The sequence below is a fragment of the Nomascus leucogenys genome, chromosome 5 (genome assembly GCF_006542625.1).
Source record: "Nomascus leucogenys isolate Asia chromosome 5, Asia_NLE_v1, whole genome shotgun sequence".
NCBI lineage: Eukaryota > Metazoa > Chordata > Mammalia > Primates > Hylobatidae > Nomascus > Nomascus leucogenys.
The window spans coordinates 32,817,006-32,961,184 of NC_044385.1; the positions used below are offsets into that span (position 1 = coordinate 32,817,006).

Consider the following 144,179-nt stretch of genomic DNA (forward strand, 5'->3'; position numbering starts at 1 on the left):
TGGAGTCTTTCCAAAAAAGGAGAGTACTGCACAGAACAATCAACAGAATGAGAGATGGCAAGTCTGCTTTCAGACAGATGGGGACAGAAAAGCCAAGAAAGCAAAGCACGCACTAAGCCCCTTTATACACTGAAGGAATACCAGGCACCAGAGAACAGATTCAAAACCTCGCCTGCTGAAGGGCACTCGGGTCACTGGACTGTTCCTCCACCACATACACTTTTCTTTCCTTCTTGTACCTTTTTCTCTTTCTTCCCATTTTCTTCCTCCACAGGCACAGCACCACGAAAGCAACTGCAGAATAAAGAGGCTGCCCGACCCCAGTCCCAGGGAGAAGACTTGAGCTTGCTGAATTATGGACAGCAGGTGTCACTTCCACTCCAAGACTGGGCTCCCACCACCACTGAGAAATCCTCCCCAGAGACAGAAGAAAACACAAACCTCAAATACTGATATCTCTTTTATTTTCTTTCATCATTCAAGTTTGTTCAGAACATTACAAGAGGCATGAAAGAAAAAATAATTCCATTTTTAAAACTCTGTCTGTCCAAAGTATAACATATGAAACCATGCCATTATCTCTTAGGAAACAAAAGCATTCAAAATTAATTTGGTATTAAAGTTCAAGATTCAGACTAACCTCAAAGTACGGCATGTGCAATGTTTAAGTGCAAAAAGGATTTTCATTCCAATTATTTTACAGAGATGCTGGAGTGACGTGTGCAATTTGGAATATTCAAATCCTTTAAGGTTTCTGAACTAAGTGTTTAAATGAAAACTGAAATGCTGCATAGTTTCAATGGCTTTCAATTTCCTGTTTGATCTCAGAAATATATGGATGATCTTTGCCGTGAGCTACTTCCATGATTGCAATGGCCTAGGAAAGAGCAAGACAAACAATGAGAGCCTAGAAGCCAATCTCCTCACACCTCCACCTGGGGTAACTTTAAGTTGGATCTCTCTGCTTTAAGGCACAGGATGCAAACTGGCCATTAGAGCCTATGTTTTCCGCCAGGACCTGGTTTTTTTTTTTTTTTTTTTTTTTTTTAATTTATTTATTTATTTTGAGACAGAGTCTCGCTCTGTCGCCCAGGCTGGAGTGCAGTGGTGCGATCTCGGCTCACTGCAAGCTCCGCCCCCCGGGTTCACGCCATTCTCCTGCCTCAGCCTCCCGAGTAGCTGGGACCACAGGCGCCCACCACCATGCCTGGCTAGTTTTTTGTATTTTTAGTAGAGACGGGGTTTCACCGTGTTAGCCAGGATGGTCTCGATCTCCTGACCTCGTGATACGCCTGCCTTGGCCTCTCAAAGTGCTGGGATTACAGGCGTGAGCCACCGTGCCCGACCTTGGTTTTTTTTTAAAAAAGGAGACAAGACTATCTGGTAGCCAACTCATCCAGTGTCTACTGCTGGGTAAAACATTCTGCAAAAATATCCAGCTGGAGAAACGATGTCATGAAACCGATTTCATGACATTCTCTTGCCCCAAGATTCTAGATCTTTTCAGTAAAACATGCTTTAAGGACTAATGTTTTTGATTATGTTCAACCCAGAAAATAGGTGATGCTGGCAAAGTCCATAGTGAATTTTATATCAAAGCTATTTTGATTTTTAGTTGACATTACTAACCTGCAAGATGTGGTTAAACTATTTTTCCCTTTTGAAAAGCATACTCTTTCCTTTTAATACATATTCTAAAAACTTAAAGAAAGGTAGCAGGTTTCATTGAGGGATGCTAGAGAATGTACTTAAGGTTTCTTTATAGTGAGGCAATGTAAAATGGTCAAGTTTCCAGTGGTTTAATCATTTCCTAGCTGTGCGGCCTTGGGTAATTTACTTAATCACTCTGTGCCTCATTTTCCTGAACTGTAAAACTGGAATAATACCTACCTCTCGGGGTTGTTAATTCAGATACAGTTTTTCGAACAGCACCTGGCATACAGGAAGTTTATATCAAATGTCATCTCTAAGAATGTATTTGCTCTTTTGTATTCAGCCAAATTACTCAGAGAAAAAAGTATTCCCCCGGAGAATTTTTAATGGCCTGTGACTATGACAGGCATTCCTATCTATTATATATTCTCCTCCTAGATCTCAAGCCAAGAGGAGGCAGGCCAAGTAACAGTGCAAGCCTTCGGAAATCACCTGTTTCAGGTGCCGACCCTGCCCAGGCAATCATTTCAAGACTCATGTTCCTTGCTCAGATCTGCTCCAGCCTTCATTGATCTATTACTTAATCACCTGACACACTTTGCAGTTGTGACCTAAATGGCTAATTCTCAGAAGACAAATTCCATGGTTTAAAACAGAAAATTTTGTTTTGTGCTCCCTTCCAGCCTGGTTGTGCCCTGACTCTTCTATTTGGGATGTGGGCCTTATCCCATCTTCCCAAATAGTCTATTGGGAAACTTTGGAGAAGGTGAAAGATTAGGCCTGCAGGCCCTGTCCATGGCCCCAGCATTTTATAAAGTCTCTTACAGGAGTAAATGGACTGTCCCCTAAATTACACTATATTGACTGCGAATTCCACATCACAAACAATGAGAATCAATACTTAGGATGATGACTCTGACCACCCGTGATGTGAGGGTGGGGGCCTGGCTCCTGGGCAGCACAGGGCAGTCATCAAACTGAAAGCAAATGCTGCCCAGGGGCCTGGCTCACCACCAGTTTCATCACAGCTTGAGTGGGAGGAGCTGAAGCTTTCAACTTAGACCCTCATTTGAATGAAGGCCCCACCATGTACCCTAGGCTATTACTCACTTAACCTGCTTGAACCTCACTTTCTTCATCAGGAAAGCCTCTCATTTTTGTAAGAATTCAAAGGAAAAGCACACGAGGGTCTTGATATGTAACTGGTCCTCAATGAACCGAGAGGATGATTAAGGGCATTTTAGAAACAGCAAATGCGCAATTCTAACATCCTAACCCTAACTCTCCATATCCTACCTCCTTGATTTCACCACAATTGGGGGTCAACATTCTGAAAATCCTAAAGGGCAAACAAATGGAGAATTCCTCCAGGTACAGGCTGGACCTGTGATCACGGTCAGCCCTCTGGATGTGTGCACCCATTCCCTTCGAGGAAGGCCTGGACACAAGCACAGCAGAGGTGCACTCTCTCACTCCACCCTCACCTGCAGGACCCACCCCCGCTGCTCCCACGGCAAGAGGGTGGGTGAGAACTGCTCACCCTCCACTGCTTCAGCCATTCAGCCTGGTGAGGCATGAAGGAGGTGCGCTAAGGAGGGCCGTCTGGCCACGGGGAATCCTAAGGCCGAGTTACAGACATACCTTCTTCAGAGCTTTCTCCCCTGCGGCTTTGTGTTCCAGGCCCATGTAGAGTCTCCCTAGCTTCAACCACATGGAGGCCACGTTGAGGGAGTACAAAGGATAGTGCTTACTAGAACAAGAGAAGAGACAACAGGCCACCATGTCAGCGGCTACTGAGCCACCCCACAGGCTGGGCGCAGTAAGCCGGAGGCTGCCATGCTTAGGGCCAACCTCTGCCCACCAGTGGCCTCTCCAAATCCCACCAGGGTTTGGGTGGACAGGGTGGATGCTGCCACCCTGCCGAATCATTGCAGACGTTGTTCATTATTTGTAGTTTGTGTGTTTCTGAAAAGCTACATAACAACTGCAGGAGAAATCCTATTCAAAAGCATTTGTAAATACAACCTTCAATGACAGTCCAGATTTTTATATTTCAGATATACCCAGAGGAAGACCCTGGGAAAACAGCTTGTGAAGTAAATGTCCCATTTTTGAAGGCAGCAATTAGGCCTATCACCTTAGGTACTCAGACACACACCCACCCACCAAACCCCCACACACCCCAATGTGTCTTAAGACCCCAGCTTTCTGTCACACTATGATATGGGTTGGTTTAGCAAAACTGTAAGTGCTCTGAAGTCAGAACACTTCCTGTGTCTTCTGGATGTTCTTTCCCCATTGTCCAGCAGGGGCTTTAGATACAGCAGGTGTTCTCTCTGGCTGTACCTGAAGGCTGACTGATGGGGTCTGCCTGGGAAACAGCCATTTCCCTAGGAACAGGGCCCACAGGCAGCTGGTACAAGCCAGTGTGTGTGTTTACGTGTGTGTAAGAGGTATTTATTTAAAGGCTAGGCTGTTCCACTCTGTGTCTCCTGAAAGTCAGTCCAAAAAGACATGTTCTAGCCGTATTCCTGGGCAGGAGGTAGCCCTGGGACCCATGGCCCCACAGAAGACCGGAGCTGGGCTTCCGGGAGGGGCTCACGCAGATAAAGATGGGTCTAGCACAGCAAGGCCCTGCTGGGAGAACCATAGGGCTGGGATGCTGTCTGTCTGCTCCTCTCTCCCTACAGATCTCACACAGAGAACTGTGCATGAGGCCAGTGGACTTCCTCACACACTCCAGAGAAAGGGAAGGTTTGAGTTTATCCCCAATTTAACAAATTGTTTCCAAGAGCAGATTTTAAGAGCTGGCTTCCTTTGGGCTCCCCCTGCTGGCTAATCAGGGCACAGTGGGGTAAGTAGAGGGTGGAGTGGGCAGTGGACATTCAGACCAGACACAACCTTCACAAACCCTAATCTCGGAAGTGGAAGGAGACTGAGGGCTTCTGAAACTCCTGAGAAACACCTGGGATGCTTCTGGAACACAGATTTCTGGGTCTAATGCCCAGCGACCCTGATTCACTTGGCCCACTTGGTGTTGGACGTACCCTGTAAATGTATAACATCAATGCCTTTAAAAAGAGCTCCAGTGATCCCATCTAGGCCACCTCAGCCCTGAAGGGTCTAGTCCGAGTCAGATGACAAAGCCACAACTTCCGTCTGTCACCCACTTGTAGGTTTAGTAACCCTCTCAGGCAGGAAATCTCTCCATGGCTAATATTCATTATTACTACAAATTAAAAAGCGATTTTTTTTTTCTTTTTTTCAAACCTGGGGTGGGGAGGTTAGATAGCCATGGTCAACCCACTGGTCCCAGAGCTTCCCCATTTGCAAACTGGGGCTGTAATTTGAAAAAGCAAAAGAAGGGGATGGTGTAACGATGAAAAGCAGGGTTTCTGAGACCACCACTTAGTAATTAAATTTGGAAGTGGTGGATGGGAAAAGAAGCAAACTAGTGGCTTCTCAAAATTAGCTTGAGTTAACTGCTATGGATATGGCCCTGGATGGACCTGGGAGGGATCTTGCCCCAGTATCCGCTGCATAACCTCAACCTGTCTCCTCGGGATGGTGGTGACAACAGGCCTGACTCGGGAGCAGTGCCCTGCACCAGCACCTCCAGATGTGGATGCAGCGAACAGGCAGCTGCGCTAAGCAAGTCTCAGCAATGGGCAGGAAGACGACACTATCGTATACATCCTGAACAACCAAATTCCACTCTGTGAATGATCAGAACAGCCTCTGCAATCACCTGTAGGGCTTAATGATTTTCTGTCCGTATTGCAGAGCTCCTTCCCAGTCCTGCATGTACAAGCAGACACCCATGGCCTGGTACATCATGTGCAACATGTACACGTTACTGTCCTCAAACACAGAGCTCATCTTCTCCTGGCTGAGCTCGCAGATCTCCAGCAGCTCACTAGGGGGTGCTGTGGAGTCAAGGAAACAGCCACCGGGCCCAAGCTGCCTGGAGGCTTCCCCCCAGGCTGGGTTCAAGGAGTTCTTTAGTCCACTCCACTCTCACCCTTACCCCATGAAAAAGTAACTTACAGAAAGCCAAGCAAAAGTGAAAGGAATTACATTTCTCCAGAAAAAACAAATGAAAACCTGAAGATTGGAACCGCTCAACTCAAGAATTTTAGCCACAGGGTCCAGACCCCTAGTTCTGATGTAAACAGTGTTGATTAAAATCACGATTCTAATCAAATTCAAATCCTCACCCAAGTTGGAACCCTGAGCACGACTCTCACTGTGGCAAAGTTCTTTCTTATGCTGAGAAACAATGTGACTTTCTCTCATTTCCTCTCACTGGTTTTAAATTCTACCCTCTGAAGGGTAGTACAAATCGAATCCCTTTTCAACTCCCAAGAAAATGCTACAATACAATGGTTAAGAACATGGATTCTGATAGTTAGAGCTGGGACAACATCCTAGATCCTACCACCATCAGCTGTGTCCTTTGGGCAAACTACTTAATATCTATCAGGCTGTTTCCTCATCTGCTGCATGGCAGTGAGCAAAGTCCCTGCTCAGAGTGTGCCAGTGAGGATTGCTGAAATAAGCAAGGCCCTTGGCACTGTGGCCTGCCCAAAGTAAAATACCCAATGCACAAGGCCATGAAGGCTCTGTCCTTCACGGTCCTCCACCACATGGGGCTCCCAGCCAAACTAGCCAAATAAGGGGAAATAAGATCATACAACTCCAATGCGCTGGACACCACATCGTGGGTGGTCAGTACGCCTTTACACATTTACTAGGAGACATTCCTCCTTTGGTTTTCAGAATCTTAAATCCATCCTTCTCCTGCTCCCTCTTTCCAACTTCCCACCTTGTCTTGTTGGCGAGGGATAATAAGCTATCAGGGCAGTTGTAAAGGATATATTTATAGTGCTTGGCCCTCCGGAACTCTTCAATGACGTTGCGTGCATATCTGACCATGTCTCGGATGGCTTCTGCCTTTGGGGGATCACTGAGCTTCCGGATTTCCACCTTGGCCTTATCCTGAAGGAAATGTCCACAAGGGCAAGGTGTTACCGCCCATGGAAACCACACTGATAGGGAAACCTCTCATCGAATACACATTCCCACACAGCGGTCGACACTGACCCCTTCCAAGGTTACAAAAGAATGAAAGGAAATCAGGCAATGCATCTAAAGAAATTCAGTACTCCATTACCTTTTCACAGAAACAAAACGAAAAAATTAATTTTCTAGATACTCCTTATCTAAAATGTGTTGGCTATGGGCAGATATACGTGTTTACACATCTACGAATCAAGACACTAGAATAAGGAAGGATGGCATTGACAGAACAATTTGGAAAATGCCAGGGAAATTTCCACATATTCTGGTGAACAGGTTGGAAAACCTAAAGATTATACTCATGTGCTTTCCCCCCTCCTCCTTTGAGCAGTTTGGCTCTTTCTTGTTTCTTTTCAAGAAAGAGCAGTTTGGCAGACCTTTCTCCTGTTTGTACGGTGTAATGGAAATGTTTTCTTTAGCTACTAGGAGCAGGTCTGAACAGAGACCTGGTCTAACTGGATTCCCTCTGGCTGTCTTTGTAAGGAGGGTTTAAAGGGTCAAAAAGATCCTAGAGGAGATCCGCCAAGTCAGACAAGCTCTTCGGCAGAGAGGTCCTGAGATCAGAGTGCAGTCACCGCTCTTGCCCAATGAACAACCTTACCTTGTCCTTGGTGGTGCACTCCTGGCACTCACAGGTAAAGAAATAAGAATCTCTTAACCGGTCATTTCTATCTTCCGTTGGGTACAGGAGATCAATATAGCTGGTAAAAACCTACAGGGTCCAAAAAGATAAAGCTTCAGTCTGCTACAGGTAAACTCAATCCTCATCATTCCCGTGCCTTTGCAGTCACCTGCGGTGGTATCCATGCAGGGGCGGAGGATAAGGTGGGCTGCAGTGGAGGAATGTGCTGTTTGCTTTAAGGCACCGAATTCCTGAACTGAGCAGCCACCTGACATTGGCTTTCTCTGGAAAGCGTTCACTAGTCCACAGCTGAACTGGGAGCTGAAGCCAAGGTGCAGGTTAGTGGAAAAAGTCTGAAGAATCAAAGAGTCCTTAAAACAGTGTCCTGGAGGCTTCAGCAGATCCCTGCCTCCCTCAGCTGCCTCTGCCTGGCCTTCATGTAGTTTCATATTTCACTACCTGAGACGGCACAAATGCTTCATTGCCATCATCACTGGATGCTGCGTGCAGGGGAGGGCATGAGCACGCATACGCCACACACATGCAGCTAAGTTCTCCTTCTCCTCACATCAACTGGCAATGGAGCAAGAGGCTCCACTCGGTGGGCTGGGACCCACAGCTCTGGGGGGCCAGCAGAGGGTGAACACAACTTCTAGGACATCAGAATGCTGTGGCCTGGCCCAGCGGGCAGCTCCTGATCCTGCAGGGCAGGGAGCTTGGAAAGTCCTTACCTTTGGTTCATGGGGCTCCACCGTCCTTGCCTTTTCCTAATGGGGTCTGTAACTAAGACTTGGAGCATATGGAGAAGACCAGCATTTAGATGTCCATTATCTACTCACTGGGACAGCACTGGCTGCTCATCCCACACAATCAGGCAAATGTCTGACTGAACAGATGGATTTCACGAAGCCGCTAGCGTGCCAGTGACCACGGGCACCACCAGGCAGGCAGGGGAGGACACGCGCAGGGCTGGGTGCTAAGCTCTCCCCAGCCCGTGGGGAGGTACTGGACATGTTGCAGCTTACCCCGAAACCCTGGGGAATGGGTTTCTCCTTCTCTGAAGGGTAAGTAATCCCCAAAGCACTGACTTCCCAAAAATGGGTTACTGCGTTTCAGATCCGGGAGAACATGAGGGCAAAAGGAAACCGCAGCCACCCCTGCCCTGCCTCACACCGCAAGAGCCTGCCGACGATCTCTGTAATGACTGACACACAGTGCAACATACGGAAGCTTCCAGAAGATGGCGACAAAGGCCACTCCAGTACCACTGCTCACAGCCAGACTGAGCCAGCCTAGGTGACAACCCGCTCACCTCTGCAGTCAGCCCACAGGCGCACTGGAGCCTGGGTGACTGCATTCTGACTGGCTGCAATTATCTGTTGCAAGAAAGGCTTCAGGGCAGTCTCCACAAGACCTCTGGAAACTCGGATACCCCAGCCGAAAGGGGACACACCCTCATCATAATGGATTTAGCTGAAGGTAGAAGGGCCAACCTGCCTGCACCTTGGGCTTCAGCTCCCAGTGCAGCTGTGGATTAGTGAGCGCCTTCCAGAGAAAGCAAAGCACTTCTCATTCAGCACACTGACAGTTACACTTTACACTTCAAATATCCAGGCATGCAACGTAAAATAGCATTACAAATTGCTAAACTGAAATTTAACCTAAGTGTGTGATTACAAGTTCCTAAAAACTCATGTGTCTTGCTGGGAATTTACTTAAGAACACAGAGCATACTACAGCAATCCACCAGGCCAGCCCTTCCCAGGTGAGACGTCTCATGAAGTTGTCAGGAATCACACACAGGAAGGGAACAGGGAATCGCGGGGCAGGTGATGGGAAAGCGGGTTCTCTCCACATCCTGAAGCTGAGGAGGGAAACTAAGGTGCCCCTTGGCCACAGACTGCCTTGACTTCTCCTGTTACTGCATATACCTGGACCTTTGATTTAGATTCCTAAAAAGTGAACTGCGACCTGAAGTTCAGATGTGGAACTGCTAGAACACGAAATTCTGATGTGTCTCTTGGAGTGCCAGCTCTTTAGCTATTGCTGCGTCGCTTGCTTTCTTTTGCTTTGGACCTTCGCGGGATGGTGGGGAACAAGCAAGAATTCACCAAAACAATAAAATAAAATAAAATAAAATAAAATAAAATAAAATAAAGCTCAGTTGTTTGGCAATAGGGATACAGAGACTCTAAAGATAATCAAAAGTTTGACTGTGGTCATTTTGGTAGTAAATGTCTTCTTCCTCTCTAAATCTCTATAAAGCTTTATGAGAAATTTGACTCAAATTTATTACTTCCTGTTTTTCTTGACCAGAGATGGAAATGGTAAGCACAAAACAGAAGCCCCAAAGTGTGGGAATCTAAGCTACAGGTCACAAATCTGATCACCGACTCCTCGAGAGCCTGGGGGCAGACTCAACTAAACTGCTGGAGGCATTCACAGCTCATACTGTCAAGTGACACTGCAGGGATCTGTCCACATTGCCTTTTAAAAGAGCAGTCTCAAGCCCCCTGCTGCAGCCACCCATAGCCATGAACTCACCTCCTCTCCTGTCTTGATTTCCTGTACAGCTCTGACTTCTGCCAGGGTCCCTTTGTAGGTCACAATGACATTGGGGCAACAGCTATGATTCATCAATGCAACGCTGTCAGTCAGAAGAGAAAACCCAGTTTTTAAAATGAGATAGGCAGACTGTTTAGTCTCCTTCACTACTTATTTGCTAAGTCAGAGGAGCTGAATCTTTGCAAGACATTTTTAAAAAATCTAATAGTTGGCTATCATATTCTAAGAGGTTGTTCTGCATGCATTGATAATCCTATCTACCATCTACGACTTTCACCATATTAAAAACTGAAATCCACAATTCAAGTACTATCTAAGCCAAAACCAAAAAACACACAACAGCAAAAACAACAAATGCCACAAATACTCCTTCCTGATAGAATGCAGCTCTCAGAACCCAATACCCACAGCTAATTGCTACTCCACTATACACTGTCAAAGACAGGTGCGTTGTCGTTTTCAAGCAGCTTTTTGTATTAGTGGATTATTTCTCACATGTTTTTTTCAGATGTTGAGAAATGCCAGCTTCCTAAGGGAGGAAGGGTGTGTGATCCCCTGAGAGACCCGGAGACACCCGTCTGAGTTTCTCTGCACCTCAATTTCCTCATCTGGAAAATTGGGACATTACTGCTCCTGCTGCTCACTGTCTGCTTTTCAGGGACAGCGAGAAGGAGAGAGAGAGATTCGCCTATGCGAGGTGCTTTGAGCTTTCTGATTATATCAAGGTCAAAGTTCTGAGAACAGAAATTTCTAAACTACAGGGAAAAAGTGCTTGATCTCTGAAAATGCTGCCTTTGAAATCACAATGCCGATATGATTTCAGCCCAAAGGGATTTTTTCCCCCAATTAAAACTGCCCAGAAACTGGGGCTCATGCTTCTACGGGCACTCACAGCCATGTGTGTCATTGCTCTGGTGGCCAATGTCACCTCCCTGACCCTCCAGAGACCACAGCCCCTCTCCTGCTTGCTCCGAGAATACAAAAAGGGAAAGGGGTTTCGAAGCCTGATGAGGATGAACTGCCCCAGGCTGGCTATGGCCAAGTGCACTCCCCCACCTCCTGGTTGCTAAAGGCCTAAGCAAAGTATGTGGTTGGCCTGGTGCCTGAGATAAACAGGTAGCAACTTCCTGGTCTTGACCTTGGGGAGGGCCACCTCTGCACTGCACCAAGGCCCACTTGGCTTCCTGGAAAGTGATGCCCAAGGAATCAGGCCCTAGGAAATCAAATAAACAAATGCATCGAAAGGCAGTTGTATTAAAATAAAAGCACATTTCTAAACCATCTTGTGGAAGTATTAAATAGTTCAAGGCAGACTCGAGTATCTCTTTAATGAAGGTGGGGGAAATGCAGTAAGGCAAAGACCCTAAAACAACGCATGTTCTTGGTATCATAATTCTGGTATCATAATTCTGTTGGCAACCACTGACAGGTGTGAATCCTCAAAGAACCTCACTCTTTTTTTTTTTTTTTTTTTTGAGATGGAGTCTTGCTCTGTTGTCCAGGCTGGAGTGCAGTGGCGTGATCTCAGCTCACTGCAACCTCCACCTCCTGGGTTCAAGTGATTCTGCTGCCTCAGCCTCCTGAGTAGCTGGGATTACAGGTGTGCGCCACCATGCCCAGCTAATTTTTGTATTTTTAGTAGAGACAGGGTTTCACCATGTTGGTCAGGCTGGTCTCCAACTCCTGACCTTGTGATCTGCCCGCTTCGGCCTCCCAAAGTGCTGGGATTATAGGTGTGAGCCACCACGCCCAGCAGCACCTCTTAATCTTTTAGTCTTTTAAGATACTGAGAACAGAGACATTCCATAGTTCATTTCAGTTATAAAGGTGTCAATACACAGCTTCTTCAGTGGGTCCAATGCCTTCTTTTTCTCCTGCCTTTTCCCAGGGGCCAAAGTTTAAAAAAAAAAAAAAAAAAAGCTTCTTTCCTCTCCTCTGGACTACCAGAATTCCAACTGCAGATGATGCCATTTTGGCCCCAAGGACAAATATTACATGAACAAACTTTTTAGTCTCTCCGGTTCAAGTAAGCCCATGACAGCTGCTCACAAGACACAGACCATACAGATTCTTCTCTTTCTGAACTACACAATGCACAGCGTCTAGCAGAGACGCACATAGCTAAGGGCAGGCACATCACTCAGGGCAAATGCATGAGTGTTAAGGGTTTCCTACCTATGTGGCAACCTACAGGCAAAGGCCCCTGCAGTATATGTTAAGCAGCCTCCCTCTAGATAGAACTTACCTACAATGTGGATTAATTTGGAGGGTGGGGGGATGCATGATGAATTCCTTGGCTCTATCTCTGAAGCAAGGGTTTGATTTCAGGGACTGAAGCATTTTGGAAATACGCATTCCATGAGACAGACAAAGGCAAAATCATTCTTGGCAATCCATTAAAGTCAGATCTATAAAGATCTCCATTTGTCAACTGGCTAGCCTTTGCTGAATTACTCAAGTATTCTTCAAGTCCAGAGAAAATCCTATAGTTCTTTGAAATTTTTATCTGGCCCACTACTTCAGCATATTCTCCCTCCAAATTGTGCTGTTTCTGTACTGGTATTTATCAAAAAGGACAGATGGAGAAGAAGCTCATATATTCTGTACTCAAGCTTGTGGCCAATTCTTGGTTGGCAATTAATGTTTCAGTTTGAGCATAAGAAATGGAAAGATTTCCAGAACCACAGATAGGCAGAAAGCAAATTTCTCAGCAGGGCATGAGCTGTTCCTTCTAAGCACACTATAAAATATTCTTTAATAACAGCTCTCTGCCTAGCAGGACTTAACAAGCAACTGTTCTCTTAACTACTACCTTTGGATCCTTAAGTGTAGGGGAAATATTTTGAAACCTGGCAGATTAAAAAGCTGTTTTAATTCACTTGGAGTTTCATGTCTGCCACATGCAGTTAGGTGGGTTATTTAAAAATGAAAAAAAAAATCAAATTAGTGTTAAGTAAGTAAAAAGGAAAGAAATGAAGTCAAACTCAGCCTACTCAGGAAATATCGCTGATCCCAAATGAGAAAGTTCTTCATCTTCAATTGTGAAGCCATTACAGTTAACCTGCAGCAAGAAAAAGGGAGAAAGGAAAAAAATGAGCTGGAGCTTCTCTCTGGGTAGAGATCATTATTAACAATTTTGACCTTTAACAAATAAGGAAGATGTTTTGGTGTGGTGGTTTTAAAACCTTTCTTTTGCCCATGTTATCGTTCAAACAAAATTTACTTATCAGTTCCATGCATAAACAAACAAGCAGAATTGTGATGAATCCCTTAGTGTAGCCTACCTACCATCTAAATACAGTGGCCCAGGCATGCCGAAGACCCCCAAGACTCTGAGGCCTGACATTTGCACATCTGCATGGGAGTTAAGATACCTGGAGTCTAATCTCAATTCTGCTACAGCTTTGTTATATGATCGTGAGCCTATCACTGAATCACTGTGTCTTTAAAGAAAAGAATCAGCCGGGCGCGGTGGCTCACGCTTGTAATCCCAGCACTTTGGGAGGCCGAGGCGGGCGGATCACAAGGTCAGGAGATCGAGACCACGGTGAAACCCCGTCTCTACTAAAAATACAAAAAAATTAGCTGGGTGTGGTGGGGGGCGCCTGTAGTCCCAGCTACTCGGAGAGGCTGAGGCAGGAGAATGGCGTGAACCCGGGAGGCGGAGCTTGCAGTGAGCCGAGATTGCGCCACTGCACTCCAGCCTGGGCGACAGAGTGAGACTCCATCTCAAAAAAAAAGAAAAGAAAAGAAAAGAAAAGAATCAATCCAGCTGGGCATGGTAGCTCACGGCTGTAATCTCAGCACTTTGGGAAGCTGAGGTGGGCGGATCACCTGAGGTTGGGAGTTCAAAACCAGGCTGACCAACATGGAGAAACCCCATCTCTACTAAAAAAAATACAAAATTATCCAGGTGTGGTGGCACATGCCTGTAATCCCAGCTACTCAGGAGGCTGAGGCAGGAGAATCATCTGAACCCAGGAGGCAGAGGCTGCAGTAAGCCGAGATTGCACCATTGCACTCCAGCCTGGGCAACAACAGTGAAACTCTGTCTCAAAAAAAAAGGAATCAATCCAATGCTCATCTCATAAGGTGAGGTGGTAAATATGAAGCCCTTATTCATCTAATCTAATTGCTATCCCTCTCTCTGTTAGGGAGGCAGAGGGATTGAGGGCTTAAAGCTGAGGCACTGAGACCTTGCCTTTCAAGTCTCAGCCAAATCACCTACAGGCCACCTTCTCACCCTTTAAAAGAAACGTTGTACGGGCCCGCTGGCTCACGCCTGTAATCCCAGCACTTTGGGAGGCCAAGGTGGGCAGATCACCTGAGGTCAGGAGTTCAAGATCAGCCTGGCCAACATGGTGAAACCCTGTCTCTACTAAAAATACAAAAATTAGCCGGGCCTGGTAGCATGCACCTGTAATCCCAGCTGCTCCAACTACTCGGGAGGCTGAGGCAGGAAGATCACTTGAACCTGGGAGGTGGAGGTTGCAGTGAGCCGAGATTGCACCACTGCACTCCAGCCTGGACGACAGTGTGAGACTCCATCTCAAAAAAAAAAAAAAAGAAAAAAGAAATGTTGCATAGAAAAATACCAAGGGCAACTTTCACCATTCTGGAAGCCTAACTTAGAACAAGCAGGCTGAAAATGAGGACTATACATGCCTAACTTATGTACTGTTTTATAAACTCATTCTTTCCACAGATATGTACTGGGAGCCCTTACATGCTGGGCACTGTGCACAGAAAGACAAACAGGCTGAAAATTTGTGGCCTCAAAGAAAATCAGACTATTAGGAGACAATTCGTTAGGTGATCTTCATATGTCTCTAAAATTTCAGCACTGGAAGAAAACTCAGACTCTACTTTTTAGAGGACGAAACTGAAGTCAGAGAGGAACAATGATTTGTCCACAGTCACAAAGCTACTTGGTGACAAAGGCTGAGACCCCTGCTTGTCCCACGCTGCTATGAAGTCTCTGTCCGTGAGGCACTCACATTGAACGATTCCACCCCACTCTCTTCTGCACTTGGAGACACTGCACTGTTACAATTCAGGCCAACAGATGGGCTTTGTAAAACTAGCATCCTCTGAGCACTCACTCTGGGCCAGGCACTGTGCTAGGTACTCCAGATTTACCATCCCATAAATCTGCAGTATCACTATTGCATTACTACAGCAACTCATTTTACAGATGTGAAAATTGAGGCTCAGGAAGATTCAATGATTAAGTGACTTGCTCAAGGACACGTAAATAATAAGTGGCAGAAAAGGAGTCAGAATTCAGACTAGGCATTCTGAACAGCAACGCTGGTTTCTTCACACTATACCATGTTCCTTCTAAAATTGGTCAGATCTACTAAATGCTAATGTGGTTATTTTGCTTAACATTAAAGGGCCAAACGCAGGGGCTTGAAAATCTTGGTATACAAAGCAATAAGAGCTCTTGGTATACAAAGCAATAAGAGCTATATGATGGGTTTGACTTAAAGTATTTACAATTCAACACAAAAAGCAGAAAATGGGAGGGTACAGTGGATTAGTAAAATAATACACAGCCTTTGAAATCCTGGGAGTTGGGCATTTGTAAGTAGAAGACTTGGCATACTATTTCTTGTGCCAACTCCAAGTACCCTGACCAATTCTGTCATACAGACATTGACTAACAACCATTAACCAATGACCATCAACCAACATTAGGTAAGAGTAAATTAAAGTTTTCATTCATTCAACAAAATTACCGGAGCATGACCTGTATCTGGTATTATACTGGGTTCTAAATGATCTATGTATCATCTCAGACTGAATACTACCACGCCTCAGCAGTTTCTGGTCCAAATGTTTTCAGAATGAAACAATGAATCAGAAAAGTTTGCAACAATTTTCAAAACTGATCTAGGGACAGACAGCTTCTGACTACTTTGGGGATGAGAGTCTTGTTTCTTTGATTTTTCAGTCCCTCCTCTGTAGCCAGCCCACTTAGACCAGTCGATGACTCCAGATTCCTTCAGAATCGATCACTTTATGACCATCAGTCCCTTTATTTCCTCCCCAACTCCTCTTACTGTGGAAGACTGCGTGTGTTTCTTCATGAGCTAAGGCTCCCATGAGCCTAAGAGTCATTACTGTTCCTTTCGTGATGGTGTTTAAGCCTACTTATGTAGCAGTTTTCCTGCCAGCTTTCCCTCCCTTCTGAAATATCCCTAGAGAAGGAAAGTGAACTTGCATGTTAAGAAACATGCATGGTCCACAGTCCTTTTTCTGAAGTCAAATCAGGCGTAAGAACCTTGCAAAAGCTAGTCTCATAATTAGCATTTAGACTAGATGTAGGCTGCACACCAAAAATACACCTCCCAATCATGCATATGTTCCCAGTGATTAGAACACACCTCGATGCTGTCAAAGATGTGCGGTCACCTTCTGCTGCCAGCTGCTGCCAGGTCTCGAGGTAACCCACAACAGCCTCCCACGGACCAGACGGTGGAAAGGGCTCAGGGGCTAGAACAGCAGACACGTAGCTGCTGGCTGAGAGGTGGGACCGGTGGCATGTGGCTGCAGCAGCACCTTGCATTTCTGCTTTGGAGTTTTCTTTGGGGATAGTAAATGTCCCCTTTCAAATTTACATATGAAAAAATTATACGTGTGTGTATTTGTGTGAACACAAATAATCTCAAAATGTATACTTATTTGTATTCACATAAAATCTCAAAATGTATACTTATTTGATAAAGTCAATAAAGGAATTCTCTATAGTTACGTGTATGTGTGTATGCATATGTGTGTATATATATACATTTTTAAGGTATATAAATGTTCTGAATTTTCTGAGTCAGTCCATATTTCAAAGAGTCAGTCACTTTCACCACAAATATACTTCTACTTGTGAGATGGAGTGACTTGATTTTTGGTTATGAAAATATGGTCCTTTAACTACGGCATCAACATTGAGAAATCCTATCAGCATGCATCACTGCGTTAGAGGAAAAGCTATCTTTTTCCATAGCCAGAAAAGTAGACACTTTATGTTTATTTCATCTCTGTTTTCTCATATATAAACTAACCAGAAAAAGTATTTATTCACTTTTTCAGAAAATGTAAGAGAAGTCGATTCCTCACTTCCCATTGTCAGCCAAATCTGCTGTCTCAGGATACTTAGGAAAATACAATTTAAACCCAGGATAATATGAAAATTAGAAAAGTCTTTTATTCCTTCTACCTTAACACTCAAAACTTGAAGCCACCTTTTCACCTACAAGGAATCGCATATTTTTCTGGTTATGACAGTCACATAACTGAAATATATCTAAATACAGTTTATAAAAGAATTCAATAAATTGTTGATAGTTGTTCACAGCTGGGGGGAAGCTGAAGTGGGCAGAAGTGATGAATGACTCACTTTTTTTTTTTCTTTATAGAGAGGGTCTCTCTCTGTTGCTCAGGCTGAAGTACAGTGGTGTGATCACAGCTCAATGCAGCCTCGAACTCTTGGGCTCAAGTGATCCTCCTACCTCAGCCTCCTGAGTAGCTGGGACTACAGACACATGCCATGGTGCTTGGCCACTTTCTTTATGTGTGTAATTTTTAAAGTATGTGCTTTTTGCCTTTTTCTCCTTCTTAGCATGCTTTTTGTAAGTTATACATGCTCACTGTAGAAAATCCAGAAAGTCACCCAGTAAAAAGCCTAAATTTTTCCACAACTCGGAAGACAACTGTGAACTTTCACTTAATCTTTATGTTATGTATGTGTGTTTTCATCTTATACCCTTTTTTCGTACTTTTCATACTGCTTTGATACTTAATGTTATGTCATCAGCATTTCCCATGTTTAGACAGTCTGTGAAACGTAACTTGTAAAGGTTATGTAACCTTCCATCACATGGAGATGCCATAATTTATGTAACCAAACTCCCACTACTGGCCATTTATAGTATTTCCTTTTCCTCTTTTCTTTTCTTTTTCCCTTCCTCCCCTTCTTTCCTCCTTCCTTCTTTCTTTTCTGCCTTTGGCTTTTAAAATAATCCTACAATAAACAATTTGTATGTAAATCTCTGTCCATGATTTCTGATTATATCCTTAGGACAGATTCCTGCAAACAGAGTTACTGGGCAAAGGGTACATTAGATAATGCTTATTCTATTCTAAGACAAAACCAGAGAGGTGTCCACTTCATCTCTTTTACACATCCGGAGACTAATGTAGCTTCTTGCTCCCGTGGAGCAGAATTCTAGTATTTCTCTCTCTGGGAAGGTCACTTTCAACTAGATGCCCAGTTTGTAGAGGGAATCGCAAAGGCACACGAGAGAGAAATCCAATCTAGTAAGTCAGGCCAGGAAGAGCCACCCTCACCATAACAGGAAGGCTGTGCGTTCCCGGAGGCATGGCCGCTGCACCCTTTGTTCTCTCGTCCTAACAATGCCCAACCCTTGCCTTGCCAGTGGCCTAGTTTCCAAAGCTGTAAGCACTTTCAAATTGCTCTTGCTTAGAAGCCTAAGTTTTCCTCACATCTGATTTCCGTAAACCTAGGCTTCTCTAAACAAGATTTCTTAGCCACTGTCAGGAAAGACTTCCCGCATCTAGACCCACTTGGGCTCCTCTCAGCAGTGACTGCCCTTCCTCGGGCCATCACAGAGGGCCCTCCTATCAGTGCAGCCTTGGTTACAGTGAAAAAACACTACAGATAGAACAGAAGGTTTAAGAGAGTAAAAGTAAAATTTAATGTAGGAACTTCAAATGGTCTTTTCTTTGCAAAGAGCTTAAAGTATGCCAGAGTACCAGGGCACTGACAACTCCTTTGTTTTCATGAACTCTTTGTGAGGCAGAGGCAGAGGCGAATTTCCTACACTCCACCCATCAATGAGGGCCAGCAGAGGGGACCTTGATCTGCTCAAGGTCACCGAGCAAGGCTATGGCAACACAGGGTCCAATTGGCTCAGAGCTTCGTTGTCAGGAAGATGCCATCGTTCTATTTGCATTCATCTTCACTGAGTGCGTGCTGGGGAGAGGGCCTTGGAGAGGGAAAGGCCAGACTGAGTGTTACCTGCTGCCGGCATCCTTACCTGTGCAAAGAGTACTACGAGGCTATCATTGTCAGGGAATTCGAGATGCTTGGAGTAAAAGTGATGGAGAGCAGCTATGTCACTCTGTATCAAATCCTTCTTCTCATTGTCTAACTTATCCAGATCTGTGGATAAATAATCCATTATTCACCCGGTAGAAAGCATGGGATTTCTAGCTACATCCTATTTTTGCTGTAAATGATATAGAGGAAAGGAAGGGGTGAAAATAAAACCCCAAAACTAACATGTTGAACCCCCAGAGAACATTCTTCCCCATCACTTGGTTTAACTGACAAACCCTAGGGAAAGAAAGCAAGCCATTTCTTCCTTCTCTCCCTCTGATGACTAGAAGTCACTCGGGACACGAGATTTCGACTGACTGTTAGCAACGAGGTCAGGGATGGGTAGCAATGACTCATAACCAGCCTCAGCCTAGTCAAGGGCCCCCCAATTGGCCCGGGAATCTGGGCCATGGTCAAACAACTGGACAACCCCTGATTTCATGGCTTTCAGTAAGAACATCAGCTATTTAGAGGACTGCAATTCAGCAAAGATCCAAAAATATTCAGCATGCCAAGAGGGCCAGCAGGAGGTAGCTCAGGGTGCAATAATTCATCTTGGGAGCTCCTACGTCCTTTAATTATTTCCTAACAATCCTGTCAACTCAGAAGAAAAAAGCTAAAAGTGCTTTTCGAAACAGTACAAAAGTCAAAATAAAAACTAGTAATTAAAGAAATCACTACTCCTCTGAGCACAAGCTAGCCCGTCCTCGCTTCAATCCTGCCTAACCCATGTGAAATCTGTGGCTGAGAGAGCTGTGCGGCTGGTCACAGAAAGACTTACGTGATTCAAACTCCTTCACAGCTAACAATTTTTCTGAAGGTGTTCTCTCTGGGTAGATTTTCTAGCAATTGGGGAAGAAATCACACAGATACAAATTTTTTAACAACAAGTGTAATAAAGTGGCACTTTCACTTTTACATCAACATACAGAAAAAGTAACAATTCTTAAGGAAGTAAAACAAGCTACTCAAGGACTCCACCACTAGGGCTCTCCACCAGCCAAATCCAAAGACTCTTCTAAAGCGCTTTTTTAAATGTCTACCGTGTACCTAACACCCTGATAATACTATGCACACAGTAGGCTCAGAAATGCCTGTTATGGGAAAGAACAGGGCCGGAAAACAACTTTTTAGGGTCCTTACTTAAAAGGACTGGGTCTACAGACAAACCATCCTATTTATTATTTCTCCTTCTAAAAAGGAACAAAATCAAACCCCCCATCCATTTTACACTTTCTTTAAGCATAGGCTAAAATGATCTCAGATTCTGTGTTTCAAAAAGAACACTTTTGGTTGTATCTGTGAGCCCAGATTCACTTTAAACGTGTTGCTGGCTTTGTTCTAGACACCCCAAGAGGAGCTAACAATAGTAAACCCGCTAGGCTTTGAGAACATGAATAAACTTGGTGTTGACAAGAGTTCAAAGGCAGAGCTCAGGAGCTGGCCCAAGGCCGTGTCTTTGTAATCTGGCTATTCAATTTGGGGATACAGGTGGTCTAGCAGGGCACGCTCACCTCCCTAGTTAACATGTTAAGCCTCCCCTTGGTAGTTTGGTAGCCTGTCTCCCCTAATCCTTTGCAAGCCACTAGAATACAAATGGTCTGTTTTTTTAATCATCAAGTCCTATAGAGATGAAAAGATGGGCAGGTAACTTTCATTTAATACACTATTAGTAGTAGTAGTAATTATAATAAAACTTGAATGAAGCTTGTATAAATTCATCTTTGCATTCAGACTACCCTCCTGGTGCCGAAATATTTCAATAGTTCTTTTTTAGAGCAGAAATCTTCCATTCACGTGATGCATTTTTATAAGATTTATAAGTCATCTTGCTTGGGAAAGCTTTTTATTCAGGAAAGTCTACCAGCCCCTTCTGAATTCTTAACAGATCACTATAAATATCATCAATAATTCAGGGGAACAAAATAATAAAACACCAGCTTGGCCACCCAATCTTCCCAAGATGCGCAGAGATCCCATCTGATGACTTACTGACTCTGATACCTCACCCAGTCATCCTATTTCCTCTGACTCATTCAGCCCAAATACTCTGCATAAATTTAAAAATAACTGTTATTAAGGATCCGAAAGTTAACCTCCTGCAGGGAAACAATTCTGATGTTTTGGTCTCACTCTACAGGAAACCCATGAATGGCTTTTGTTACTCTCGGCTGGCTGGCGAGGTAGCATTTCAGCAAGCACCTGACCCAAGCTGAACATAGCTGAAGGATGACCTCAGAGTTTTGAAATGTTCTACTTCTGTTTACACAGCCCAGGATCCTAACTTGGTCTGGGGACAGATACATGCTAATCATTTCCATCACATTTGGCTTAGATTAAAAAATAGAAAAATTTTAAGGGTGGAGGAGGACTGGGAGGTATATAAGAGAAGTGGATGAAATTTCAGCTTTTTTTTTTTTTTTTTTTTTCATTTTTAGAGACAGAGTCTCATTTACTTTGTTGCTCAGGCTGGAGTACGGTGGCACAATCACAGCTCACTGCAGCCTTGAAGTTCCGGGTTCAAGCAATTCTCCTGCCTCAGCCTCCAGAATAGCTAGGACCACAGGTGTATACCACCACACCTGGGAAATTTTTTTAATTTTTAAAATTTATTATAGAAAATGGGTCTCACGGCCGGGCGCGGTGGCTCACGCTTGTAATCCTAGCACTTTGGGAGGCCGAGGCGGGCGGATCATGAGGTCAGGAGATCGAGACCACGGTGAAACCCCGTCTCTACTAAAAATACAAAAAAAAAATTAGCCGGGCGTGGTGGCGGGCGCCTGTAGTCCCAGCTACTCGGAGAGGCTGAGGCAGGAGAATGGCGTGAACCCGGGAGGCAGAGCTTGCAGTGAGCTGAGATTGCGCCACTGCACTCCAGCCTGGGCGACAGTGCGAGACTCCGTCTCAAAAAAAAAAAAAAAAGAAAATGGGTCTCACTTTGTTGCCAAGGCTGGTCTCCAACTCCTGGATTCAAACAATCCTTCTGCCTTGGCCTCCCAAAGTGCTAAGATTACAGGTATGAGCCACTATGCCCGGCCAAAATTTCAGCTTTAAAAGATTTATAGTCCAGAGGCCCTGCCACCAACTTCTCTGACAGCACTGAGGGGCAACACCTCCACAGCCTGGACATATGCCTTCTAAGCCCCACACTGCCTATTTCACTGGATCACAAGGACAAGTTCTATGGCATTTTCCTGTCCTCTTTTTAGTTTGGGTGTCTAATTATCACGCAATCAGCAAGAACGAACCAGACCAGGGGGAGAACAGTCAGTGTGGCGGCTAAAGAAATTTCATCTTGGATGCTGATGTACCATGTTGATTTCTGGTTAACTCCTGCTCTGGGAATGCTTCTAAGATTTCTACTTTATCTAGGGCTACCTTAAATTCTTCCTTAGGTCAATACAATCTTGAGCACAAATCTTGCTCTCAGGCAGATCTGCATAGCATCCTTGCCTTTCCTTGTAACTGTTGTACACATTTCTTCCCCATGGTATATAAGCCCTGGGTCTGGTGGATAATGGTGCAGGGATCCACCATCTTGTCTTGCTGCCACCCAAGACATAGACATGGCTTCAGTTCGTAAGTCCTAGTAAATGTTTCCAATAAACTGGATTTGTCAGCTTCTTTCTTCTGTTTCTCAGCTTCCTTAGTCTTTGAGGGTAAGTTTGCATAGGCCTGCCCACCACGGAATAGTCAGAGTTGGCATCACTTCTGGAGAAAGCCATTGATGACTATCATCTGTTTCCATCAAGGGCACCTCTTTCTTTCCTTCTTCTTCACTTTTTTTTTTAACTCTCTTCCCCTCTCCCTTGCCTCTATTTCTACTTTTCCACTCTTTCTCTTCTTTGCACATGTCATAGGCAAGGCTGTTCCATCCTATTCTTTGCCTGCCTATGCACAGGCAAGAAAGGAGACAAGAAGGAGCAGAATATTACACAGGAAAGGGGAACAGAGTACACTCTTTATGTCAGAATGAAAAGAGGGGAAAATCTCAAAGCTGCTCAGACCAATCTGGTTCCCTAGGAAGCTCTAATTATTTGAGGTCAGGCTTTTCATGTCATGTATTTCCATGTAAACCTGTCATGAAAACAGCTCAGAATTTCAGAGCTGTGGCTATGCTCCTGGTCTAGGGTAAGCAACATCCTAATTGCACAGGGCACACAACTAACCAGATTATGCCTGGAGTATTTTCCCCACCCTTGTCCATATGGATATGATAGGAAATGTAGTCTAAGGATGTTTAACGAGAGATGGTTACCAAAGGTCAGTTACTCATCTTTCTGACCTTTAAAAGAAAAATAAAATAAAATGCACTTGAACATTGTCCCATTTCCTCACCTGTTTGGCCAGAATCCTTGCTGTTAGTCTTACAGTCTCCGAGGGATTCCAGTTTTCCCCAAAAACAACCATGGGAGAACATTCCAGCTTGTGCATGGGCCAATCTTCTTTCTGGGAAGATTGAAAAAAACATTATTAAAAAACAGCACATACACTGGAATAAAGTGTGAGAGGAGAGGATGCAGTGAGTCCCCCTAGTTAAGGTCAAGTAAAATATGTTTCCTTTTGGAAAACACAAGGATGCTCACAAAAGCTAGAGATAAAAACATCCTTTAAGATAGGCAGGATTGTATGACCTTCACTCAGGCCTGGTCAAGGTTGTTGGGATGAGAAGACCTACTTTGTGTTTTTTCTTCAAGCACCTCATGGCTTTCTGCAGCGCCTCATTATTCCAAACAACACATACATCTTTCCATCATCTGTGCAAGCTGTCAAATTGCAGAGGGAGCAATTTGAGTATCAGCCATTGATTTGGCTGTGTTGCCTCACAGTTCCGCTCTGGCTTTGTTCTCATGTCCGGGCAAATAATGGAGAGTTGACTTACACAGCAATGAGTCCCTTTTACAGGCGACTTTTTAAAAAGCACAAATGAGGGTTTCATGAAGGGCAACCACTGGAAAGACTTAGGAATAGTTAGGACTTCCCAAAGATGCACGGGATGAAACAGTAGTATTCCTTCTTTCCTTTTTTTTTTTTTTTTTTTTTTTTTTTGTTGAGACGGAGTCTCGCTCTGTCGCCAGGCTGCAGTGCAGTGGCATGATCTTGGCTCGCTGCAACCTCTGCCTCCCAGGTTCAAGCGATTCTCCTGCCTCAGCCTCCTGAGTAACTGGGATTACAGGCGCCCACCACCACGCCTGGCTAATTTTTGTATTTTTAGTAGAGATGGGGTTTCACCATGTTGGCCAGGATAGTCTTGATCTCTTGACCTCATGATCCGCCCGCTTCGGCCTCCCAAAGTGCAGGGATTACAGGCGTGAGCCACTGCACCTGGCCTAACAGTAGTATTCTTTCTATCATACGCCCTGAAGTTTCCCTGCCCTGGGTAGAGGGATGAAGGATATTTGCTGCTGGAAGGGTGGAGGCGCCATCACTTGAGATGGGGAAGGCACTGAGAGAAGGACACCATGGTGTTTTGGAGGCCCAGGGAAGAAAGTACTTTGAGGACTAGGGAGTAAATGATGATGCCAGCGCTGGAGATAGGCTTAGTGTGAGAGGACGGACAATGTGATTTGGAATCATGCAAGCTTGATGATTTTCATAAAAACCAGTTTTGGTGGGGTGACGGGGTAAGAAATGACTGGCAGCAGATTCAAGAAAGAATGAAAGGAGACACAGCTTAGAGTAGTGAAAAGTTGGAGGAGATTTTTTTTTTTTTAGATGGGAAATATCAGAGCACGTTGTATACTGATGGAAGAAGCCCTTACACACTGTCTCTTTCACGATGGAATTGGGTACTGTCCTGCTCTGTCCTTGGCCTTCCCTAGCTCAGAAAATGGCCATAAATGCTCAGGGCAGGGAGGCTGATGTGGGCGGATCACCTGAGGTCAGGAGTTTATGATTGGCCTGGCCAACGTGATAAAACCCCATCTCTACTAAAAATAAAAAAATGAGCCAAGTGTGGTGGCGTGTGCCTGTAGTCCCAGCTACTCGGAAGGCTGAGGCAGGAGAATCGCTTGAACCTAGGAGGCAGAGGTTGCAGTGAGCCGAGATTGCACCGCTATGCTCCAGCCTGGGCAACAGTGTGAGATTCTGTCTCAAAAATAAAAATAAATGCTCAGGCCAGAAAGCTAGAGTCATCCTTGACGCTGCTCTCTCATTCACACTCCACATTCAGTCAGTTCTGGCAAATCCTCTGTCTCTGCCTGGAATCTGATCACTTCTTAACTCCCCAACCTTTCTATCCGGCTGCAGCCCCAACATCTCTTATGACTAATGTCCTGCCACTGCCTTCTAACTAGATGCCTGCTTCTGTCCTTGCTCCCATGGACTAGGTTCCAGAAAGCAGCCTGAGGGATTCTGTTGACAAAACTCAGATCAGGCCAGTCCTCAGCTCAAAACCTAATGGCTTTTCTCATCCAGGCAAAAGGCCAAGCGCTAAAGGTGACCTAGGAGGCCACACGTGATGGGAGCGCCCCTGCACCACCCCCAGCCCACCATCTCCCACCACACTCTCGCCTGCCTCACTGCACTTAGCCACAGCAGTGTCCTGGCTGCGCCTGGAGCCATGTACCTGCCTCAAGGCCCTTTGCACTTGCTCTGTTTTGTGGCTAGCACTCTCCTCCCCTGGATATCCATGTGACTCCCTCCCTCCTCTCCAGCCACTGCTGGAATGTCACCTTCTCAAGATACCTGCCACAATCACCCTGTCAGAAACAGCACTTCCCCATCATTCACCCTTTCCTTGCTTTCTGCTGCTTCTTAGTACTTCTCACCACCTGAGCATATTACATATTTATTAGTTGCTTGGTTTAGTATCTGTCTCTCCCCAGGAAAATAAAGAAACTTTGTTTTGTTCATAGCTGTAACCCCAGAACTGACAACAGTGCCTGGCATTTACTAGGCACTCAGTATAGTTGTTGAAGGAATGAAGATGTCTCCCTACCCTCTTCCCTCCACCCTGATCCCCCAAGAAGGAAGCACATAATGTCACTTAATGATTTAATGCAGTCTATGGTACAGCCCTTTAGCTCAAGTTCTGGGCCAAGATGTTCTGCAGAGTTAAATAACGCCACGCCAAATATAACTAAGAGCAGGGAGGAAAAGAAATTACAAGATATGCACAAGGGAGAAGAGAATCTGCTTTTAGCCAAAGCCTAAAATGAGAGCGTGGTGATGAGGCGAAGAGGTGGGAACAGGTGGGTCTGGTTCCCTGCAGACTAATCAGCTCCCTCCTCAGCTGCAGAGCAAAGACGAAAAGACAGAGATGACCCTTGGGATACCTGAGGAGATATGGGGACAGATGGATCATTAACAACTATAGACAAATGCCCACTGACTCCAGTAACTCCAAGAAAACTCCAAGACATAATCTCTGTCCCTAATGGGCCTGCAAGCTGTTGTTTTCTGAACTTCAGGTGGTGCTTTGGTGTTTGGCAACTACAATGAATACCTGGGAAGTTAAATATGAACATTTATTAATATAATTATTATTTATAAAATATAATCAATTTATTAATGTAGTTGATTTAAAATTAATGTTACTGTAAATATTACGTAATGGTGACATTTATTGATATAAATGTCCTCAAAAGGAAGGGAATCAAACACAAGGAAAGCTCTGGGAGGAAAGCAGAGTGCTGTCAAGCAGGAGGGCTGCTGACCTGGGACTCAAGAAACCTGCATTTTATCCCCACTCGCAGCGAAGCAGCTGTGTGACAATGCAGGTCTCTTAATCCCTTTGCGCCTGTCTCCTTGGCTGTAAATAACATGATCCCTAAGTTACTTAGCAAGTCCAGAATTCTGAGTCTGTGAGTTTACACCTTCCAACAGTGATAATCAGATATCAAGCTTGAAGACTACCAACAAATGTGGGCCAAATAGGGATCATCAGGCATTCATCAGGCACAAAGGATCCCATCAGCGGATCCACAAGAAGCACTCAGAACAGTGCCTGGCACAGGCTGCGTTCTGAAACGTTGGTAATTGTTCATTCATTCATTCATTCATTCATTCAACAAGTGCTGCAACTGACCCTAGAGGCAGGGATGGGAGATGAAGTCTTTGACTTCAAGCAGTTTATGGCAATGTCAGAACCAAGATAAAAGTAAGAGCACTTAGAATTAGATACAGTCCCACTCATAGCAGTTAAAATCAGGTAGCTGGATAAATTCAAGAAAATGCAGAATCAGGTTAAATTTTATCAAAGGAAATTTACCATAGTAATAATGTTTCACTTTCTTTTTTGAAGGTGGATTAATGGAGGAAGGGCAGAGATATAACACGATGGCACTGCACAGCTTTAATTCTTAAAAAAGGAAGACATGATAGTATCTAGTAAAAATGTCAGGTTTTTAAGCATATTTTGATACATTCTCTTCTATCATAGAGATGGTCCACATATTTTAAAGAACCTGACAGTGGCAACGACCCTAGTTTTGCCCATAAGAAATTATAAGCAACCAGACTGGACAAAATTGAAAAAAAAATTAGGCTAACCTGATAAGTAGGAATGAATGTGATAAATTACTTTTTTTTTTGAATACTGGCAGTACTGCCGTATACAGAGTGATTTTGCAACTCTTTATGCTTTTTTAAATGTTATCAATTTTTCTAAAACTTTTCCCACTATTCTTCAAAATTCGAGTTAGTGCTCCTGCCCTGACTGCAATACTTATAAAATTTTCTGTAAACCAGGATCTCATTTTCCAAAAAAAAAATTAATAAAATACACATATAAGCACACAAGGGATTCAGGAAGATATATACCAAAGTATTCTCTCAAGGAATAAGATTATGAATACTTGTTCTGTCTTAGTCTGCACTTTCTGATTTTCCCATAATGAGGACAGACTGTGTAACTTAATCAAATCCATAAAAAAGGTGAGATATGGAATTTTTCATACTGATGGTCCTCTTTTAAAACTTCTAATTCATTTTCAACTAAGATAATAACTACTGTGCATGACTTTCACTTTCATGCATAGTCAAAACTGCTTAAAGATGCATAAAGAGTTGCAAAATTATCTCATGGTGCACCAGCATTTCCAGCACTGGAAGAAAAGAGTGATTATTATGGCATCCAGTTTTCTGCTGAGCAAATATGTTGCCTTCCTCGGTAAGGAGACTGGATTTTCATCATGAAGTCCCTTTTCTGCCTCTAGCATTTGGTGTTTCTATTCTTCTAACAACAAACACAGGCTACCTGTACACATCCACATGTTATTTCTTAAAATGTGGAACAGGGAAATAATGTCACAGGATTTCTGCTTTCCACTAGCATGATCCTTGAGAAGAAGAGTGCAAAAGCAATCAGGTGGACACCTGACCACCTTTTACAAAGATGGCCCGTGCTGCTGAGCTACCATTACTAGGACATACGCTTTGCGTTTTCCCAATATAAGTGATGAGACATACTCAGTCATTCACACACATTTCTTCCTACTGGTGATGTTAAAGAGTTAGAAAAAAAGAGTGGCCCAAATTTAAGATGCTTCCTATGGCTAACAGGAGTGAACTGAACCAGGATTGAACCTATGACTCTGGCCCCATTACACTAATCACCCATAACAACGGCATTTATTAGACATGTTCTATACTTCAGTTATTTTCTAGTCAATGATAAGGGCCTACTGTTTTCTCACATGCTCCTCATACACACTTTAAAAAATCCCTTCCTACTTTCAAAGCTTACTCATAACCCCCTCAGCTGCAAAACACAAAGGTTTTTTTCTTCATATTCATTACAGTTAAGAAATATACCCTAGAAAGTCCTACTGCACAATGATTATTCTATATAACAACTTTCTAAAACTCTTCTCTTGAAAATATCCTGGTACAATTTATGGGTGAGTGGGTGAATGAGTAATATACTTTGCTTCCCAGGCGTATTTAGAAAAATAAATACAGTTCATTAAAACACACAGGTTACAAAATAATGCACCCAACTAAAAAGGAATTTCTGTTTCTTTTGTATTTCCTCCCATTACCCTTTCATGCATTAGCAATTAAAATCTTTCCTCTGGCACCATCACACTGAGTCAAGTGAACTAAGAGGAAAGTAACAGGACAAGACAGAGCCAAACTGTATCAAATAAAGCAAAATCCGAAAGCACTGTAGACAGAAGAGGGCTTGGGGAGAACATACACCATGGCTAGGATCCCCTAAGAAGCCTTACTCCATGTAAAGAGGAAACCCCCAGAAAGCAATGTGAGCCTTCAGCACTCTTGGAGAGGTGTCTGGCCAAGGCAACAATGGACACAGCTCTCCCCTTTCACATTCACTGAAGGCCACTTCTCTTTCTCTGACATTCCCACAGCACCTCCTTTCCTAGAGGGCCCTCACTTCTCCCAAGCACACTACTGTAAAGGGGTGAAAGCCCTCCCCAAGTAGTGTGTAAAGTCTCATCTCTGTTCTGCCACTGTTTGACCTTGGGTGATCTTGGGTCACCCAACCACTTGGGACTACGCTTTCTTATCGACTGACACGTTGAACTCGATAACCTCCAACCCAACTCCACCATCTGCTGTGTGGCACTGACCACCTGATGACTCCAGGGGGGTAGGGCCTACCTTTGAGGAAGGACCAGTTAATTACTAGCAGCCGAGGGCCATGCTTTCTTAGGTGGAGAATCACTCAATTACCTTCCTCATCGCTGCTCTTGTTTTGTGCCACGTTTTATCCTTTAAGCAGAGCCTCTACTTTGATCCCATGCAAGCACTCCCTTAAGCCGAACCCTGAACACATTTTTATCTGGAGCAAATGCCCCAGATTCCTCCCTAATGATTTCCTTTACGAAGCCCTTGCACTACCCTTTATTTCTAGGCACTTACTTTTATTAAACCTTTATGCCTGCTCTATCTCTTTATAATATACTGCCCACACTTATTTAGTTCTTCAGTACTAAAGGATGAAAAACCTTAATGGTCATTAGCCTCTTCCTTCAGCAGTGGGAGACAGATGAAACACGAATGAAACTTACAGGTCAGATCCAGCCTGCCACCTCTAGAAACAAGAGGCTTCAGGAGGTGCGGTACCACTCACCTCCTAGGAGGGTACTTTGGTCACCAGACACTTAACAGAAGCACAGGAAAGCAGAATTGCAGAAGTAATCCCCAGTGCTCAGGGTGCCCCTGCCTGGGAACTCAGTGAACAGCAGGGGAAACTCCATCATGAGGCTGGACACAGAAGGCTCTCTTGGCCTGCGGCCTTGCAACAGTAGAATCCTGTAACTGTTTCCTCCATCCCGGGGTTCCTTGCTCCCCAAGCAATTGTCTCATTATGAAGCGACCACCTGCACAGTTTTGTCTTCAAGGGCAGGAAATCTAGACTGTTCAACTTCTTGTTGTAGAGTAATAAACTGGCATTGTGGCGCATACAGGTTGGGATATTGGTTAATGTGAGCCTCCCCCAGGGGAGGACACCCCTCATTGCATGCTTACAAATAAGGTCTCTGGGTCTGCAAATCTGGGATTCTAGGTCCTGGGGGCAGGGAAACCATAAAGGGCATCTCAAATCCCAACGTGGGCCATGACGATTCGTCGAAATACTGCCACCTCATGAGGCCTAACAGAAGATAGTTTAGCAGCGTGCTCAGGAGACTCAGACTCGGAGCTAACTCCACATGCCACACACTCTGATGGTACTCATTAATACACTGTTCACAGCTACTTAAAGGAGTTAAGACTCATTTTGTAATAAGCCTTATTCACACAATGTACACCATCAGCACCCTCAAGTTCTTAGAATCCAGTCATTCTCTCAGGCTGAAAAACCAAGCCCCTTAAATCAAAACTATGCTGTTTACTTCTTTGCATAAAGCTAAGCTTTAGTCTAGCCTGAATTACACAAATTCGATCTTCCTGTGGACTGTAATATGTTTACACTAACTCCTCACACCTGTATATAGGGTTACAGCTTATATAAAACTTTAATATCTATTACATCACGTGGTCCCTAGCTCATCAAGGTGGGCACCATTGTGCTCAGTTCAGATTTAAAGAAACTGAGCCTCAGGGATGTTTTGTAACTTGCCGATTTCTTTCTTTCTTTTGAGACAGAATTTCGCTCTTGTTGCCCAGGCTGGAGTGCAAAGGTGCAATCTCGGCTCACTGCAACCTCCGCCTCCCGGGTTCAAGCGATTCTCTGGCTTCAGCCTCTAGAGTAGCTGGGATTACAGGCACCTGCCACCACGCCTGGCCAATTTTTTTCTATTTTTAGTAGAGACGGGGTTTTACCATGTTAGTCAGGCTGGTCTCAAACTCCTGACCTCAGGTGATCCGTCCGCCTTGGCCTCCCAAAGTACTGGGATTACAGGCGTGAGCCACCGTGCCCGGCCATAACTTGCCAATTTCATAGAGATAGTAAGTAGCAGAGCCAGGACCTGCTCCTGGGACCATGGCCTCCTGCTACTCCATGCTGTATGATCTGAACTACATGTGACTCCCTATGCTTGCTTTGCTACAGAATGGAATGAGTTAATTTTTCTAGAAGTGTTTAACTTACATATAGAAACAGCTAACTCATCTGGCAGGCCTAGAATCAAACCGTCTATGTCGCAGGGCCTGCTGATCTCTACAATGCCATTGCACTACTCTATCTACAATTGGTAAGAGCAAAGTATGATCTTTCCTCTTCAAAAGAAGGCACCCTCCCCGAAAACTCAACTACGAGCTCCATTTATATTCTCACTGCCACACAGGCTGACAGCCTCCGGGAGCCTGCTGTGGGAAACACAGGGAAGGGGACGGTGCATATGGTCTTCAGAGCCAAGGCAGAGTCTGAGCTTCCCAAGCCAAGGTCTCAGACTGTGCTTCATTCTGGGGAGGGACTGCTGTCCCTGGGGCGCTACAGTCAGATGAGACACCAGGGCTTAGCAATCTCTCCCACTGCTAAATAATGCTCTTTGAGGCCTTTCAGAGGCCGACAGTGTAGGGAGGTGAGAAAGAAAAAAAAATGAAATAGTGGGTAATCCAAAGTAGACCGGGGATGGGGCTGGAGGGTGGGGAGGGGGGAAGGACAACACCAGGTATGGAACAACGAAAAGAGATGCAGATACGGAGAAAATCTTCCCTGTCCTGTAGAGCCACCCTTTAACAGCATCACCATGTCCCAAGGTGTATTAATAGGTTCCCTTTAAAAATAAATGCCAGGGGGAGTACAGAGAGATCGAACAAGAAGGCTTAGAAATTCACAATGCCACACTAGTATATTAAACACTATAACAGGTTCTGAAGTAAAGAGACTACGTTCCCCTAAATTGTTTGAACATGAAATGCATTTTCTGTGGGATGCCTACAAACATTCTGTGGAACAAGTGTTTACTGTAACAGTTTGGGAAATACCACTCTTAGGCCCTCAAGAGTCTACCAAGAATTCCTCCAACATCCTCCTTATTAACCTTCCCATCCCTACATTTCAGGATTCATTTGAGACTCATCCATGCTGAACCCCTCAGCCCTGGCTGCTCCTGAGGCACTGCCCCAATTATGAGTTCAGAATAGCCCCTCTCTGGCTATACAGAGGCTGGACTAGGGGCTCATCTGAGTCTCACTGCAAGCAGGTTGGGTTCAAACAGCCCAAGGGTAAGATGTAGCCTGCTATGGAGGGATTTATAAAAATGCAACAATAAAAACTTTAAAAACTTAAAGATGGCATTTTAACATTGTTTATTTGTCATCTCTGCATTTTCCGTCTGTGGCTGCAGTCCTTGGGGCAGACTTGCTAGCACAGCTGCCTGTATCTAACATGGTCTTCTCCTGCACCTCAATTTTGGTGCTGCATGTGACCTCGAACTGTTACTGCCTATCACTGGCTGCCTGTGAGGTCGGGGTCAGCACACATCCAAGGATATCCAGCCACATCCTATGCTTTCCAGCTCTGGCTACAGGAGGGCGCTGAGGAATGCCATGACAAGGAAGAGGAGGACTTCAGAGGAAATTAGGCCCTCCCTGCCGATGGCCCAGCACCTACCTGACACTCCACATTGCAGTAAAATGCCTGCTTGCATCTTCCACATTTGGACAATCCTTCTTTCCTTAAAAACAGAAAGGGCACTGTAGTGGTGAGAGGCACAGAAACGTGAAGCTGTACATTTTATCATGCAATAACAAAAGCCACCTGGTTGGAAAGCAGAGCCAAGGTTCACCTTACCTTACTCTCCCACCGAGAAGGCGCACGTTCCTTAACGAGAGTTTGACCAGATTCAGCCCTTGAGGAGTGAGTGAGTCAAACAGCGCACGCACTCACATTTACCAAACCCACCAGTATGAAGAGCGCTGTCCAAAGAGATGAGGGACAACGGCTCTGACTGACTGGTGACCTGGCCAAAGACACCAACGCTATGAACATCATCTGCACAGAACTACTGTACAGGTCAGTAGTTCACGGCAAGTCAAGGTTCTTATGCCCCGATTTTCTCATCTGCTAAAGAGGCACAGAAATAAACAAAACCATGTTGAAGGTTTGACCCCATGAAGATGGAGTGTTGGGGTACACCTACTGTGGTGAAAATCCCATGTGAGCAACAACTCTCATTATTTAGAAATTGCAAGCAATGCAAAGATGGAATTTAGTATGCTAGGACTATTCGAATGTTGTCCAGAAAGCTAAGTTTAAAAGTGCAACCTAGCAACTGGAGATAGATTCTTTTTATTTATTTTTTTTGGGACAGGGTCTCACTCTGTCACCCAGGCTGGAGTGCAGTGGCATGATTCTGGCTCACTATAGCCTTGACTTCTCAGGCATAGGCCGTTCTCCCACATCAGCTCCCAAGTAACTGGGACTACAGGGCATGTGCCACCATGCCTAGCTAATTTTTGTATTTTTTGTAGAGATGGGGTTTCACCATGTTGCCCAGGCGGATCCCCAACTCCTGGGCTCAAGCCATCCACCTGCCTCAGCCTCCCAAAGTGCTGGTATTATAGGCATGAGCCGCCGTGCCCCCACCAAGAGATAAGATTCTTGAATACGGTATTATGGGATCTGATTGCTATACATACCCATTTTGTCAGTGTACTATTTAGCTATTCTTCTGCCTCTTCATAATGGGGTCAATTCAACTTATTCATTGTTATATTATTTTCCTGCTTCCCAGAAAGGACAGGGACATTGTTGCTTCCCAACTGTTAGGTGCTCGCGTGTGTATTGTGTGAGATGAACCAAAGCTTTTTCAAAAGCTGAAAAGCCACTGAATTAAGCCACATACTACAAAACTCTTCACTTTTTTTCCGAAGTAGGGAACAATTACATTGTCTAAGTCAGAGCGCAATCGGTAAAACCTGCTGTCAAACTCTTGCCCACCCCGGTGAAGCCAGCTTCTGGACTTGCGGAGATACCGACACCACGAAGCGGCTACGCCGCCGCAGAGCCACCCTGTGCCACCTCGTCCCCCCTCCTCTGCAGCCCGGCAGAGCTGATGGGGGCGGGGGCGTGCGCGGTGGGGGCTGACATCTTATAATACGGATATACATATTGTCACGCTGCAGAATCCTCCGCTGCTTCTCGTCAGCAAGTGGTAGTCACCACACTCCTCCTACAGAATCAAGGAAGTCTTCCAAAAATTCTACTGTTGGAACTAAACAGACTGCCTTGCAGCTTTCATGACAGCACTTGGATTCCAAGAAGCAGACTGAAGAATGTGGGAGAAAAACGCGTCTCGGGGTTGAGGCATAAATAAATATTCCAAGTTTGCACACCTCAATAGTTCAAAAAGGAACCCGCTAATTTAGATGATGTATTCTCTGGCCTAAAATACTCCCCCTACCCCCCAGGGTATATCTGAAGGGACTGAACTCTGACTTTGCATTTTGGAATATAGAAGAAACAAGATGCACAGACCCTTGCTCTCTCGGGAAATGCACTAAAAAATCACAGTGAAGTGACTCGTCAGCAAGCGCTGGGTGACGTGCACTGTGCAGAAATGCCCAGGGGAGGAAAAGCAAAGACAGCAGAGCCAGGGAGGAAGCTTGCAAACTTCTTTCCACAGAGAGGTGTGTCAGGAAATAGATAACGGTGGGAGATGCTACCCTTTAAAAATGTCTATCCTAAAAGTCATCTTTAATGTTTGTTTTTATAGGGGGCAGGTTAGAGACCTCTGAGAGTTTGGTTGAAGCTTTTAACTTACTCTAATAACCCACCTTCTCCCCCAACCCTAATGAAACAAAAGAAGTCTGTAAAATTTGAAGGGCTTTGCTGAGCTGTTAAATGCTGAACAACAACAAAAAAATTAAAGGCTCAGGGGCCACCTAAAAGCCCATATGTAGGACTAGCAAAGAGCCTCTGACACCAGCGTTAAGACCCCCTGATATAAGAGATTAGAAAATTATCATGGTTAAAAAGATATTTATTAGCCCCACAACATACAAAAAAAGCAAGGATTAATACAGGTTTTATTGCACAGAAACCAGTAGTAAAGTTAATCTGAAACCAATACTTGTTTGCAGCCTCCACGTAACATCCCAAAGAGAAAGTAGGCAACCAGGCTCTAGGGAACTAAGAAAGAACTCTAGTGAGATTTCATCAAAATAATACCTCTCCCAAAGGCTGGCCTTCATTCGAACCAGCTCGTCACCAAGTCCGCAGCCACAAATAATAAAGAGCAGGAAGTAAAGGCTAACTTTTCAGTATTGGCAATATGATATGTCATTTCTACTATCTATCTCAGTGATTCTCAAGAAGGTCTGCAGACTGCTGGGGTCCTGGAGACCCTTTCAGGGAGTTGGTGAGAGACAGAATTCAGATTATTTGCTTTTTTTCTCACTGTTTTAACATTTGCAATGCAGAAGGTGTAAGGCGTAAGGCGTAAAGGTTCCCGAAGGGTAGTAAACCTTCAGATGCCTGAGCGTAAATCAAAGCCCAGGAAACACTGTATTCTTTTTTTTTTTTTTTGAGACGGAGTCTTGCTCTGTTGCCCAGGCTTGAGTGCAATGGCACGATCTTGGCTCACTGCAGCCTCCACCTCCTGGGTTTAGGCAATTCTCCTCCCTCAGCCTCCTGAGTAGCTGGGATGACAGGCATGCGTGATGATGCCCAGCTAATTTTTGTATTAGTAGAGACAGGGTTTCACCATGTTGGCCAGCATGGTCTCGAACTCCTGACCTCAGGTGATCCGCCCACCTCAGCCTTCCAAATCTCTGGGATTACAGGCGTGAGACACCGCGCCTTGCTGGAAACACTGTATTCTTTACTGCCACACTGGCAGTAAGATGGGGAAAGCCAGTCTCACGAATGTCCCTGATGACGCAGTAATGAATATTAACTTTACTAAATCTCGATTCTTTAGTATCTATGTCTTTGGCATTGTACAGTGAAGTGGGAAGAATGCAAAAAGTATTTCTGCTTCATATTGAAGTCCAGTGGGTATCTCATGGAAGAGCACTGGTGTGATCACTGGCGTTGTAAACTGAACTAGCCACTTTCTTCTTGGAAAAATTCCTGGCTTTTTTCTTTTTAACTTGAAAGAAAAGTTTTAGATAAACTGTGGTTATTCAGACTTGAGCATCTGGCATATATATTACTGAAATGAAAGAAGTGAGCCTGTCACTTCCAGGAAAACAACACTTGTTGCCAATGATAAAATTTGAGTTTTCAAGTAAAAATTAACATTTTGGAAAACACAGATCTGCCATCCTGAGCTTGACAGCTTCTCAATACTGAAGACTTATCTGATGAGACTAGTGGTAATATTAAGAATTATGATTTTTTGATATGGTTTGATAAAATGAGTCAATTTTCAGGAGATCTGTACAATCTAGGTAACTAATATTTTCCAAATGGCCAATGACACTGTTTTAAAAGTTATGCATGGCAAAAAAGTCATTCCAAGTGTAAGGTAAACCAATGGATTTTATGTCACTGAGTATGTAAAGTTCACAATATGGCTTCTGATTGCACATCACAACTTTTAAGACGACATCAATTATCAAAGTTTAGTGATTAATCAAATAAGAACATCCACATTTAACTGAGAAGGGTATCGAAATACCCTTCTCTTACCAATTACATAGCTATGTGAAGCTTTATTTTTGCTACATAATCCAACTAAAACATAACATGACAGACTGAATTCAGAAGCATATTTGAGAATCCAGTTGTCTTCTATAAATCCAGACATTAAAGAGACTTACAAAAATTTAAAACAAAATCACTATTCTCAGTAATTCTTTTATTTTGGAAGATATTTCTCACGGAAAAATGTTAGCATAATAGTTGTCATTTTAAAATGAATAAACCTTCATAATTTTGTTTAACTTGACATATGATACATGATTGCTATAACTCATATAAACAAAAGCTCTCTGTGGTTCTTAATAATTTTTAAGAGTACAGAGGGACCCTGAAACCAGAAAGTTTGAAAACTGCTGATCTATTTTAGTAATCTCATCAGGTCTAAGAAGAAGCTATTATTATTCCTATTTTTCAAATGAAGATAATGAAGATCTTAGACATGAAACAACTAAACTAACATGGTCATTCTGCAAGTAGGTGGCAGAATTGGAATTCACACATTTTGTTTCCATCATGCCGGAGCATCCTTCCTTGAGTGCTGTGACAATGGTTCAGGAGGGTAGACTCCACGTGGCAAAAATAGTCTTTCCACATGAGTGGATAAGCTAATAGTAACAACAAAGCATAGGAGAGGCATGCTTTACTCTGGTCTGCATAATGCCACAGCTCCAGTGGTTTCTCATTAATGTCACTTTGCTTTAAAGATGCAATGGGGAGGGGATCCAGGATCATTTTTCAAAATGAGATATGGGGAGGGAACATCCGCACAAAAGAGCATCTCTCAACCCATTGTGCTCCAGGAACCCATTCCACTTGAAACAGTTTGTAAGAAAACAAGGATTCATGTATTTATTGTGTACATAGAAGGTCCCTCCTCTCATTCAGTATCATGAGCCTACGTGTTTCTCCAACAGATCCTGGGAGAGTCCAAGCTGGATCATGTCTTCTAGGAACCTGGTGAGAGAACACTGCACTCCTCACTAAAAACTGAAAAGCTTTGCCTGGCTCTAGGGAAGATTTTACTACATGTATGCTCAGTGAACCAAATACCTGGTTATATGTAAATTTTCCTTTTCTAAAATAATAATTTCAACTTTTATTTTAGATTCAGGTTTGCTGCACAGGGATTTTGCATGATGCTGAGGTTTGGAATATAAATGATCCCATCACCCAGGTAGTGAGCATAGTGCCCAATACACAGTTTTTCAGCCCTTGCTCCTCGCCCTCTCTCCTTCCTAGTAATCCCAGGGTCTAATGTTGCCATCTTTACATCCATGAACACCCAATGTTTAGCTCCCACTTCAAAGTGAGAACATGGCTGGGTGTGGTGGCTCACGCCTGTAATCCCAGCACTTTGGGAGGCCGAGGCGGGCAGATCACGAAGTCAGGAGATCAAGACCATCCTGGCTAACACGGTGAAACCCTGTCTCTACTAAAACCACAAAAAATTAGCTGGGCGTGGTGGCGGGCGCCTGTAGTCCCAGCTCCTTGGGAGGCTGAGGCAGGAGAATTACTTGAACTCAGGAGGCGGAGGTTGCAGTGAGCCGGGACAGCACCACTGCACTCCAGCCTGGGCAACAGAAACTCTGTCTCAACAACAACAACAAAGAAGTGAGAACATGGGTATTTGGTTTTCTGTTTCTGCATTTGCTTAGGATAAGGGCCTCCAGCTGCAACTATGTTGCTGCAAAAGACATAATTTCATTCTTTTTTATGACTGCATAGTATTCTATGATATATATATATCGTGTTTTCTTTATCCAGTTCACTGTTGATGGGCACGTGGGTTGATTCTGTGTCTTTGCTAGTGTGAACAGTGTTGCAATGAACATTTGAGTGCATGTGTCTTTCCAGTAGAACGATTTATTTTCCTTTGGGTATATACCCAGTAAAGGGATTGCTGGGTCGAATGGTAGTTCTGTTTTAAGTCCTTTGAGAAATCTCCAAACTGCTTTCTACAGTGGCTGAACTAATTTACATTCTCACCAACAGTGTATAAGCATTCCTTTTTCTCCACAGCCTCACCAGCATCTGTTATTTTTTAATTTTTCTGGAGACAGGGTCTCAAGCTGTTGCCCAGGCTGGAGTGCAGTGGCATGATCATGGCTTGTAATTATGGCTGCAGCCTCAAACTCTTGTGCTCAAGCAATCCTCTCACCTCAGCCTCCCAAGCAGCTGGGACTACAGGGACACACTACCATGTCCGGCTAATTTGTTGTCTATTTTGTAGAGATGGGGGTCTCGCTATGTTGCCCAGGCTGGTCTCAAACTCCTAGTCTCAAGTGATCCTCCTGCCTCAGCCTCCCAAAGTGCTGCGATTACAGGTGTGAGCCAGTATGCACAGCCACATCTGTTATTTTTTGACTGTTTAATAACAGCCATTTTAACTGATGTGAGATGGTTTCTCATTGTGGTTTTGATGTGGATTTTTCTGATGATTAGTGATTCTGAAGAACATTTTTTCATGTTTATTGGCCACTTGTATGCCTTCTTTGCCACTTTTTAACGGGGTTACTTGTTTTTTGCTTGTTGAATTAACTTCTTCACAGGTTCTGGATATTAGACCTTTGTCAGATGCACAGTTTGTGAATATTTTCTTCTACTCTGTAGGGTGTCTGTTTACTCTGTTGATAATTTATTTTGCTGTGCAGAAGCTCTTTAGCTGAATTAGGTCCCACTTTCAATTATTGTTTCAACTGCTTTTGAGGACTTAGTCATAGTCCTTTGCCAAAGCCAATGTCCAGAATGGTATTTCCTAGGTGTTCTAGGATTTTTATAGTTTGAGGTCTTACATTTAAATATTTAATCCATCTTGAGTTAATTTTTGTATATGGTAAAATGTAGGGGTCCAGTTTCATTCTTCTGCATATGGCTAGCCAGTCATCCCAGCACCATTTATTGAATAGGGAGTCCTTTCCCCATTGCTTATTTCTGTTGACTTTGTCAAAGATCAGATGACTGTAGGTGTGCAGCTTTGTTTCTGGGTTCTCTATTCTGTTCTGCTGATCTATGTCTCTGTTTTGTACCCATACCATGCTGCTTTGGTTACCATAGCCTTACAGTATTATTTGAAGTTGGGTAATGTGATGCCTCTGGCTTTGTTCTTTTTGCTTAGGATAGCTTTGGCTGTTTGGGCTCTCTCTGGGTTCCACATGAATTTTAGAAAAGTTTTTTCTTATTCTGTGAAAAATGACTTTGGTAGTTTGGTAGTTATAGTGTTGAAATCTGTAGATTGCTTTGGGCAGTATGGACATTTTAACAATATTGGTTCTTCCACTCCATGAGAATGGAGTGTTCTTCCATTTGTTTGTGTCATCTCTAATTTCTTTCAGCAGTGTGAATTTTCTTAACATAAGTCTTCTTGGGCCAGCTTGCCTTCAGAGCAGAGAAGAAAAGCTAACAGTTTTTGATAGCTACTGTTACTGATAGTGAATAACATAAAAATCGCCTTTGATCTATTTTGGTTTAAGCAATTCTAGATGAGGTGGTGGGGTGGGGGCGGGGATGAAGCCCTGTTTAAATTATTCAGATATGGGCTGCAGTTCTTTCCATAGCTAGCGAGAGATTTAAACTCTTCATAAGTCTCATGGCTGAAATTCAAACTAAAACTTGCTGAGCTGGTACCTGCACTGTGTGTGTGTAGTATATGTGCTTGAGAGAGGAGAGAGATCCTGAGTGTCTGACTATTGCTGACTGAGGAGTTACAGCCAGAGAGAAACTTCATATGGGCTATCCATTTTCGCTGCAGGAATATACAAAACATTTGGAACAAACTCCGTTCCTACAAAAGACACAGTCATAAATTTTTCATTTGCAATGTAATCTGATCTGAATTGTTCAGGAAGTTTGGAAAAAGAGACTGAGCAAAATAAAGAAAACAAAACTCCCCCCCTCCCAAAAAAAAAACAAAAAAAAAAAAAAAAAACGAACTGAAATAACCCCAAAGGAATGGAACGAAAAGGAAAGTGTAGAGTGAATCACTAATAATCTCTCACAGTGGTTCTCAACCTTGGTTGTCTGGGGCAGGACTCATCAGTTCTCATTCAATTGGTATGTGTTGGGCCCAGGCACTAAGACTTTTAGAAAGCTCCCAGGAGATTCCAGTGTGCTTCTAGAATGCGGAGCCACAGGCCTATGGTAACACACTTGGGTGGAGTGGCTTTTTCGTGCGGAAATTGCTGTATACAGTTGAAGCACTCGGCAAGGCAGATTGTTTAGGTTTTTCTGAGATTCTTAAGAATGAATCACAGGATGGATCAGGTTGTTTAACTACCTTGATGATGAACATTTACATAAGAATAAAGTAGCTGACCCTGTCTTTTTCTAACCTATGATGAAGTATCCTAGAAGCAGGTGCAAGTTTTAAGAAAGAAAACCTCAGCTTTCGTTCTGCTGCTTCTTGATTCCTGTCTCACAATTTAGGATGAATATGGTGAGTTACTCTTCCCACTTCCCTCTCTCAAATCCTTTTTCCTTTCTGGTACTTGATGTGCTATGTGATCTTGGGCAAGTTATTAGTCCTTTCTGAACCTCAGTTTCCTTCACTGTCAAATAAAGATATCATTTCCACCTCACAGGTTTGCTATGAAAGTTAAATGAGAAAATGCACGCAAAACATTTAATACATTGCTTAGAACACTGTAAATGTTCAATAAATGCTGGATACTACTACACTTTTAATTAGTCTTTGTGCTTTTTTTTAAAGTGATGTCAACTATTGAAATACCATCAGCACAGTCTCACTCAGACTCATAGCTAGAGGATCTATGTTTCTAAAGCCTTTGTTTTATGGGCAAATATCTACCCTACTGTGAACAGAAGGGCTCTTTGAACTTAAGAAATAGCTCTATCCACAAAGGAAGAAAAGAAATGTTACAGGAAAATGCAAGTATTTGATTATTACTGACTGGAACAGAACTTAGAAGACACGCTCCTGTCATTTCCTACTGGAGGAGACACACACAGTGATTAATTTCCTTGCTTTTAAAAATCGGAAACCATGAAGATCAACAAGTTAGAAATGTAATTAACAACTCCTGCTAGTTAATGCGTTGCCGCAGGTGCTGTTGGTCTAGATAAAAAGGATTTGATTCTGTAAGCTCCCTACTTTCTGCTACTGAAATGAATGCTTAGTGGGTTTCACCATGAAAGAAAATGATACTGGCATAGAGGGGGTTTGCAATAACAATTACTTTTAACTAATGGTGACAGAAGAAGTGACAAGTATGCTCTGTTGAACAGAGGCAGCCCCAGCCAAATGAAAAAGAGAACGGGAAAAAAGCCCCAGCAGCGCAATATAACTTCACCATAGGTTGAAATAAGACAATCAGAAACAAAGTTAGCCTCCCACCCAGCGAGGGTGGTTATACTAGCAAGGCTTCCAATCTTGTTTAAGAGAAATAAAAATTGGAGGAATTGTGGCAGAACCCTATTATAACCCTGGTCAGGGGACAAGGATAATACTCAGGCTACAGGTTTTTGTGTAATAGTGAAAGGTGCTCCATACATCACTTTAATCCACAATGTAACAGTGAACGGGACCCACGTGCAGCGGGGGGCTTCTTCCCAGGGCTGTGCTGAACCTTCGCTCAGCACCAGGCTTTGTTCTGAGGCTTGTTAAAAGTTAGAGCCTGCATCCTCTTGGGGAGGCAGGAAATATTTAGGGCAGTAAGGCAGCAACTAATAGGTTTTCCCAACTATTGGAACTGGAGCTGTAATTTACAAGGAGGAAGCTGGGCTTGGTGGTCAGGGTAATGGCTGACCTAGTTATAAAATAACACAGATTTGTTTTCACGCACGCTCTGGCCCAGACAAAATTTACCTTTGTCTTAGAAAAAAAAAATTCACGAAGCTTACGAATATAGGAGAGAAATATTAGCCTGTGAAACAGTGAACATTACATTTTCTTTTCAGCCCCTGGACAACACCTATATCCGAAGCTCCTCTTGTAGGCCCTGCACAATCTCTAACAGTTAAAGCTCGTCCAAAGAATGAATGTACACACTTTTAAAATTTCACGTTTTCCTCTGGAAATGCTCTGTCTTAACTTTTGTGCAAGGTTAGAGTAACACTTCCTTGCTACTTTTATCTTTACTTCTCTAATGCCTTCTGATTGAAAAGTCAAAAGCAAAGAAACAACGAATGCCTTTCTAATTCAGTTCTCTCATAAAGGAACTGACAATAAAATAATATCCACTGCTTCTTCCAGTTAAATGACAGATGTTACTATTAGTACTTTGTAATGAATACCAATATTATTAGATTCCCCTATGCTTGCTGTTGCATAAAACTCACGTGATTAAATATCAAGGAAAACGACAAAACCAAAGTAATATAAATTTAACTACTTGAAAACTTAAAATACTCCTAACAGTATTCTTCACTTCAACATTCTGTCCATAAAACAGAAATAAACCATGGTAAAAATTCCTTTATAGTCTAATGCTAATTGTGAGTTCCCAGAACATGGTCAGGTCTGCTGCAGCAAAACATGTGTTAACTACCTGTCCAGACAGAACTGTTCTGAATCTTACTTACAGGCAAATGTGTGTTTTTTGTTTGTTTGTTTGAGAGAGGGTCTTGCTCTGTCGCCTGGGCTGGAGTGCAGTGGCACAATCTTGGATCACTACAACCTCTGCCTCCCGGGTTCAAGAGATTCTCCTGCCTCAGCCTCCAAGTAGCTGGGATTAATTACAGACATGAACCACCACGCCCAGCTAATTTTTGTATTTTTAGTAGAGACAGGGTTTCACTATGTTGGCCAGGATGGGCTTGAACTCCTGTCCTCAAGCCATCAGCCCATCTTGGTCTCCCAAAGTGCTGGGATTACAGGTGTAAGCCACCGTGCCTGGCCTGGAAAATGTTATCTTTTTAATTGCCTACAGAAGAATTTTAAGAGTTGAGATTCTCTCATTCCCTCAGTTTTATTTTCCTGCAAACAAAATATAAAAAATTGAATTACCAATTTGTTTAGGCGAATTACCCCAAACTGTGGACTTTACCTTGAAAACTTAAACTGATCAGATACCATTTGAACAGATTTAGCAGACATTTTTCTTTCAATCCTTATTGATTCCATTTGTATTTTTCTGAATAACATTTTTTATACTATAAAACACTGCACATGAGGCAGTAAGAAGACATGTTAATCTATCATAGCTAAGTAATTTCTATTCAAAAGTGTTATTTTCTAGGTACAAAAGTACTGTGCTATGGCCATACTGGGAAATAATATTTTTGTTAAAAAAAAAAATGAGTGGCTGGGTGCAGTGGCTCATGCCTGTAATCCCAGCACTTTGGGAGACCGGGGCAGGCGGATCACCTGAGGTCAGGAGTTCAAGACCAGCCTGACCAACATGGAGAAACCCCGTCACTAGTAAAAATACAAAATTAGCCAGGCGTGGTGGTGGGTGCCTGTAATCCTAGCTACTTGGGAGGCTGAGGCAGGAGAATTGCTTGAACCTGGGAGGCAGAGGTTGCAGTGAACTGAGATCGTGCCATTGCACTCCAGCCTGGGCAACAAGAGCAAAACTCCATCTCAAAAAAAGAGCTATTGGGGGAAATCTGCCCTGCCTACATGAGAGTGGTAAATATAAATATCAGGCAAAATGATTCAGCATCCAAATGGCCCACATGACCCGGAATTGAGAGCAGAAAGCTACCCCTAGGACTGAGCTCTTTGAAGATACAGAAGTTAGGGAAATAACTTACTGAGCATGTTGTCTTATTCATCGCTGAAACTCCACAGTGAGAGCACAATGCTTGGAATAGTAGGATGTTCAAAAAATGTAAATAGTAAATTATTGTAAAATAAATACAAACAAGTCGATAAATAAAATGAGAGACGTGTGGGCTGAAGCAGTTAAGAAAAAGCTTTGGACCGGGTGCGGTGGCTCATGCCTATAATCCCAGCACTTTGGGAGGCCAAGGTGGGTGGATCACCTGAGGTCGGGAGTTCAAGACCAGCCTGGCCAACACGGTGAAACCCCATCTCTATGAAAAAATACAAAAATTAGCCAGGCGTGGTGGCACGCGCCTGTAATCCCAGCTACTCAGGAGGCTGAGGCGGGAGAATCGCTTGGACCTGGGAGGCGGAGGTTGCAATGAGCAGAGATCGTGCTATGGGTGACAAAGAGAGACTGTCTCAAAAACACATACACACACACACACAAAGATGCAATTTGAACTGGATCTTTCTTGAGTATAAACAAACTGAGGCTCTAAGGCCTTACCTAGGAAGGAGGCAGAGGATTAGGAAGGAAATATTACAGAGAAAAGTACTCTAGATGACAAATGGACAACAGGAAGAATGAAGAATGACATTCTTCAGCTTTGCAAAGACCACCCAAATTGAACTTAGAGTCTAAGTCAAAATGCAGTGAGGGATAATGCTGGATACAATGGGAGGGGCACTTAGAAGGGAATTTGTCCTGAAGAAAGCAGGGAGTCAATGAAGAGTTCTGAGAGTATTTACAAGGATTCATTTCCAAGAATGAATAGTTGCATATTAAGAGAGCTGATGAGGCCTACGCAAAGGGCCACTGGTAGATAAGATGAAGAAATGAGACTAATATATTTCACAAATATTTACTGCAGTAACAGAGGCTAGTCTTCTTGCTAAATGCTGGGGTTACAAAGAGAGTAAGACCTAGTTCATGCATTCAAGGAGCAAGTGTGATAAAGGAAGTTTGTATGAGGTGCTGTGGGAGCAAAGACGAAGGGAACTAATCCAGCCTGCAGAAATCAGGACAGATTTCTCAGAACCAAAGGAGTGAGCCAGGCAAAGAGGGACATAGAGTGGAGAATCAGCAAGGTGCATATATGTGTGTGCATATGTGTCTATGTGTGCATTCATTACTATAAGCAATTTAGGATGACCAGAGTGAAAATAACACAGCAGAGCAAGCTAGACTCAGATATGGCTCCTGAGGCTTGGCCTGAGGGTGTCCATCAGGAAGCCCCGACTCTACCATGGAGTTCTATCAGGGGCATCCTCAGATTCACAGACAGAGAAGATCAAGAGAGGTGGGCTTCTCTCTCTCTCTCTCTCTCTCTCTCTGCACCTAGAAAATATTTAGTAGCTGAGTGCCTTGTAAAGCTGGAACATGTGCAGAAATCAATTAAATATTGGATGAAATAAATAGATTGTTCCTAAATCCCTACTTCCTTGTTAACCTGAATGTTTTAAAGTTAAAAAACAAACAAACAAACAAACAAAAACCCTAAAGGTTTTTTTAGAGTGCTGTTTAAAATATTTACTCAGGTGTATGGGTAGCTCATGTTTCATTAACTTCTAAAATATATCTACCCAGAGCTGCTGCTATTTTAACCAACATAGGGATGTTGCCAATTCATTGGACCTAAGTATTATCTGATCAAAGCTCTCTCTCTGTTTGTGTCAGTCATGAGACAGGGTGTTGCAGTTGTAGGAGTGGAAAGATGTGATGTCTTTCCTCATCCATCATAAGGGTCATGGCCAACACCCCTGGAAGAAAAGACAGATTAGCAAGATAAAAACATAACAAATTTATTTAGTCAAAGTTTTTATGTAAAACAAGAGCCTTCAAAATGAGAGCCCAATAACTCAAGAACTCACGGAAAACTGCCTATTTTTATGCTTAGGTTCAATGAAGAATGGACAAAAGGGTATGAGCTAATAATAGTAATAGACTGAGGGGCAGAGAAGGTCACAGAGTCTTCGCTTCTGAGGCCCTTCCAACCCCCTTCAGTGGAAAGTGCTCTGTATGCCAAAGGGCCAGACTTTGAGGTATCATTTTCTGAGTCCCAACATGGTTAAACATTCTGGTTAACAGAATGTTCTTCATGACATACCATGGATGACCAGAAGAAAGAAAAAGAACAAACCTTCCTGCCTTTTATACAGCATCTGCTGAAGCCTTACAAAGTTCAAGGAACTGGGGGTAAAATAAAGATAAATAAAAGCTGGAAAATAAGCTCCGTGGTGGTAGGGATTTTTGTTCCTTTTCTTTGGAGTTGTTTTCCAGAACCATAGAACACTTAAGTGTCCACAAATACAAATGTTTTTGATTGAGTTAAAAAGTAGAATTCCTACCCTTAGGGAGTATACTATTGGCTCATAATTAAATGTGTCTTATTGGTGAGGTTCTAAGAGCATATGAGGCTATCACTGTGAACAGCAACTGTCACTGTACCACAGATTCATGGAATTGACAGAGAAGAGATTTCTCAGGTGGCAAATGAGCAAGTGTTTCCTATCCAAACATCACCAGAGTAAGAAAAATCCCCATCTCATCAAAAATATGAGCCAGTACCTACATCCCTGAAGAGTCTTTCTTGGTACTCATAGATTAAAGAGAACACAGATTTCAACATAACTCCTTCCAGGTGCCAAGACATAAAATCCTTGAGATTTTTATTTGGCTCTAATAAAAACCTGTATCTTTTTGGACAGCCAGATTATCTTACCACGTCCCTCCACCAAGATATATTCAGGTCTTCAAGCCCTGTGTGAATTTCACTTCTCTAGGGAGTTGTCCTTGTTTCTCGTCTCCTCCATGGTGACTCTGCGTCCCCTGGGCACCAACACACCCTGAGCACTCGCTAAGACACAACTGTGTCTCTGTTATTATAGCACACATTCATTTTTATTTCTAGGGACTATAAACTTGCCAAAGATAAGCACTTATGAATTCTCAGATCCACTTTTTCTATAAAAGCTAACCCAATCCATTTTAATAATATACATACAATATTTCTACTTAGTCATCCGAAACCTTCCACTTCATGTACAAGAGTCGCTAGATTTTATGTTAATAAATTGACACAAGGAGTCCCATGCTATTTTTAAATTTTTGATTGAAAAAGAATCGGAGAGACACAGCTGGATTCTCAGTGAATGTATGCAGTAGAAAGATAAGTTGTTTCCTGAACCTTCAAGACTTTTTTGTATTATTTTCCTGCTAAATTGCATATTTCTATCCTTCAGAGAAGTCTTGAAGAGATCTGATTTCCTTCTGTTCTATTGTGTTGGTGTGAACGCCTTTGCAATTGAATAGGAAGCCGCGGAGGGTGGCAGGAACAAGTCAGCAGAAGTTACACAAAGTGAGGTGTGTGCTTTGTGACTGGTTAGAGCTCTAATGAGGCCAAGGTCATGCGTTCAACCCCTGAAAAGGCAGGTACTTCAGTTAATTCCCTGCCAAAGGACTGCACCCCTAAACTACTGCAGATTTCCTAGAAATCCAAAGAAGTGAAGGTTGGGGATGTGGGTGGGCTAACAATGCAAGTTCCTGAGAGGCAAAGGAGACCTCAAAATGCCCTGCCTCCCTCAAGTGTCAGAATAGGCCACTCATCAGGAGGAAGGGGCCAATGCAGGGGCCCCTGCCCTGACACAGCTACAGAAAAATGCTGAGTGAACAGGAGGATCAGAAGAGAGCTCAAGGTCTGAATCTGCAAAGTAAAATCAGGGTGCCTTGTTCTAGGTGTGTCTAGTTCCCTAGTGATCATCAGGACACACATACACATGTATTCAAAGATATGTAACCAACCCCATAGAGGAGCTGTCTGTGAGAAGAGCAGGAAATGAGAGGGAACATTCTGAAAAATCAAATTTGCCTCGCATATACTAGATAAAAGCATGCCTCGAACTCAGAAGTATGATTACCTCAACTATACATCTGAGGTCCAAAAAAAGATCTGTGTGGATGGGGGGAGTGAATTTAATTATTCATGACTCCAGGAAGATAAAGCATGCTTGTAATTATTGATTGCTTCCTTCGAGGACAGAAATAAAGTGGCATAAAACAGTAATTATTTCGTATTTTTATACTGACAGGGAAAAGAGGAGGGAATATTAACCTAAGTTCAAAGCAGTAAGCCTAAAACACCGCAATATAGTAGAAATTCCTTTGCAATTCTCTCACTATATCAAATCCTAAAAGAGACAATTTTGCTGTCCTGAATTCTCAACAATTCTGAGTTCTCCCAAAGACCAGGTTCCTTCCAAACTATAGCAGTGAGCCCTGGATCTTCTCAAAGAAATTTAACATATTTTTACAAGAACCTTCTGACAGGTGGTGTGTGACTTGCCTGTTCTACAGGAATACCAACCAGGGGCCTCTTCCTAGAGCTGCACCATAAATTCCACTTCCACAACTCAGAGATTTAACTTCTGCAGAGAGAGATCCTGAAGAACGGATTTGCTTAAGGAAAAAAAAAAAAAAAAAGACTATGGGCTGATGCTGCCCTATCACACGGCACAGAAACAAACTCTTTATATGTAGGTATAAAGGCTGAGATGACTAACTCTGGTTTAGTCCTAGCATAATATTAAAAATATTCCGAGCCCACAAAAGGACCAAAGCCTCATGTTCTTTTTATGTTTTATTACATAATAATTCATACATATAAAAGAATATGTGTAGCTCTTATGTAAATGTCAAAGCATTATAATAAAAACAACATGTCTAAGTCCATATCAGCATAAGATATAGATCTAAGACGGCTGAATCAAATTAAAACTTTAAACAATTCTTTAAACAATGCATTCGTTTGTTAAATTTTTGGCCAATTATAAATTCTATTCAAACAAGGAGATATCAGAGACGGATTAAGGCCCCAGTCTCCAGGAACCACACAGTAGTAAAGTAGGGTTAAGTGCCTGGGTGAACCACACAGTAGGTTCAGGCCAAAGGGGGCACAGGAAGATCACACGAGGAACACGGAGATTTGGCTCCATCCTTGAAGGTCATGGAGTCCGGCCTTTAAGAGGCACTCAATAAATAATTTGACAAAAAAGGTGTGAAATTCAGAGAAACCGCTTAACTTCTCTAACACTCAGTTTCTTTCTATGTAAAATGGAATAAGGCCCTGTGTATACCAGCCATCCTTGGAAGGATCAAAATAAGAATGTATCTGGAAATGCTTTATGGGCTGCAAAGAGTCTTTATTTCTTTAAATATGATTTAAAGAAATGCCATTTTATACAGGTTCTTCGAATTTTTTTTGATTGAGAGGATTCTGTGCAATTGCTTTGGGAGGGAAAGGTGTTAGATGGTGGTTTTAACTCACCAGGGTTTGAATTTCACTTCAGGATATCCTGCTGTTATTCTGTCTCTTTCATCTGAAATCGGTTCCAAACGTGCAGCTTGGTCACTGAGCCCCTATAAGCTATAACAGAAATTATGTTCCCCGCATATGAAAAATAACGTGAGTTACAGCACCTGGCACATTTGAAGTCTTAAAGGACAGCTCCTTGCTGCAGCTGAAACAACTGTGCTGAAAGTAAAAGGCAGAAAGGAGCCCTGATATCCTTGCAATGTGGAAAATCCTGTTTTCTTCCATTTCTCTCTAAAAATATTTGTTTAATCTTATTAAAAGAATATTAAAGTGCCTAAGCACTTTGGAGTGAGAAAAGGCTCTTTTTTTGAAGAAGGTTTACCTGTGTAGGTATATTATTTCCATTAGGTTTTGAAAAATACCAAAAACTGATCCCAGACACCCATCATTAATTCTGGGGAACCCAAGGTTGAGAACTGCTGGTTGTGGCTATGGGTCAACAGGCCATCTTTTCTTTCTTTCTTTTTTTTTTTTTTTTTTGAAGACATGGTCTAACTCTGTCTCCCAGGCTGGAGTACAGTGGCGCAGTCTCAGCTCGCCACAACCTCCACCTACCGGGTTCAAGCGATTCTCCTGCCTCAGCCTCCCAAGTAGCTGGGATTACAGGCACCCGCCACTATACCCAGCTAATTCTTGAATTTTTAATAGAGATGAGGTTTCACCATGTTGGTCAGGCTGGTCTCAAACTCCTGACCTCAGGTAATCCGCCCCCCTCAGCTTCCCAAAGTGCTCGGATTACAGGCGTGAGCCACCACACCCAGCCAAGAGGCCAGCTTAATGGTGACTCCACTGGTCAACAATTTCCAGTATTTCCTTCCCAGTATTCACCCCTCCCCACAACTCCATAAAAACGCCCCTAAAATTATAATATTTTATCACACAATTTAATTAAGTTAGAAACATTTAGCCAGCAGAGTTCATCAAACAAGTATGAGATCAAGCCAGGCGTGGTGGCTCATGCCTGTAATCCCAGCACTTTGGGAGGCCAAGGCAGGTGGATCACCTGAGATCAGGAGTTCAAGACCAGCCTGGTCAACATGGTGAAATACTGTTTCTACTAAAAATACAAAAATTAGCCAGGCATGGTGGTGCCTGCCTGTAATCCCAGCTACTCGCGAGGCTGAGGCAGGAGAATCACTTGAACCTGGGTGGCGGAGATTGTGCCACTGCACTCTAGCCTGGGTGACAGAGTGAGACTCCATCTCAAAAAAAAAAAAGAAGAGAGATCAGAGTGATTTTGATGGCTCACTATGTGCTAGGGTTGTACGGACTTAGCTTGGTTGATAGGGTGGGTATTCGTATGCTTTTTTTTTTTTTTTTGAGATGGAGGCTAGAGTGCAGTGGCGTGATCTCAGCTCACTGCAACCTCTGCCTCCTGGGTTCCTAGGTTCAAGCCATTCTCCTGCCTCAGCCTCCCAGGTAGTTGGGACTATATCACACTTGGCTAATTTTTGTATCTTCAGTGGAGACAGGGTTTCACTGTGTTGGCCAGGCTGGTCTCAAACTCCTGACCTCGAGTGATCCATCTGCCTCAGCCTCCCAGAGTGTTGGGATTACAGGCGTGAGCCACCATGCCCAGGCCGCACTTTTTTATTTTTATTTTTTTAAGAGACAGGGTCTCACTTTGTCTCCCAGGCTGGAGTAAGTGATATGGCTCCCTGCAGCATCAACCTCCTGACTCAAGGGATCTTCCCACCTCAGCCTACCCAAGTGTAGCTAGGACTACAGGCCCGGGCTACCACAGCTGGCTAAACTAAATAAAATTTTTTTTGTAGAGAATGGGGTCTTGCTATGTTGCCCAGGCAGGTCTCAAAATCCTGGCTTCAAGCAATCCTCCCACCTCAGCCTACCAACTCCTGGGATTAACGGCACTGGCATTAGTACGCACATTTTACAAATAAGGGAACCTGGGAGTTCAGAGAGGTTAAGTGATAACTGGCCTAAAGACAAACCATCAGGAAAGAATGAAACCAGAATTCAAACCCAGTCCACCTGCCACAAAGTCCCTGCTTTGCGGTCTCTACTGAAATAAGGTCATGCACTAACGACATTTTAGTCAATGACAGACCACATGAACAAAGGTGGTCCCATAAGACTGTGATACCATATTCTCACTGTGCCTTTTCTATGTTTAGATATGTTTGGATACACAAATACTTACCATTGTGGTACAACTGCCTACAGTATTCAGTACAGTAACATGCTGCACAGGTTTGTAACCTAGGAGCAACAGTATACCATACAGTCTAGGTGAGTAGTAGACTCTCTCACGTAGCTTTGTGTAAGTACACTCCAGCATGCTGGCACAAGGACCAAACTGCTTTACTAAGGCAGTTCTTGGAACATATCCCTGTCATTAAGTTATGCATTAATGTACATGGAAACCTTGAAATACTGAAAGGCAGAAAGTGAAAACAGCCATTGCCTTACCTAACATACAGATAGCTGAATTTTGTATTCTTTAATGGCACTTTTTACAGGAAATCTGTTGTATGTATGTTTTAGTCTTACCACCTATTTTACAAAAATACATCTAAAAAAGAAGGGGAACCCCTTTATTAGAGCATGTATTCAATTGTTTTATTCAGAAAACATAATGATTTAAATGCATCTGAAGCCATTTCTCCCCCAAAACAACTCTCAAAGCATTCTCAGGAAAGCCAGAGTCACAGCAGCCCTGGGGACAAGGTCCCCTTCTCATGCACAGCTTCAGGCAGCCAGAACCAGGGCTAGTTCAGAGAACTTCAGGAAAACAGCATCAGGATTTCATGGCCCTTAATACAGATTAAGATCAAGTAAAAATTATTCTGCCGGTTTGATAAAACAAGAGGAAAGCTAAGATGAATACGCTAGAGAATAAATCTGGGGGACATGAGGAAAAAAGTCCTTATAACTGCTGAAATAGGACACCTTAATCACAGGGTTTGGCTCAGGCAAACAATTTAATTTTTAAAACTGCTAATCTAAGCCAGACATGACCGAAATTCACTGAAACTGGGTTCTAATAGCTCTATTCCAAGGAGGGTAAATGGGCTTTCCTGGTTCCCCCCTACACTCAGAACAAACAAAGAAATGACAATAATCTCATCCTTAAATAACCTATGAGCCAAGAGAACAAAAGATCAAAAGGGAGACATCTGCCTACCTGAAGAATGGCACATAGAATGAATATTTAGATGGAACACTGGGTTAAAGCAGATTTCTCTCCTTCTGAGACAAATCACATTGGGGGTTAAAATATGTCTAGGCCGGGCACAGTGGCTCCCGCCTGTAATCCTAGCACTTTGGGAGGCTGAGGCGGGTGGATCACTTGAGGTCAGGAGTTCGAGACCAGCCTGGCCAACATGATGAAACCCTGTCTCTACTAAAAATACAAAAATTAGCCGGAAATCGCTTGAACCCAGGAGGCGGAGGTTGCAGTGAGCCAAGATCGTGCCACTGCACCCCAGCCTGGGCAACAGAGCGAGACGAGACTGTCTCAAAAAAAAAAGTCTAAAACTTAGTTTAAAATACATACTTGGCCGGGTGCGGTGGCTCATGCCTGTAATTCCAGCACTTTGGGAGGCCGGGAGTTTGAGACCGGCCTGGCCAACATGGAGAAACCCTGTCTCTACTAAAAACACAAAACTAGTCAGGCGTGGTGACGCATGCCTGTAATCCCAGCTACTTAGGAAGCTGAGGCAGAGGAATTGCTTGAACCGGGGAGGTGGAGGTTGTGGTGGGCTGAGATCACGCCATTGCACTCCAGCCTGGGCAACAAGAGCGAAACTCTGTCTCAAAAGAAAAAAAAAAAAAAACCACCAAAAAACGGTGATAAATGGCCAAAATGTGTATGTGTGCATTTATGTGTGTATGTGTGTATAAAGTGTATCTGAGAAGTCTGATAGGGACAGCTTCTAAGTGGAAAAACTTTATATAATATTATTAGGAGCTGCCTTCTAGCAGCTCAGGCAAGATACGCATCTTCTCCAGTGGCACCCACCAGACTGAGAAATGTGATACAAATTAAAAACTCCCCAAAGCAATCCTTTGTCTGAATTGCCCTGACCATAAGAATCCCATTCTGTTGAGACTTAAGACATTTTCCATTATTTCTCAATTTATAGAATATACTTATTCCTACCTAAAGAAATCACTTTTCTTTCCTTCAAAAAAAGTTACATTCTGATACAATTAATATGACATGGAAATTCTTGGGTCGTTCATTTATCTTAAGCAATATTGTTTACGTTAAACTTCTGGCAAAAGAAAGGATAAGGGGTAGCTTGCTTTTGGGTGTGTGGGGCTGGGGCAGACAGCAGATTTTGACCTGTAAGTATGAACATTTCCAGAATTCTACTCCTATACTTTGAGGCCCTATGGAGGAAAATACACGTTCCCCTCATACATCTGGACAGACTGATTTGTCCTAGGTCATACACAAATTGCTGACAGAGGAACTGATGCTGAATCTGTCAGATGACCTAACCACTGATAATAAACAATTCAGATTTAATAGAAATCATGAAGTAGGGTACAAAGATATTTCTAATTGCATAAGTATCATGGATATTATTTCTTTTGTATTATTTTAATTGACTTCAAATAATTCTTTGGGGAGAGAGAGGAAATAAACTACGGGTATTGACATAAGTTCAGGGAAATCAAACAGAGAAGGAGTTTGCAAGTCGTAATAACACCCCATTGCAAGTTGCAGCCCTGGTGAGGAACCCAAGGCAACAGTGAGTAACACTAATAAATGTCAATCAGAAAAATGCAACAACAAAAAAGGCAGCAAACTGTCACATATGGCAGAATAATCCAGGCTGAATGCTTTGTGAACTTGCATCTGACCATCCATTAATGTTCTAAGGTTGTGGGTATGCGTAGTAGATACAATTAGGAGACTTACAGCTAAAGAGAAGCATTTCTCAGTTCTTCTCATCCCTTCTAAACCCAGAGGGATTTGATCTTTCACTCACTGGGGGCCAGGGCTGGCAACTACCCATATAAAGTAAGCACCTACTATGTGCCTGGCATCCATGGTCTTAGGCGATGTCTTCCAGGAATTGCCAGGATCCCTGATGGAGGCTCCTTCTGTGCTGCCTGACCTGCTTTGCTCCTGCCACTGCAGACACCCACGCTGCTGCAGACTCCGAGCCACAGCAAGGCTCAGAAGATCAAGGGACCAGTCACAGCAGCCTTTTTAACTTTGGGAAAACCCAATGCTCACTTCACTCAAACGTTGCAAAGTGGTGCCATGACCCTTTAGCTCTTGGCTCACCAATTCAAAGAGCCACATCACATACAGCCCTTAAGCTGCCCACGGCATGATTCCGTGTCTAGTTCCTTTCCAGGTCCCCCCAAGCGGAAGACAGTTCTGGCAGGGAGTCTGGGCAAGATTACTATAATATTTAGCCTTTGTCCCTTCTTTTGCTACGTCTTATTGTAGAATAAGGCACACAGGTCTTGAGAGATTGAGTATGCTGGACTTGAGACCTGTACTCAAAAGGTCCCTGCAGGACCGCAGGTCAGCTTAATCCAGCCCAGGAATCTCCATTTCAAAGATGAAGAAACTGAGGTTCAAAGAAAGCAAAGCATGGTCTCTACTCAGAGTACTGGAAGGCCTGATATAAACTTAACCCCAATGCCATGCCTCCTGCCTTAGTAAATTTACTGAGCACCTAACCAGTGAGAAATAGGCAGAAGTGAATAAGGCCAGATTTCACTCCCTTCACTACTGGTGTGAATGGATAAAGGTAACTCCACTTTCTCTCTGGGCTTTAGTTTTCTCATCCATTAAGTGAAAGACAGGATTGAACTGGTGATTTCTAATGTGCCTTTAAGCTCTGAAGCTCTCATAAGAGTTAAGGATATAATTATGTGTTGGTGTGTGCAAATGTATATGCATCATATATACAAACACAGACACATATATACATATGGTATCTTACAATTAAATACCATTAGCAACCACACATCTTGCCCAATCCCTTCCTGCGACCATGTTTTCCTAATCCCAAACCAAAACTGGACACTGTAACTCATCGTTGCAGCACCTCAGAATCCAGGGGGTGTGGTCAGTGCCCACTGGCGTTCCTCCAAACACCCATGTAAGCGTACTTTAACATGTAAGTGTACTTTACAAGACATATACTAAGTCATTAAATTCCTTGGAAGAAACGGCCAATCTGAGGCAGGGCTGGACTGTGGGGAACAGAACACACCGCAGGAAGCATAAGTTAAAGGTGACAGCCCGTGGCTGCCCAAATTTGGGGCTCCGCTGCCAATGCACCGGGAGGGCAGTGAGTGCCCAGGCTTGGAACAAGCCTGGCTCGGAGCCCACATTTGAGGGCAGGAACCTGCACTCCCGGGTTTGCGCATCCTGCGTGAGCAACTCTGAAAACGTGCAGTCAGGGCGTGCAGCGGGCACCGGTCCTGTTTCCTCTCGCACGTGGCGCCCGGCGTGGGGCTGCAGCGCGGGGCCTCCTCCCCTCCCCGCCCCCCACCCCGCCCCCGAGGCAGGCGCTAGGACCCCGCGAGCCACACGCACTTCCTGGCGCCGCGGTCCAAGCCTCCCGCTCGGCGCCCCCGGCTCTCGCCTGCCGCCGCCGCCCTACCTGGCGAAGCAGTACTCGCAATGGTTGCCCCGCTCGTTGACCGTGAGCACGTAGGCATAGGCCGGGCAGGAGAACAGCAAGTCCCCCACCTGGAAGGGCTGCAGAGCCCGCAGCCCCCGGCCCTTGCCCGGGCTGCAGAAGCGCTCCAGGCCGCCGAGGCCCTCGGCCCTCATGGTGGCGGCGGGGCGCGGCCGCCGGCTGTGCCCGAGCTGCGGCTCCTGGCGAGCTGTTATTGGAGACGCGTCACCCAGAGCTGCGGGGGGCGGGGTGGGAGCCGCCCGGCGGACGCGGCGGCGGCTCCCCGCTCCCCGGAAGGGACGGCGGCCCCGCCCGGGCCTCGCGCGCCCCCGCGGGGAGGGGGACGGGCCCGGCGGCCCCGCCCCGCGCCAGGACCCTCGGCGGCCGCCCCGCGCGCGCTCCGGACCGTTTCCGGTGTGGCCGCGACAAAGAGCCGCAGCCCCTGTGGCTTCTGCGAGGAGGCGTGAGGCGTGTGCGCCTCCGCGGCGTCTCCACGGAGCGAGCGGGACGCGCCCTCCTCCTCCGTGGGAGGGAGGGGGGGGTCACCTGCGGGGAGTAGGTATCCGAGGGCCACCCCTAGACAGCCTGGCCCGAAGGATGACCAGCCCCCGGTAAATAGAAGGGGGCGAAGCCGGCTCCCAAACCCTACGTTCGCTTTCGCTTGTAAAGACCCTAGAGGCAGTGATCGGGGAACGCCAAGGAGAAAGCGGCAGAGGGGAAACCACAGTAGAGAAGTTTGGTGTGCAGAGGGTTGAAGTGTGCTTTTCCAAGGTTAGAGGTTTTTAAACCTTGTGGCTTTAATGGGAACGTAGTTTGCCCTCTGCTCCTGTAGTGGAATTACATGGACGGAAGAGGAAATGCATTGGCCAGCCCAGCTCACCGAGTCTCTGCATGCTGCGAACGATGCAGAGGAAGCCAGAGAGAACCTTGCCTTCAAGGAATTTAGGCTGTTGGGGGATAATGCGATGCTGTGGCCAGTGTCCAGGACACTGCGCTAGAGTTTGCAGTAGTTTTAATATGCTTGACCAGCCACCAACTGTGATCTTAGAAAAGTCACTTGGGTTAGGAGTCAAAGGATTTAAAGCCCACAAAGCCTGAAACATAAATCCTATACACATGCACGCTATTACTTTTCATATGAGATAGGAAAATATAATCCGTGTTCCACATGATTATGTAAAGACTGGAATTGATGTACATGCAGTAAAGACTAAAATTGTGACGAGATCATTTAGCAGAAAACACTACTTCAAACTAGGACCTCAAACAGTTACCTCTGTAAGTTCAGGACTGGTTGAGCAAAGGGAAACGATTAATATGATTGGAGATGTAAAATCAGCGGAATTTTTGGCATTTCAGTAAAATGCCTTTATCAGCTGGATGTGGTGGCTCAGCCCTGTAATCCCAACACTGTAGGAGGCCAAGGTGGGAGGATCACTTGAGCCCAGGAATTGGAGAGTTGGAGACCAGCTTGGGCAACATAAAGACCACGTCTCTATGGGAAATTAACCACCTCTCAAGTGGTGCTGAGGTAGGAGGATAGCTTGAGCCTGGGAAGTCAAGGTTGCAGTGAGCTGTGATGACTCCATTGTACTCCAGCCTGGGTGACAGAGCAAGACCTTGTCTCAAAAGAAAACAAAAAAGTCCTTATTCGTGGCAAACTAAGCCTCTAAGCCCTCTTCAAGTAAAGGACGTTATGATAGTATTTTCATTTGTGCATTTTATTAAGAAACATCGATGGACTATGGCCAGCCACTGGGATAGAAAGATGGACGAAATCAGCCGGCCGTGGTGGCTCACGCCTGTAATCCCAGCACTTTGGGAGTCAGAGGTAGGCAGATCACCTGAGGTCGAGAGTTCAAGACCAGCCTGACCAACATGGAGAAACCTCGTCTCTACTAAAAATACAGAATTAGCCAGGTGTGGTGGTGCATGCCTGTAATCCCAGCTACTCGGGAGGCTGAGGCAGGAGAATCGCTTGAACCTGGGAGGTGGAGGTTGCTGTGAGCCAAAATCGCACCATTGCTCTCCAGCCTGGGCAACAAGAGGGAAACTCTGTCTCAAAAAAAAAAAAAGAAAGAAAGGAAAGATGGACAAAATAATATAGTCCTAGGTCCTTGCATTTGGTACATTCAAGTTTGATAACTCATCATTAGTTATTGAGTACTGTTGACCAGGCATCGTGCTCATCATTAAACACATTATCTCGTTTATCTTTACAACAGCCTAATGAGTTAGGTATTATGCCCCTCATTGCCAAAATTAGGAAGGAAACTAAGACCCAGAAGGAATGATTTTCAAGGCCACACGATAAACTGCAGAATTTGTTTCCAAGTCAGTCTGAATTCAAGGTCCATGCTCCTAACCACAGTGTTTTGCTGCAAACAAACACAGTTCACTGGGATAAGTGCAGTTATGGTGGCTTGTACAAAATGTTCTGTGGTAGTTCAGGCAGGGAATGACAGATTTAGCCTGCTAAACAGTCAAGACAGGCATCACACTCAAGTAACATTAGAGCTGAGCCTGAAGGATGGACAGGATTTTGCAAGTGGAAGTGGGGAGAAGAGTTTTCTGGGCAGAGAGAACTGCATACAAAGACAGAAGACCCTGAAAGGACAGAGCTTGTAGTTGGGGGCTCCTGAGCATCTGCAAGAGAGGACAGGAAATGAGGCAGGAACAGCTGAAGAGCATCTTCTCCAGTGGTGAGTTTTGCCCCAGAGGCCATAGGAGAGCCAGTGAAAGCGTTTGAGTGAGGGGTGGCACATTGAGTCTAGTGTTTTAGACTGATCTGCCAGCAGCATTGTGGGTTGGCTGGGGTGCCAACATTAAGCACTTCGTAACTGTTTACAAGTATGTAAACAGCCTTGGCACGTGAGACCACTGACAGTTTGCATTTGTCTGTGTGATGACCTGATTAGTGTTTACATCCTCCACCAGACTGTACAAGCTCCGTGAGGGCAGGGAATGAGTCCGTTTTTGTTACCCTTACATCACCAGCTCTTATTACTACTCCTGGAACACAGAGAGAATGGAAAAAATACTTAAAGGTTGAATAAATGTCAGGGACTCTCATTCTGATTTCTGGGGGCTCTAACCAGCAAAAAGATGAAAAGACTGGCATAGAAGTAAACAATTACAATACAGTAGACAGTTTACTGTTTCAAGGATTAATTGTGCAAAGTAATCTACCTGTTTACTTTTTTTATTGCAAGTAACTTTTTCCACTTTAATTGGGAAAGATTTCCACAGCTGAGAAAAAAGCAATTACACAGCTACCGAATTGTCTTTCCAGATGAGTGCTGGCTTATTCTTGAGGGTAGAGGTGACTGTGATTTGAGAACACTGGAAAAGAAACCGCCTCATTTCAGAAAAATCCCTGTGATGAACTTAAATGACTCGGGATGGGGAAATGGTCACTGAAGCAGTAGCCATGAATTTAGGAGCTTAAATTACGAAGAAAACTGTTTAAAATAAACAGCCAAAGAATGGCAATAAACCAGCCCCGGGGAGACTGATGACAGCGCTCTTCTTGAAGCCCATACTTGTCACTCTGCCACTCTGTAGTCTCACATTCCGTGAAAGAAGTCTTTGAGCAGCCAGGACCCATCCACTTTTCCTACGCCCTCTGCTCCATAATGTAGGAGGTATGGAATTTGAAAGGAGTTTTTTTGGTTACTTTGCCTCACTGAAACTGAGGAGAAGTGGTACAAGGACGAAAACTCCTTTGCTTAATTTCTCTAACCTAGAAGTTGATCTAATTTATGAGTAAAAGATCCTTCCAACCACAGATTAGCACGTGAAAGAAATAGCTCTGGCCTAGGGAAATGAAACCTTAGCAAAGAAGGTATCCCAGTGAACGTGAGCAAAGGGCCTAGACGCTGTATAGCTCTGCGCCTACATCTACATGTCACTTATTGAGGACATATTATGTATTTACATTGTGATAGACCCTAGTCATACCAAGGTGTAAAGACCAACATATGTGTAAACAGTTATGAAGTGCTGAATGTTGGCACTCATAGATATTAGGTTCCAATCCCTGGAACCTATAGATGGCTTCAAAGGGTCTTGCAAATGTGTTTTAAGGATCTTGAGAGAGTGAGAGCATCCTGGAATATCCAGGTGGGTCCTCTGTGCAGTCGCAAGTTTTCTGATGAAAGAGACAGAAGGAAATTTGACGCAGACAGGAGAGGAGGCAGCAATGTGACTATGGAGGCAGCGATGAGAGCGATACAGTGATGGGCCAAGGAATGCTGGCAGCCACCAGAGCTGGAAGAGGCAAGGAACACCTTTCCCCTAGAGCCTCGGGAGGGAGTGTGGCCTTGCCAATACCCTCATTTCAGCCTGTTAATCTAATTTCAGACTTCTGGTCTCTAGAACTATGAGAGAATAAATTTCTGTTGTTTTAAGCCATCTGTTTTGTGGTAATTTGTCATAGCAGCCACAGGGAGCTAATAAAATTATAATCCAATAAAATTTTAATAGGGGGCTGAACAAAGTGCAGTAGGAAGGCTTCACAGAGAACCTGACATTTTAGCTTCTAGAAGGAAGAGGAAAGATTGACCAAGGGAAAGCAAGGCTCCCAAAATGGGCTTAAGACTAACAGTGCAGGGCTGGGCATGGTGGCTCATGCCTGTAATCCCAGCAGTTTAGGAGGCTGAGGTAGGTGGATCACTCGAGCCCAAGAGTTTGAGACCAGCCTGGGCAATGTGATGAAACCCCATCTCTACAACAACAGCAACACATTAGCTGGGCGTGGTGGCATGCGCCCATAGTCCCAGCTAATCAGGAGGCTGAGGAAGGAGGATCGCATGAGCCCGGAAGGCAGAGGTTTCAGTGAGCTTTGATCATGCCATTGCACTCCAGCCTGGGCAATGGAGCTAAGCCTTGTCTCAAAAATAAAAAAAAATAGTCTGGGAACGGTGGCTCATGCCTGTAATTTCAGCCCTTTGGGAGGCTGAGGCAGGTGGATCACAAGGTCAGGAGACTGAGACCATCCTGGCCAACACGGTGAAACCCCGTTGCTACTAAAAATGCAAAAAATTAGCCAGATGTGGTGGCATGTGCCTGTAATCCCACCCACTCGGGAGGCTGAGGCAGGAGAATACCTTGAAACCAGGAGGTGGAGGTTGCAGTGAGCCCAGATTGTGCTATTGCACTCCAGCCTAGCCACAGAGTGAGACTGTCTCAATACATAAATAAATAATAAAGACCATAGTTGAAATTCACTGGGGTAGGAGAGACTTTGACAATCCAGTAGACAATTTTCCTTGGACTTAACAAATGTTTCCATAGCTCTCACTACGTACCAGGTGCACCTTTAAAACATATTCTCATATAATCCTCCTAATGACATTCCACAGAGGAGAATACCGAAATGAGAGGTGAAGCCAGCTAGACTTCCTGGGTCAAGTGGGGACTTGGAGAACTTTTCTGTCTAGCTAGAGGATTGTAAATGCACCAATCAGCACTCTGGAAACGCACCAATCAGTGCTCTGTGTTTAGCTAGAGGATTGTAAATGCACCAATCAGCGCTCTGTGTCTAGCTAAAGGATTGTAAATGCACCAATCAGCACTCTGTGTCTAGCTAAAGGATTGTAAATATACCAGTCAGCACTCTGTAAAATGGACCAATCAGCGCTCTATAAAATGGACCAATCAGCAGGATGTGCATGGCGCCAAATAAGGGAATAAAAGCTGGCCACCCCAGCCAGCAGTGGCAACCCACTCGGGTCCACTTCCATGCTGTGGAAGCTTTGTTCTTTTGCTCTTCACAATAAATCTTGCTGCTCCTCACTCTGGGTGTGCACTACCTTTATGAGCTATACCACTCACCGTGAGGGTCTGCAGCTTCATTCCTGAAGTCAACGAGACCACGAACCCACCAGGAGGAACAAACAACTCCGGACATGCCACCTTTAAGAGCTGTAACACTGACTGCGAAGGTCTGCGGCTTCACCCCTGAAGTCAGCGAGACCATGAACCTACCAGAAGGAAGAAACTCCAGACACATCTGAACATCTGAAGGAACAAACTCCGGACACAACATCTTTAAGAACTGAAACACTCACGGTGAGGGTCTGCGGCTTCGTTCTTGAAGTCAGCGAGGCCAAGAACCCACCGGAAGGAATAAATTCCAGACACAGAGTCACAGAAGTGACATGCATGAACAAGCTGTCTAGCAATGAGTCCAGGCTCAGAACCACTCCACCATGCTGCCTCTCTGTTCAGCCAGAGCTACAGCTTTCCTTAGAGTAGTTGGGATGAAGGTGGATGGGCAGGAGTGGGCCCCATCATGAAACCCATGAGCCTAGGAGCTAGACGGCACTGTGTAGGCACTGTGAGTCAGAAGAATTTTGGCTGACATGATCAGAGTTTTGCTGTAGAAAGTTCATTTTTTGGCTAAATAGAGAATACACTAGAAGGGGCTGAGGAGACAGAGGGAACTGAGGTGCTTGATGCAATAAGGGGTCCAGAGGAGAGATGTTACTGGCATGAACAAGGGCAGTGATGGTGGCAGTGGGAAGGAGGGACATGGATTTGAAGAACTTTTAATTAACAGGACACGGTAATAGGGGTGAGTGAAGAGAAAGGAGAAGAGGGAATATGAACCATAAAAAATATGTCCAAAGACAACTGACATCATCACCTCCATCCAGTCCTTCCAGTTCATTTCCCCCCCCCACTTCAGCCTTGTGTTTATTCCCCAAACAAGATTTTGTTATTTCTTTCTTTGCCGTATCTCTTGTCTAATCTTTTATTTCCATTCTTAATGCCACTCAGCCCTTAAGGCTTTATGTCTGGTTTTGTGCAGTAGACTCTCAACAGCAGAGAGAGTTCAAATTTTGAGAGATTAGCCCAGGATCATGCATTCCAACTCTGTGTTTCCTTTCACCCCTTACCATTGACTTCCCACTTAGTCAGTGGCATTGACTTAGAGAAGAAATGATATTGCAGAATAGGAGCAAAAGGTCCCCTGAATTTAGATTCAAAAGCCTAGAGTTTTGTATTGCAAAAGCCTAAGGACTTGGGGGACTCAAGGCTCCAGTCCTAGCAAATTCAGGATGATGCAGGAGCCACAACTCCCTCTGCCAGAAAAGATTCTCCAGGCCTGTGATAAGGGAGAATTGGAAGGAAAGCCAGAGAGAAGCTGGGGGTACTTCTCTGAGAAAGAGGCATGCACCATAGTCTCCTTCCAGACTGAACCTTGGATGAGTGAGACAACAGAACTAAACCCCACCCCGCCCATGGGTTTGAGGGGATTCAGAACAAAGCTGACCTATGTCCTAGTCTTAAATTGCCCCCAGACTCCCTGTGTAATAGAAATTCAGTGTGTGGGAGAAATGACGGAAATACTTCATGGGAAATAGGAGAGTGATTTCCAATGCACCCAAGAGGAGCACCAGAGTAGACAAGTTAGCCATCTGCTGCGATCTGAAATGTTTGTGCCACTCCCCCTCAACCCCTCTTCCCCACCAAATTCATATGTTGAAATCCTAACCTCCAACATGGTGATACTAAGAATTGGGGCCTTTGGGAGATGATTAGACCGTGAGGGCATGGGCCTCATGAATGGGATTAGTGCCCTTATGAAAATGGCCAAGGTGGCCGGGTGCGGTGGCTCACGCCTGTAATCCCAGCACTTTGGGAGGCCAAGGCAGGTGGATCACGAGGTCAGGAGTTCAAGACCAGACTGGCCAACATGGTGAAACCCTGTCTCTACTAAAAATACAAAAACTAGCTGGGCGTGGTGGCAGGCACCTGCAATTCCAGCTATTCAGGAGGCTGAGGCAGGAGAATTACTTGAAGCTGGGAGGCGGAGGTTGCAGTGAGCTGAGATCCCGCCACTGCACTCCAGCCTGGGTGACAGAGCAAGACTCCGTCTCAAAAAAAATAAATAAAATAAAAATTAAAATAGCCAAGGGAGCTTGGTTGGCCCTCTCACATTGTGAGGCAAAAAGGCACTATGTATTAGGAATAGGCCCTCACCAGACACTGAATCTGCTGGTGCCTTGATCTCTCTTCCCCAAACTGTGAGAAATAGCTGTGGCATTTTGTTACAGCAACCAGAACGGACCAAGACACCATCCAAGAGCACCATTGTGATGACCCAGAGATCTGTGTGGACTGATGATCAAGGACCAAGTGTTCCAACCCCAGCCAAGCACGCACTGCCTTAGCATCACTGTGCCAGCCAAATGCAAGAAGCAACTCCAGGAAACTGACCAAGATGACATCTCTACCACCCAGGGAAAATGAACACTCATAATGAAAATTATCACAGTTTCTTAAATACACGAGTTTACAGGTGAGCTTCATCATTCAGGTCTCCCTATTCTATATGCCTTTGTTACTGCTGTCAAACACGTTGTCAAAATAACTGCATTAATAATGACATTTCGTTGAAAAACTCCCAGTTGCCCTTTATTATATGCCTCATCAAGGCCAAGCTCTTTTTGGGTTTGAAAACCCAAACCTTAACTGTCGTACACATCTCGAGTTCTATCTATGCTGCGAAGCCTTCTCCAAACATTTCTTCCGTAACAGTCCCTACTTCCTAAAGTCTTATCTGTACCTTGTTGGCTTATGATCATCAACCATAAACACACACACACACACACACACACGCTTATGTGTATTCCCATGTAAATTAAAAGGTCTTCGAAGGGAAATACTGTATATTGTATTTATTTCATAGTCTTCTTAGTGGAGAACTTGATACAGTATCATGTGTTAAATTTGGAAATATTTTCTGAGTGATTGAGGTACTGAAATTGCTGATCAGGTTTTGATGGGAGGTGACACTTGGATTTTAACAAGTATATTACACGGGGCATGTTTTTGAACTGGTACCTAGACTTTATGACACCATATCCAAAGAATGAATACATAATTCTAGGTAGTGAATCTATGAAGTGTTTAAAGAGATCAGTAGCTTTATTCATCAGAATCTATTCTGAAGTAGTTAAAAAACAATTATATTAGTAGAAGTGATGAGAGTTTCCTAATCATGGAATTAGTGTTGTCTTGGGGTGCCTATGGATCCAGATGGCCAAAAGGCACCCACGTAATGCTCTGCCATGTCACTGGCAAGCAAAGGTTGTGGACTCGAACAGAAAAAACCTTTGCTTCCAGGCTGAAGTGCAGCAAGAGCAAAATTCCCCTAACGCATAATTTACAGTCCTCACACCAGCATCTCAACTGCATTGCAGCATTTTTACTAGAGGCAGTTACCCCAGAAGAAGAAACTCTATCAGTGGGAGGAGTAAGAAAGCCAGAGAAATCATGCTTAAATTAACTATTTGAAGGTCAGATTTGATGAATTCTTAAACTACCAGCCATGCCTTCTTGTATTTGAGGGGGTTGGTGGGGAGAAAAGCTTAAGCTGACTTTGTATTCATGATTCTGGTAATGTAATAGCTCTGCCAGATACTAAAAATTTAATAAAAAGGCAAAAAAGAGCCCAGAAAATACTACATTATAACATGTTTGGTCCTGAACTAGACATGTAAGCTTTTAAAATGTTTATCTCTGGAAAGTCTAATTACACTTTTTTCCCCATCTCCCCCCTCCACCCCCGCCCACCTCAAAAAGTACCAAAGGTGACAAATTTCAGAAGTCTTGCATATTTCTGTCTTATTGAGAACTGCTAACAACTTCCTTACTGCAGTGGCGGGGGGGGCGGGGGCAGTGTCACGTAGTGGCTGAAGGAGGGGGCTGGGCACAGAACTTGACTTCACTGCCACAGGCTCCTTCAGCATCTCACATGAAGCCAGATTTTTCAGTGCTTCTGTGAAATTCCAACTGATTTTATGTGAGGGGCAGGGAAATTCCACAAAAAGAAGAGAGAGGTGATATTTAAAACCTTATTCTACTTGTTTTATTGGTTTAATCTTGACATAGAGTTTGAATATATCAGTCTAGTTTTTCTTCTATATGAGGGAAGAAAAATACAGGAGGAAAAAAGATGACAGCATGTCACATGCTGTCATCTTAATTGGAATGTATTGCAACACTGCAAAAAAAATTGGGGGGCTTAGTTTTTTTCCTAATAAGGGTTAAAATCAGTAACATTAAATGTTTGTTATTTGGGAAATGATTAAGATTAAAGGTAGATATAACATTTTCTTAAACCAAAACAAAAAAAAAAACCAGGATTTTTTCTTTTCTTGATAACAAACTAATTTATGCAACTTTATCTTTAAATACAGCGAATTTAATGCTCAGGTATTAATAATTATTTTAAATGTTTTGGAAAGTACATAGAAGTCAAGCAAATATCTGAATATATTTCAAATGCTACTTTTTATGAAGTTTTAAAAATTCAGGCTTTTGTTTCACTGGCTTGTATTTCGAAATATAGCACTTTGAATACAGCAGATGACATTTTTATTTTTTTCTTGCATCAGTTGTTAGTTTCCCTTTACTAGAGGCTACGTCTCTGTCTTTTCTTATCTTCAACATTTCGTAAATTGAAATTAGAAACATTGAATACTGATGAGAAAAATAGATTATGTGGAAAAACAAGAAAACAATTAGCAGAAAACCAAATACTATATGTTCTCACTTGTAAGTGGGAGCTAAATGATAAGAACTTATGAACACAAAGAAGGAAATAATAGACACTGAGGTCTACTTGAGAATGGAGGGCAGGAGGAGGGAGAGGAGCAGAAAAGCTCACTATTGGGCACTGGGCTTAATACATGGCTGATGAAATAATCTGTATGACAAACCCCCATGACACGAGTTTGCCTATGTAACAAACCTTCACATGTACCCCTGAACGTAAAATAAAAGTTAAAAAAATGATTAATAAGTATAGCTTTCAGGGTCAAAGGATACACCAATTGCAGAACTTTTGCATCCTTTCCTTATTTAGTCATTTATTGATTTAACTGCAAAATGCTCTCTTGGGTGCTGTGGAGGAGCCAAAATTAAATTGGAATCAGATCTTGTCCTCCAAGAATTTAGACTCTACAAGAAGAAACATGACATATACTTAGAAAGCTCTAAAAATCTACTAGAATGAAAACCCCATGAGGTCAAGGATGTTTGTCTATTTTGCACACTGCTATAGCCCCAGGCAAAGCCTGACACAAAGTAGGTGCTCAGTAAATATTGGTTAGATGAATGGATAATACAAGGCAGAGCATTGAGCCATGTTAAGAATTGAAAACAAATAAAACAAAAAAATCAGTGATAGGAGGGACAGGTAAGTTCCAGCATCTTTGAAGTTATAAGTGTAATTTATAGATAATTAATCTGACAGTCGGGCCATAAACAAAATCTCCTGTGTTTTGCTATTGTTTTTGAAATCAATCAACTGCTCTGCCATCCTCTTCATGTAAGATCAGAAGCACAATGCTTAATATACTTAACACATTTCTTCATTGAAATGAGGAAGTTAGAGTAGATTTGTGTTTGTGGGGTCCTTTTAGGTGGCAGAATGATTAAATGTGGACAGCTAGTCCACTAAACCCCTGATTTCATAGATGTTATTGCCTTGGAGGGAGACTAAAGGAACTAAATAAATAATAATGGAGGTGTTATGCAAATATGCCAAAAATTGTGAAGACAAGACATGAATGACTGAAGTTTGGGAAGCCTGGGAAGGAAGATCATTAAGGTTATGTGAGTTTTAATGTTTTATTATTTAAATTAACTTCAACCAAAAAATTGCCTTTGTCTTGCCTAAATAATGTTAAATAAACCCAGCTTACTTTCTTATATTCTCTGAATTGTTTTTCAACAACTTTCTGGATGTTTGACTAAATATACACAGTGTCTGTTTGTCTTGGGGCATTTTCTTACAGAGACCTCTTTACTAGATAATTGTGCCTCCTAAGAGGCAGTGCCAGCGTCTGCTACGGTTTTGCCTGTCTGCAGCAGAATGAGAAAAGCACAGTGTGCTACTTTTAAGGCTAAACTGACTCATTTTTAAGGACTTTAAAAAATATCTGAGATCAGGACATTTTCAAGGTTAGAATATCTTTTGCTTTTGAACAATGGAGGCTGTAGATGGTATTCTTTTTATTTTTATTTTTTGAGACAGACTTTTGCTCTTGTTGCCCAGCCTGGAGTGCAGTGGTGCAATCTCGGCTCATTGCAACCTCTGCCTCCAGGGTTCAAGTGATTCTCCTGCCTCAGCCTCCTGAGTAGCTAGGATTGCAGGCATGTGCCACCATGCATGGCTAAGTTTTCTATTTTTAGTAGAGATGGGGTTTCACCATGTTGGCCAGGCTGGTCTCGAACTCCTGATCTCAGGTGATCCACCCGCCTCTGCTCCCAAACTGCTGGGATTACAGGCATGAGCCACTGCGCCCAGCTGTATTCTTTTTAATGTTCTAGGCAAAATAAAAATGTCAACACTCTGCAGATCCCATCTTCTTTTAAAAAATATTATACTCATCTCTAAAGTGTAGAAGCACAAATGTTATGAATAGTATTACAGTGTCATTGCAGAGACTACTCTGGAATTATTTCTTAACCCAGATTGTTGAGTCTTCAAATAAATTTATGCTAAATGCTTAGAATCATGACACTTTGATTTATTTTAGGTCTTGGTCATGGACACTGGTACATGTCTACACCATTTAATATACAAGACTGCTGTGGACCAAGAAGTATAAGACCACAAGTAATTGAATAGAGAACTATCATTTATTTAAAGCCATTTTAAAAATTCATTTCTGTCCTTATCACAATTTCATTATTTTTGGAAGACAGATTAAGCATCTTTGAGGCCAGTGTTATTAACACTACCATATTAAGCATTTACTGATGTAGTTTTATTGAATCCTATTTTTTCTTTGACTATAAATGATTTATTTATGTTACCCAGAGTACTGAGGAAACAAACTATGGAAAAATTACAAGGCCACTGATTTTATTGCTTTATGAGCATTCTATATTAATTATATAAAGTTTTGAAAACACAGATCAACCCAGTGATTACTAGTGTGAGGTTTTTGTTACAGATCTTTTTATACATTTCTTTATGCACATGTAAATATTTTATAACAAAAAGGGGATTATATTGTACATACTGTTTTATAACCTGGTTGTAAATCTCTTTCCAGAACAGTAAATAGTTTTCAGTATCATTTTAGTGGCTTTATATTGTCATGTTCTATAATAATTCTGTCATCTACTTAACTAGTTCCTTGTTAAATACCTTTGATGTCCATTTTTTTCTATTATAATGTTGAAATCAGCATCTTTGTCAAGTAAAATCTTTATTTACATTCCTGAATAATTTGTTAGGCTAAATCCTAAAAGTAGAATTGCTGGGTAAAGTGTATACAAATTTATAAGACCTAGTATGTTATATGGAACTGATATAAAATGTATATATTTATTTATTTGCATACTTATTATAATGTTTACAGCCCATAGAGAGGATAGAAAAAGTAATTTAACTCATTGAGTATCACTCCCTGCATTTCATTTTAATTTCCAATAAATTCATCACAGCTTATATGAGACATTTTAGAGGAAATCATCAAACTGTGGAATAAGAGATTCTATATATCATTTAGTCCAAAAGCTTTACTAGAGTCAAGGAAACTGAGGCTGAAGTCATTATGTATCCTATTCACAGATACAGCTAAGAAGGATAAGTGCCAATCCAATCGTGGACTCTGGTGCTGTCTTTTTGCTCCAAGATGCTCAGGGAAGTTCAAGTTGTTCTTCTTTAGATATCCAAGTAACACTTGAGAATTAAATGCAAAGAAGTGAAATAGACTCTGATATATAAGTTTCACCATTAATTTTGTGGTTGGTGTTATTAACAAGATAGAATATTTAAAAATCATTTTGTGATTAAAATGCTTAGCTCAGAAAAGCTTTCTAAAACGTTGATTTATTATCTGTAGTTTTATAGGAATGGCCACCAAATGTATAAGTCTAGTCAAGACTGCTCTTACCTATTTATTATCTATTTATTTTTTGAGACAGAGTCTCGCTGTATTGCCCAGGCTTGAGGACAGTGGCATGATCTCAGCTCACTGCAGCCTCTACCTTCTGGGTTCAAGCAATTCTCCTGCCTCTGCCTCACAGGTAGCTGGAATTACAGGAGTCTGCCACCGTGCTGGGCTAATTTTTGTATTTTTAGTAGAGACAGGGTTTCACGATGTTGGCCAGGCTGGTCTCGAACTCCTGACCTCAGGTGATCCACCTGCCTTGGCCTCCCAAAGTGCTGGGATTACAGGTGTGAGCCACTGCACCTAGCCTATTTATTTATTAAAAACAGAAATAGCTTTATTGCTTTTTCTAACTAAATAAGACATATTCATTGTGAAATCAATAATAAAAATATAAAATACAGAGTAAAAATGATATATAATCCCACCAACCAAAGATTATTACTATTAACTTTTTGGTTATATCCATGCCATCTTTTACATATATATTCTTTATGTGACCTATCTCTCTATATAGAGAGATAGCATACAGAATTTCATACTGTTCTATAATCTACTTTTTCTCAAATGTCATTGTCATCTCTAATTGTTAATAAATACTGACCTGGTGGGGCGGGGTGGCTCACGCCTGTAATCCCAGCACTTTGGAAGGCTGAAGTGGGTGGATCACGAGGTCAGGAGATCAAGACCATCTTGGCCAACACGGTGAAACCCCGTCTCTACTAAAAATACAAAAATTAACCCGGCATGGTGGTGTGTGCCTGTAATCCCAGCTACTTGGGAGGTTGAGGCAGGAGAATCACTTGAACCAGGGAGTCGGAGGTTGCAGTGAGCCGAGATCGCACCATTACACTCCAGCCTGGTAACAGAGTGAGACTCTGTCTCAAAAATAATAAATAAAATAAAATAATAAGGTAAAATAAATAATTGGCCTATATCATAATGTAATGGCTACATGCTCTTTTATTGTACAGTAGTAGTTTCTTTAACCAACCCTCAGTTTATAGACATCAGGATTGTTGAAGGTTTTTAACTAGTTGAACAATACTGCAACAATCTTTTAAATAGTTGTTTAAATATCTTTAATAAATAAATTGCTTTTCTTTTGGGAAATGTTACAGGTAGTATTTTTTCCTGGATATTTACAATTCACATTCATGTCATAAGCAAATATTTACTAAATATCTACCAATTATGCTAGGTGCTGAGATTAATATTTTAATGGCTCTGAGAATTCTTTTTTTCTTTCTTTTAAAATAGAGACAGGGTCTCCCTATATTGCCAGGCTGTTCTCGAACTCCTGGGCTCAAGGGATCCTCCTGCCTCAGCCTCCCAAAGTGCTAGGATTACAGGTGAGAGCCACCACGCCTGACCGCTCTGAGAATTCTTATAGTAAAGAAACCTTTTTAGTTTTACGTAATTTAAGGTTTCCCAACTTTTTTTGATCTCGGAACCCCCCCTTTAAAAAATAGAATATCTACTAATATTTCACTGGTCTTATCTGGAAAGAATTTGGAAAACACTAACCCAGTATCAATCTTGTTGAAAACTACTAACAGGTAGATAAGACCTGTATCTACCTGCTACTTTTCTATGAACTCTGAAAAAATCTTCAGAATTATTTGGAGGAAAGATGCTCTAGGCATTTCAGAAGAATACATCTTTCATCTAAATTTCCAGATTAACTTCCAGAGTAAGTAGTATTTTGGTATGAATGTTTTGATGAGCACACTGGAGTTGTTTTTTTTTTTAAGTGATATCCATATCATTAGAACAAAAGGGATACTTGAAAGTAAAGGGGAATGTGGGATATAAAGTTTTTGGCCCATCAGTGGATTAGTTGGCATGGGCGTAGAGTGCAGAGAAGTGAATTCCCATGGAGAAACAGAATAGATTAGGAGGAGAAAGTCAAAGAGAGAGATAGGAAAGTATTAAGAGGAATTAAGGAGGGAGGTTATGAGGACTTTTACAGCAACATGTGAAATAACTTAAAAATCTGGTAGAAAATGAAGGATACAAAATCCTATTCACAGTGTATAAAAACCAATCAGAAAAAAATCGGAGGAAAAATACAATAAAATAATAGTGTTTGGATTGAGTCCTTTTTTCCCTCTTCCCTAATTACCGTTTTCATTTTTATTTTAAAAATATACAATAAAATTGTAAAGAAAGGAAATACTAAAGGATCAGACAAAATTAGGAGAAGAGAGGCTTATGGAGGAGGAGGAAGAGAGTGGTTGAGTCGAACAAAGGCAACAAATGGATTAAAGTGAATAAGGATAGAAGAGAGAACATTCAGTTTGGCTTGGAGGAGATCATTAATGGCTCAAGTGCTGTGAAGTGGACAAAAGCCAGTCTGTAGTGGGGTCAGATGAGAGAACCAGGGAAGAATAATTTTTTTAGCACCTAGGATCATAATAATTCACTTAGTGGTTCCCCCCCAGCCACTATTACTTTCGTTCTGGTTTTATCATGTTGGGATTTTGCCCGTATCAGTTTTTTTTTTTTTTCCAGGCGCTGATAAATGAAAACCTTAAAAAAAGAAATCCTATGAGTAAGTTTCTTTGCCCTTATTTTTGAACTGAAAAATAAAGAAATAATAAATTCTTTTTCTGAGCTGTTCTATGTGCTAGAAATGCTCCCATATAGAAATCTTAATATTACACTGTGCATGCCATTTAAAAACAGAAGAACTTGATCGCCCAAGGTCATTTCACATGCCTTTTTTCCTAAGTGATTTGTGTATATTTTATCCATAAAAGACAAATTATTATGAAAGGATGTGAAATATAGGTTTAAGAAACTCAAAGAACAAAGTGCATTCTTTGCTCTTTGAATTTCTTAAAATTAAGTTCTTAAGACTCCTGCTGCTTACCTTCAAACAAGCAACCTTGAAACTGCTCTATGAAACCCGGTTAAAGGACGAACCAAAGAGTTTCACTTATTAAAAAAAAAAAAAAAGGCACATGGGAGAGAGAACATTCAAGTCTTCCAGTATCCATACTTATTAACTCAATTGAATGCCTGTGGTGGGTCTCCTGGGAGCACACAGCAGCAGTCTCTTTGTATTACAACTCAGCCAGAAGCATGTATTCCCTTGTAATTAAGGCCAAGGGTGCAACCAGTGATGCGAAAGGAAGCAATTAGATGGATTATTCAGTTCTCTCAACATTTCTCAAGAGTTTGTGTGTTTGTGGTTTTATGTTTGCTTGAAGTCCCTGTATAGCTCCCTCAGTTCTCCTTGATACTGTAGGTCCAGCCTCAGATTATAACAATAACTAATATTGAAACAGCACTTACATGCCAGGTGCTGTTTTAGGGGGCCTTAGATATATTAGAATTGATCACTTAAAAACTGTATGAGGGCTAAGTGTTAAGCCCTAGGTTTCCAGGAGCCGACACTGAGAGGTTTAAATGCATGCGATGTATCCCTGAGGTGGTTCCAGGAGGGACCTGTAATGGATTGGGGAAGGTAAGACAGGGAAAGGAGGCTGCCAAGCAAGGCTCTATCTCAGGCCAGGGTCCCTCAGAGGGTAGCTTCAGCCTGGTCCCATAGCATGACTCTGGGGTGCAGGCTAGGAAAGGGAGCCTGGCGCCCATCCTGCTGCACAGTCATTGGTTGACAACCTCCAAGGATGGCACAGAAGGTGTATATGTGTGATCTGTGGAGGAATGTGTCAGGTGCACACCGAGAGGAGTGCAACAGAAACACCTGCTTTATCTGCTACAGGTAGATACTATCGCTACCCCAACATGTGACAACCAGGCCACTGAGTCTTGCCCAAGATCTCAAAGCTTGCGAGTGGAAGAACTGGGATTTGAAAACCTGCCATTTGGTTCCAAAAGCCATGAACTTAACCACTATTTTGGATAAGATCTGATCTTTACCATGTGCTATGGTATTATCAACAAATTTCTACAGTTTTCACAATGGACTATGTAACATATAACTATTTTGATTTTATTGGATTTTTAAAAACGCTGAAAGTATGTCTGAGATGAAATCCATTAATACTTTGTTGAACTAAGCTTCAGATACCCAAGCCCCTAAGCCTAAGGTAAGTTCAGAGAACAGACAAAATATTAGACAATTGGTATACGTTGAAAAATGTAGTGGTCCCAACCCTCTCTGACAGAATGAGCCCAGTTCTTATAGAATTATGTAAAAAGTGATTCCATAAGTCTTTTTTTAACAAGACATATTTATACAGAGCCTATTTTTACATTAAGATGACAGTTTAGAATGCTGCGCTGATTCTCTATATACGCATCATCCTCTTAAACTTCACCCCCACCTTTTTTTAAATGTTGGTGTAATGCGATATCTGATTTCTGAAAGTTTTAAAAATTTCTTTGTTTTAACTTTAGAAGAGTTTGCTTTATTTTCACTAAAAGAATTCTCTTTATTTTTCTGTTCTAAAAACAGGAGTATGTATAATACTTGTCTATCGCTTTTGCTAGATAAAAAGAGGGAAGGTCTGCATAGCAGTGGGTGACCAATTTCGTAACCTCTTCCAAATTCTTAGATTGGCGGTGCTGGAGAGCAAGTGACCAGAAGAAAAATAAGTGGTAACCCAACCTGCATGAAGAAAATTCAGTAGAACCTTGCTGGTGTAGAGAAGATGGTGCAAAGAAGAGTGAGAACACTTTTATGAAAGGCTTAGGAAATATTGAAGTTTTCCAGTTTTCTTCCTATGTGAAGGAACATAGTGAAGGGGGAAAGGCCCCTTTTTTGCACATACCTGTGGAGGATGATGCTGTGTGGGTGCATTTAGCCCTAATCTCTGCCGTGGATCAGGATCGTTTGTTGTGGAGGAGCGAAGAAGAGAGGGAAAGGTTTGAATGCTTACAAAAGATTTTGAGAGCCTATATAATTAAAGCTAACAGTTCTACAGTGTTTACTAAGTGCAAGAAACTGTTGTAACTCCTTTGATTCGATTCTAATGACCCTATGAGGTAGGTGCTATTATTATCATCTCCATTTTACAGAAAAGGAAATTGAGACACAGAGAGATTAAATAACTTGACCAAGATCACACAGCTATAATAGTCAGTCGTGGAGCTGGGATTCAAGCTCTGGTGTCTGCTTTCAGATTCATACCCTTACCCGTTACCCTGTACTACCCATCTGGAATGTGGAGAAAGTGCTGATAACATTGCTAATAATCATTTGTCATTTATTTCTGACTGCTCTCCAATTTTTTTAAGATACCTGTATCTAACCCTTGGTAATAACTAAACTATAGGAGAAAACTTGAGTTCTGATAGTAAGAAACATTTACAAAATGGTCTGAAAGTTGATACGAAGTTGAAAACCCTTATATGTGTTTGGAAATTCTAGAGAAGAGGTGGCAGCCAGGCAGATGAGCTCTCTGTTCTGTGCAGAGCTGATGGTACTCCCTGCCCTGGGGAGCTGGCACTGGCAGCGATTACATCACTAAGTCACCCTCCATACTCAGCTGCTTGCTAAGAATTAAATTGCTGGAACCAGATCTGGTGAGCCTCATGTTACCATGGCTTGTTTGTGGAGAGCATGTTAGTGTGACATATTCAGTCTTCAGAAACAGTTAAATTTAAGATCAGCTTTATTACCAAAAAGATAGTGTATGCTGGTATTACTCCTGGTTATTTGGTTCAGCTCCTCAAGTGAACAGTCCCACACCTGTTTAGCCCATTGAGTCAAGCTGACCTCCTTTCCCGGTTACGGGATTGTGGACAGGGGTGACTCAGGCGGGTTCACTTGCAAGGGAGCCAGAGAGCCGCTCGTGCCTCTGCTGCCCTCTAGAGGCGTGTCAGGCCAAGGCTGCTCATCTCTGAGCCTTACCGGCGGATTGCACCGCCAGTCCACCCTTTGTCTCCCTTTTGAATCTCCACTAAATACCATTTGTCAAAAGGGTTGGGGCAAACCCTCTCTGAGCTTCCAAAACAATCATAAGACTTAATTAGAATTCCAAGCTAAGCCATTGAGAGTTGCTGTTTATATTGGGGAAGATGTAACACTTCAGTCCTGTGTTTTTCAACCCCTACATCTCAACCATCAAAGAGAAATGAATCAAGGTTGTTTCAAAACTATAAATAGAGCTAACACTTACAAAGCATTTGCCACATGCCAGGTACTATTCTAAGCGCCTCGCATATGATGACCTATTTAATGAGGTGGGTGGTATGAGCATCTCTATCTTATAAATAGGGGAACTGAGGCAAGGGACTGCTAAGTATTTCTCACAGTTCATGGGTGGTAGAACTGGCTTTGAACCCAGATAGTTCTGGCTCCATGAACTTGGCCTATAATCGCTTTACCGTACAGCCTCTTTTATAGCTATCAAGGCATGTATTGCAAGTCCAATTTTTAGGTAAAGGTTTTGTTAAAAATCTTTAACCTTAATATTGTAATGAGGAAACAATTGGCCTGGACCCCTTAAAAATGTCAATGACATAATAAATAAAGAAGGAGAAGGAGGAGGATGAAGGGGGGAAGTATTTTAGAGCTATGACAACTAAATATAATTCATTGTCCATGGTTAGACCCTGGATATAAAGAGACAAAGCTATAAACAATATATTGGGAAATTAGGAAAATATGAATATGGGCTATATTTTGGATAATCATATTAATGTTGCATTTCTTGAGTATGATCTCTTATTATTGTTATATAGCAGTATGTCCTTGTTCTTAAGTGATACTTGAACTATTTAGGGTTAAAATATCATGATATCGGCAAATTACTATCAAACAATTCAGGAAAAAAATATACCTGAGAAAGAAAGAGAAAGCAAATGTGGCAAAATGTAAAATAATTAGGAAACTAGGTAAAGGGTATATGGTGTTCATTATGCTATTTTTAAAACTTTTTTCTAGGTTTGACATTTTTATCATAAAAAGTAGAGGCAAAATAATTACTTATTTCAAAATAAGAGGTAGCCATGACTACACCCAAGGTATCTGCCTGGCCACCCCAAGTGGTACAAATAAGCAAAGTGTGTTAGTTGGGAATCCACAGGCAAGCTTTGAAATCTGTAGACATATGTTATATGAAAGTGTATGAGATATTACATCTTATTTATTCATGTTTTTCCATTAGTACTAGGAATTACATGCATCATTATGTATTTTCAAAAAAGATCAAGTTTCCATCCAATAGAAAATAAATAGTGCAAATTATAAAGCCTTGTATGAAACTAAATAAGGTCCAATTGTAGTCTTGGGATTATTCTGTTTTTATCATCAACAAATAAGGCATTTGTAGGAGAGTGCCTGCCCTATTTATTCAGCACTGTGTTCCAGGTACCGATTTAGTGCTGGGGATACACCAGTGAGCAAACCAAGATCTCTGAACTCATGGTGCTCTCCTTCTGATGGGACAGAGAGACAAACATTATAGCTCAGTAAACTGCAGAGAATGTTAGAAAGTGATTATTGCCAAAGAAAAGCAGAAAAATAGAGCGGCATAGTGGGAAATTGGGACAGGCAGTTGCAGAGAAGAGGGTTTCGGTTTTAAAGAGGATCCCCAGGGTAGGTTTCATCAAATATGACCTCATGGCACCTGGAAGGAAAGTAGAAGAGAACAGAGAAGAACAACCCTAAGGTGACAGCATGCCCAGAGTATGGCTGGAGCTAAGTGAGCAAGGGGGAAAGAGGAGAAGGATATGAAGTCAGAGAGGAAATAGAGGATGAGTTCACAGAGGTCACCATGAAGGCTTTGGTTTTCATGCTGAGTAAAATAGGAAGCCACTGGATGATTTTGAGCAGAGGAGTGAGGTGATCTGACTTAACACTTAAAAGGATCAATCTCGTAGGGGGACAAAGGTGGAAGCAACATCTCCCGTTAGGAGCCTATTGCAACATCCAAGCAAGAGAGGAGAGTGACTCAGCACAGGCTGGTAGAATTGGTGGTGGAGAGATGTGATCAGATTCTGGATATTTTGTTGGTAGAGCCAACAGGAAGGATTTGCTGATAAATTAGATATGATGTTTGAGAGACAAAGACAAGGGTGACTCGATATTTTTGTCTGGAGCAACTGGAAAAATGAAGCTGTCATTCCCACAGATAGGGAAGACTAGGTAGAGCAGATTTTGAGGGAGAAGATTAAGAGGTCAGCTTTGGACATGCTGAGTTAGAGCTGTCTATCAGACATCCAGATGGAGATGTCATAAAGGTAGTTGGATACAGAAGTTTTGAGATTGCAGAGAGATCAGGGCTAGAGATTTAAAACTGATCACAAATTGTGTACTGATGGTATTCATAGCCATGAGCCTGGATAGGATGACCAAGACAGTGAGTGTGGATAGAGAAGAGAAGAGTATTAAGGAATGTGCCCTTGAATTATCCTGTTTTATTGTTCATTTATACTTGTTATGTTTCTCATTTTGTTTAGAAAATTATTACGCTGTGTAAAATAAAAAGGAGAGTTGACAATTATTTAAATTACTGAAGATAGTCAATCAAATAATTAAATTTGCAAAGTATATTAATTTTCCTTAATTATCTGGTTTGATTTTCTACAAATGTCTGCATTATTCAGATACTGTGACATCTACATTTTGAGCTGCTAGTGTTATTTAATCAATAACATACTCATCTTTAGGACAGTAAAGTTCAGAAATGCTTTCAAGCAATTCTCTGGGTGGAGGAATAGTCTGCATCTGTGTTTATTTTCTTAAGTTAAGTGTGCTTTGTTGGAATATGGGAATTCTTTCCTCTTTTCTGATGCTTATGACTTGACAGTCCTCATTTTGGTGATATAGTAAATGGCTTTTAAAGGTTATGCCCAAGCATAGCTACTATTAGCAAGGACTGAGAAGAAAGGAAATGCTGTCTCTGGGGGGTGTGGGGGGGGAATACACACACACACACACGCACACACACATATTTGTTATTTTCATAAAATAAAAATAACTGTTGAAAATGAGGAGTTTACTCAACTGCAAATAAGTCCTTGTGGTGAATGTATTAGTAAGTTTTGAATTTTAGTGTCAGACCCAATTTAACACTCTTATAACTGGATAACTGTTATAACTGGTTAACTGGGTAAATGTAGGCAAGCATCAGAACATATTTTTCCACCACAATAAACTGTATAATGGTAGTAGACAAGCTAGATAATACAGACATGTGATGAGGTTTATCAGTAGAGGAAAAACACAATGTCATCTAACTTTGGAAACACGAGAGCTTATTGATTCATGTTGAAAAGTACAGAGGTAGACCAGGCTTCTGTATTTTTGATCAAGAATCTAGTTGTTTTATTTATTTCTTTGTTTTTATCTTGCTTCTCTGCTCTGCCATCCAAATTGTTGTCTTCCACCCAAAGCTGGCTTTCTTCGCAGGTCTAGAGAGGCTGCCAAAAATAAGCTGGGCTATTTGCTTTCTTGAAAATGTCCAAGGAGAAGAAATGCCCTTCTTCAATTTATCAGGCAAGTGATCTGAGTTTAGTGCCAATTCTTGTGGCTAGTAGAATGCCATGTGTTGGCAGTCTTATGGCGTCAGTCACCTGAGCCCTGTGACAAGCTCAAAGGGATTCCCTTGACTTGCATTTTTGGAGACGTCAGTGGGGCCAACACCCTTTGAAGCACAGGCTGCTGTGCAGCAGGGGTCGGGGGGCATGGCTGTTGGGGAGATGAGCATCATGGCACTCCATGTGGCCTAATCACCCACATAATCCAAACTCAATTAATATTACCCTTGGATTTATTGTGGAGACTCAGGTTCCTAACTTTGGTTGATATTTCTCTCTCTCAGGGGCTTTCTCCATTTGGTAGTGATAGAAAACCAACTATCTAGTTATGAAAAAATCTGAACTAAAACTCAGTAGACATGGACAAGAGGAAGATCCTTCACTTTTTCCTTAGCTACTAGTCAATATAAACAAATGCCTTTTTACATCTATAGAGAATATCTTTTTTTTCCTGTTACTTAGAGCAGATATAGAACAACATATACATAAATATCATTTTTATTTGAACACTTATCTGTCACTGATGTTGTTTGAATGAATTTTTATGATAGAAGCTTATTTCCAACACTTTCAAATTCCATCATATGGATGACTCTAAGAGAGACATTATATTTATGTCACAGTTTAATGGGGGCTTTTCAACTAAAGTTGATGAATTGAACATATATGATTACCACAGCTTCCTCACTGTCACCCTACTAAAATGAAAGTAAAGGTGTTTTTAAAGGCACACATTCTCAAGGACAAAGAGAATGTGAGGGGAGACAACAACAACAAAATGTTGGAAGTTGAAAGGCAATGGACAAATTCCAGATCATGAAAACTGAAAGCTTACAGTGGAAAAAGTACAGAAGAATTCCAATTTGAGCCTCTAAACCACCAAAGGCTCAGGAACTGGCAATATGAGGTAACTTTGAAAATGAAGGTGTAGACAGGGTGGAAACAGAATTGTTGATGAGATTGTTAAAGAATCAGTTAAGCCCCACATCGGTATTCTCCTGCTGCTGTGAAGGTGGGCAATTGCTCCCCTTCTCGTTCCTCCACTCCATAATATAGAGAGAGGAGATCTATTTTCTGGAGAGGTGAACCAGAGGATCTCTGGACGGGGGGACACCAGCACAGCTGAGGGTAGAGGATATAACTGGGTAATCAGGTGGAACTCTATACAATAAGAGGGGTGAAGGCCAATTTCATTGCCTCTCCAGACTCCCAAAATTCCAGGAGCCATGCAGAAGATTGAAAGTCCCTTCTTTGAGGAATTCAACTAACCCAAGAGCATAGACCTAAAAGTATTGAAAACCAAAGATCCAGTAATGAAAAGACCAAGCAAGGCTGGGTGCAGGGGCTCATGCCTGTAATCCCAGCACTTTGGGAGGCCGAGGCTGGTAGATCAACCGAGGTCATGAGTTCAAGACCAGCCTGGCCAACATAGTGAAACCTCGTCTCTACTAAAAATACAAAAAATTAGCTGGGCATGGTGACCGGGACCTGTAATCCCAGCTACTAGGGAAGCTGAGGCAGGAGAATCGCTTGAACCCCGGAGGCGGAGGTTGCAGTGAGCTGAGATCGTGCCATTGCACTCCAGCCCAGGTGACAGTGTGAGACTCCATCTCAAAAAAAAAAAAAAAAGAAATAAAAGACCAGACAAAATCACCTTAGAGTGAAGTCCATTACTCATGAAGCCTCAGTCCCTTGCAACTTCCAATCAGCTCTTTAGTTCTCCATTTTAAAATATGAACAGGGCTGGGTGCAGTGGCTCATGCCTGTAATCGCGGCACTTTGGGAGGACAAAGCAGGCAGATCATGAGGTCAGGAGATTGATACCATCCTGGCTAACGTGGTGAAACCTTGTCTCTACTAAAAATACAAAAAAATTAGCCAGGCATGGTGGCACGCTCCTGTAGTTCCTGCTACTCGGGAGGCTGAGGTAAGAGAATCACTTGAACCTGGGAGGTGGAGATTGCAGTGAGCTGAGATCACACCACTGCACTCCAGCCTGGGCAACAGAGTGAGACTCCATCTCAATAAAATAAAATAAAATAAGAGCAGATTACCATACATTTGAGGGAAGCCTCTATCAGGAAAGACAGACCAAACAACAGAAAATGAAATTTGGAGAAAGTAGACACCATGTGGAGAGAAAACTGTGAGGGAAAAACTAGCCTGAGAAATATAAGAGAAGTCATTATATCTATGAAACAAGAACATGATGCTATAAAAAAAAGAACAGTCAGAGAATATTAAAGAACCCTTGAAATTAAAACTATGATTGCCCCAGACTGGGCAACATAGTAAGACCCCATCTCTACAAAAAAATTAAAAAATTAGCTGAGCATGGTGGCATGCACCTGTAGACCCAGTTATTTGGGAGGCTGAGATAGGAGGATCGCTTGAGCCTGGGAGGTCAAGGCTGCAGTGAGCTGTGATTGAGCCACTGGACTCCAGCCTGGGCAACAGAATGAGACCCCCATCTCAAAAAATATATATGATCGCAGAAATGAAAACATAAAGGAGGAAGAAGAAATGGTGGAAATTTCCAATAAAGTAGAACAATTTGACAAGGATAGAAGATAGAAAAGATTAAAAATCTTAGAGGATCAGTCCAGGATTTCCCATATTTAAATGATAGGAGTTCCTGAGAAAGAAAATAGACCAACAGAAGAGGTGGAAATAATCAGAGAAACAATTTATAAAATTTCTCATTACTTATTGAATGAGCCCACCAAGAGCCTAGTATAATGGATGAAAATATATACACATTACAAGATATCACCATAGAATTTTAGCACACTGGAGAGAAAGAGAAAATCATGAAGTTTCCAGAGGGAGCAGGGGAGTGGGTACTAAGTCACACACATAGAATATCAGAATGGCATTTGAGTTAGCCACAGCAACACTGGAAATTAGAAGACAATGGAATAATGGCTTAAAAATTCTGAAGGTAAATGACTTCCAACTTGGAATTTTATATCCTTCAAAAGTATTATTCAGAGTAAATGTATTTTCTGACATGCAAGTTCTCAAAAAATAAGACATCTGTGGCTCCTTTTCCCAGAACCAACTAAGGAATATGGTATAGCAAACAAGGAAACAAGTCAAGATGAATAACATGGTATCTTGGATGCATATGATTGGGAGAAAAAAGTATCCTGGGATACTAGTGAAGGAGGAACCTAGGACATCAGTTGCACAGTAGAACTACAGAGCTCCCAGTGCAGATTGGAACTAATCAGATAAAAGGGGGAATATTCCTGATCTTGCCTTCTTTCAGAAGATATTTATATTTTTAGAGAAAAATTTGTGGATGAGTTTGATAAGCATTTAGAAAACACCACAAATGAAAAATATAAAATAATAGCTCTAGGAAAACAAAATGTCTGAAACAATAATCATAGTATATTATATTCCATGGCTTCTCAGCCTTTTGGCTAAGATCAATTGTGTTATATTCCATATTTTGTTGACTCTAAGATGCCATCAATTATATATGCACCAATGTTTCATGTATTACTAAGAAAGAAAAATCTCTGCAATCAAATAATGACAGAATGACAATGTTAGTTCTGTGTAACGTATTAATCAGTCACATCTGTCTCTGCGGCTTTGAAATTTATTGCATCTATACTGAGGGTTTTGGTGTATTTTCCTGTCTTTAGTTGCATTTGCTATGATAGGGAATCTTTTCATATTGTCATTAACTAACATAATATAGTTTCATCTATTCATGGATATCTTTTTGTTTTAGATTTTTTAAAGTACTAGTTATGCTTTGCAAGAAAATATTGAGCTACTGTCATTCCTCCAATATAAAACATTTACTACTAGTAAATTTATGCTCTATTATTCTTTTTGTTGTCTTTCCATGTACACAATAACTTTTTGTTTTAATGCCAATTCTTCTTGAAGATATTTTATGTGGTAGTTAAACTCAGTTGATGTGTAATGCCAACCGTGCACAAACTCACCTGAAGTAATGACATTATCAGTAGCTTTGACCAAACTTTTGCATATGCAATGACAACTATATTACAATGACTCTTTGGCCAAAAGCAGTTTGAAAGACACACCCACACACCCAGTTTTCAGAGTTGATATAATATAGGGGGAAAAAAGAATCTTAGAATCAACTTAATAAAGTTGCTCATCTATTATTAGGATCGACATAGTAATAATACTATAAACACTGAATATGAACCAAAAGTTAAGATGTAATTATATTGAGAGGATAGAGGGAAAGAAAATATACATATATATGATAGTGATGAGTTCAGCAAGTATATGTATGATTATACACACACACTAGTCTCGGTGTCTGCAGGGGATTGGTTCCAGGATTCCTGTGAATACCAAAATCCACGAAGTCACTTATATAAAATGATGTAGTATTTGCATATAACCGAGCCACATCCTCCTGTACAATTTAAATAATCTCTAAATTACTTATAATCCCTAATGCAATGTAAATGTTATGTAAATAGTTGTTATATTGTATTTTTAAAAATTTGTATAATTTTTATTCTTGTTTTGTTATTTTTTAGTTTTTTTTTCTGAATATTTTCAATCCATGTTTGAATCCACAGATGCAGAGGGCCAGTTATATGCAAAAATCATATGTATATATGATGATGATGAGTACAGTGGTGGTGAAGAAAAGCTAAATCTTTAATTTCTAAGGTGAGGAAGTCCATTGTTCATGCCTAATTTTGAATACTCATACAAGTAATCATGTTATTGAAAGATAATATTAACAAATTAAATAGCTAAAATAATTAAGAGAGATTGGACAGTATTTTTGGGGTCAGAGACTTATAAGTCTTTGAATTACTTGAAACTATAGACTATTCATATATAACATGGATAAATACAGTATTTAAATTTAAAATAAAGCAGTGGCAATACAAAGATTGCTAGCATAATTTTCTGTTCCTAGTAAGCTATATTGAAATTTACTGGTCTTAGTTGACATTCAAAACATTTCTGAAATAATTTTCTTATAGCAAACATAATACACAAAATGTGATCTAAGTGTGGCATTATAGATCTCTTGCTCTTATGGAGTTATATTGAACTGAGCAAGATAGCTCTTGTGTTGTTACTGAAGGTAAATTTTTGTGTTTTGGTTCAGATTTAATCTTACCTGAGATATATAGAAACAAAAAACGTTCTCTCTTTGAGTATCTTATTAATGAAGGCATTTATAGCTAAAATAATTCTTACGTTTTTGCATGTTAGTAATCATGACTGGCTGGGCTTCTAACCAGCCCCAAAGAAGGAGCCCCCACACTCCTCTATATAGTGTACAGACAAACCTGCTTCCCTTGCAATTTATTACATTTTTGTGGCTTCTCTTTCCTCTGCTCACATCTTAGGTTGGTTGTAAGCTGGTGGGTCAGATTTCTTTGTCAAGAATCAGTATCTCCTGTTGCTTAATTAATCTGAACCCTGCTAATTAGTGACTACCAGGGCAGCATGATTTAAGGAGAAAAGTACTGGACCATGAGTCAGGAAACTTGATTTTTATCCCAGCTGGGCCATCTGTATCTCACCTCTTTGTGCCTTAGTTTTCTTACTTGTTAATGATAGGTTTATTATAAGAGCTCTCTAAGGCATTTTACAGTTACAATATTGTATGAAAGCATATGCATTTATTTAAATGCTTTATTACTAGATTACATCACAGTGTAAATTTATTGCAACTTTTTGATAAAGCTCTGGATATTGGTATGTGCAATAGGTTGACAACAGAAGAAACTACATAGACTTAAGTTACTGGGCAAAAAAAAAAATCTGGGTAGAGCACAAACAATTTTTTAAGTTTAAGAAACTTTATTAATGTTGCATTCTATGCTAGTAACTTATGTATAGCATGATATTCTAGGGATAAATGCTCCTTAACTGGTTGCAGCACATTTGTAAGGAAATGGGGCATATATTTTCTAAATGTTGCTTCTAAGCAAATTAACTACCTTAAATATTAATCCATTATATTTTATGCTGCTGCAACTATCATTTCTTGTTTTATGCATCCTGTGATGTTGCCAACCAAGGCAGAAGCTGACTTTGCAAAATCAGATGAATATCTACATTGAAGACGTAAGTCATCTGTACTCAGTGCATTAAAGAATTAGAAACTATCCTAAAAAATGTCAGACTTAACATAAAAATGCTCGATAGGTATACATTATGTACATCTAAGAAAAAATATCTTCAATTTAGTTATGGTACTTAACGAAAACAGTAATAAACAAACACTGCCTCTAATAATAATAATTATGCCAAACCCAGGCAGGCTACAGTGTGCTCATTTTGTGACTGGTAAGTACAGGCAGTGTGGTCTTTCTGCTGCTAGGGGAGTGTTGGCCTACACTTTGAAGACAATTAGCTTTTCTTTCTCAGTTCTACCCCTTCTGGCAAATGCCATGCCATAAAGGGGAGCCAACTAAACAGCATAGATTCATTGTTGTTACTAGAAAGGGAATATAGAATGACAAGTCTTTGTTCAAATAATCACTTATTACTTGTTATTTAAAGCCCTTAAATATGGGCCAAGCCACTATTTCAATGGTTTTCAACTTGTGATACATACTAGAACTATCTGAAGATTTTTATTTTTTTCAAATTCAAGTGCTTAGACCCTCAATATTTTGCTCAATCTATCTATATTTTTTTTGGAAAAACTACAGTAAATGCCAATTCAAATATCAACCAAAGGTTGAAAAAGATTGTTCTGTATGACAACTAACCCTTCAATGAGACAGACATATCTGACACAATCCATTTCTCCCACAATTCATTTGAATTCTAGACCATAACTTTAGATTTGAACTTTGGGTGGGAAATGTTAGTGATAAGTCCTCTTAGCTTACCATGTTATGGCCTATTTGTTTTGACAATATTTTATTGCCTGAATGGAAATAATTAGTTGTATTCTGCCTTGTCTTTACTTTTTTTCCTTTTATAAGGTTTTACTAAATTATTTATTCCATATTTCTCAAAGCCTGGGGAGCAGGGAGACCTGTAAGTCTTAGGACGTGGCATATGGAAAAAGCAGGTACAAAATTATGTTACCACCACTTTTCAATATCTCCTTTCCCCCTTCAGTTTTCCCTTGTTTGTATATAGGATCAATACCCATGACACGTGACCATTTTCTGATAATGTATAATTTCAGAACCTCTCATTGTTGGTAGGTTCTTATCTTTCTCGATCCCCTCAACTCATTTCCTCTCTGGTTCTTATCTAGTACAGTAGGTAAAGAAAAGTCCAAAGGAAATACAAGTTACAGGCAGAGTTCTCCTTTGCCCACCCCACCCCACCTCAATTTTGTTTCCTATTATTCATGACTAGATAATAGGATTATGAGTGATGGGAGTGGGGGCAATGGAGCAAAGATTGGAAAATTTTGACATACCTTGTTCTGTAGAAAATTAATTTCCTTAATGAAATCTTCTTCTCAGTAGAGCTTGGTAAATTGCATGTTTTGACACGGATAGGAGGCTACAAGATCAAACTAGTTCCACATGCAGCAAGGAGCTGCAGTGTGCCTTTAAAATGTGGCTGGGCTGATTTGGTACCTGTTGCCTTCATGGTGGAGCTACTCAGCGGGACCCTCCATGGCCTTCTGATTGGGAACCTGAAAGTCCTCTCTCTGTTTTCACTTCTGGGCATGGACAAAGCCCTAGAGTCCCAGGCCCAAACCACCTTCACAGGTTTTAGAAACCAAAGTCTTTCTTGGGCTAGATTTTATCCCATCTTTTCCTAGATATATTCTTTAATTCACACACACATGCACATACTTTACTTTCCAATGAACATGATGAAGGGGAGAGAAAGAAAGGTGAAGGATCCAAGAGAACAGACAGATCCTGTCTTTTATCTCAAGTCTCTTTGCTTCTATGGTTCATGGGACTTTGGTTTTGGAGTCTCAGCCCAATTTTAACGTTCAAGCTGCCTATTACTGGTGGAAAAGGGGGGGAAAAAAGAGCCGCTTCCCTGTCTCTTTGCCTTCATCTGCTGTTCACGTGGAAGTGTGTGCGGCTGACCCAAACCTCGCTGACATGTCAGCGTGCAGCCGCAGGACGAGGGGTGTTTGATTTATAAATGGAATGTATAATAGGCACGATGCCTTCTGAGCCGAACGTTCATGGAAAATCACATGCCGCTCACATGAGGGACCAAGATCTTTTTTTTATTATTTTAATGAATTGAGTTTTTTCAGTGCACCAGGGAGATAAGAAGATACCTGCCAATAACCCTCTGATTGTGTCCTCGGCCAATTGGTGGGCTTGAACATGGATACTCCTCTCGTCAATTGAGTTTGTGTGTTAAGTCAAGGTTTAGCTTTGGATTTGAAGCTCTCGCTCAAACAAAGCCACAGACGCTCCGACAGTGGAAACCATCACATAATTCTCCTCTTTGTTTCTTTAAAGAGGACGAGGTTGGTAAAAAATTCCATTTTGGGAAGATTCAGTCTGAAGATAATGATAGTGAAGATGAGAAAAGACAGCAGGTTGTAAGTTCTGGTCTAAGTTCGGAAAGAGGAGGAAAAAAAAAGGTTGAAAAGGCAATAAACTACAGCAAGGCCAACAGATCAACCAACATGAGAAAAACCAACAGGTAACAAGGGACCTCTGGAGCTTCTGAAGAATAGAGATCAGTAGGAAAGCGTTTTGAATGAGAAATAAAATGCTCCTTCCTGTCAGGGAGGAAGGGAGGTGTATGGTGCTTGAGAAATGGGAAAAAAATGCAATTAAAAGCCAGATATGAATAAAGATCAGGTGAGAGAGGATGTCACCCTGTGGCCTTTGGAACTGTGTTTCTGCTGCCTCCAATTTTTTTTTTTTCCTGGAACAAAGGAACAATGTTGTGGAAAAGTGGGTGCCAGATACTTTAGGAAAATGAGACACAGTGAAGCGGATAAAGGAGACAAAGACAATTGCAGTCATATGCAGTAAACTGGAGGCAGCTGAGGCCTGAGACAAAAGGTGAAAATTCGGAGCCAGCAAGATGACTGAACCATGGGAAGGAAGGAGGGAAAGATGATTCACAATAACATTTGAAAGACATTGGCTTGAATATTTATTAGCGTGTTGCACACTGCTTGGCCTTGGGGGACTGCCTTTGTTCAGTGAACCATTTCCCAGTTTTAAGGCAATCAACAGGAAAAGAGCTTGAAAGATGGCCACGGATGCATGATACATAGTGTTTGAGAACAAACCTGAGATAAGACTTTGGCTCTGAGAAAGTGGTGGGTTGGAGGCTTTGTCACCCAGGGGGATCATCTCCCTCCAGAATTAGACTCCAAGAGGAAATGCATGATTGAAGTGCCACGAAGGGATTCCTTTTCATGAGACTAAAGTCTCCAGCACATTCTAGTCTAGGGTAATTTCATTTAATTCATCCTGGATATAGATGAGAATAAAGAAATGAGTAAGGCCAACTGTAGGATAACTAACATTATAAACCCATGAGTAATTCTCCTTTGGGGACATCAAGCCTATATACGTATCTGTGTTCTTTTCTTAAAAACAATCACATCAGAGGCCATTTGAAGTGAGACTTATGATCCATCCATCTCAGGAATTTTTCCAGAAAATAGGACAGAAGGATAATTTGCAGAAAAGATGATCATCATCCTTTAGGATGCCGTTCTCAAAAAGTTACTGATGCACTCAAAAATATAATATCCTAATCCTTTCTTATTGGCATTATGGCTCTGTCCACAAAGAATTTCCCTTCTATTATTTGTTCTTAACAGTAAAATACATTTTTACTAAGCCAGTCAAGGACCTACTTATATAACTAGTTACTTGGTGTTTATTCTGGTAATGAAAAACTACTCATAATTGTGGAGTTGCTGTTTAAGCATTTATTAGTAAGATTCTGCCCAAAATGGGAGACAAGAGAATCTGAATATAAATGAAAAGAATCCCAAAGTTAGTTTTCTATGGAGTTGAAACACTGGGCCAAATGGCACAAGAAAAGACATAGAAGAATGAAAAGCAAACTTGGAAAACAGAATTGTCTGAGGCATCAGTAAGCCCCTGAGTCGGCTCACGGTGTTTGTGTGCAGTTAGCGGAAAATGAATGCCCTTGCTAATCTTCTAGAGCACTCTATCAGGGAGTAAATGCACCGGCACTAGCTAAGGGAATGGAAAAGGAATTAAGTCCTGTCCAGCTCAATACCCACAGTGCCATATGTTTTCACTGTGGGGTTTGCAGAGGGGTGCCTGCATCACAGCAGACACAAGGGTTAGTAGAAGTGAGGCCATCGAGAGAACAGCACTCAGCAAAGACATTGACTTGTTATTGGAAATGAAATAGATGTTCGGAATCTCAATACCCCCAAAATAATTGTTGTCATCTTATGTCTTCTGCAAAGGGGCAGCAGAACAATCTGGAAAAGTCCAGAAGCTCTTACTTTGCTCTCTTCTCATATTGATGATTGTGTAGATATACATGAGAATACATGTGTATATGTGCATGGGTCAGTTGAGCTAGGGCCATGGGGGTTTCCGGTTGGTTAGTTCAGCTAAAATAACACGGAAGTTATTTTTCAGTCTTCCCAAATTAATGATGTGGAATCCTTGAGTTGCTCCATCGTATATCAAAACATTTACCACTATTTCCTGAAAAGAAAAAAAAAAATGCAGAAGTATTTACTTCACATAAAATTCCAGGTTTTAAATGTAAGAAGCAATAATTACACATAATATAAAACTAACATTTTATAGTTTGCAAGTGCTTTAATATGCAGTAACTCATTTAATAATTTGATGATTATTTGCCTTGACTAGATAAGATAATTGAGGACAAGCTCTTTGTCTTATTTATCTTTATACTATTATTGCCTAATATAGATTACAGCACATAGTAGGCATGTGATAGAGATTGCTGAATAATAAAAAAAATTATTTTTATTTCGAAAGAGACTTAAGTGACTCTTTAATAATTTTCTTAGACTCTGTGTCCTCTAGTTTCTCCTGTAAAAAAACAAGATGTTTGGACTAGATTTGCCCACATTGGATAGCAGGACAACTCTGGGGCTCCTTAAATGAACACATTCCCGGATTCCATCCCAGCCTACACAATCAGAATCTCTAGCTGTGGATCCAATAAAACCACATTTAAGAACCAGTGCAATAGATAAGCTCTGAAGTCCCTTTCCCCTTTAAGATTCTCTGAAATAAAGAAGGTTCTATAACGCTTTTTAAGTGTTTGTTTCTCATTAACTCCTTGACAGATAAACAAAGGGGGGTAGTTTTGATTCAGACCTTTGTCTATTAGAAATGAAGATGATACATCTTGAAATTATCACATAAGGGAAAAGAAAAAGAAAGAGAAAAAGAAAAAAAAGAAAAAGGGAAGAAAAGCATGCTTGTGGTGTTTAATACTGAGTGTCAACTTAATTGGATCGAAGGATGCAAAGTATTGATCCTGGTTGTGTCTGTGAGGGTGTTGCCAAAGGAGATTAACATTTGAGTCGGTAGGCTGGGGAAGGCAGACCCACCCTTAATCTGGTGGGCATAATCTAATCAGCTGCCAGCAAATATAAAGCAGGCAGAAAAATGTGAAAAGGAGAGAATGGCCTCCCAGCCTACATCTTTCTGGGAGAAAGGCCTCCCAGCCTACATCTTTCTCCTGTGCTGGATGCTTCCTGCCCTCGAACATCGGACTCCAGGTTCTTCAGTTTTGAGACTCGGACTGGCTCTCCTTGCTCCTCAAGCTTGCAGACGACCTATTGTGGGAACTTGTGATTGTGTAAGTTAATACTTAATGAAATATATATTATCTATATATCTGTATATCTATCTATCTCCTATTAGTTCTCTCTCTCTAGGGAACCCTGACTAATACAATGCTTTATTTATAATACTGTTTTTTACACTTTCTAGAAGAAAGCCATGACTATTGTTGTAGCCTCTTGTGTTTGTGTAGCATGTTGTCAACCACTTCATCTCATTATCTTGTGTGTTTATTCCACAATAATTTCCCCCCCATTATGTATGTGTCTCCGGAGACCCACACTGACAGGTTGGAGAGGAGAGGACAGAGAGAATAAAAGCACAGACAGCAAAGAACAATAGGAGGCAGCATGCTTGACCCTTCTGGTTATTATGGGATGTTCACATTGTTAGTCAACTACCTAATCGCAATGTGGAAAGTCCTAGTTTTCTCACTTAACCTGTATGAGCTCCATTTACCCAGATGCTTTCTTGCCATGGCTCATAATCAGATGGTGACTTCTGTCCTTCTTAAATAGGCAAATTTGGAGCCACATTAGATTGTTTTCAGCAAAGGGACACTGCTGAACCTTCTGGGCAGTTAGGATAGCTCTGGGGCAAGATTCAAAACAAGAGCTGGTAAAGCCCCCTGAGATGGAAGAACTATTAATGAAGATTTAAAAAATACAGGCTAAAAATATTTCTCTGCTGGTTTTTCTTCTCATTTTTAAGAAATATTGCGTAGATCATTTTGAATTTAAAACCACATTAGGCCAGGTGCAGTGTCTCACGCCTGTACTCCCAGCACTTTGGGAGGCCGAGGTGGGCAGATCACTTGAGGTCAGGAGTTTGAGACCAGCCTGGCCAAAATGGTGAAACCCTGTCTCTACTAAAAATACAAAAATCAGCCAGGCATGGTAGCACACACCATCTACTCTGGAGGCTGAGGCATGAGAATCGCTTGAATCTGGGAGGCAGAGGTTGCAGTGACATGAGATCGCACCACTGCCCTCCAGCCTGGGAAACAGTGAGGCTGTGTCTCAGAAAACAAAAAACAAAAAAACACACATTAAATAAAAAAAAGACTAGAAAGAGCCATAGCCAAGAAGATAGGAAACTTACTTTTCATGTCTCTGATGACAAAGTCAGGTAAGAATGTGTCTGAGAAGAAAAGATTTGGGGACACGCCCATAGACAATTAATTGGACTTTGTCTTAGATAACAGTAGGGGGTGTGTGTGTGTGTATGCGTATGTGTGTGTGTGTGTTTGAGGGGCAGGAGGTGAGTTGAGGAGTGCGAGTTATCAGTCTTTCTTAAAACCCAAGTATTTTCAAAGGAAGAGGAAAGGGCTACAAAATCATTTTAGCTAAATTTACCCCAGAAAAATTCTCATTCAGACAGATCTAAAGCAACTGGAATAATCTCTTTCCTCTTCATTCCCTGGAGCTGTGGTTTTAATTGAGAAGCCTTGGGAAAGCCCGGCTGTGGGCAGGAGGGCAGGAGCCGGTTGGAGGTCTGAAGGAGGGTGATGTTTTGCAGTGCTGGAGGTGGGAGAGGCGGCACGGAGAGGCAGCACAGAGCGGAGACAGAAATGAAGGGTTGCGTGGAGCTCACGGAGAACATTTTTGGAGAACAAATTCAGATTCATGAAACGATTTTTGAGTTCGATTATAACAATATGAAAACATCCATGTCTTTGCCAACAAAGATAAGGAGAACATTTAGAATACTATTTAAAAAGTCAAATTTTCGGCTGGTCACGGTGGCTCAAGCCTTGAAGCCCAGTACTTCGGGAGGCCGATGGGGGCGGATCACGAGGTCAGGAGATGGAGACCGTCCTGGCCAACATGGTGAAACCCCGTCTTTACTAAAATATAAAAAATTAGCTGGACGTGGTTGTGCACTCCTGTAGTCCCAGCTACTTGGGCGGCTGAGGCAGGGGAATCGCTTGAACTCAGGAGGCGGAGGTTGAAGCTAGCCGAGATCGGTCCACTGCATTCTGGCCTGGCGACACAGCGAGACTCCATCTCAAAAAAAAAGTCTCATTTTCTTTTTCTGTGCAAAGATTTAAAAAGCTTAAATACTTTATGTTAAAAGAACATTAACAGTCAATGTATCGGGACATTAATTCATTCAACAAATGCTGATTAAGAACCTACTGTGCTCCAGGCATATCTGAGCTTCTGGGAGACAGCAACGGACCCAATCCCTCGTTCTTGGTTCACCTGGGTAGCAACCGCAGCTGCTTCTCAAAGGTAAGCCCTCAATCTTGACCACAGAGCATCAAGGAGCTGAAGCCCAAGGAAATGCAATCTGCTATGTCAGCAGACTCCTCCCTGCACTATTCCTGAAAGCGGACAGGAGTGAATCTGAATGAATTCAAAGAATACCAACAAGTTGATTTTATAGATACCTTTCTTTTTTCTGGCTGTCCTCAGAAAAACTCATCCTTTTAAATGACTATCAACTTGTTCACCTTCAGGAAATGGAAATAGAAATAGAAATAGCCATGATGTCACTTTGAACTATCAACTAGTTTCATGCCCCAGCAGTAGTACTTTAATTTCCCTCATACAGAGCCATCACTTCTGCAAGTGTACTTCTCATCCAGTAACACCAGGGTAGACAGAGACCAGTCAAATTATGTGGTCACAGAGGGCCCAAGTTCAAGGCCTTCTGAATAGTTATCCTCTATACCAATGTCTACAAACACACAAACACACACACACACACACACACACTTTCCTTGAAATTGATATGAGGCTTTAGTGTTGATGGTAAAGATTCTTATTTCCTAGGGTTAATACATGGAAAACTTAAATGTGGCAAACATTAAAGAGATAGTATGACATTAAAAAAAAATACACTGGGCCTGTAATCCCAGCTCTTCGGGAGGCTTGAGGGAGGGATCACTTGATGTCAGGAGTTCGAGAGCAGTCTGGCCAACATGGTAAAACCCCGTCTCTACTAAAAATACAAAAATTAGCTAGGTGAGGTAGCACACACCAGCTACCTGGGAGGCTGAGGCAGGAGAATCGCTTGAACCCTGATGGCAGAGGTTGCAGTCAGTCGAGATTGCACCACTGTACTCCAGCCTGGACGACAGAGGGAGACTCCATCTCAGAAACAAAACAAAACAAAACAAAACAGAAACCACTGGGTCTATCTCAGCAGTATTTCTGCTAGTGCTTAGACCACCTGCATTAAAATCACCTGGAAGGACTGATTAAAGTGCAGATTCCTGGACCTACACCAGACCCGAGGAATCAGTAGCTGGGGGGGGAAGGGGAGATGAGAGGGTGGGAATTCCAAACAAAATTTTAAATATCAACAAGCAGCCTGGGAAATTCCGATGCACACTACATTTTGTGATCTAGTGTTTTAGAGAAGGCAACAAGAATGCTTTGATACCTCTATTTCCAATGAGCAAGTGTAGTTTATCAGCCAAGAACCATGACATCTTCTGATGCTGCCTTTAAAACTGGCTGGCCCTTGACGTCAATGTTGTCCTCTGGAAAACCACAGTTAACTTGATCTGTGAGGTGGTGGTGGGGCAAGGGTTGGCAGTGTCTCAAGGTCAAAGGCATCCTGACTCTTTGTGGGTGAATAAGACTAATGTTAACCTCAGGAAAGTCTGCATCCTGACAGTTTGTCTGTACTGCTCTGTGCAGTCATCTGACTTAGGCTGGGAGGTTGTATTAGTTTGTTCTTGCACTAATGTAAAGGAATTTCTGAGACTGGGTAATTTATAAAGAAAACAGATTTAATTGGCTCATGGTTCTGCAGGCTGTACAGGAAACGTGGCAGCATCTGCTTCTGGGGAGGCCTCAGGGAGCTTTCACTCATGGCGGAAGGCAAAGCAGGAGCAGGTGTCTTACACAGCAAGAGCAGGAGGAAGAAGGTGGGGGAGGAGCCACACACTTTTAAACGATCAGATCTCACAAGAACTCATTCACTATCACGAAAACAGCACCAACGGGGAAATCTGCTCCCCTGATCCAATCACCTCCCACCAAGCCTTACCTCTAGCACTGGGGATTGCATTTCAGCATGAGATTTGGGTGGGGACACAGATCCAAGCTCTACCAGAGGTATACGGCCTGATTGAACTGGTTAGCCATATCAACAATTCCTAACTAAATGGGCTTTTCATAACTGTGACTTCACTTTTATGAGCAGCAAATCAAAATCTCCAGACATTTTCTTATACAATTTTAGGTCCAGCTTCTATTTAAAATTATTTAAAAGTCTGTATGGGAGTGTTACAGGTCTAAAGTAAGATTTCTAAAGGCGTGGTGTTATCATCATGCCACAGAATTCTCATTTTGAATAAATCAATCAACACGGGGACTCACAGACTATAGGAAAGCCTGCAAGCTTACCTGTGTTACTTATGTCACCACATGTCCCCCTGAGGAAGCTGCTGATCAGTCTCTCCAGGGCAGGCTCTGTCCCAAGTTCCCTTCTAGACCTTTCCTCTTTTCTTCTTTGCCATCCCCACTTTGTTCTTTCTTAGGATTCTCTTGTTCAAATGGACTGCGTTCTGATTTGCAAATTTTTTTCTATGTCTTTATATGTTTTCTTACCTTTCCCTCATCTTCCAGGCTTCTAACAGTTCTCAAAGGAGGAGCTTTAGAGGGTGTTTCTAAAATCCATGGAGAAAAGCCTGTGGAGCCATCTTCTTCCCCATGATCTTCTCCTCCCATGTCCTCCCTGAATAGAGGAACACAAATGAGTGAGACAGACATGAAGGTCACCTTGGAACAGTCCACCCAGGAGTTCCCAGATTATTATAGGTGATTGATGAAAATGTTGATGACGATGATGATGATGGTGGTAGATGTTAACTACTTCATTGTGCCTTAGCTAATGCCACAGGAACTTCTCTTTAAATGTTATAGGTTGGATTTAGTTCTTTAGCACTGCTACTCTACTACCTGAAATGGTAGCAATGAGTCATCATTGGCTATTCCTTTCCTAATGTGCAGAACATTATTTTATTGGAGACGGGAGAGAGGAAGTGATTCAATAATGTAAGACAATATAATCCTTGCTGATTTTAGGCTTATAATACAACTGGTAAGCAGGTACATACATATGAATGTATAATACACACATTTAAATTGATGTATATTCATATATAAAATATATACTATAATTCAATATGTATACTAAATATATATACTTTAATACATATATATTTTAATCCTTATTTGCCCTTGCATTTTTGGACAGCATGATAGAAAACTAGAATACAGAAATGCTGAAGAGCATTTATGAATGAATGAGCATAAATGCAATCTTTAACAATGATGTGGAGGAAAAAACAAAAGAATGATTAACACCATTTAGATTTGAGAGATTAACCAAAATGAATAAATTAGCTATTAATATTGTAGCATCATAAAACAAAAAGTGCTCATTATGATGACTGACTGAAAAGTTTGGTTTTGTTTTCCTCATTAAAATGTGTGAATCAACAAAGTTAAAAATATATTGCTCTCCATGTGGGAAAGCTATGATCACTGAAAATTAATCTGCTTTAAATATTTCCATGAGTTATCAGCTATCCTTTAAGGATTCCAGGGATTGTTGACATTAACCAGGATTTCCAGGAAATCAAGATTTGATTTAAATTGAGACATGTAAGATTTTATGAACTCAAAGATTTAAAAGGCATTAAAATAAATGTTGACTAATCCCTTAGGGAAATCAGTCTAGGATTAGATTATGTTGCTATAATAAATTAGAAATATTCAAGAAAATGGGTAAAACACTATGCACACATTAAAATCTATGTTTTACCTGGAAAATATGAAGAATGATACATTTATGTTGATATTTTGCCATTTAAATCTACTTGCAATTCTTGTTTGCAAAATTTACTCAATTTTATTTAAATATCATATCATAGAATAATGCCATGGACATGTTGGGTATTTTGTTGCTTTTTCAGGGAGAAAATAATGCTTATATCTAAAAATATATAGTCATAGGATGACACGGCTACAAAGATCTTTATAAGGTGATAGCCTTTCCCTTCTCATGAGGGAAAAACAAGGCTCGAGGGACATGATCTGCTCTAGGTCACACCCATAGTTCTCAAGAGAGACAGGTCTAAGAGTGAGGTCCACAATTTATATCTTCTCCAGAATTGTCATCTTTGACAGATGGTTCCTCAAAAGGGAGAAGCAACCAGCCGAGCTGCCTCTTGAATTTTTTCCTGATTATTTTAAGTCACTTTGTGGCTAAAAATGTGGTAGAAGAGGAAGAATTAATTCCTTGCCAAAGAAAAAATCAACTGTTCCCTGAAATCTGAATGGAGTTTAGGGGGAAAAAAATGAGACCACATCAAGGGGTCTAGTTACCATTAAATAACAGTTAAAATGTGTTGAGTGTTGACTATGTCCCAAGGGTTGTGTGCTAAGCATTCAAAATGATTTTTATTTCATTCACTTTTGAGAGGCATTATCTCGTTTGATCTTCCCAATAACCCTATAATATAATTGTTATTAGCTGCATTATTATTAGGTTCAGAGAAGATAAGTATAATTTGCCTATGGTTTCATAGCTGGGAGGCTAGGATTTGAAACCAGTCTGACTCTGAATCCTTAACCAGGCTTGTAAGCTTTCTACTATATCCCATAAAGGAGGGATATTTCTACTGAACCTCAAGAGAATGTTGCAGGTGGGAGTGCTGATGTGGACAGTTCAGATGGACTTCTCCAGGATTCACACGAAATCTCCCTTAAAACTGGGTCTGGGAATCAACCTATCATTTCTCTCCAACCTTGAAATAAAGAATTCCCACCTCATAAAATACAACAAAAACCCTTGCTTTGTTTTATACTTTATCAACAAGGTTTTCTTTCTTTCTTTTTTTGTGAGACGGAGTCTCGCTCTTGTTGCCCAGGCTGGAGTGCAGTGTTGCAATCTTGGCTCACTGCAACCTCTACCTCCTGGGTTCAAGCAATTCTCCTGCCTCAGCCTCCCGAGTAGCTGGGACTACAGGCACCCGCCACCATGCCCGGCTAATTTTTGTATTTTTAATAGAGATAGGGTTTCATCACATTGGCCCGGCTGGTCTCGAACTGACCTTGTGATCCGCCTGCCTCGGCCTCCCAAAGTGCTGGGATTACAAGAATGAGTCACCGCACCCGGCTGGTTTTGTTTGATAAATGTATTTTACTGGGCTACTAGAAATCTGAGGTTGGAGTAGCTTTGTTCTCCAGGATAATGTAATGCTGTGTTCCTCAAACTCTGGTCTCAGGTCTGCATTACACACTCTTAAAAATTATTGAGGACTGGCAGGGCATGGTGGCTCATACCTGTAATCCCAGCACTTTGGGAGACTGAGGCGGGGGATCACTTGAGGTCAGGAGAACAAGAATTACAAGTAGATTTAAAAGGCAAAATATCAACATAAATGTATCATTCTCCAGGAGTTCGAGACCAGCCTGGCCAACATGGTGAAACCCCGTCTCTACCAAAAAATACCAAAATTAGATGGGTGTGGTGGAGCGTGCCTGTAGTTCCAGCTACTTGGGAAACTGTAGTGGGAGAATCGCTTGAACTCGGGAGGCAGAGGTAGCAGTGAACCAACATTGCACCACTGGACTCCAGCCTGAGTGATGGAGTGAGATCCTATCTCAAAACAACAACAAAAAGTTATTGAGGACTTCAAAAAACAAGACAAAACATTTGTTTGTGTGGGTTATCTTTTTTTCCCTTTTTTCCATTTAAAAAATTTAATAAACTAGAGCTTATTTTCTTATACATCGATAAAGCAACAGAACACAGATGTGAGGAAGCACAGCATGACTCAGTGGTGTGACCCAGTGCATGACCCTATTTTTATCTTCTTCATAGAGACCTGGATAATTTAGATATATTTTAAGGAAAAGAAGACATTTTCCATAGACTCTTTTTTTCCTCAATGCAATTTTATTTTGCACATTTTTTTTTTAAGTTCTAGGATACATGTGTAGAACGTGCAGGTTTGTTACATAGGTATACATGCTGCACATCTTTTTAAAAAAATCAGTGTGATGGTAAACTTAACAAAATATATTTTAACTTTTATTTTAGGTTCAGGAGTACAAGTGCAGGTTTGTTATACAGTAAACTTGTAACTCGAGGGTCTGGTGTACAGTTATTTCATCACCCAGGTACTAAAACATAGTACCCGATAGGTTTTCTTTTTTTTTTTCTGAACTTCTCAATTCTCCCACCCTCCACCCTCAAGTAGGCCCCAGTGCCTTTTGTTCCCCTCTTTCTGTCCATGTGTTCTCATCATTTAGCTCCCACTTATAAGTGAGAACATGCAGTATTTGGTTTTCTCTTCATGCATTAGTTTGCTAAGGATAATGGCCTCCAGCTCCATCCATGTTCCTGCAAAGAACATGATCTCATTCTTTTTTATGACTGCATAGTATTCTGTGGTGTATACGTACTACATTTTCTTTATCCAGTCTACCATTGATGGGCATTTAGGTTGATTCCATGTCTTTGCTATTGTGAATAGTGCTGCAATAAACATACACAGGCATGTATCTTTATGGTAGAATCATTTATATTCCTTTGGGTATATACCCAGTAGTGGGATTGCTGGGTCAAATGGTAGTTGTTTTTAGTTCTTTGAGGAATTGTCACACTGATTTCCACAATGGTTGAACTAATTTGCACTCCCACCAGCAGTGAATAAGCGTTCCCTTTTCTCTGCAACCTTGCTGGCATCTGTTATTTTTTGACTTTTTAATAATGGCCATTCTGACTGTTGTGAGATAGTATCTAATTGTGGTTTTCATTTGCATTTCTTTAATGATTAGTGATATTGAGCATTTTTTCATATGCTTGTTGGTCACATGTATGTCTTCCCCAGACTGAAAACTGGACCCCTTCCTTACACAATATACAAAATCAACTCAAAATGTATTAAAGACCTAAATGTAAGACTTAAAACTATAAAAGTCCTGGAAAATCAGCTAGGAAATACCGTTTTGGTCATAGAAACCGGCAAAGATTTCATGATGAAAACACCGAAAGCAATTGCAACAAAAGCAAAAATTGACAAACGGGACCTATAATAACTAAACTGAAGAGCTTCTGCACAGCAAAAGAAACTATCAATATAGTAAACAGACAACCTACAGAATGGGAGAAAATATTTGCAAACTATGCATCTGACAAAGGTCTAATATCCAGAATCTACAAGGAACTTAAACAAATGTATAAGCAAAAACCACCCCATTAAAAATTGGGCGGACGATATGTGGGTAATTTCTAGAAATATTTACCATGATGGAAATGAAAATTGATAAATTTTTAAAATATGGGAATACATAAGCCCACCTTCTATTAGCTGTCAGAGTGTTGCTGTCAGCCCACATCACGTAGCTTCTGGAAAATTCAAGGGTACATTCATGAAAAAACAAAAGTGAAAAAAGGCAAATGACTCAGTATTATAAAAATAGTTTTGGCCAGGCGTGGTGGCTCAAGCCTGTAATCCCAGCACTTTGGGAGCCCGAGGCGGGCAGATCACGAGGTCAGGAGATCGAGACCATCCTGGCTAACACGGTGAAACCCCGTCTCTACTAAAAATACAAAAAATTAGCTGGGCGTGTTGGCGGTGCCTGTAGTCCCAGCTACTCTGGAGGCTGAGGCAGGAGAATGGCGTGAACCCGGGAGGCGGAGCTTGCAGTGAGCCGAGATCGCACCACTGCACTCCAGCCTAGGGGACAGAGCAAGACTCCGTCTCAAAAAAAAAAAAAAAAAAAAAAAGTTTTGGCTTCGGAGATGCCCAATTCTATAATGAGAACCTCTGCTATAATTTAGGTTCAAATTCTGGCTCTGTCACTTACTAATTAGCCAAGTTGCATAATCTCACTAGGATTCAGTTTCCTCATCTTAAGATGTGTATAGTAATGTCTCTTCATTCAATGAAATAATGTATATAAATACCATAGCTTGGTTCCAGGTAAGCCCTCAATAAGAAGTAGCTGTTATTAATATGTGTCGCATATCTAACTGAGAAATTTTAGCCCACCAGCAGAATAGGTAAGGGTGCAGGGATTGTCTGTACCCAGGCAGTATTATATCATCAATCCTAATGAGGTCCCACCCAGCCTGTTTCCCTCCATTTCTGAGTAAAGTATATTAGTAAAACTGTATTTCTAAAATGAATGTGACTGACAGAGAAAGAAAATAAAGTAATAGTTACTGAATACTTTTATAATTTCTGTGCATTTTGATCTATTAAAGGGGAACATTTATGTATTTTATTCACATCATTAAATTTTCGTTAAAAAATAAAATCTATTTTTACAGAATGATCTATTCTACAAAAATGGTATTTGTCCAAAGGAAAAAGGCAGTGAGGAGCTATCACAACAAATATTACTAAAGTTAGTATCTCTGATATCCAAAACAGATATTCTTGGATTTATTGTCATTAGTTTTTTGAAACAGGGACTTTCTATATTGCCCAGGCTGGATTTCAACTCCTGGGCTCAAGTGGTCCTCTCACTTCAGCCTCCCCATCCTGAGTATCTGGGATAACAGGCGCATGCTATCATGCCTGGCCAAATTTTCAAATATATGATAATAGCTTACTTATTTCAGCATCTCTTTTATATGTAACACTGCAATGACATTGCAGAGTTGGGAATTTGCTGAGACCTGATTTGATCTGAATAATTTGTGAATAGCAATTGTTTATGGGGTAGGGTATTTTGCAGAAAAATGCTCTGAAAACATAATGGGAAAGAATGTATAGATATAAATTTCATCTTGGCTCCATGTATAATGAAGTAAACGAAATATAATTTTAAATAAAAATCCCTATGAACTTCTTTCCCTTATTCTTGCTATCAATAAAGAGGCTGCTTAGTCACCAAAGAGCTAACACTTGGACAAGTTAGGATTGAAATGTCCACAGAAATCTGTAGCCAAATTAGAGGGAAAAAATAAGGGTCACAAAAGTATCTAGAGTTTTCATTTTTGAGAAAGTAAAAAAATGAGAAAGTAAAAGATATCTGAAATTTGTTCCCCAAAGTAATGTCTATTGGATGTCAGCTGAACTTCCTGCTTCTTCAGAAGTGCGCCACAGTAACTGAGGGTTACCATCAAGCCCCATCACTCTGCAAGATTCAGGACCATTTTCTAGGTGAGGATGAAGAGGGCTGCCTCAGTTCAGAGGGCTTCAGGATCAAATGGCTCCTACTTGATCCTATTGCTTTAAACATCCATATTCCAAGTCACATAGAGGGACCTTGAGGACATCATGCTTAGTGAAACAACAGTCACAGATGAGTAAATATTGCATGATTCTACTTAGATGATATATCTAAAATAGACTCATAGAATCAAAGAGAGGAATGGTGGTTGTCAAGGGCTGGGCAGAGGAGGAAATGGGGAGTTACTAATCAATGGGCTTAAAAATGCAGTTAAGCAAAATGAACACATTCTAGAGATCTGCTGTACAACATTGTCCCTATAGTCAACAAGACTGTGTTATACACACCTAATTTGTTAACAGGGTAAATCTCATGGTAAGTATTCTTACCACAATAAAACAATATATTTTTTTAAAAAAGCAAACTATTTTCTCTGAACATTCTTGGTTAATGTACTGTCTCATGAAAGTAAAAGGAAACCGACCTAGTCAGACCCAAGAAACACAGTTGCGGGGCTTTCTCTTCGACTTGTGATCAGGCACGAGTGACTCAGGCAGATTCTGACTGTAGTTTCTCTATGATGTGTTCTTCAAGTTAAGTGGTGTTTTGAGGAGCAGTCATGGCAAAAACTCCAATTAGTTGTGAAATTATTGAAATAGGATCTGCATGTGAGAGTTGAGAGGACATCTTGTGAACCTTAAAAGCAAATGGTAGTGTTTGCTTTTATCCTATTTGTTTCTAGAGAAATCTGCAATGGCAGTAAAAACCAGATTATAGGCTAACAATGAAGAAGAGTCAATAATGAGCCACTTCAGGCGAGAAGCCTAAAATGACCCCTGCCAGGTGCTCCAGATGTTTCCTCTTGCCTTGCCTCATCTCTTCAATTTTATCTGTATTGCACTCTTGCCAATTTCTTCTACCTAACTGCACCCCCCCACACACTAACCAATACTCCCTTTAGTGTCTTTAAATAAGTCACAGACTAAGAGTTGAGAAAAGACATGTTGACAAGAGTGATCGTAATTCTCCAAGCAGTGTCTACTTATCCACAAGTGTAAAAACACATTCTTATCTCTTCTCAACTCACTGAATGATATTTCCATGCCATCTCCAGAAGGTGTTTGGGTACCTATGCCAACAGTTTTTCTGAAGCCATAGAGTGAAAAAAGAATTTTCCCCAGCGGACAGAAGATTATTTATGTTGGAGCTACCCAGATATTTTGCAGGATCCTGTACGATCATTTCAGCTGGTGATGAGCGGAAGTTAACTTCTTCTGACACACAAAGAAGAAAAATGCAATGTTCCACCTGTTCTGATGTCATCTCCGATTGTTATTTTTATTGTACTTCTGAATAATAGGATTTCTGACACAAAGATTTATCTCAGGATTCAGCACAGTAGTGTTCTGAGATCAGGGCCACTTGCGATGATGGATTTATACCGGTTGTGATTCTCTGACTAATTTGCTTTAAATTAAATGAACACTTGGAAAAATCAAAACATCATTCCCAAGATTTTACCTCCTAACTAAAAATACAACAGGAACTATAATGCAAAAATTTATTTTTTTTTGCCACGGAATGACAAGATAAACTTTTTCACTTGTTATTTTAAGTAATTTAAAAAATAAATGCTGATAAACTCAGTAGGACTTATTTTTTCTTTACACAAAAATTGGAAGACCCTGCAGTACCTTTTTCCCTTTTTGTTAATGTGAATGATTTTAAACACTTTCCATTTTGCTGGAAGTATTGATTGTTTTCATGGCTTCCCCTCCATGTTCCATAGATATGTATGTTCATGTTTTCACTTTCAACAACAGAGATGAGGAGGGAGTTCAGGTCATGGTAGGGGTTTGTATGAATCTGCTGGGGATGCCATAACAGAATGCCACATACTGGGTGGCTTAAACAACTGAAATTTCTTTTCTCACAATCCTAGAGCCTAAAAAGCTAAGATCGAGGTGCTGGCAGGGTTGATTTCTGGTGAGGGCTCTCTTCTTGGCTTGCAGAAGGCCACCTTCTCGCTATGTCGTCACATAGCCTTTCTTCTGTGTGCCTGTGATCCTGGTATCCCTTCCTTTTGTTATGAAGACACAAGTCCTATTATGAAGACATAAATCCTATTGGATTAGGACTGTACCCTTATGACCTCCCTTAACCTTAATTACCTCCTCAATTATCTCCAAATATAATATATAAATTCTGGGGAGACACAATTCAGTCCATAACAAGGTCTCTGATAACATCTTATGATTATGCAAAAAAAAAGTTTGTAGATTTCTTACACTGATGGGAAAAAAAGGGAAAGAAAAATGGTAGTTACACGTGGCTGAGAGCAAGTAGTTATTTGGAATTTTATGTATGGAAAACAGAAATTAAAGAACTGCTAATTCCCTTCTGCCAAAACAAGTGGTAGAGAGGACCAATGTCCTCATGCAGTGAAATGGGGGCTCCCAGGGCCAGGCAGCCAAAGTCCTTGCAAATCAAAGCAGAAGCAAAAGCATTTATGCCCATCATTTGGTGTGTAAGAACTTCAGCTGAACCCAATCATCTTTTCTTTAAGACCTGGGGAGTGTGGTGCTCGTGGTGATCAGCCAATCTGTTTTAAGGTATCAGGGCATTAACTTGATTGTACTTTTCTGATATTATTCTTCCCTTCTGGCTACTTGCATAAAATCTGAAGTATGTCAAAGGTTTATTTTAAATAAAAGTACACTATTTCATGGTTTGTGATCAATTTGACGAGGTGAAATAGGGGAGGTTTTATTTTTATTATTGGGAAAAATGTAATACATGGTGATTTTTTTAAAAGCTTACTTAAAATGAAAGCAGTGGAAGGAATATGGATATTGGAATTACATCTCAGCTAGTCACTTGCCAAGTTACCTGTGTGACTTGCTTAACTACCTCTGCTGAAAAATTAACATCTCTACTTTTTTTTTGAGACGGAGTCTCGCTCTGTCACCCAGGCTGGAGTGCAGTGGCAGGATCTCGGCTCACTGCAACCTCTGCCTCCCAGGTTCAAGCGATTCTTCTGCCTCAGCCTCTCGAGTAGCTGGGATTACAGGTGCATGCCACCATGCTCAGCTAATTTTTTGTATTTTTAGTAGAGATGGGGTTTCACTGTGTTAGCTAGGATGGTCTCCATCTCCTGACCTCATGATCTGCCCGCCTCATCCTCCTAAAGTGCTGGGATTACAGGTGTGAGCCACTGTGCCCGGCCAACATCTCTGCTTCTTGCAGTAGTTGTGACTGTGACAAAATGAATCTAGCTCTCAAGGAACACTTAATGGATGTATATTATCTACCAATATGTGCTAGGTAGTACCAAAAACATTTTTATTTTTTATTTTTACAATTACATAAAATAATGTGAATTTGTGGCCCTTAAAAAATTCATTTTTAAGTACTTTCAAATTACTAATCTCATTTTATCAATAACTGGAGTGGGAAAAGCTGTTATTTTTTTTAAATGAAAGAACCACGGCACGTTATAATATATAGACCTAACACAATTCTTAGAGATGATCTGATCTAACTCTTCCTGTCTTAAATGAGGAAACTGAGACCTGAACCAGTCAAATGAATTGCTCAAGGTCACACAGTAAGTTGTGGGACTGGATTTATCTGTGAAACAGTTTCAGAGTTTTTACTCTTGGCAAGCATCCTGCTAGGTATTGAGCTTGCTCTTGGTGTGGAAGAGGAGTCAGCCAAGCACAGACCATGATGATGCATTACTATGCATGCTGAGATGAAGACGGTCTTAAGGTACAATGAGAGCACATAGGAGGCAGGCTGGGGTGGTACGGGAAGGCTTCCTGGAGGAGGAGGTACCTGATAGGAGTTTTGATGCCTGAGTACATTAATTAGGAGAAGGAGCAGGGCAAAGACCACGTCTGATAAAGGAAACAGTGTGTGCGAAGCTACAGTGGCTTGATAAGGCCTGGTATGTCTAGGGAACTACCAGTGGTTCAGGACGGCAGGAGCCCAGAGTAGTTATGATGTTCAAAAAAGGAGAGGCTGGAGAGGCAGGATAGGGCCACATGGTGCCTTCCTAACCTGTGTGCCCTGCTGAACAGTATGGATTTTCACCAGAAGGTAAAGGGGAGTAGCTGAGGGATCTTAAGCAAGGATTGAGAGCTTGTCCTTGAGGGGAAAGAGAACATCTCTTCCACTGGGTTGGGCAGAAAGGAAGTGAGAATTAGGTACTGGTGTTAAACTGAGAGAAAATCCAGGCTTATCCTAGCACACTTCCTTCCACAGTATACTGTTTTAATTCTTGTTACTACATGTATGTTCTAAAGCACCATGTCTTGAAAAAAAATGATGTAATTGGATCACATTCTAATTCAGAGTAATCAAGGCTAACACTTCTCCATAGATTTGTGGACAATGGGAAATGTATACCTGAATTGTTACCTTGGTACATGAAACAGTAAATATAAATCCAATTCTGCTCCAAGTTAGGAGGAAAAGCTAGGAATATGCAGCTTAGGAAAGTAAAGACACAGGATCTGGGAAAGAGCACTAGGTGAGGAGTCTGGAGAGTGGGTTTAGCCATAGCTCTGCCACCAGCTACCTTGGTGAACCCTGAGAAACTGAGTTTGCACTAAGAACAAACACTTGCATTGTGTGCATACAGTACGCCATGGCACGGTCCTAAACACTGCATACGTTTTAATTCTTTTAAACTCTCATAATTGTCTCCTCAGGTAGGCTTAGTAGTATTATCCCCGTTTGAAAACTAACACATTATTGAGTTCACAACTTGCCCAAGTTTCTACATCTGGAAAAGTTCAGGTGATTGCGAAGGCTCACCCGGAGCTATGAGAGTGGAAGGTTTTACTCATGTAGCTTCTGTAGCCCTTTCTCTCCAGACGTTTTTTGGAGCTTCTCTGCACATTTCCCTTAAGGAGCTCAGAACAGACCCTTTGCTGAAAGGAGGTCACACAGATAAGGTCACCTGGGAAAAGCAGGTGAGGTGGAAAGATGAGGGGAGCTGCCATTCCCTGAATGCCTCTGGGTGCCTGGCCCTTTTCTCCCACACATCCCCCAAGGAGGATGCTTGATCCCAACTTTGCAGACAGGAAAACTTTGGCTTGCAGTGGGTCAATTGTACATCTAATTTACAGAACCAGTTCGTGTGGGAGCCTGGATGGGAATTTGCATCCACCCAACTGCAGGAATCATTCATTGCATCTTATATTTATGTCTAACTGGAGTGAGAGGTGGTGTGGAGTGTTCTGAGGGTTAGAAGTCAATGTTGGTATGGGCATTTGGATTACATTAAACAAAATGTTTTGAATGCTTTGGATGAGTTTCTGGAGGAAAATTATCTTCTTCAAACTCCTCAGCCGGAAAAGTTCCTAAGATAGGCCCCGATTCTGGGAGCTTCCCCTCTGCCAGCTCTTTCGGGGATGATCCTTCAGAGTCAAAGGTGGAGCCACTCCTGGAGGCTCCTGTGTTGTGAGAGGTGAAGGAGGTGGACACTAGGTTGCTGCTGATTGAGACCCCCTGGTCTGTGCATCACCCCCGCCACCAGGGCTGGCTGCCAACTTACGCACTATCACCTCCGTCCTTTTCCCCACTTGGAGTGGTCCGTTTTTTCATTTAAGCCAGTTTTCTTATGTATCTGTGTGTTGCTGAAAAGGAAGAAAAAGATGCGATAAAAAAAAAACCAAACTGGGTCACACACACCATGCAGCTTGCCTGATACACTCACAGGAATTTCATCTGAGTTTCAAGAACTTCATTAGATCCGTATTTGGAAACCACCTCTCACATACTCTTTCTCTTTAAGTGGTATCATTTTTGTATGAATAAGTCACACAAACTCTGCAGGCCTCACAGTTAACTAAACTATGAAACAAAGGGAGTTAAATAACATAATATTAACTGTGTTTAAAATAAGGTTCTGCAAATCCCAACTGTGTGGTTATATATGTATCTATTTTAAAGCAAGAATGTAGAAACAACTTGATCGTGTAGACCGTAAGCATAGACCATAAGCTCTTCAAGGGCAGGGACCACCTCTTTAATTTCTTTTGATTCCCCCTAATGCTTGGTGCTTAGCACTGAGCAGGTGTTTGTAAGTGCTTGTTGGCTGTCAAGCCAAGTGCTAAGATGCAGAAGCTTTATTTGTCTTCATGAATCTGTGCTGGGGCCATCCCTGCCAAAATAGGCCAGCGAATTAAATATTCTATAATTAGACGTACAGTGTTCCACCAGGCACTCTGTGTTCCTTCTTGTCAATGTGTCTCCACAATGACGTAGTGACAGTTGCCAGTCTCTCTGAGGCCTGTGTTCAGCTGATGAGAATGTTAATTTCACTTTATTTTTATTCTTGGCAGAAGAGAAACATCATTCAAGCCTATCACAGAAGGGCTGTTATTTTATAATTAAAGAAAGGGATTTTCTTTCCCTTGAACTGCAAGTAATGGGTTGGGGGTCTAAATTAGAAAATTGAAAAAAGGTCTGTCTGTAAAGTCAAACAAATGTAGTGTGAGTAGTCTGAAAAGGGAAATACATATACAATTCACTCCCTTTTATTGAGAACTTCTTATGTGTCAGGAATTTTGTGTATAATATGTTATTATCCCACTTTATCTTGATAGAAACTCCCTGGCAAAGCTCTTATATTATTTCCCCATTTTACAGATGAGGGGATGGGTTCAGAGAGGTAAAAAAGCTTTCTCAAGGTTACATAAATGGTGTTAAATACAATTTGTAGGAGGCTACTGATTTGGCTAAGCCCCATGCACTAGGCTCCAATAAACCAAACCAAAATGGAATCACTTCTGCTAAAGTTCCATATCACCTAAGTGGTTAATCTAACCTTCTGAGAAATCAGGAGAAAGAGATAATAGCCAAATATCCAAAGAGGTCAGTTTTAGCAGGCATGATAAGTAAGTCCCTCTGCTTTAACCCTTACCAGGAAAGTAACTTTGAAATGACAGATCCACTTGGTGTCTTTGTTTCTGCTCTATTCAGCCTTTTCCCACCTGTGAGTACTCAATGCCCACAGTTTGGAGTAGAGTTCTCTGCACCTCTTCTGGTCCTGAGTGCTGCCTCTTCATGAATTGCTTTGATCAAATAAAATTTAACAAATACACTTTGTTAAATTAATTTTGACTGAAGTTTTCATTTTATCATTGGAGACTGGTGAGGGAGGTCTCCAGCATCTCTCTCTCTCTCTGATCTCAAACTGCTGTGCTTAATCACTTCCTCTCCTCTCCCCTAACTCCTCTTCCTCTCTTGCTCTCTCCACTCCTGCTTGGTAGCCAGGGAGCAGGCACTGGTGTGTGTTTGCAGTGGCCCTTCTTCCTTCTCCCTATCTATAGTCTGGGTTAAACAATAAATGTATAGTTTTCTTGAAAATCTTCTAGAATTGTTCTGTTTGTAGGCATTTCTCTGTTGGGCTCTAGCAACTGTATATATTTCACAATTTTTTTTTCATGTGCATTCTTTTTCCATTTCTATTACTTTAGCCAAAGAAAGAATAGAAGCTAGGATTAGGAACCATAGCCACCATAAACACACCAGTGTTTGGCACTGAGGTATGGTTTTACTTGATCCTCACAACAAATCCTGGGGAGGCATGGAGGGCAATATGGCGAATCCTTGATTTTTGCTTGAGGAAGAGGAACCTCACGTTATAAGTGCTCAAGATCACTCAGATGGTGAATAAGACACCACACTGGAATCCAGGTCATTGACTCTAAATGTGGGATTCTTGAAAATACAGTGGAGTGTGATTTAAATGCTCAATTCCCAAAGGTTTCTCAGGGATTTGGGGCAGATGGCAACCTGACTCCATCCCACTCCCCCTCCATTCCCAGCTCTAAACTTGTTGTCTGTCCTGAGCCCAGCAGCTGGGGGGCTGGCAGGCAGCTCAGAGCAATTAAAAACTTGCACTCCATGACCCAACAACTGGGTGAGGCCCCTAAGAGCAGGCAAACAACAATAACAACACATACAAGGACACCCTTTAGTCAAATAAGTGAAGATCAAAGAGACCAATCTGAACAAAGTGGAGCAGCCTGGGAGATATTTGTCAACTTTAATTGAGGAAAATAAGATGACTTAAGGGAATTCAAGGATAGTTCAAAGAAGACTTTGCAATTAAAGACTATGATTTGAGAAATTCAAGTTAATAATTTGGAAGACCAAGTAGAAAAAAATAATCTTAAAGGAAAAAGAAAAAGTCAACCAACCAACCAAAGAGAAGAAAATAGTGGAGAAAAGAAAAAAGCATTAGTGAATAAATCCTGGATGGCTAACATGAGACTGTGAGGAGTATAAGAGGAAACAATGGATGAGATGGAGAAGAAGCAATAACAAAACAAAGAAAAGGAGAAAAATTTCCTGAGTTGAGGCTATTAAAGAAAACTAAGAGGGGAATGGGGTAGTTAGCTCCTCTAGCCCATGGGATTCAGACTTTACCTGTTCAGCAATGAGAGGTTATTAATTTGTACATATGGTCCTTGACTTACCATGGTTCAACTTACAATTTTTCAACTTTGCAGTGGTTCAAAAGCCATATGCAATCTTGGCTTAATGATGGGGTTACGTCTGGATAAATCCATTATAAATTGAAAATATAAATTGAAAAAGCACTTTTGACTTATGATATTTTCAACCTATGTTGGGTTTATCAGAATGTAACCACATTGTAAGTTGAGGAGCAGCTTTACTTGTTTCTATGAATTGAGCATTATGTGTATGTATATGTATAAGTTTATATAGTCTAAGGGTTGAAGAGACACATATGGGGAGAATAGATATATAAAATTTGTATTGCTATATATGGCTGTATATGTTTACACGTATGAAGGTATTGCTTGCAAACCCCGCCCCCCCAACTGTGTGTGTGTCTCTTTGTACCTTAGATTGTAAGTTTTTTTTTTTTTATGTTTTTTTTGAGAGATAGGGCCTCACTCTGTCACCCAGGCTAGAGTGTAGTGGTATAGTCATGGCTCACTGTAGCCTTGAACTTCTAGGCTCAAGAAATCTTCCTGCCTCAGCCCCCTGAGTAGTTGGGACTGCAGGTACATGCAACTATGCACAGCTAATGTTTTAATTTTTGGTAGAGACAGGATCTCACTATGTTGCCCAGGCTGGTCTTGAACTCCTGGGCTCAAGCGATCCTCCTACCTTAGCTTCCCAAAGTACTGGGACTACAGGTGTGAGTCAACATGCCTGGCCCTAAACTATACGTTTTTAAAGACAAGACCTGTATGTTTGTGTTCTTCGTAGGTCTCTGTGGTGGCTTGTATTCTGAACCTAGAAGGTATTTAAGATTGGTGACTAATTTACTTTTATCTTTATGTTCTACTTCTTTCTCTTTGTACTCTGGCCAGAACTTTAGACTTTTTTGTTTTGTTTTGTTTTTGTTTGTTTAGACGGAGTTTCACTCTTGTTGCCCAGGCTGGAGTGCAATGGCACCATCTTGGCTCACTGCAACTTCTGCCTCCTGGGTTCAAGTGATTCTCCTGCCTCAGCCTCCTGAGTAGCTGGGATTACAGGCATGCGCCACCACGTCCAGCTAATTTTGTATTTTTAATAGAGACGGGGTTTCTCCATGTTGGTCAGGCTGGTCTCAAACTCCCGACCTCAGGTGATCTGCCCGCCTCGGCCTCCCAAAGTGCTGGGATTACGGGCGTGAGCCACCCCACCTGGCCTATGCTCTTGATAAATATTTGTTGAATATTGGCTACTTAGGGTGGGAAAGAAACCAGGATAAATGATCTTGGGAGGGGAAGGTGGCTAACATTTTTTTTCCTTAAAATCACAGCAGCTCCTAGGCAAAGTTGGGAAGAGGTATGTGGTTCCTCACCCACCCACCCCAGCCTCGGAACTCTCTGTCTCAGTCTTGCTGTCAGCTATCCGTCCACAGAGTCCCCAGTTCAAATGGGTACTAATAATCATTGCTTTAGTATGCAAAACCTCTCAAAGTTGTTTGTGATTCTTCCTTTGGTTCGACCCTGAAAAAACCTGTAGGAACAACTTCTGAAGTGGTGAAATATTAGATATTAACAGGCCATGAAAGCAAGTGGGGGCAGGAGAGCCATTCATGAGCCCCTCAAATGGCAGGGATTGGCCCCTAGAAAAATCGTCGAATAAGAAACACTAGCAAGTGTGTGGGGCAGAATCATTCCGCCCAAGTGACGAAGAGGCTGAGCCAATGCTCTGCAGTTTCAAGTGGGCGGCGACCGGATGGGAAAACAGGCAGATTTCCACACAATCTGCTTCCCCACTCACCGTCTGAATTACCCCGCTCTGGAGTGGCAAACCGTGTGTAAGATACTCAGGCTTCTGTTAAAGTGGATCCAAGAAAGGGCTGACAGATCAGTGCACAGCACAGACTGGGGAATATTCAACTGGGAGAAACTGAGCAGAAAGAAAAGTAAGCAAACAGCTGAGAGGGCTTCCCATTAGTATTAATTTAGGCATCAAAGAGAAACCTGACAACACAATGAAAGCAGCAGTCAAAGACCTTGGTTGTAGGAACAGAGGATAATAAGGCAGAATTAAAGAGCTGTAAAACACTTAGTGCCAGCACCTCCCCAGAGCCAGGCGTAGCAGCTCCTAACTAACGAGAAGGGTGAGGAGGAGGGAGGAAGAAATGGGAGAACTAGAGAGACGAATTTTGCTCCCTATCAGTGTGGGAAGCCAGGAAGGATGGAGGAAGGGAGGAGCCTGCAGCACTGTGCCACGTGGCCTGCTTGGGTCAAGCTGCTGTCGCTTTCTCTCACCTCCCATATGATGCAGTGTCTGGCCCAAGGAGGGTGCTTGGTGAATGTGGAATGCCATTTGCTTGTATGAAGTTGGGTCCATGTTTAGTTGAGACTTGGCTGATGGTAACTTCTCTGCTTCCTTATTTTTGAGACAGTCTGAAGCTGGGAAGACAGCACCAGTTATCTTTTAATAATCTAAAGAGAAAGCAAAAGCAAATTAACTAAAACCCATAAATCCCTAGAAGTGAAAGCGTAACACTCACATCTAAGGGCATGTTTTACTCATCAGGGTACTGTAAATTGCGTTTCTCTCTTTCCTCCTTTTTTTTTTTTCTTTGTGGGCGGCTGGGGGGATAATTAGTAAATGCAAAATTGGAAGAATCCACACTTCTGAAGCCATGGTTAGGCCTTCATTACTTCTCTCTTAGACCAATGCTTTCCAAATTTTGATGTGCATTCAGATCTCACAGAGATCTTGTTAAATGCGGAGTTTGATGCAGTAGGTCTGGGATGGGGCCCTAGATTCTACATTTCTTTCTTTTTCTCTTTTTGTTTCTTTTTTTTTTTTTTTTTTTTGAGATGGAGTCTTGCTTTGTTGCCCAGGCTGGAGTGCAGTGGCGCAATCTGGGCCCACTGCAGCCTCTGCCTCCCGGGATCAAGTGATCCTCCTGCCTCAGCCTCCCGAGTAGCTGGGATTACAGATGCCCACAATCACACTGGGCTAATTTTTATATTTTTAGTAGAGACAGGTTCACCATATTGGTCAGGCTGATCTTGAACTCCTGACCTCAAGTGATCCACCCACCTAAGCCTCCCAAAGTGCTGGGATTACAGGCATGAGCTACGGTGCCCAGCCCTCCATTTCTAACAAGCTCCCAGGTGACGTCAGTGCTTCTTGGATCATGGTTCTTGGTTCCCCTTGAATCTCCTGGGGAGGTTTAAAAATACTGATGATGGCTGCCCGATATGGTGGCTCACACCGGTAATCCCAGCACTTTGGGAAGCAGAGGTGGGAGGATCGCTTGAGCCTAGGAATTTGAGACCAGCCTGGGCAACGTAGTGAGACCCCATGTCTACAAAAAAATAAGAAAATTAGCCTGGCATGATGACGCACGCCTGTAGTCCCACATACTCAAGATATTGAGGCAGGAGGATTGATTGAGCCTGGGAGGTCAAGGCAGCAGTGAGCCGTGATTGTGCCACTGCACTCCTGAGCGACAGAGCGAGACCTTGTCTTAAAAACAAAAACTAAACTGAAGTCAGTGTCCCACTCCAAAGATTCTGATCTTTAACTCTGGGTGCGAGAGTTCTCCAAGCCTTCCAGGTGACTTACATGTGTAAGTCAGGGTTGAGAACAGCTGATATGGAGGGTGGAAGGAGGGTGGAATGGTGGTGTGGAAGCACATGGGCTGGCAGCAGATTCACCCTGGTTTGAATCCGGCTCTGCCCTTGACTGGCCAAGTAACCTTGGGTGTGCACTCCACTGTATAAGCCTCAGTTTTCTCATCCATAAGAACAGGGGATAATACTGCCTCCCTCTTAGGATCGTGAGGCTTAGCCCGTTTATGCCTGAGGTTGCACTTTTTTGAATTTTTGCAATCAGACCTTGGCAATGACCTTGAGCAGCAGGATCTCAATAACTCCCACCTGCTTAGCACTCCAATAATAGAACACTAGGTATAAATGCATTTTAAACACATATGTTCAGTTCCTAACACAGGGCAGGGTATACACGATCAATCCATATGAATATTTATTGCCTTCCTTCATGTTACTTTCTAGTCTAGAAACACCTGGAGCAAGATTAAAACTCACGGTTTGTGATTCGAACTTGGTCAGTAAATGAGTTTTAATGGACTTAGATAGTATTTAAAAATTTTAAAAATCTATCGTTTAAATATCCGAGGGTTACATACAAGTCTAGATTTTGGCTTCTTTGGAAGCATATCAAGATTTGGTAATAATGGGCAACATTTGGCTTGTCTGGAGCTGAGTAGCTCTTTCCCCCTTTAGAAAGGACATTGCCTTTGCATTTGCTGAGCATCCTGTCAGTGTCTCCATCACATCCTCAATGTCTACATGTGCACCTACAGTACCCTTCCAGCTTTTGCATTTACAGTGCCTGACTGCACCTCATCAACATTTGAGCTTGCCCCTTCTGGTCTACAAACTCACGTTGCAATTCCTCATCTTCCAGGATCTGGTTACAAACCACTGGGCATGGCACTTCTTGCCATTTGTTACACAGACTCCAAATTTTCACACAATAATGCTTAAAGTTTTCTCCCTGCTTCCTGGGAGTGAAATGACTTTCCTTCTTCATATGTTGCTTGTCTCAGTTGTGTGGGGAAAAAACAGGTGTTATGGAATTGTATCTCTTTCCCAATTCACGTGTTGAAGCCCTTTGCTAAGGAATATTTATACCCTTTTTTTTTTTTTGAGACTGAGTTTTGCTCTCATTGCCCAGGCTGGAGTGCAAGGGCATGATCTCAGCTCACCACAACCTCTGCCTCCCAGGTTCAAGTGATTCTCCTGCCTCAGCCTCCTGAGTAGCTGGGATTACAGGTGTGTGCCACCACACCTGGCTAATTTTTATATTTTTAGTAGAGACAGGGTTTTGCCATGTTGGCCAAGCTGGTCTCGAACTCCCAGCCTCAAGTGATCTGCCCACTTTGGCCTCTCAAAGTGCAGGGATTACAGGTGTGAGGAGATGTTTCAATAGATAAATAAATTAGTACAAGATTCAAGGAATCAAATCATTTAGTTATACTTTGGGGAAAAGCCCCTGGATTATTTGATTCAGCCCAAAACATCCAAAGGACATTTGTTTAACATCTTTTGGGGTAGGTATCAGCCCTTGGCTCATCCAGAAGTCCCTCAGTGGCACCAGTCTGATGCCCACTTTCCCTGGAATTGCTCATCTTCCCAATATGTTGACTGCATCACAACTGGCTCTGACAGCCAGAGATGGTGTGTCAGAACAGGCTTGCTCAGTGGTGAGATGAGTTTACCTTTGATGGGCCAGGAAAAGCAGATTAGGTGGCTAGGGGAGAAGCAGTACTGGAGGAAATCCTAATAGCAGTAGATAAGAAGTATGAGGCCAAGCGCGGTGGCCCACGCCTGTAATCCCAGCACTTTGGGAGGCCGAGGTGGGTGTGAGGTCAGTAGACTGAGACCATCCTGGCTAACACGGTGAAACCCCATCTCTACTAAAAATACTAAAAATTAGCTGGGCGTGGTGGTGGGTGCCTGTAGTCCCAGCTACTTGGGAGGCTGGGGCAGGAGAATCGCTTGAACCTGGGAGGCGGAGGTTGCAGTGAGCTGAAATGGTGCCACTGAACTCCAGCCTGGGTGACAGAGTGAGACTCTGTCTCACAAAAACAACAACAACAACAACAAAAAAGTATGGCCAGATACAACCAGGAGGGAAATGCAGTCTCCGTGTGGTAGCCACGTGCCCAGCTAAAACCTGGAATTCAAATACTAAGGAATGAAAGACACACTTTCATTCTTAGTATGAAAGCCTCTGCCCCAGTTACTAAGTCTTTGAGTTCAGGGTTCATTGGGTTTCCTCTTCCTATGGTTGAACTAGTTCTAGAATATCCAGAGAAGCTTGGAGCATGCATTCATTCATTCTACAAGTATTTAAAAGTGAGCCCTTTCTATGTATCAGGCAACATGCTAGCTGCTGAATTACGAAGGGTAACAGGCAGACAAATTCACAGCTTGGGCTATATCTGTTTCTCTTAACCTGATCTCTTCTATTGATTTACATACTTACCTGTTGATGACAATAATAATACCTAACATTCATTGCTTTTTATATGCTTGTTACAATTTTATCTTGATCATACCAGATAAGATAGGTGCTATTATTACTACTATCCTCATTTTACAGATGAAGAAATTGTGGCTCAGAAATATTAAGTAACTTTCCTAAGGTCATAATTAGTGGATGGCAGCTCCAGGATTTGAGCCCAGATATGTCTGACTCAAAGCTCATGCTTTAACTGCTACTTTATATGGTCTTTCTAAAAACATAACAGTGGTTCCAGGCCTTGAAAGATGGAAATTTCTTAGAAGATGATGGGTCTTTACATTAAAAAAATTTAACAAGCATATATATGCACATAGTTTAAAAGTCAAGTGGTTCTGCAAGGCTTATTACAAAAACCACCAGTGCCTTGCCTACTTATATCTCCATTTGCCATTCCCTAGCAACAAACATTTCCAACTAATCTGGCTTTTCTGCTCTCATTTCTTAATTTTTCAGTTTTAGGGATTATCTAATGAATTCTCACCATGGAAGACAAAGGTTTATCTCTCTTTAACTGTCCACCTCCACTGTAACACACATGTTGCTTTCTGCCCACCCACCTGCATCCTCACAGTGTGGTTAAATCATACTTTCGCTTAGCTCTGAACCCAGCATTTACATGATTTTGCCTATATGAATGCCAATCGCATGTGAGCCATGTAGTACATCATGATTATGTCTCTTTTCTTGTGCAACTGTTTGTTTTCCTGGAGTTAGTAATTATCTCATGCTTTGCTTTGCTTAGCTTTTCTATGTACTCATCACTAATTCATCCTCCAACCCCTCTTCCCATTGTCCAAATCTCCCTCACGCACAGCAGGAATTCTGTCCATTTCTTCTTCTGGGAGACAGCTCTCCGAGAGCCTCGTGACCTGCTCCATTCTGGGCTGCAACAGAATGGTCATCCTGGATTTTTTTTTTCTTCAACATGTTGGGGATTCCCTTTGTGACCCTCTTGAATTAGATCCTCCTTTTCATGGATCCATTTTCTTCCTTTTCCTTGATCTAGAAATTTCCTGAGAAAGGTGCAGAAAAGGAATATTTTGAGACTTCGAATGTCTAAATATATCTTTACCTTCATGTGTCTTTGACAGTTTTGCTGGGTGGAGAATTCTGTGTTGGAAATATTTTTCTCCTCAGTATTTCAATGGATTACAACATGTCCTACAATGCTAAACTGATTCCTGATGCTTTTAAAGGGACATGCTTTCCCCCACCCCTAGAAGAGTTAAGGATCTTCTCTTAGTCCCCAGTGTTCTGAAATTTTACCAGGATGCGCTTCGTGTTGTTTTATTTTCTTCCACTGTTCTGAGCACCCTATGGGCTCTTCATCTGGAAAACTCAAGGAAACTCAATATGGGAAATTTTCGAAATTGTTTCCTTGATGTTATCCTCTGAAGGAGAATGTTTCTTAGAACAATGGGCTGGGATTTCTTAGTTCCCACAGGGGAAAAAATTTTATATATATATATATATTTTAAAAATTTATCTTTACATTATTTAGCAATAGCACTGGGCACTTGGTGCTCAACAATTGTAAAACTCAACAGAATTGAGATAAGCTTCTTGCAAAGTTGAAGTTTTAGGATTTAAATTTATGACTGTATTTGTCATATTTCTCAACAAACGCACAAGATGCTCAGAGTGCTGAGTGACTGGCTCTGCTGGTGGCCCCTCATTCCATCTGAGGGTTCAGTCCAGCCAGATTTCAGAATGACTACCTGTTAATACGAGTGCTCCCAAACTTCCCATAACTTTTCCCTGAATTATTCCTCCATAGCCAACTCATCACTGTCTATCTCTTGCCACAATGAGGCTGGATTTTCCGTGGCTGGGGTGGGTTGTGGGGGCAGGGAATAGTGGTCAAAGAAGGAAGGAGGAGACGTATCCACCAGTTTCCTGCTGAGTTGATGGAAGTGTTTCCTGCTTGACCTGCCTTTAGAAAGAACTGCCTGCTAAGGCATATACTGATGGCTGGGAGAGTCAGGGCTGAGGGTAGGGCCGGAAAAGATGTGCAAACCTCTTGGGAAAATCCAAAGGAATGAAGGTTAAGTGTAAAAATTGTTGAATTTAAGTGGAAATCCTTTGGAATGCTTTTTAGGGATAGTTTATCTTTTAACCCAAGATTTATATTTGAAAGGTTTATGGTTATAGAGAAGAGGAATACTCAAATATCTTCTTTAAAAAATGAACAAAAATGTCATTCTCACCTCCAAAACACTGCACTTAATTTTAGATTAGTAATAAGTAAGACATGTGGATGGAACTGAACAGAAGTGTTTCTGAAGAATTTTGGGAGCTGGGCAGGCTTTTCTGCAAATGAACAGCAGGCTCTGTTTTTAAATATTTTTTTAATGTCTAAAGAGACAGCTAAGGATGGGTTTCTCATTATTTTCTCCCTAGGTTACCTTCACCAACCACAAAAATTTTACAGAGTGTCTTTGGGGCCAACTCCTTATAAGAGGTGATCTAGACTTGGCTTATTACTTATTACTTAGAAAGGACAGACTGGGTGCTGGTGGCTCATGCCTGTAATCCCAGCACTTTAGGAAGCTGAGGCAGGAGGATGGTTTGAGGCCAGGAGTTCTAGATGAGCCTGGGCAACATAGTGAAACTCTGTCTCTGCAAAAAATAAAAAATGTAAAAAGGAGGCGAAAGATTGAAAACAAAGCCAACTTTTTATGAGATCTGGTTTAGTTTAAACCAAAGATAAAAAGATACTCCATAAGGAGTAGCAGCGGATAGGATTAGGTTGGTGAGGAAGGATCCTTGAAAAAGGGCAACCCAGGTTTTTTTGTTTTTTTTTTTTCCTTTCTGTCTATCTCCTGCTTCTACAGAAGCCATGCCAGAACTGTGGGATGGCCTTCGATCTGGTTTGGCTCTGTTCCCTTCCACAAATATTGATAACACAGTCAGCCTTGCTGTCCCTGTGTCCTCTGTTCAATGCTCTGCTTGACCACAAGGTAATGCGGAGGAAATATAACATACAGCTCTAATAATGTCTCCTGTAGTTCAAGAAGTTAAATAGATATTGTGAAGTCCACTTGTTTTGTGCCCAGTATGTACAGGTGGCTTTGAGAGCATCGACTCTGGGCGAGGCACTGGATTGTTCCTCATGAGAGGAGTACAAAAGAGAAATGGCGGCGACTTTCAAGAAATTCTTGGGAAATGAATGGATGAAAGGCCAGCACAACAAACCCACATAAACAGATTCTCAAATGTGTATGATTTCTGCTATGGACGGAGCTCTTGTAGGAAGAGTCCTCCAAGCTTGGAGCAAGGAATCTGCTCCGGGAGATGATGTTGAAAGCGTATCCCAATCCGCCTTCCCCCATTCATGTCTCATCCCTCGGCTGTTGCATGGGGCGTGTGTCCCTCTTCAAGTAGATCCTAGGTCGAGAAGGGCCCATGGAACTTTGACTCTTGTACATAGGTGTAACGGCTTGAGTTTTTATTTTACTTGTAAGAGAATCCTCTCCTTAGGTAATGGGCTACTTTTCACCAAACGTGTGGACTTTTCTCCTTAGAGCTCTTGCAGTCTTCATCCCTGCTACATGAAGGGTGGAATACAACTCCTGCTATTGTGGTGTGTTGTTTCATTAGCATTGCACTTTTGCAATACCGCTATTTGGGAACTACTTTCATGCCATTTCATTGCTCAAGAAAGATCCTGGTTAAATTTCGAAATTTAGAGATAGCCCTTATGTTTTCATCACTTTATATGTTTAATTATAGACAGAAAACCCACAGCACTGAAGATAAGCATGCTACCTGAATAACCAGGCTGCCTGAAATCCTGCCTAACCCTGGAAGCATTGCAGTTGCATGAGTACAAAAGGAGGGAATTCCCCTGAAGGCAAAAATGAAGTCTGTCTGGTCCTGTTGAATACCTATGTCTGGCCCAGCACCTGGCACATAGTGCATGCTCAATAAATATTTGTTCAGTGAAGGAGAACCAACAGCAAATGCAATTTAATAACTCTTGAAAATGTTCCTGTCTGCATCAGATTCTGACACAGCTGGTATCTAACGGACAGCCATTAGGTACAAGGCTCCATGTTCCACATTTGCCAATTCATCGAATCCTTCTAGCCATCCTGTGGTCTTGCTTAAAAAATCAAATCTAACGATTACAGTTTTCTCACCAGACTTGAGTAGAATATGCTTGCTAAACTTGTCCCAAACTTTTCCTGTAGTGTCAGGTTTTACCTATAAAAATTCAAGGCAGGTTGGGGCAAAATTTCTTTAGCAGCCTGGAGGCTCAACACATTTCCCTGTTACAGCCTAACAACAGAGTAGTTCTCTGGGGCGTTATCTGCTTTTAAAGTTAAAAAATATTGTAAAAGTAACAATATGCTTTGCCAAACATTCAAACCACACAGAAGCATATTTAAGCAAATACATTACATGCCTGTTCTCTTCTCTCTTCCCCAGACCTTTCTCTGTGAACTTCATTCACCGTAGGTAGCTACCACAGCCACCCATCATCTTCAGATGCTTCCCTGAACTTCTTCTGGGCCTTTCCCTAAGAGCATAGTATTCACATTGCTTTGCAACCTTGGTTTTTTAATTTAACCATATGTTGTGGACATTTCCCAGGTCAGTACATTTGATTTAACTCATTCTTTTTATTGGCTGCCAAGCAGTGACGAGCTGCCAGTACCTAATATTTGTTGAGTGTGTCTATGTACCAAGTACCAGGTGTCATTTTTATTTTATTCTCACAAAAACCATATGAGGTAGGTACTTTTTTCTACCCTATTTTTATATGAGGAAACTGAGGGTTTTAAAAAATTATAATCTTAACTAGTCCCTATTAAGGCATAGTTAATTGAATATATATTTATACACACATACACACACACATCTGTAGGGTAAGTCCTGCATTCATTCATCCCACACTGATTTTTGAGAGCCCACTATGTGCCAAGAAATGCTGTAGGCACTAGGAATGCTGTGTTGAAGACAATATAGATCCTGCTTCAGTGGCGCTTATACACTAGTGCCTAGACAGACAAGAGTCATGACGTCAGGTGGTGACATAAGCTAAGAACAATAAGACAGTGGAGAGAATAGAGAGTGACAGAGTTACTATTCCAGAGTGTGTGGTCAGGAAAGACTTCTCTGATGAGAGACCTGAATGAAGCAAGGGAGAGAACATTCTGAAACAGGAAATCAAAGATGGAAATGTGGTAGGTTCAAGGACAGAAAAGCATATCAAGGATGACTCCAGGGTTCCGGGACCTCACTAATATGCTGAGTGGCAGGGCCACTTAGTAAGAGGGGATGGGGAGCAGGAGAAGTTTTGAGAAGGTAGGGGAAAGGAAGAAGAATTCCCTTGTGGACTGGTGTTTGCTGTGTTTATTACACATCCAAAGGGAGGTGTTCAGAAAGGAGCCTGGGGTGCAGACAAGAGATCAGGGCTGGAGACTTAATTTGGCCACTGTCAGTCTATGGGACATGTTGAAAGATATGGGACTGAATGAGTGCACCTGAGTGAGGGAGGCAAAGAAGACTAGAATTTCTAAGTCAAGGAAATGCAAACATAATCCTAAATGTTGTCAAATTGTTCTTGAAAAAGTTTTGCCAGCTTTTACTTACCAATACCCCAGGAGAAGGCTGACTCCATACCCAGGGGTGAAAAATAAACTATTGTTTCCATTTAAATTTGTATTTATTTACTATGAATTAAATTGAGCACATTTCCAATGTTTTATTGGCCCTTTGCTCCATTTTATCCTGTGATATGCCTCTTCATGCCGTTTGCCCATCTGATCAATTTATAAGAATATTAATTTACAGGATTTATTGATATATACATTTATTGATTTATAAGAGCTCTTAGAATATTTATATTTAAGAACATTAATTCTTTGTCATATGTTTTACAGCTTTTTATTTTTTCTTCTGATTTTCAAAGTGCTTTTTGCAGTTCAGATGATTAAAATTTTTATGTAGTCAAGTTTAATAATACCTTTTCCTTTTAAAGCTTCTGAGTTTAATACTTAGAGCAGTCTTTTATAGTCTAAGATGGCAATAGGATTCCCCAGGTTTTCTTGTAATTAAAGGTTTCCAGTGTGTCTGATTTCTCTTATTTTCACTGCAGAATTACTCAGCAAAGGAATCCATGGAACTAATTTCTTTTTAGGCTCATTTGGCAACAGTTTGCTGCTGGTGAAGCAGGAGGAGGTTAAATAGCAGCTGCCAAGCTTTTGGTTGTGCCCAGAGCCCAGCACTCGATAGGTGCTTAACATATCTTTGCTGAAGGAATGCTTTGCTGGCTTTTATTTTAACATGGATAAAACTCTTCTTAGCTGCCAAGTACTTCCCTGATGTTATCTCTTCCGAAGCTCCAGCCTTTCCTGCAGTAGAAAGAGGGGCGGGGGAGGAGGCCAGGGTGACTTGGTCAGCACTGACCAGAGCTGGGGACGACAGCTTTACAGAGGAAACGCCTCACAGACGCCACTGGGGCAGTTCCTCTTCACCTTTCTAGGATTTGGTGACTGGAGAATTTCAAATACACAATTGCAGTTTCTACTCTGGAGCTTGCTTTGAGGAAGGGGAAAGTGTTTGCTACTCTAAACAAACTATATTGTAGGCAAAATACATTTTGTTCTGCAAGCAGGGAGCTAGTGTGTGTGTGTGTGTGTGCGTGTGTGTGTGTGTGTTTTGGTGGGAGCGGTGGGGGGGGGTCCCCAGTTTCCAGTCCTTTTCTTGTCACTTTCTGCCATCTACCGGCCATAGCACAAAATACTCTGGAATAACTTCAATGATGCCTATGAGGAAGGAGGCGTTATTCCTCAATGTTCTCAACCTGCAATGTAATTTCCCAGATAAATTTTGCCATAATTCACCAGGATCCAACATTTTTTTTCCAAAATAACAGTTCTGTGAAGGGACTGAATTATTTGAGCAATGACTTTATTATTTTTGTTCCTTTGTCTGAGAAGCAGTATTTGAACTCTGACCACCTGACTTTAAATATTGGCTCTATAATTTATTATCTGTGTGACCTTGAGCAAGAAACTCAACCTCTCCGTGCCTTATTCTCCTCATTTGCAATGTGCATTTGCCTCTTAGGATTTTGCTTAGATTACGTGAGTTCTCAAATATAGTATCCTGCACTGCAAGAGTACTCCATAAATGTTATCTGTTATTTGCTTGAAATCTATGTGAGTTTAGGTAGGCATTACTCTGGGACATAGAGAATTCCATAAGTTAGATATTTATAACCTATGCCCAATATTTGTGTAGCAATTTTGTTTCCAAGCTGCTTGCATTTTAACTCTGGAAATTCAGCCCCAAAACAGCAGCCTCTGTTCTGGAGCCCTCTTTATTACCTCCTGCTAGAATAATCCATATTCCCTCTGAGCTCCCATAGCCCAGTATCTGGGCCTCTCTTGGACTGACAATTTCACCTTGGAATGTGAACTTGTCTCACCTTGTACATTGCCTGGGTCCCTGAGGGTAAGACACAGTCTGATTCATCATTATCTCTCACTGTCTCCCTTACACTATGTTATTCAGCAACTACTCAACAAATATTTGTTGAAAGGCCGAATGAATAATCTCATTTGATTCTCCCAGGAATCCTGAGTCAGGTAGAGCAGATATGAATTGTACACATTGAATAGATGAGGAATTGTGAGACTTGCCCCAGATGAGATGGAATGGGGCTAGAATTCAAGGCTGGGGAGAGTCTGTGACATGCCAAGAATGTGCATGAAGGAGAATCAAGGGAGCAACAAAGAGGAGAAGGCTCACCCCTGGCCTGCATGCAATGGAGCTACACACTGAAGAATAATTTTGGTGGGGCTAGGAGGAAGGGTTCATGTCTGAAGCTGATCTTCTTGCTGTCATGCCTCATCCAAGTCCCACAGAACTGCATTTTCATAGTCCAGTGCCAACTTCCACATTTCCACTGTCTCATCAATGATTGTCAGTCTCATGACTATTGCTTTGGGACTAGATGTCAAAATATTTATTTGTCAAAATCATTGATGATTGTCAAGGGGCCAGAGAACCCCTTCAGAACATCCCTGTTACTTATGATTAGGTACAAAGATCCCAGCTTTACTGGGAGTCAGAGACCATGAAGATGTCTCTATTCTATTATTCTGTATTACATTTTCATCCTTTACTTCCACAGACAAAGGCCAAGTAAGTCTCTCTTGATGATGTTCAACCTTCATTCAACAAGTTGAATAATTACAACAAGCCATAATTACTGTTGTACATGTGTACAACAAGTGCCTATGGAGCACCTGCTAGGGGCCATGCTGTGCTGGGTGCACAGGGAAGACGTGATCCTTGTCCTCTTGCTTACAACCAGGTGGAAAGCCAATTGCACATATGAGCCACTGATATCAGTCAGCCTGGAGGGTTTGATTTTAACTGGATAACTCAATCTAAACATTTGTTTTTAAGTAGAACTCTTTGGGTGATTTCAGATATACAGAGGCTGACTGGCCAAGGAATCTATTCCTCTTTCTAATATTAGAAAGGAAAATATTCTTAGGAATCTATTCTTCTACCTAATGTTTATTGTCTTTAGGCTCAGTTTTGCATTCTTTCATAAAAGGTGGCCAAGTATCAAGAAAAGGCAACCCTTTCCCACACCTGCAGCTACTGGCTGGTCATCACCCCAAAGAGAAGGCCTCTAGCTGAGAATAAATGTGGTACATCTTTATAGTCTAACAAATACCCTTCCCTTGTGTCTGAAACCATATCTCAGATTTGTAGGGAGGTGAGACTACATAGCTAGGAGATATTATAGATCCTAGTGAAACATTCTAACCCCAGAAGTAGGAGTAGCACATGACTGTTAGGACCTGATGAGACATTATTGTCCCTCTGGAACCTGGAGCTGCTGAAGAAATTGGCCTGTATCCCCCAAGGACACCATAGCTGTGGAGGTTACATGGGGTTCTCAGCCCAGCCGACAGACACTGTACATGCCAGCAGTGGTGTGATGCCAGCTCTTGGGTGTGGCAGATGGGACAAAGAGAGTGGAGGGTTTTCTTCTCTGTCCAGCTCTTTTAAGTAACTAAACTTTGGCCCCAAATCCCCCGACCCCCACTGCTGATTTTCTGTAGCCCATCCAAGCAAATGAGATCAGAGAACCAAACCAGACCAGAAATGTGATATCTTTTTCCTCCCTATTCCTCATCTACCAGAGCTCTATGATTTTCACCAGTCTAGCCAGGAAAGAGAGCTCTGAATGAAGAGTAACTGAGACAATAATATCCAAATATCCTAGACCATGCTAAATTTTGAGAGCTGGGTAATATAAGTGTTTGGCTGTCAGCATAGCAAAGTGGAAAAATGTGAGGCAGACAGAAGGTGTTTGAATCTCCCACTGTTAGCTTTGTAGCCACAGGCAAGTCATTCACCCCTTTGCATTTGTTTCCTCATTCAAAAAATGGAGATGCTAATACATCACTTTCAGATCCATTATAAGGATTAAAAATGTATAAAGCATGGAGCATAATACAGCATCTATTATTATTGTGAAGAATATGTTGTCTTGCCCTCAAGAGACTTGTAGTGTAGTTTGGAGAACTAAGACCATCACAGTAATAATCACAAGGATGTGGTCTGTAACGAACAAATGCCTGAGCAAGTCAGATAGAAATTGAAAGTAGGGAGGAAATTATCCCACCAATTCCACTACATCTGCTCAGTTTTGTCCAAATACATTTATTAAGCATCTACCATGCACCAGGCTATATTATCATAATTGTGTAATTTACAGGTTCAGGAGTAGTGCAATTTACAGGTTCAGAAAGACCTGGCTCTGAATCCTGTCTCTAACACTTAGCAGAGGTATGACTTTGGCCATTATTTAAACTCTCTAGGCTTTGGCCGTTACTTAAACTCTGAGTTTATTACAGAGTGTCCTCATCTGTAGGATAGGATTGTTAATCGTACCTGGCTCACAGGTTGCTGTGAGTAATAAATGAGTTAATATATATAATATATATTTTATATATATACTGTGAGTAATAAATATATAAGTATATAAGTATATATAATACTGCAAGTTATAAATGAATTAATATATATAAAGGAAATGGCAAAGTCCCTGACACATTGTAAGTGCTCAATGAACAGTTGCTGCTATCATCATTGTCATCATCATCATCATCACCACCACCAGCACCACCAGTCCCTATGCTTAATGTCAGGGATTTTAAAAATGAATGATATATTTTCTGCCTTCAAGTAATTCACAGTTCGGTAGACCCTGGTATTCCACTGAATCCCAGAAGCCTTTGGTAGGTGATCCAGGTGAACATAACCTATTTTTCTAGAACAGAAACACGTTTTGCTTAGGAAATTTGCAATATTTTGACCTAGAGCAGGGCACTGGCTTTTACCCAACCATGTCTGCTTGGGGAATGTGCTTCCCTAGAGCTCCCTGTGAAACTGAGATAGAGATTTGAGTCTTTCCTAGGCCTACTGGTTTTTACAGGAGTGAAATTTATCCTGTTCAGTCCTTATAATTACGCAAGTGAACAGACTTATTTATAGATTAGGAGTCTCAACTTACTGTAACCTTTTATGTATATATATATATATATATATATATATATTTATGCATAGCTGTGGTTTATATATTCCAGGGTATTCTAAAGTTTCCAAAAAATATGATTGAGCTGCAATTGTACTGCATAAGATTAGGAAAGATTGTACTGCATTTAATTAGGAAAGTAGCATTTTAAAATTAAAATGCTTAAAAGTCATAAAGTGTGCTGCAGAAAAAGGATTTCCTAGTATCTGAACTCAGAATTGAGGATTTCACTCCTGGTTTATGGGGTTGGAGTGGTAGAATCACGAGAGCTTATTAAGGTCATTTAATCTAAGAATATTGAATGGTTACGTGTAACTCTGCTCAGAGGTGGGGGCTAGACCAATTGGCTTTAAAGCTTTTTTTGCTTTGCAGTGTTTAGCTCAGCTGATGGAAAGATGAAAAGAACACAGAACAGTTAAGTGGGAACTCCCACCAATCACAGGCTACGTGGAATTCTCATAAGTTTTGCAAAGCTGTCCCCAAACTATCTATAACAAGTTAGCATCCACTAAGGATAAGGACATCTGTGTATTTTTAGACAGAAAAGTGCTGTCTCCTTGTCACTTTGTAGAAAACCCTTTTCTCTCTGCTTCCTCTCATTGGGCCTTCTGATATCTCAGAAGGGAAAGGAGCTACCTGGTAAATAAAGATAAGCTGTGCTTATTAGCAGAGATTTGCAAGGAAAGTGGCTGTTTAAAAAGGGATAAGGAGGTCATTGTGTTCCTCTGGCTCTAAAGCAGGCACTCATTTTCCCAGGCCAGGGCAGAGCAGCCACGAGGAGCTGAGCGAGTTGCTGGCCACCCCAGGGTGACCTATCGTTCACATGGAGGAAGCTGCACTCCCTTCGTCGCAGGAATCCTTAGGCCTTTGAAGCTGCCCGGTTGTCCCGGCAGTAGGTGCCTTCCATGAAGGACTGATGCTCTGCCAGGAAAGCAAAACCTAGTGATTTTTAGCGGGCCCTTTGGAATAAAAGAGGCAGCTGTGCCATGCAGCCCTGGTGCCAGGCTCACATCCGATGGAGCTGCCATTGTTAAGTCACCTCCCTTGGCCCTTGGCTCCTCACTGAGTGGGGACCGGGATAATTTAGGGCTCTTCTGTAAGTTGTTGGGAGGACCAGGTAAACAGTTGGCTACGGAAATGGTGGGTGGTGGGAGAGGCCGTGTCTGTGGGATGCCTAACCTCTGGATCTAAACTGAGTTCAGCCAGCTCTCCGGATGTTTTTACATGCACAGATGTTTGCCAACAGGAAGACAAAGCAATCTCTTGACCGCATGTTGCTGTTTCCATCTAATCTTTCTGGAGAAACTGGTCTGTACTATCAGGTTTGCGTTTGGACCTGACGAAGTGATCTAAGCCAAAAGACAAAGGCACCCAAGTTTCTCTACTTAATGTTCATCTCCGGCATATTCCACTTCCCTGCCATCCGCATCACGAGCTGTGTGAAGCAAGCAGAGATCTCTATGCTGAGGCAATGAGTCTGCTCTTTGTCCGCACATGAGCTCAGCTTATCCCGATTGTGCTGACTCTGTGGGATTCCCAGAAAATAAAAGCCAGCGACAAAGCATCAGGAAAATGACCTGGTCCCCTTGAGCCTGGCCTCTTTCCCAAATGCCCGCTGTCTGTGCATAGACGGGAAGGCGTGCTTGGAAAGGTTATGCTGAGAAATGTGGCTGCCTCTGCAGGCCCCACGTCCTCTTCTCAGGCTAACTTAGGAGGTAGAGCGGGGGTGTGTGTATCTGATGCCTCAGACGGTGTCTCGACGCAGAACACAAAAACTGTTCCCTGGTATTAGCTGCAGATCAGTTGTCATCCGCTACCCCCACCTCCTGTGAGTTTTTTGCTGAAGACATTTCAAATATCGTCTGGATATTTGGTTCTTTCTGAGGAGTAAAGAATAGCTGTGCACTGAATGGTATTGGAACATCCATTTACAACTGTGATTTTAATTGCTTGGAAACGTGGAAATTCAGTTTTTAAATGTCCTGACTCCATTTCTTCCTGGCAGTGTCTCTTTAGGCTTCCTTTGCAAAAAATAGAGAGACCCCCAGATACTTCTGGACTAAACCTGCAATTTAAGAATACCCTCAGTTAGAGGTGTGTTTACCATGAATGAATAAAACTTAAGCTGCAGGGCTTCTCAATTTCACAGGTTGCTTTCAAGGACCTGAGAAGGGGTCTGGTGATGTGGTCACATGGTCCCATGTTTTTGTTAAATCTGTGAAAATAAGACTTTTTAACACAGTTCTCCTTAAAAACTTTTTAATACAGTTTTCCTTAAATACCCCAATTGCATAAGCTTTAGGCCCCTGAGCAATATCTTAGAGCATGTGAGTAATTTCTTATTGCTGCCAGTATCCATCTTAATCAGGGAATATAAATTAGGCTAACAGAATAATTTAGGAGAGAATTTCTTTTCTTTTTTTTTGCAATTGCCATTATCCTCTCAATATGCAAAACACCATTTATTATACTTGGATTTGTCTTGAGAAAAATTGCTGCAGATGATTGAAGAGTTTCTGGAGGGTTTCACAATGCTGAATAATGGGGAAGAAAATAATACTTCATATTTCATGACAGAAAGGGCTGCCTCCTTGTTATTCGGTGAAACATGAGCTATTGACAAAAGAACTGCAAGGCACACCCTCTGGGCTCTTTCTCCCGGACTGGGAAAAATGAGAGGAATGTTTGAAATGACATAGGGGCCTTCAGATTTCCTTTGCTCCTTTCATCTATCAATTTTTTGGGTGGCAAGGCTTCGGCCTATGCATTTCCTGTGTTTGGCCTTGGTGAATCCAGTGGTTCCAGAGAAGCAGGGATCCAAGAAGATCCCTAGGGCCGTGTGTGGGCTTGGGAGGGGGCCCGAGTTTCTTGAGGATCTATGTTGAGTTTCTTGAGGCTCAGTGAGTTTCTGGAGGGTCTGTGTTGCCTGGACCCCAACTCTGCTTCTTATAACTGCACCATCATGAGGGAAGCTTGCTGAATCAGAGGCAGGACATATGAACATCACGTGCCCGAGGATTTAGTTAGTATGGGCCAGGCCTCAGTGTGTTAATGTACCCTCTCTCTTTCCTTCTTGCTTTCCTTGTGTGTTTTAAATTAATTCAATAACTCATGTGATCAGAGCATTTTGACTTGCTCTGTGAACCTTTCTGTTCTGTGACCTCTGAGGTAGTCTGCCTGGTAGTATCATTGCAGGCTACCTCTGAATCAAGGTGAGTTCCTACATGACCTCATTAATCAGGGTTATTTAACTCTGGTAATAATAACTGCTAAATTTAACAAGTTTAACAAACTGGGTTTTTTGCTCAACAATGATTTAATGTGGATGCTTGTTTTCAGGCAGCTTTTCAGAGCAGGTCTCCTTAAAGCTCTGATTTGGGGACATGGAAACCTTCCATCTTTTGGCTGCACTTCCTTTAATCATTAGAATTCTCTTCATTAAATGGGCAGATGGGGAGGATTCCATGTGGGAGGATTTTATGGGCCAGAACTAGAAGTGGTACACATTACTTCCACCCACATTCTATTGGCCCAAACTAGGACACATGGCTGTGCCCAGGTGAAAGGGAGGCTGGAAAATGTAGCCTAACCATGTGACCAGAAGCAAAAGGGAAACTGGGCTGTCAATACTCAACCAGTGTGACAACATACCTGTACCAACTATGAAGGAAGCATGTGGAAACTTCATCCTCAAAATTAGTGTAGCAAGATTATTCTAATTATTTTCCTTGAGGCAGGGCAGTTGAAGATAGTGCTTTCTTAAGCCACTTAAAAATGGCACAAATAGGCTGGGCATGGTGGCTCAAGCTTCTAATCCCAGCAGTTTGGGAGGCAAAGATGGGAGGATTGCTTGAGGCCAGGAGTTTGAGATCATCCTGGGCAACATATAGCAAGACCCCATCTCTACAAAAAACAATTCAAAAAAATTAGCTGGATATGGTAGCATGTGGCTGTAGTCCCAGCTACTTGGAAGGGAAGCTGAAGCAGGAGAATCACTTGAGCCCAGGAGGTTGAGGCTGCAGTGAGCTATGAATGTGCCACTGCACTCCAGCCTGGGTGACAGAGCAAGACCTTGTCTTCAAAAAAAAAAAAAAAGACAAATAATCAATGCCGTTTTGGTAAAATGAATAAACACAGATTTAGGCAGCTACTTGTTATACATTTTCATCAATGGTATAATAGATTGGTACAATTCTGCTGGCTGGTAAGGCGTGTGTAGCATGATCTTTTAAGATTATATTGAATCACAGAATAATTTAAGCAAATAACTAAGTTGAATAATATGATTTTAGAATTAGAAGAAACCTTAGAAATCACTTAATCCGAAGTTTTAATGGATGATGAAACTAACTGAAAGTAAAGCAAAGGGAAGGTAAATTTCTTGATCCTCTGTGATGCTCCGAGGTTAATGTTCTCTCCATTCCATAGAGAAGCATAATGACTTAACTTACCCAAAGTCACACAGCTAGTGAGAGAAGTGAGACTGCGACCCCGTGCTTCAAATTAGAAGTCAATGTGCTCTTTGCGTATATTTAATTAACGCCTCCCTCTGTATATACACACAAACATTCATGCCCGTCTTCCTACCCATTCATGTGAGCTTAATTTACAGTCCACTGACATGGAAGGCAGATATGATTAATGTGCATCATTCTCAAAATATGAGGCTAGCAGGTCTGTGGTGTTACAACTATAATAGCATCATTTTCACAGCTTGTACACTGTTTTGCAAATAGCCCGAAAGTATTTTGCGTGGTGGTCACCAATTTCCAAGAGAAATGAGATATTCTTTTCACTGGTCTGGAAAAGAGCAAGTTGCAGTGGCTGACTTCAGAATGACCCATTGTTCCAAGCCTAACAGGTGCAGGTTTCGACACCAAGGGTCGGATCCCATTACCACTCAAGTTGCATGGATCACTGATTTCGAAAGGGGTCTGCACACACATCAGTGTGGGATCTGTCCTTTAGGATCCACGGCCACTAATCTGAATGGTTATTTAGGGTGTGAATAGCATTTAGCTGGCGTCCCTCCATTCTTCCATGCTCATTGAAGAATCTCAGTCCTTCTCCTCCTGCTCATTAGAACTGACACTTCCCAGGCCAGAGGGATGACCAGGGTGAGTCAGAGAGATGAGATCTTCATCGTGAAGGACAGGGTACAGTTTGGGGCCAGCTGGGAGTGAAAGAAGGCATGTTAGGCTATTGGGACTTGGAGCTTATGATTGTGCCTGCATCACAACAAACACACAGTGACATGGAATATCTCAAAGATGCCTTGGCTTAAAAGTTGTTTGATCCAATCAAGTCATTTTATAATAGCCTGTTAAAAAAAAAAACGAATCTTTTACCTCTCCTGGGTGTACCACCCTTGCCCACTCCTGATTTCTCAAATAATCAGGCATTTTCTCTCTGAAGCTGGTTTAATTTTTTTCTGTTTTCATTTTATTTCCTCTGTTTGGTGTGTAGTTTGCTTTTGTGTACATGGAGGTCATATTTATCACTTTGACTAATTTCTGGATATTAAAACATGAGAAATGGCACTACAAATGTTTTAGGAATCTAACTGAATTTTGAGGGCATGTGGCCACTGCATGGCAATTTCATGGAGCAAATTTGTTTGCTACTGGGTGCAAATGAGATATTTGCCACTCTCAAATCCCGTAGTTATTGTCAGTTGATTAACTAATTCTCTACTGATTGATTGAAGGCAGGAAATAGCATTACATACAAGTATCAGAATAACTTTTGTTTAGGGACGCCAGGGTTTTGATTATCTAGCTAGTCCATCTATTTTAATTGAAGTAGATGCAGTCTACAGTTGTGGATGTGATTACAAGGAATGATGCCAACATGGGGAATGATCGCTTCCTTTATATACTTTGAGGATATCATGAGTGATCTTTTCAAAAAAACAACACTTTGAAAAATTTTCGATTATTTTGAAAAGGATCACTGTGGCTTACACGTGATAGTTATTTATCATATTAATTAATGCTTTCATTCATTCATTTAGCAAACAACTGAGTACTTCCTATGTGCAAGGTGTCAGAATACAAAGATCAGTGTGACATGGTCCTGGCTTTTAAGGGGCTCACAATCTAGTGGAGGAGACAGATGAACTCCTAACTATCACATGGTGTGCTGAGGGTTTTGATGGCTGATATGGCTTAGCTGTGGCCCCACCGAAATCTCATCTTGAATTATAGCTCTCATTATCCCCACGTGTTGTGGGAGGGACCTGGTGGGAAGTAGTAGAATCATGGGGCTGGGTTTCTCCTGTGCTGTTCTCGTGATAGTGAGTAAGTCTCACGAGACCAGATGGTTTTATAAAAGGCAGCTCTCCTACACACGCAATCTTGCCTGCTGCCATGTAAGATGTGATTTTGTTCCTCCTTTGCCTTCAGCCATGATTGTGAGGCCTCCCCAGCCATGTGGAATTGTGAGTCCATTATACCTCTTTTTCTTTATAAATTACCCGGTCTCGAGTATTTCTTCATAGCAGTATGAAAATGGACTAATACAGTGGCCATACATGCAAACTTACGTATATGTAGGCATTTATACACTCATGCTCCTCTTCCTAGCCACTTATGTAAATTTCATTTATAGCTGTCTAGAGGACTAGGGCAGTTCTCTAAGGGGCATGTGGAGGAGGGATAATGAGTTTTTCCAAGGCAAGTCAGAGAGGGCATCACGGAGAAAACTTGGGGGGCTTTGCCTGGGAGGGTGGGAGAGGGCATTCTAAAGACAAGTTATGTGGCCCTAAAACTCATAAACATGGAAGAGTAATAAGTCCACATGCTCAGGTGCAAGGGGCATGTACCTTCACTTATTCTTCTATTGATCAACCTATTTTTTAAAGCTCTCATTCTGCCACGTGAAGAAAACTTAATCTCCATCTATTCCGGAATCCTCTCTTCTTTTTCTAAGTTTTCCCTGGGTTCCATTAAGTAGACAGCAATGGGAGTGGAGAATGGTCAGGTGATTGCTATCCTGCCTGACTCTTGGTCGTCAGCTCTTGATAGCTACTGCTAGGTCATTCTGGGACGGCTGCCGAGCTGCTCCCAGGGCCCCAGGAAGCAGCCTCAGGCTCTGCGGCTCTCTGACACTAAGACCTGCTTTGCTTAATCACACTGTATTCACTTCTCTGAGCTCCAGTTGCCTATTTGGGGCTCTATTTGGGAAGTAAGGCACAAGACCTTCTGATTTTGGATCCACAGACTTATCAAGAAGGATTTTGTCTCCCTTCTCCCCTCCACCCCAGAAAGACAGAGTACAAGCCCTCCATTTCTCAGAGGCGACAAGCTTCCAAGCGCTATCCTTACCTCCTTTTCCACTCTCTTCCCAACCAGGGTTAGCTTTTGTCATTTTCGAGGTGTGGATTTGGGATGTAGAAATGGTGGTGGTCATGATGGAGAATCTTTGCTCCTATCCATTGTGCATTTTACAAAATTTTTGTTTAGGTCCTGTGTTCTGTTCACTTCTTTTGAAAGCTAGGCTTTTGACACTCAAAAGCTGACAACAGACCCCTTTTGTCCTGATTCCTACCTTGTAATTTCTTTCCTGAGGGATCTAGAAAGGTCTAGCTCAGAGTCCTCCACCACAGATGCACGTTACTGTCACTCTGAGCCATCACATCGAATACAGATGCAGAAGTCTACTGGCTGAGGCTCTGATTTGATTGGTCTGAGGTGGGGCACAGATATTGGTATTGTTCTGAAAGCTCCCCAGTAGGTTCTAACTATAGTCAGGTTCAAGAACTGCTAGTCTAGCTGAATTCTTAAGGAAAGGTCCAAAGTATTAAAGAAAATGATGCAGGGAAAACATTGGCTAATATTGCAAAGCATTATCCAGGCCAGTAGGTCAGGGTTGCATTTGGAAGAATTGTGAACGCCCTCTTTTGGAATTTTGACTTTATCAGGTTTAGAATACAAAACTTTGAAAGAAAAAGTTAATGTTAACTTGCTTACCCTAGGTTAAGTGCTATGCTTCATATATCTATCTATTTTTAAAATGTTATTGTAAATTGACAAATTATAGTTGTATTATTTATGGGGTACAAAGCGATGTTGTGGTCTGTGAACACCATGTGGAATAATGAAATCAAGCCAGTGAACGTATCCATCACTTCAAATGTTTATCAATTTTTTGTGAGAACATTTGAAATTTATTCTCTTAGAAATTTTGATCTGTATACTACATAATTAATTAATATACTTAATAATAATGTGTATTGGCAATAGACCTAAAAAACCTTATTCTTCCTGTCTTACCAAGGCTTTGTATCCTTTGACTATCATCTCATTTCTTCCATTCCCTACCCTTTGGTAACGACCATTATACTTTCTGCTTCTATGAGTCCAGTTGTTTTAGATTCCATATATAAATCAGAACATGCAGTATTTGTCTTTCCATGTCTGGCTGACTTTACTTTTTGTTATGGCAAACGACAGAATTTCTTTATTTTTTAAGGCTAAATAGTATTCCCTGTGTATATGTAGCATATTTTCTTTATTCATTCATCAGCTGATGAATACACAGGTTGATTCCATAACTTGGCTGTTGTGCTCCAATGACCATGGGAGTGCAGACATCTCTTTGACATGCTGATTTCAAATCTTTTTGGTAAATAGTCAGAAGTGGAATTGCTGGATCATACAGTAATTTTATTTTCAGTTTTTTGAGGAACCTCCATACAGTTTTCCATAATGGCTATACTAATTAACATTCCCACCAACTGTGTACAAGAGTTCCCATTTCTCCACATCCATGCCAACACTTGTTATCTTTTATTTAGATGGTAGCCATTCACACAGGTGTGCAGTACTATCTCATTGTGAGTTTCATTTTCATTTCCTTAATGATTACTGATGATGAGCATTTTTTTCATAAATCCATTGGCAATTTGTACGTCTTCTTTTGAGACATGTCTATTCATGTCCCTTGCCCGTTGCTATGTCTTACCTATCTATCCAATGTTAGCTTGAGATGAATCCTATAAGGTAGGTCTTATTGCCCTTGATTTTGCAGATAGGGAAATCTAGCTTAGTGAGTTTATAAGAATGCCTCACGGTCACTGGGCATGAAAATAGCAGGTCGCTGATTAGAGTCCAGTCTGTCTGCTTCAAAACTCAGGCTGTTTTGAAATGCTGTTGCCTCCCAAAGTGAAATAATAAGATAGTGTGTTAATTGAACAAATCAGTGAATAGTTCTGCCAACAAAATAGCTGGAGGTCAAAAAATTAGCCCTAAGAAAATGACTTAGCTTGTTGGCTGTGGTTGTCTTCTCTTTCGGGTGCTTGTGGTTATCTCTCGAATGGTTACTATTGCTTAGGTCCTAAACTTCCATTCAACATGGATAATACAGGTGGAGTATCCCTTATCCAAAATGCTTTGGACCAGAAGTGTTTTGAATTTTGAATTTTTTCAGATTTGGAATATTTACATTCTATACTAACCAACTGAGCATCCCTGATCTGGAGATCCAAAATCCAAAATGCCCCAATGAACATTGCTTTTGAGCATCATGATGGTGCTCAAAAAGTTTCTGATTTTCTGGTTTGGAGCATTTCAGATTTTGAATTTTCAGATTAGGGATACTCAACCTGTGTAGAGAACCAGAATTTAACACACAAGTTAAGACACTTGCTTGTACTTGCTCTACAAAAATATAATTCTTTAGTAAGTAATCAGTTTCATAATTAATTTTAGCATTACTTTGCACAAGTGGAATATAATATTACAGTTGAAGCAAAGATAAAAAAGCTTTGCTTTTCTTACATACTTTGGAGGAAGACCTTTATCTTATTTTCACCTATGAGTTATTTCAATCACTTTTCATGACAGTTACCAGCGTTATTCAGATAAAAGTTGCTAATTGTTTTCCTAACTGTGAACATTACTTTTCTCACTTTCTGTTCATTATTATTTAGGGTAGATACATGACTATCCATGCTTACTACCTCCATTTCTCCTTCTTAAGATGAGGGTGGGCAAAGCTTCTCCAAAACTTGTTGCTGAATAAGTTACTTTCTCAGAGATTGTCTTCCATTTTTTAGTTTCTTATAGATGATACCAGAAAATCAGAATATATGCAAAACATGGTTTTGCCCCCACTGATTATCGTATATTTACCTTTCCCAGTAATCCAGGCCCTAGCAGAGTACCTGGCACAGCTCAATAAATGTTAATTCTAATGTGATCTTCATGTGCTAAAGCAGTGTGGGATAAGCCAGGTACATTTAATCATCCATTGTTGAAATGCAGATGGCCTTGTTATGCATCAGGTGTCCAGAGGTATATATACAATTCTGATTTGAGAGGAATGCCTAATGAATCTTCCTTCTTCTGATGTTTAGGTCATTAATGCACAACCCTTTCCTCCTCGACGTAATAGTGAGCTTTCTTTGATGTCCTGCATTCTCCATATTTGTTTCATTTCCTCTTCTGGACTCACACACTTACTTATTCTCCCTGTGCATGTTTTGGGGACATATCTGCTTAGTGAAAGAACACTTTCAGCGACCCCTTCTGCTTTTATTATGTTTCTATTGGCTTTGCCCTTCTATTACACAAATTGATCTGGGCCCCATCAAAGAAGGAAGGGGCTTTCCACTTACATGATCTGGGTAAGAGAGAATAGAGACACATAATGGTGGAAGCAAAATTTAGTACTGAAGGTCGGGGCGTGTAGAAAGATGGAGAAATCATGGCTAGAAGTAAGAGGACTGGGTGGTGGGGTGGAGAAGCTATGCCTCTGGAGGAATGGAGGCAGCTACTAAGTGACTAGTTGGTGGGTAGCATGGATATGCTGGATGAAGGGAGGATTCACATCTTGGGTGAAACAGAGTGGAAAGGTGTGAGATTTTGTCATACTACTCAGAACAGCATACAATTTAAAACGTAAGTTGTTTATTTCTGGAATTTTTTATTTAATATTTTTGAGCTGCACTTGACTGTGGGTAACTGCAGATAAGAGAGGGACTACTGTAAAGGGAACATTTTATTTTATTTATTTATTTTTTAGAGACAGGCTCTCACTTTGTCACCCATGCTGGTGTACAGTGGCTCCATCATGGCTCACTGTAACCTCAATCTCCAGGGTTTAAGTGATGTTCCTGCCTCAGCCTCCTGAGTAGCTGGGACTACAGGCATGTACCACCATGCTGGCTAATTTTTAAATTTTATTTAATTTTTTTTTTTAGAGACGGGGTCTCACTATGTTGCCCAGGCTGATCTCCAACTCCTGGGCTTGAGTGTTCCTCTGCTTTGGCCTCCCAATGTAAAAGGAACATTTTAACTGCAGAGTATACAGAAGATGAAAAAACCAGGAAGAAGGAATGGAGAAATTGAAAGGAGACACTCTGCAATGTTGTTAAATAGTTATAAACCTGATACTTTCTTCAGGGAAGTTGCTGCCCTGAATTTGTCTGTTGCTGACATTCTTGGAGTTCTCTAAAGTGGTTCAGCATTGGTTTTAGATGACGTTTCTTCTTCCTGTTTTGTCTTGTCCAACTAACTTCCCATTTTGGTGAATGAGATCTGGATCAGTTGTAGTAAGCAATTGCAATGGCATATAGAAAAATAAGATGCAAGCAAATAATAACAAAATTGTGCTTTGAAAATAGTTACTCACAGATTGTAGGTAAACATACACAAATAATGCCACCCTACTCTCCCAAATTTTATGTGCGATTCTGTCTTAGCTCAATTAATTTCTATTTTATGAAAACTTTTTTATGTCTCCAGCAGTGTTTGTTATTCCCCTTCCTTGCCCTATGAAAAAATGTTTAGCTTTGTCTTATTCCCTTGTAGACAGAGTTAAAGCCTTAATTTCTTAAAATTTGCATTTAACAAATGTCTAGTAAATATTTTTGAATGAAATGTAGGTTGAAATGCATGGAAAATATTAAAGGTTCTTTATAAACTGAATTGGCATGCTCTATTTTCAGTCTGTAATAATTGCATAGCTATATCTATACACACACAGGTACATTAAACTTTACCTGTGTACATGCGTGTTTGAAGGCAGTGGTGGGCAGAGATTTGGCATTCAAGCTCTGGAGCTGCCTACCTTGGCTTTCTTTTTGTTTTCATTTTTTGAGACAGGGTCTTGCTCTGTTGCCCAGGCTGAAATGCAGTGGTACAGTCAGGGCTCACTGCAGCCTCGACTTCCCAGGCTCAAGCAATCCCCCTGCCTCAGCCCCCCAAGTAGCTGGGGCTCCAGGCATGTACCACCATGCCTGGCTAATGTTTTTGAATTTTGGTAGAGACAAGTTCTCACTGTGTTGCCCAAGCTGATCTCAAACTCCTGAGCTCAAGTGAACCTCCTGCCTCAGCCTCCCAAAATGTTGGGATTACAGGCATACCCAGCAACCCCTGCTTTGAATCCTGAATTTATTCAGGTGGGTGATCTTCGGCAAGGTCTTCAACCTATTTTATTGAAGTGTTCTCTTGTATAACTGGAGATGATACTAGTATGTGCCTTGTAAGACAGTGGTCAAATAATACATGTACAGCTCTTAGAACAATGCCCTTCATTAGTAAATATGTGATCAAGATTAGCTATCGATATTATTATTATTACTGTCTTGCTTACAAATTCTTTCATCTATGTAAGTCTTGTGTCTGATTTCAGGTTACAAACTTCTTTTGGATAGAGACTGTTTCTTTCTTTTCTATATTCCCTAGCTCAATCCTAAGCATACCCTTTTAATAATTACGTATTTCTTAACTGTTGGAATTAAAGTGATACACCAGAGCCTAGAGAACTCATGGTGCCTCACAACATTTCCCTGAAGCATTCCAGGCAGTAAAAGTGTGAAGGTAAATGATAGTTCTGAACCCAGAGAATCCCATATTTGGTTGGAAAAACCAGGGGCCTCTGGAACTTTCTGAGATGGCCATAAGAAACATTTATAGCTATAGGCAAACTCTTTTTCAACAAATAACATTAAAAAGAAACCTTATATATTCCAAGCTCTAAGAAGGCCCACGTTTTAGAGGTGCTGGATTCTAGCACATCTGATGAATCTGGAGAATTTTTCTTTTTTCTTTTTCTTTTTTTTTTTTTTTTGAGGCAGAGTCTTTCTGTCTTGCCCAGGCTGGAGTGCAGTGACACAATCTCGGCTCACTGCAAGCTCCGCTTCCTGGGTTCACACCATTCTCCTGCCTCAGCCTCCCAAGTAGCTGGGACTACAGGCATAGTACTATGCCCGGCTAATTTTTTGTATTTTTAGTAGAGATGGGGTTTCACTGTGTTAGCCAGGATGGTCTCCATCTCCTGACCTCGTGATCCGCCTGCCTCGGCCTCCCAAAGTGCTGGGATTACAGGCGTGAGCCACCACGCCCGGCCTATTTTTTCTTATTGTTTTATTTTAGCAGTAAGATTTGAACTTAAGCTCTGCTTCATTTCTATGTCCTGAATTAAGCTTATCTAGGACAATGTTGGTTTCTAGTTGGTACAAAATGAGACTGGGAATATTTTAGTGCAACTTCGCAGACTCTATTCAAGGAGGTAAAGGAATATGGGACCTAGCAAGACTATGGAATTGTAAAGATAGCTTCATCTCTTTTTTAAACATTTTGGGATGAGTGAGACCTCACATGCATATTACTAAATAAATGCCTCCTTTACCACAAAACCATCAAATATTTCAAGCGAAATGAAATCCTTCAGACCCCGATTCTTTTACACTTGACTCATCAGGATCTTCTTTTGTAAGAGGAACTTGACAGTTAAGAACGCCTGAGAGCCTTTATTCTTGAAATAGGTGGTCACATTTTTGCCAGTGTTCATTGCAACTTGAACTGAGGGAAGCTCAAGTTCAAATTTGGAACCCACAACCTTGAGTGAGTTATAATGCTGGTAAAATCTATTCTCTCTGTAAACTCATTCAGACGCGATGCTTGGGACTGCATGGACATCATAGAAAAAATATGTGTTCCAGAGGAGGAAGGAATTGTTAGGCTAATCAAGATGTGTCCAGTGGGTCAGATCATGGGCAGAACTCAGCCCCTACTGTGACATTCTGGGAAAGATGAGAAGTGGAATTCCAAGGTAGTGAACCCCATGTGCCAACTAGGGCAAGAGGTAAAACATCAGTGGTTGTGGACAAGGTGAATGAGTTTTGTGGACTGAGCTGTCAATGAATTATCCACGGTGAACACTCACTGTATGTATTCATTCAATAAGCAGACACAGTGAACAAAGATTGTACAAATACTGGAAATATGGTAGTAAGCAAGGCAGAAGGGTCTCTCCTGTCAAAGATAAGCAAAGCTGGGCACTGGTGAAAGTGGTAAGGATAGATTTAATCAGTAATAACTATCGCGATAGGGAAAAAAGAGTACAGCATGAACTGAACTGAACTTCAATCTGCACATTGGCAATTGGGAGTCTTAAAGGTAGAATGAGGGAAAGGGAGAGGGGTGAGCAAGGGCTTAGTACAATCAGGGAAATGGAAAAATATGAAAAGTGGGAAGGAAGGGTTGGTCCATGAAAAACCCATCTGGTTTTTTGCTAACTTGTGCTGAATGAAGTTAAGCTCCCACCTTCCCACAGAAACTGGAAGACAGCACTTTATCTTCATGGGTTAGCTGGACCCAACAGTGAATTCTTTCGGCGGCCTTAAGTTTTCTCAAGCTGGCACTTTCAAGGGGACTAGGGTCATCCCAGGGGTACGTCCTTGAGCTGTTAGAAACTGTCTTAGTGCATGATCATAGTCTTTATCAGCCAAGGTTGAGCCTTGTCAATAAGAGGGCTCAAATCATGGGCAAATCTATTCTGGAGGGCTGGAGTTTGATCAAGAAGAGAGACTTTCTCATTTCTCTTGTGAAACGTCATTCTCTCCAGAAATTATAGGGTAACACTTTTTTTTTTTTTTTTTGAGACAGGGTCTCACTCTGCTGTCCATGCTGGAGTGCAGTGGCACAATCTCAGCTCACTGCAGCCTCAACCTCCCAGCTCAAGTGATCCGCCCACCTCAGCCTCCTGAGTTGCTGGGACCACAGGCATGGCCACCACCACGTCCTGTGGCTAATTTTGATATTTTTTGTAGAGACAGGGTTTTGACACGTTGCACAGGTTGGTCTTGAACTTGTGGGTTCAAGCGATCTGGCCGCCTTGGCCTTCCGAAGTGCTGGATTACAGGTGTGCACCACCAGGCCCGACTGAGAGTTATGCTTTAATGAAATGTCTGATGAAATCTTTTCGTATTTCTTTATGGTAGAGTGCTCGTTTTGTACTTTAGATGTTCCTAGCAGGATTGGTAAAGAGGAAACTTGTCAAGTTTCCATGAAATTAGTTAATGTGGGAAATTCATGCAAGAAGCACACTGAGTCAGGTGTAACATGTAAATGAGATCCTTCCGTTTTGGGCACGCGTGTTTCACTGTGCTCAAAATGTCTGCTAAGATTCTCAATAGTCCACTTTTCATTGGGCATCCCAGAATGATCTATGTAGGTCATGTTCCTGATGTATGTCGTATTCTGAAGGTCTCAACTCTCCAAAATCAATGATTCAGATAAGTCCTTTCAAACACATGCACACATTTCCCCCCAGATTTTAATTTTGACGAGATGACTTGAATACTTCAGAACCATCTGCGGCCCTATCTGCAGATAATTTCTGACTTCAGTCTCCAAGCACTACCTTCCTACCATTTTTGTATTTTCAAAATGGGAAACTTGTAATGTCAGGACACAATGAAATATGAGCAAAAGTGGAACCTGAGTTCTGATTTCATCTCAGTCACACTTTCTCTAAGATACAAGACAAGCCAACCCTTTGGGGTATTGATTTCCTACTCTTGATTCAGTGGGATGAGTGCAATGAGCTGTTCCCAGATGGAAGGGCACTGTGAAGACCAGAACATGCTATGCACATGCTAGTTTCCATGGACTTTGTAATCGTGCATTGAGCCTGAAGGACACAGCACTGGATTAGGTACTGTGGGTGAGGCAAACTATATAGAAGACTTGATTCCTATCCTTAAGATACTGACAATCAATTTGAATTGATGATAT

At 41.8% G+C, this 144,179-nt stretch overlaps 1 protein-coding gene across 2 annotated transcripts; it reads right to left on the reverse strand.

Moving 5' to 3' along the window:
* Positions 1-442: 442 nt before the first annotated feature.
* SMYD2 (SET and MYND domain containing 2) lies at positions 443-57,235 on the reverse strand. 2 transcript variants are annotated; one of them, XM_012506609.2, is made up of 12 exons: positions 56,733-57,235; positions 33,004-33,067; positions 23,376-23,486; positions 19,819-19,879; positions 18,976-19,100; positions 12,913-12,980; positions 9,899-10,001; positions 7,334-7,444; positions 6,531-6,651; positions 5,402-5,576; positions 3,295-3,403; positions 443-877 (listed from the first exon to the last, which is right to left on the reverse strand). In XM_012506609.2, exons 1-12 carry the CDS (start codon positions 56,903-56,905, stop codon positions 797-799), a joined length of 1,302 nt encoding a protein of 433 aa, XP_012362063.2. In that variant the 5' UTR covers positions 56,906-57,235; the 3' UTR covers positions 443-796. The 2 variants fall into 2 exon arrangements, with proteins under 2 accessions (XP_012362063.2, XP_030668741.1); XM_030812881.1 differs by lacking the exon at positions 33,004-33,067 and having other exon boundaries at positions 448-877; positions 56,733-57,231.
* Between the last annotated feature and the right edge of the window lie 86,944 nt (positions 57,236-144,179).

Excerpts from the sequence above, each read along its gene's own strand:
- SMYD2 (XM_012506609.2), bottom strand. The coding sequence starts at position 56,905 with ATGAGGGCCGAGGGCCTCGGCGGCCTGGAGCGCTTCTGCAGCCCGGGC. Across the intron at positions 23,487-33,003 it reads ACTGCAATGTGGAGTGTCAG|AAAGAAGATTGGCCCATGCA; the intron begins GTAGGTGCTGGG and ends CAATCTTCCCAG. Across the intron at positions 19,880-23,375 it reads CAAGGATTCTGGCCAAACAG|AAAATCTACCCAGAGAGAAC; the intron begins GTGAGGAAATGG and ends CCCAATTGCTAG.